Source organism: Solea solea, chromosome 3 (genome assembly GCF_958295425.1).
Source record: "Solea solea chromosome 3, fSolSol10.1, whole genome shotgun sequence".
In the NCBI taxonomy this organism is placed as follows: domain Eukaryota; kingdom Metazoa; phylum Chordata; class Actinopteri; order Pleuronectiformes; family Soleidae; genus Solea; species Solea solea.
The window spans coordinates 30,045,777-30,177,142 of record NC_081136.1 but is presented as its reverse complement, the minus strand read 5'-3'; the positions used below and the strand labels follow the sequence as shown (position 1 = coordinate 30,177,142).

The 131,366-nt window shown below is 41.9% G+C and overlaps 6 protein-coding genes across 20 annotated transcripts; 2 read left to right on the top strand and 4 right to left on the bottom strand.

Moving 5' to 3' along the window:
- Positions 1-22,385: 22,385 nt before the first annotated feature.
- On the bottom strand, positions 22,386-32,135 carry cntn1b (contactin 1b). 2 transcript variants are annotated; one of them, XM_058626178.1, is made up of 25 exons: positions 32,048-32,135; positions 30,471-30,585; positions 30,324-30,399; positions 30,189-30,224; positions 29,706-29,832; positions 29,425-29,606; positions 28,858-28,953; positions 28,554-28,766; positions 28,358-28,457; positions 28,085-28,269; positions 27,603-27,727; positions 27,376-27,493; positions 27,102-27,252; positions 26,839-26,966; positions 26,577-26,749; positions 26,318-26,441; positions 26,002-26,169; positions 25,733-25,882; positions 25,566-25,636; positions 25,229-25,481; positions 24,994-25,115; positions 24,160-24,349; positions 23,923-24,044; positions 23,319-23,475; positions 22,386-23,227 (listed from the first exon to the last, which is right to left on the bottom strand). In XM_058626178.1, the coding sequence occupies exons 3-25, from the start codon at positions 30,376-30,378 to the stop codon at positions 23,145-23,147; spliced, it is 3,129 nt and encodes a 1,042-aa protein (XP_058482161.1). In that variant the 5' UTR covers positions 30,379-30,399; positions 30,471-30,585; positions 32,048-32,135; the 3' UTR covers positions 22,386-23,144. The 2 variants fall into 2 exon arrangements, with proteins under 2 accessions (XP_058482161.1, XP_058482160.1); XM_058626177.1 differs by lacking the exon at positions 30,471-30,585.
- A 7,735-nt stretch (positions 32,136-39,870) lies between these two features.
- Positions 39,871-91,011, bottom strand: nrcama (neuronal cell adhesion molecule a). 12 transcript variants are annotated; one of them, XM_058624357.1, is made up of 33 exons: positions 90,860-91,011; positions 76,313-76,432; positions 69,700-69,754; positions 62,650-62,830; positions 61,890-61,907; positions 61,501-61,606; positions 60,914-61,107; positions 60,695-60,817; positions 60,295-60,465; positions 58,617-58,728; positions 58,187-58,371; positions 57,682-57,813; positions 57,437-57,580; positions 57,215-57,326; positions 56,938-57,104; positions 56,257-56,404; positions 55,200-55,324; positions 54,350-54,379; positions 53,498-53,599; positions 53,110-53,307; positions 52,859-52,929; positions 52,525-52,750; positions 52,176-52,291; positions 49,879-50,086; positions 49,207-49,329; positions 48,923-49,099; positions 48,020-48,052; positions 47,195-47,260; positions 46,092-46,214; positions 45,805-45,960; positions 45,282-45,413; positions 45,108-45,186; positions 39,871-42,987 (listed from the first exon to the last, which is right to left on the bottom strand). In XM_058624357.1, exons 4-33 carry the CDS (start codon positions 62,756-62,758, stop codon positions 42,753-42,755), a joined length of 3,921 nt encoding a protein of 1,306 aa, XP_058480340.1. In that variant the 5' UTR covers positions 62,759-62,830; positions 69,700-69,754; positions 76,313-76,432; positions 90,860-91,011; the 3' UTR covers positions 39,871-42,752. The 12 variants fall into 12 exon arrangements, with proteins under 12 accessions (XP_058480340.1, XP_058480339.1, XP_058480343.1 ...); XM_058624356.1 differs by lacking the exon at positions 76,313-76,432; XM_058624360.1 differs by lacking the exons at positions 48,020-48,052; positions 76,313-76,432.
- A 4,206-nt stretch (positions 91,012-95,217) lies between these two features.
- Positions 95,218-102,978, bottom strand: pnpla8 (patatin-like phospholipase domain containing 8). 2 transcript variants are annotated; one of them, XM_058625388.1, is made up of 11 exons: positions 102,896-102,972; positions 101,474-101,537; positions 100,446-101,374; positions 100,072-100,221; positions 99,776-99,927; positions 99,560-99,654; positions 99,290-99,461; positions 99,104-99,161; positions 98,727-98,921; positions 96,314-96,509; positions 95,218-95,695 (listed from the first exon to the last, which is right to left on the bottom strand). In XM_058625388.1, the coding sequence occupies exons 3-11, from the start codon at positions 101,361-101,363 to the stop codon at positions 95,421-95,423; spliced, it is 2,211 nt and encodes a 736-aa protein (XP_058481371.1). In that variant the 5' UTR covers positions 101,364-101,374; positions 101,474-101,537; positions 102,896-102,972; the 3' UTR covers positions 95,218-95,420. The 2 variants fall into 2 exon arrangements, with proteins under 2 accessions (XP_058481371.1, XP_058481372.1); XM_058625389.1 differs by lacking the exon at positions 101,474-101,537 and having other exon boundaries at positions 102,896-102,978.
- Positions 102,979-104,206: 1,228 nt separating this feature from the next.
- On the top strand, positions 104,207-107,250 carry LOC131456769 (dnaJ homolog subfamily B member 9-like). Of its 2 annotated transcripts, XM_058625390.1 has the most exons (3): positions 104,207-104,365; positions 104,638-104,884; positions 105,737-107,250. In XM_058625390.1, the coding sequence occupies exons 2-3, from the start codon at positions 104,668-104,670 to the stop codon at positions 106,237-106,239; spliced, it is 720 nt and encodes a 239-aa protein (XP_058481373.1). In that variant the 5' UTR covers positions 104,207-104,365; positions 104,638-104,667; the 3' UTR covers positions 106,240-107,250. The 2 variants fall into 2 exon arrangements, with proteins under 2 accessions (XP_058481373.1, XP_058481374.1); XM_058625391.1 differs by lacking the exon at positions 104,207-104,365 and having other exon boundaries at positions 104,620-104,884.
- Positions 107,251-109,087: 1,837 nt separating this feature from the next.
- Positions 109,088-117,798, top strand: LOC131456237 (aldo-keto reductase family 1 member B10-like). Its single transcript, XM_058624350.1, has 10 exons — positions 109,088-109,220; positions 109,710-109,877; positions 110,103-110,219; positions 116,237-116,314; positions 116,389-116,511; positions 116,599-116,705; positions 116,796-116,877; positions 117,251-117,334; positions 117,447-117,529; positions 117,622-117,798. The coding sequence occupies exons 1-10, from the start codon at positions 109,155-109,157 to the stop codon at positions 117,662-117,664; spliced, it is 951 nt and encodes a 316-aa protein (XP_058480333.1). The 5' UTR covers positions 109,088-109,154; the 3' UTR covers positions 117,665-117,798.
- Positions 117,799-118,253: 455 nt separating this feature from the next.
- LOC131456236 (aldo-keto reductase family 1 member B1-like) lies at positions 118,254-123,124 on the bottom strand. Its single transcript, XM_058624349.1, has 10 exons — positions 122,950-123,124; positions 122,048-122,215; positions 121,837-121,953; positions 121,648-121,725; positions 121,222-121,344; positions 119,556-119,662; positions 119,328-119,409; positions 119,105-119,188; positions 118,938-119,020; positions 118,254-118,842 (listed from the first exon to the last, which is right to left on the bottom strand). Exons 1-10 carry the CDS (start codon positions 123,013-123,015, stop codon positions 118,800-118,802), a joined length of 951 nt encoding a protein of 316 aa, XP_058480332.1. The 5' UTR covers positions 123,016-123,124; the 3' UTR covers positions 118,254-118,799.
- Positions 123,125-131,366: the final 8,242 nt, after the last annotated feature.

The following is a 131,366-nucleotide window of genomic DNA, read 5'->3' as shown; positions in this document are numbered from 1 at the left end:
TCAAGTAATATTCTAAAAGATGACTTTAACTTCCACCAAAGTAATTTTCTGGTAAGATACTTGTACTTTTACTCAAGTATCGCTTTCAAGTACTTTATACAAGACTGGACTCAGGTGCGCGACCCAGTCTGGAGTGTCTTTCTGTAGGGAGTTTGCATGTTCTCCCCCAGATTCATCTTTTACCTCCCACAGTCCAGACTTTCTACCCTATGTCAGCTGGGATTCACTCATGTGGAGGATAAAGCTGTAGACAATGAACGCATGAATATTGTGTTTTTTCTTTTTTTAGAAATAAACTAAGAGCTTTCATCTTTGATGATTTATGAATCGACCCGGGCACTGCAGCTGCAGAACGGCGATGCACCGCGAGGTTGCATGTGCAGTAACAGTCTGAGACGAGTTATTAACTTGTAGGTGAGGAGGGCTGAGGCAGGTTCAAACAGCTTACTGATCATTTCATGTTTTGTGGTAAAGTCGGTCAAACGTTAACCAAAAATCGGACGTGGTGCACTTCAAAGGAAGTCCCGAGACCGAGCATTTGCATAATGTCCTGTACGGCTGAGATTGAAAGGAAACGGGCCCTTTCACTTGTTCCTCTCCAAAAACGAGGGGAAACTCTAAAAGCTGAACTTTTGCATTAGAAACTTCTCAAATTAAGAGTTTGTTGCACATATGTCCAAAAAAACAAAATTCTCCTTAACAGGTGAACACGTGTGTGTCGCTTCCAGGAATCAAGCAGAAGAAGAATCATTTTGTGTGCTCTCCGGTCGGAACAAAAGCTCATAACAACATCATTAATATTAGAGGAGGATAAATCTTGCTTTTAAGACAATCTAAGACTGTTTACCACTGTTACTGTTAGTTTTAATGTTCCAAATGACGCTGGATGATGAAAGTTGGAAAGTGGAGTGTTGAAGCACCAAATTAATAGAAAATGATTCTGGTTTTTAAATGATTTAACCTATTTTCACACCACCTGAGCTGATGACTCGTGTTTCACGGCGCGCATAGAGGGATCGATAAATAATAGCATTTGATGGATGAGCCGGGCGTCTAATCTAACTCGACGCCGTGAGAAGATCCTGAGGGCAAGCCACACACACTTCTCAATAGCTATGAGCCATACATTATTGAGCGCTGTGAACTATTCATCGAGGTGAAAACATGATTAGAGTGCTTCTTACGGGCGCGGCGCTAAAGGCCGAGTGGAGGGAAATGATGGGACATGATGGGGATTGAAAAGCCACGTCGTTTTTCTGCTCTTTGCCACAGTAATTATATTGTAACTATTCATTACTCTGCAATTACTTTCTATGAGGCAGCCGCTCAGATCCAATCCTTGTAATGACTCGCTCCTCCGCCTATTTTCTCCTGATCCCGATTGTTCAAACTAAATGACTCTGTAGGAAAAAAAAAAAAAAAGTAAATACATAAATAACCAGGGTGATTCCAGTCATTTAATTATCACATTTTGAGTCATGTTTGGAACAAAAGGAGAAGAAAAAAACAACAACAACAAAACAGCTGAACTGGGATCCATTTAAATCAACACGCTGGGACCTTTTGTTCACAGTGTACAGACTGCCAGTTGGGCAAAAATCATTCATTAGCGTGTTGTTGGAGAAACACTGCGTTTTAATGCCCAATCTTGGTTATGTCCCCTTTGAGCAGCCAGGCAGCGCGAGACTGTTGCATGCACGCAAATTCACACGGCTGACAAAAACGTGCACTAATGAAGCCATTCAGGGCGTCAGGAGAACGGAGCTCGCCCATTAAAACAAGTCAAATCACTGTTGAATCAGTGGCTGACACTTTCCCTTTCCCTTTTTTGGTTTGAAATGCTCCATTTAACGAGGCCATTTAGAAAAGCAAGGGGCAACATTTTCAGGATCCCTTTTTTAAACCACTGTGACCAGATGCCCCAGGGCTAATGTTGCCTTCTCCCTGGTTAAGTTCACCATTCAATATATAGAGCAACTTAACCATCACGGAGCACCATGACCAGAGGGGGAATATGAGACCGTGACGGACTCTTTACTCGATAAGCCCTCAGCCAACCTGGCGTCTGACCAGCTGACCTCACAGCACGACGGCCATTCTGGGGTCAAGTAGCCCATAAGGATGGAGTTGCCCTCAGGCAGTGGGACACAGGTTTACATTTCCATCACCTGCTCCACTATGATTATTGAGCGGCTTGTGGTAATACGCTAGACAAAACATCGGAATCGTAAAATTAGCACCTAAGCCTCAAAATGTCTGTCTGGACTCTTTTTTTGTGTGCTTATTTTAATCCTGAAAAGGGTGTGAAAATGTCCTGTGAGTAAGCGCTTATATCCATTTTTCTAGAATAGCTTTCAATATATGGCAGTTAGTTTGTTTACTGCATGTTAAAATGGATTCACTGCATATTAAAATGGCGTATTAAGAAGTACATGAGATTTTGCATCTTAATTTTGTATTTAAAATAACATTTGTTTGAGTCTTTGTCTCAATGTCCAAAAACAGACCAAAAAATGGAAACTAGTACTGAATGTACAGGCGTTTTTCCAACTCTCTCCTGTCTGATTACAAAGACGCCGATTCGCCAGCTTCCTGCAGAAGCACGCGTGAAATTACCTTAATAATTACATGTTGGCTTTGACGTGCAACTTCCAAACCGTTGGAATTTTTATGCTCGGTATTAAAGGGTTAAAAAAAAATAAAGAAAGTCTAAATAAAGCCGTCCTGGTAGCTTCATTCATATGCCACATTGTGACCTGTCAACTTTGATTTGTATTGAATTGGAATAAAACTAATCATAACCACGAGTGCTTCTGACGTGCGAGGTCTGTTTGGAGATGTGGGCAAGCTGCACGGATTCCAAGATGACCATGGTACAGGGCCACATTTTTTGAAATATCCAATCTAGGACACAATCAGATTTCTGGGTCCATGCAGCCCTGGAAAAAAATAAATTATATTTGAGTCACTTTAAATGGAAAAAGTGACTTCATCACAGATGGTATAAGTCCGGTTGCACATTCATGACCTTGTTAGCAGCTTGGCTCCAAGATGGCAACAAAGACTCCTTTTTTTCCCTCAGTTATACATTCATTCATTCATTCATTCATGCTATTGTTTCCATAATTTCCAACAAAATCAAATCAAGATTTCATCACAAGCTCGTGTGCCACGCAGCTGAGTCTCAGGTTTACCCGCGACCACTGTAACGGACATAAAAGTGACAGAGAGTGAGTGAGACAATACTGTCTGTGCTACAGCCTCAGGGTGTAAACATACACACAAACCCCCGCCCCCCCCAGAGACCACAGCGAGAGCGAGAGAGATAGAGACATTTACATTGGAGTGGGTCTGACCCTGTTGTGTTAACCCAATAGCAAAGCGCCAATAAAACTGATTAGAGAAGTCTTTCCCTGCTGCTCCCATGCCCTGCTGCTGGACTAATGGTACAAGTGGGCCTCTTTAACTTTCCACAACATCTGTGCCAGTATTGAGCCACGAGGACCGATGAAGCACCGGGGCCAAGAGAGCTCGAGCAGGGCGTGAACGATAAGACAGACGGACGAACGGAGGAGCGGATAGACGGACAGGACAAGCGAAGGATGGAATATAGAAAAGACTCTGAATGCACATCACAACAACATCATCATCATCATCTCTTCCTCCACGCCAAGGAGGCCGAGCTCGCTGGTCCCCCATTGTCCAGGTGCTTAACTGGATTGCAGAGGCCTGCTTCACACACACACACACACACACACCTATACAAAGACTTAACCTTAAACCTCCAATGGCAGACGAGGAGCACAAAGACACATCATCATCCCCTGGCTTTACAGATAAGAACTGTAGCCATGCTTGACAAAGTGCTCCAGATGCTCAATTTAAAAAAAGGAAAAACATAGTGTTAAAAAAAAAAAAGAAAGTTACACTGTCCATAAACTTTATATTCATTTAATCATTATCAGGTAGGGATACTGCAACTGCAACTCGTGCATCGCATTAATCAGATGATCAGACATCTACATGTGAAAAAAGCCCAAATGTTCAAATGTGTATTTCTTTTTCTATAACTCTAATACACACTGGCGATGAACAGTGTGATGTGTAATTGTTGCCCGTGGTGTTTATGCATTAACCACTGTCATAGCCTGCGGCTTAAGATTTAGCGCTCCTTTTATTTAATGAATGCACATTTCTCCTCGCTGCGAGAATAATTCCTTACTATAAAAGCAGATGACTTTTATAATGCTAAATCAATTCTTATGACGGAGAAGTATCCGATTTCTTTCGTTGCAAAGTCCTTCTACTTTTTCTGTGTCTCACCATATTTTGATTTCCATCGGCGCACCAGCTGGGTTTAAAAAGGGCTTCCCTATTGTGAATTAATGTGGCCTTAATCTGGCCCCCCCCCGCACATAGAGATAGAGTGGTGTGAGAGCCCGATCGAGTTCGGTCAGAGGATACAAGATTAGTCATCCGCCGCCGTGTCCGCAGTGTCACGTTTCACTTTACTTCCTGCTTCCAGCTGCCGGTGTTGCCGTTTCCCCACCACCGGTTTCCTGTCTCATGCCAACTGCAAGACAAGCAATCGCCTGTCAGGAAGATAAGGAGGTTCCCGTTGTGTCCCTGATCCTCCTTAAGTCTGCACATTATGATGAAACCTTATGTCATTGTGCCAAGCTGAGGTGTGGTCGGAACAATGGAGCCATCTGGAGTCAAAAAAAAAACCAAGGAACAAAATTCTGTCGTCTTTCCATTCACAGACACACTCTGACATCAGTTCCTCTACCTTGCAGTGCTTTGCGAACGCTGTACTGCATCCATAACGTTGTAAACAGGCACCCGGTTATTGATTAGGGCCCCTGTGGCTGACGGTGTAGCGGGCTACAGTCAATATGCTCAATAAAGTGCAGATTGTAGAACACATAACAGTCATTTGGCAAATCCCAAGATCTCCAAATCCATAGTAAGTCAACGGGGGGAATTTCCATTACATAGAAAGACCTTTAACTGATGGTCCTTTACTTACAACTAAATTCATTCATTCATTTCATACATGGTAACCCACGTCATAGGGATCGGAGTTTATCGGAGTTTACATTTTCTGATATCCGATCCAGTGATTTTGACCAGTATCGGAACGATACCGATACTGACCGATACCGATTCCCATCCCTTGTAAATAAAACCAGAAATTTCCCAGAGATAACCTTGGTAAATTAATCATAACTAGACTGTTATGTAGAGTGTTATTTAAAACACACACACACACACACATCCTTTCAATGTAAAATTAGGTGTAATATTCCATGTTCTTTCTACAATGACACATTATGGTTCATGAGGCCTGTTGTCCATGTCCCCTCAGGACTCTGTGTATTTCAGAATAAGACAAACTGGCTCAGGCTGTCGTCGCTGCACCACAGCTACTATAAAAAATAAAAAATAAATCACCAGATAAACAAATAGGCCGACAAAAGTTGCAAAAATGATCTACACGTGAATAAATGTGATTGATCGCGTGATCGAGGGGCCATGCCTTTAGTGCCCTGCTTGTCCCAATCTTTGCCCCCAAAGTGACCAATAAAACCTTTTTTTCTTTTTTTTTTACTGTCCCCTCGATGGCTGTACAGCAATGAAAAAAAAATTTCACAAGGAGAGGACGACCCATCATAGTGAAATGGAATGCTTTCATTTCAGTCTGCGTTGTGTCCGGACGTTTATGCGTGGCTAAGATATTGAGATATTAAAGCTCAAATTCACCATTAGTGAGCCGTGATGTAAAGACAATCTTAAAAAAATAGTCAATAGTCATTATTAGACGCTGATGCGACATGGTTGAAAACATACAAATCTTTGACGCCAGCTCTATGATGACCCCAGAGGTCAAAGGGTGTAAGAATAAGATGGCCTCTGTCTTTTGTTTTGGAGAATGATACCTCGTTGCTAATGAGTGCTGTGGACGATAATAGGAACCAGGTCCAGGGACATGAACAATGAGGACACTCCATTGACTGCATTTGCTTATTGATCCCAGAACCTGTTTGAAAGCGGAAGCTTGAATGATTCAAAACCTGAAACAAAACATAATGACATCACAGAGTGGAATTATTGGGTGAAATAGAGTATCTGCTAACTGAGATTAATATTAGTTAATACTAGTGAAACACTCATTTTCTGGCTGTTAGCGATTAGTAGTGAGCTAATGAGCTAATTTGAAATGGTAAAATACACAAAATTGTCACCAAGCTTTATTGTGTTATTCATCTTCTTCCTCAGACGTGTTATGTCAATGAGAATAGTGTGTTTTTTTAAATTCACTTGGATTAAACCCGGGGTATAGCCACTATTTTGAAAGGAGGATTCCCCAAAATCCTTCAATGATTTGATAAGGTTCGATTAGAGCGAGGGAGGAAGTATTTTAGACGCTACAGTGTGACCTTGTCACCTCACCTCCTCGGTTCGCACAAGGATAAAGCCACGAGAATATCCACACGCTGGATGTTTACAGCTTTCTGTTACCTTGTAAAATCAGTTGTTTTCCTAATCCGGCCGCAGCCTTGTCAGTTGTTTATGATCCAATATCAAACCCCCCCCCCTTTTTTCTTTCTTTTTTTTTTTTTTTTACAGCTGCCCTGTATATGGGGATGAGGCACAGAAGGTCAGAGAGTGGGGTTTTATTTGTACCAGTGGCAAAGTCATAAAGCTGTCACAAACCATTTCACAGCAATTTAACTGCTCGTTAAAGACACATTAGCCTGTCAGATTTGACCGGATTCATTCATTTACGCCGTTCACCTGAACGTACGCGACGGTCGTCATGTTTAAATCGAAAATTGTCTCATTAAAAAAAATAAAAAAAAATAAAAAAATAAGGGATGCCAGGCAGGACCTTTTTTTTTTTCCCCTTTTACCTCTTTTCTCCTGACTTGACTGTGCTGTGGTTGTCATAGAAACCATGCGATATGACAGGGCTGATGACAGAGGAGCACTAAGCGGAGATCTGTCACTGAAATAGCCTCATATGGTGGAGCTATGCTATAATGATATATGTACCATGAGTGTGTCTGTGTGTGTGTGTGTGTGTGTGTGTGTGATTCAACACACAAATGGATGTACTGCTACTTTCTCTTCTGCTGTGTCCACAGAAAAGTCCAAATCATTTTAGACTGATCAGACCCCGAGACAGCGGAGATCTCATCTAACCAGCAAACAAGACAAAGAGCCGACGTCAAGTGCGTTTGGAGTGTGTGTGTCTGTGTGTGTGTGTGTGTGTGTCATGTATTGATGGAGGAACGAGAACAAAGCAAGCATTTTGTTGGTTTGTGCCTGACTGAAAGTCATGGTCGGTGGAAGAAACAGTGTAGGGAGTGAAGGAAAAGAAACCGGAGGAGGAAGAATGAAGAAAAATAATTAAAGAAAAACACACACACACAGACAGGAAAACATCTGGCAAATCTTTCAGTTTTCAGTCTTTTCCTCATGACTAAATTTAACTGCGTCGTGCAAAACTCCTCCAAACAATTCTCACTCCTTCAGAGCCGTCAATCCAGTTTTAAAATTTAATTACGCTACAAACAAATGCAAAACAGTCCGCTTGGTTACTGTTCTTTTTTTTTACACTAAAAACAGAAAATATGTAACAACAAATTCCATCCATTTTGAGCATTGTGCCACATGCGTACATTGATTAATTTGAACAAATTGCAGCCTTCTATACACGCGTGCGTTGCGCTGCACTTCCCACTCTGCTTTGTTTGCTAAACTCACTTCGGTGCCGCGACACAACTGTGCCGCCTCAGCTCCGACGAGACTCAAACTTGTGTTTTTGGACCCGGGACGGGAGGGCTGTGTTGACGCTGATATGCCGTTTGTTGAAATGAGGCCAATTTGTTGCAGCACCCGTTACATATACATTCAGGCAAAAACCCATAGCCTGTCCATACGGCGGCTGATAATTGGCTGCACTTTTCATGCACTGTGGACACACCACCTGCAAAATAATGAGGCATGTGTGCAGAAGCTGCTCTTACAACGTTTTAATCTCTTGCAGCACTAAAGTCAAACTTTTTTTTTGTGTTGTTAATGGTCCACTGTGTACAAATTAGTGACATCTAATGGTCAGACAGCAGATTGCAATGTACAATTTGGTCATTTATGTTAATAGATTCATTTCAACTCTGCACATTTCCCTGTGTTTTTTTTTAACCGTACAGCCTTTTCATTTTAAATTAAGTTATAGTTAATCCTAGAAAATGTCAGGATTACTTATCGCTGCATTTTCAGGGAAACACGGTTTCATTTGCACACCGAAATGATGTAATTCCTCTTTATTTGCATCGTAAACGTCCGTTTCAGAATGTATGCTAACAACACTAACAACGGTTATTTATTTTTGAAGCAGCGCACAATTTGATTAGCTCCGTGTTTCACGCTGGATCTTTAAAATGTTGTCACACCTGATTTGATTAAATCTGACCCTCTCTTTGCCTGTGGAAGGAGAACTTTCTTCTTTGTTGATCTTAAGTGGTCAATTCATCAGAGTGAAGCATAAGGGCACGTTTGCGGTCACCCCGCGTCCCAGCAGGGGGGGGGGGGGGGGGGGTGGTCTCTTCAGTCAAGAAAAGATCAAAAATGGTTAAGAGGCTTAGTCTCATGAGAGGGAAGCGTCTTCGGTGGATCCCGAAGCCACGAGGTCAGAAAGTGTCAGAGTTCAAAAGATGCCATTTGACCTTTCCTTCTTTCGTTTGGCTTCATTTCTTCTTCTTCTTCTTCAGCTGCTTTTTTTTTGGTGAAAAGCAAAAGGTAAAACATTTGAGAGGAAGATTTGTTTATAGTTTAGCCAAGTTTGTCCTCACAGTAATGATTCCTCCTCGGTAGAGCTTTCCAGAAAGGTAAAAATCACTCAATGAATATGTTCACAACATGCCTGTGTGTAAATGAGTATTTTATTTTTTTATACGTAATTGAACAGATAAAGAATTTATATACAGAGCAATGTGATGTAGATGAATTTCAAAGATTAAGATTAAAAAGTTCATGGCGCCGAGATTAAAAATTCAACCAAGTTAGTGTGTTTCCGTGTTATTCGTGTGTTTATTTCACATGAGCGGTCCGTGTTTGGATTTCATGCTAATATCATGTGGGACTACGTAGAATCCATGAGTGTCTTCAAGTGCTGCAGTGGCAACAAGACCACTTGAAGCTTTAAGAGCATGTGGGGGAAAAAAAAACAAATATGGAGAGCTTTATTCAAGGTCCCAGCATCTAATTATGTTACTTTTCTTTGATTAACCTTTTAAGCCATTTTTTTTTAAAGGTACAATTCATTAAAATACGGCTTAATCTCACTACAGCGTGCAGATTTGATTATTTATGACTCCTTCGATTTTTGATTCTCCCCGAAATGTAAATATCAACTTCCATCAAAAGACAGCAGCTGTACCAATGTGAACGCACATTTTCTTCCCCCCCCACTGATTAACTTAAAGTTGCCATCGTCAATGTTTCATAACATTAACACTTTAACGCTCGAATGGATTGAGTGTCATTGTATAAATCAACTCGCAAAATAACCTTCTGCTGCTTCTATAATCTATAAAAAGCAACCGTGCCACCTCCTCTGCAACGCTGCCTGTGCAATTAACACCCAGGGAAACATCGTGTACGAATGATATCCAACTGTTATGGATATCAGTGGAACAGGAAACGGATTGGTCACTCAAAATCTCGATTCATGAAGTCACTTGGCCAACTTTTCACCGATTCACAAAATAAAATGCTACTTTAAATGTGTTGTCTGTATAGAAGCCACTGAAGAACTGTATATGCTTTATATGAACTGTCAGGAATATTCTAAGAAAAAAGGGGGAGCCATTTAGAAAGAAAGATGGACAGAGACCAGCATAATAATGTGAGGGGTGGGGATAAAAAATACATTGATCAAAAGGACAGGGTTGGCTCTCTCCGCTCTGAGTGAGACAAATGGCTGTAGCTCTGTCAGTATCTACTCGGGCATATATATGGTGCGTCTCCCTGTCTATCTGTGCCCGTCATGCTTCCCTGCGTCCAATGCATGACAATTATCCTGCTGCGGACAAGTGTGGCAAATAAAAAACAAGGCCGCACGGAACTCGCTCACTCCCGTTGCCAGTGTTACGCCACACAACTTTTTTTTTTGTGTTTGTAACTTCAAAATGTCTCCTGATCATTTAGTATTTCAGTTATTGTGCGTGTTATCCCTTCATCGCTTGCCGTTACACTGCGGGACTATTGCAGGTTTAAAGCCCCTGGAAATTGGTTTCAAATCTTGAATTAGTTCTCTTTTTCCAAAACGTGGTGATTTCAGGCTGGGAGTGCATGGGTGCCGATAATGCTCACTTAAATGGGGTGCGGAGCTTCCACCGTCATCGCATTTAGAGTCTGCTAAAGCTGCACGCCAACTTCACAAGAAAGACAACGAGGCACGGCAGAAGTCACGGCGAACGCGTGGTGGATTCTCTTTGAATTGAGTGTAGCCAAACTGCACTGTGGCTCTGTTTTTCTGCTTTGCACACATTACAGGGTGGGAAATGCTTCACAGATAAGGTTGTTCTCGCCATCACATATGTTTTTTTGCAGGTTAAAGTGCAGCTAGCATCGCTTAAGCAACATAAACAACTTGCTACATAGTTCCCCATGTCATCTAACATGTTTCGACCCAGCACGAGACGTTGGTTTTATCTTTTTTATAGTTTTAATGTTTGTTCTTAGGTGTATTAGGTCTTGCTTTTTTATATTTTATTTGTTTTATTCATCTCCGACGTACAGCACTTTGTTTCAGCAGTTGTTTTTAAAGGGTTTTATCGATAAAGTTGGACTGTCCATCATCATTAAGCATTAAAGTGATGCATACATGTGAGTGCAGCATTAAATATGTAAGTCTGTCACCAGTTCCGGATGCTGAACCTTATTTTGAAACGACCAAAATTGGTTTGGAAACCAGCCGGAAACCAAAAACAATAAAAATTGGTTCTTCCTTGTGAGCCGTGACATCAACGCACGTGTCATATTCTAGAGCCGGTGTTGCGTTTACTTCCTGAGTAACCTTTAAAATGAGAAATGTGGGACCCCGTTTACTCAAGAGTGTGAAACAGACAAAGAAAATGGGCTTTCAGGCGCTTTAAACTCGGCCAATATTCAATAATAACTAATGGAGTTGGGTCCAATTATCCCGCACACAGTGGCTAATATGGATTTATGTCTCCGGTGAAAAGGCTTTGTATTCTTTCAGAAGCGTCACAGGTCATAAACTGAGAGTCACGAAAGGTCAAACGAACACAGGGGTCACACCCAGAAACACCCGTCGTGGTTTTGCGTTTATCGTATTCACGGCTGTAACCTTGTGTGGGTGACAAATTTATATCAAAGCCCTGAAGAAGTAACGATATTTAAGGTGCGACCCACATTAAAATACTGTAAATATTCTTACAGTCAATGTAAAATGAATTTTACAGTGATTACGTATTTGGCTAGTTATTTGATTTAATACCTTTTTTTTATGAATTTTATGGGCCTTCAAAAAGGCCAGATAGCAGGGGATGAGAAATGCGGTATTGAATTTTCCACCCAATTAAAAGCACCCAAGCATTATAAATGGATTAGTTTCATTATTTAAACATGTTTTGACTCCACTTTATGGGATTTAATGTTTTTGGTACTGCCCATCTATTCCTCTAATTGGACAAATAAAATTTGTTAGAAGGGCGTTTAAGTGGCAAAATGAATTTCAATTACCGATTCCAATTATCGGAAATTAGCCGCACCTCCATCTCACAAACACAAAGACGGAGGGGAAGAAAGCGGACGCATTTAAACCTGCGGAGAAACACCGCAGGCTTTAGATAAACCCTGCAAATTATTGTCATTATTGCAGCTATCAAATAGTATAAAAGTCATTTGAATGCAATTATGAGATACTTACACCAATTAAAAACACTGTGGGGTGCAAAGGCCTGGTTGCAATTATTCATTTTTTGACTCAGACGCAACAGAAATATTCTAAAAGGGAAAGTTTGATTTTTGTAGCTAGAAAATAAAGGAAATTAATACTTTTAATGATAGAGCAAATCCTTGTGTTCAAAGTTTCCATGTCCAAGATTACAAAAAAAAAAAAAAAAAAAAACACACCCCAAAAGTTGAACCAGAAGTAACATTGTCTCCCTGAGCTTCTTGTTTTGTTTCTGGCTCATTTGTGACATCACATTTCACACACGGGTGACACAGGGCAGAACAACCACAACCACAGGAATGGTGCGACTGCTAATTGGCTTTTTTTGTGGGTTCACTTGGGCGTACCTGCCAATTTATACGCACGTTCACAGCCGCAAATTGAAAACAAACAACACGCGGGGGAAGAAAAACAAGTCGGCCTCCTCGTCTATTTTCTTGATTTCTAACCGTCCGAGTGTGAAGTGCTCTACGAAAGCCCACGTTAGGTCGTTCTCTTTGTCTCATTAAGGCCAATTAAACATATGTGATGGCTCTGAAAATTTGCCGTCGCACATCCCTCTCGTGTAAGAATGAGATATTTAAATTATGTAGCATCATTCAGTGGAGGCATGTAAAAAAAATGAGTCATCCAAAACGCTGTTTTTCAACATGAGGCACAAATGTATTCTCTGGAGCTTTTTTATTTGACTGAAATGTGAAGACTTAGCTGCATTTATTAATTTCAGTAATTGCATGAAAATGTATTCCTGGCTTTAACAGCACTTAGTCGCCTCCTTTCTGCGTCATCGTAGGATGCACACACAAAAAAGCACAAAAGGACAGTGAAAAGTGCAAAAGCCTTATTTCACATTTTATATAAAATAAATAAAATAAAATAAAATAAAACATGATTCAGAGCACATTGACAGCACACACTTGTGCATCAGTGCATCGCGAGCAGCTGTGTTGGGAGGCTGCAGGTTTGAAGGTAACCTTGTTGGAGCAGAGGAGGCTGATGGAGATTTGTGTTATTTGCTTCACTGTATCCTTGTAGAGGAGACCTGTTGACCCGTCTGCTCAGCTGCTGATTATCTTTTCTCTGGCAGAGGCAAAAATATGTTTCTCATTATAAGCATTGGAGATTGATTGCAGTCTTCTTGCTTCAGCACAGTGTGTCTGATTGGTGTGGGGGGGGGGGAATAATTGCAAGTCTAGTACTGGTTCTCATGCAGCGGACCTGTCAGTCTGGCCGTGCTCACACCGGAGCCCGGCACTTTCACGTCACAGCTGTGAGTCACACATCTCTCCGATCAAGACTTTTATCGCAATCGTTTCCCCTTTTTGAGCAGCTTCTGTGGCCGATCTCGACACAGACACACTTGGTTTGTTTGCAGCTTAACACAAAACATTAACATGAACTTTTCAACATGACCTCCCTCCCCCCACCATGAAATGCCCCTCTCAACACTGCCATCTGTCCCTCTCATGACCCAGTGAGCGACTGAATATATAGGGAGAGCGTATAGGGATTACAAAGCAGCATCAGGTGTGTCATCCTCACACCTGCACTCACTCATGCAGCCTGAGTGCTGGCCACGCCCCCTTCCACAAGCAGGTTTCAGTTTGGACTCTGAAAAAGGTTCCACCACCAATCATGACATATATACATAGATATATATATATATATACATAGACATAGATATATATGTATATGAATATATATATGAATATATATATACATATATATTTATATATATATATATATATACATATACATATGTATATGTATATATGTATGTATATATATATATATATATATATATATATATATATATAGAGGTCAAAAATCAACTCCCTTTTTAACCTATTACTTAATTATATGAAACAAAAATGTCAACCTCATGTGTTTTGCAGGTCTGTCCACTTCAAAATGGTCGTGCCAACACCGTTCTTGCACTCAAGCAGTTTCTTTTTTGCAAATAAAATGGTCATTTCCATGTGAAACGTAGTGAAAGACAGTGAAATTCAGCATCCGCAGACCTGTTTTTTGCTGGTGGTCTAGCATACACAGCGAGATAACGCGATCCAAAGTGTTGATGACAACTGCTTTCCGTGCCTAAAAACAACTTAACCTTTCAGACCATTCGATGAAAGAGGGATCAATATCTCTCTTTTTCCTCCCAACAACTGCTCAATAATTTCTTTTTCTTTTTTTCCCCCCCTCCTAACAACTGCTAACAGCCATAATAGGCGATTGTTGTTAGTTAAACATCAGTCTCTGCTGTGATTGGAGTCGGTCGAAAGGTCAAATGTTAGTGATGTTTTCTATAATTATAGGTAGAAAAACCTGGTGGAAACATGTTACAGCCGAAGACGAACAGAAAAGTCTGTTGGGACCATGGTCTCGACTCAAGGAAGTCAGCCCTTTTGAATTTGGCATCCTCTTAAGGCCCTGGTATACTTCCAACGTGCACCATCCACCAACTCCGGAAGGGAATATTAGGTTGAGCATCTTGAATTTGTTCTAATTCTAATGAAGAGAGTGAATTCTGAAGATAAAGTTGGGCATTGTTAAAAACAAAATACTGAGCTGCACTGTTGAGCTGCCAGGATCTGCAGAGCTGATGACACAGCAACACATGACATGTAGACCAATTTTATTATTAATAATAATAATAATAATAATAATAATAATAATAATAATAATAATAATAAAAAGAAAACAGCTTGACCAAAGATATAACAAAACTGAAGCTCTTTAAATCCCAATCTCTACAGTGAAGGGAACAAATAAGATCACTGAAACTAAATTAGATCTCTTCCTTGCTAAATTCAGGATTCATAAAGTAAAGATCCCGGGCCACTGTTTGATCACTTCAATCTTTATGCAATATTTAAACCAAACAGAAGAATCCAAAAGTAGAACTTGCTTATCAAAGGCTTATTCTTGCAAACAGATGATATTAATAGGAGACGGCGTTAATTTGTGTAATGTTCAGCAACAATGGTGAGAGGAGCTTCACTGTGACTAATGTGAGCAGAAGCACTTCCACTGGGAATCTGCAAGTCGTGGCACCTTTCGTCCGAGGCGCGTTCTTCACAAGTGCATCGAAGGTAAGGTTTGCAGACCCAACAGTGGATGCAATGACAGCGTGTGTATTGAGAATTTGGATTCTCTCATTTTCCTCAGCTCTACCTCAGTTTTAGTTTGTTTTTTTAATGAGGAAGCTCCGATCCTATAGAACTCCAGTTTGTTTACGCTTCCAAAAAAAAAAAGAACAGCACCAGTGCTGATTCCAAGCCGTTAGACTTCACAGTGCTCTTTTAATCCGTGGAGATTGACATGTGACTGAATATGTCTGACCCTTACAATGCTCCTGGGGGGGGCTTTTCTCTCGTCTTTGAAGACCCAGTAAAACGCTCTCCTGTTTCCTTGTGCCCCGACTGTTTTGGCATCCCAGAGCACGAGAGCTTTCCAACGCTTCCCCTGTTTAAAAACTCAGGGGGTTGAAAAGTCGACTTGCCTTACAGATTTTTACTTCCTGCCAAGGTGTCGTTGTTGTGACTCTGACTGATGCATGCGTGACGTTTGGCAAACGGAGCACCGCGCTGGCCGAGCGCCCGGCAAAATGACTGCATTAGCAACTAGCCGCTGCTAAAACAGTCAAGCGTTTAGGGAGCTTTTTAAAAGTCGAGGAAATAACACACCGCGTCCTGCTGGGCATCCCTTCTGTAGCACTTGATTTGTCTCGGCTTAAGCGGCTCGTGCATCACAGAGACAACCCCTGAACGGCGCACAGATGTTTCCTCCTGCCATTTTTGCACGGGTGCCATTAAATAAGTGACATTAGTACATGACAGGAGCACAACAAGCATCTCCATGCGTAATGAGACTGGAAGCCTTCTTATGTTGAACTTAAATCCCAACTCAAGCATCTGCTGCGCTGCTCATTTTAGCACCCAATTGCAGCTCAGTCTGCAGCTCACTGGAACTCCCCCAAGGCATCTACCACTCACAGGAAATCAGTCTCTGTGTGTGTGTGTGTGTGTATGAATATATACCTGCCTGTGACTGTCTGCACATTCCTCAGCATCGCGACGTACACGTGCACTCGTGCTTGTTGCTCTGCATCAGTATGTGTACCTGGCGCGGGTTGCGGTCGTCCCGGCGACACTGAAATGTCTCCACTTTGATATGTTCCAGATCCTCTCCAGGAGTCACAACACAGTTGAAATACCACCTCAGGAGTGCAGCTGGCGCTGGAGCTTGGAGATAAACACTGCTCGACTGCAGGGGGGGGGAGGGAAAACAGATGTTTTGTTTGGTGATTGTGAATATTATTACGGATCACCGAGCGACAGTCTGTATTTACGCAACGCTTTTATGACGAGAACAAGCCGAAAACGAAACGCACACAAGCAGATTTATCTGCAATGTGATTACAACCATTTAGACATTCAAAATAATTGGATTTCTTTTTTTTTTTTAAATGCACATGACCTCTTTCAGGTTAATGTGATGGGAGAGGACATTACGAAAACTGCAAAGTTTGTCTTTTAGCAGCACCAAGGGGCATAGCAGTGCCATTAGCATTTTTCACTTGCTGAGCATAATTTGATGCCTCTCTTGCTTTGAGCAAGGACCACTCATTAAAAATGCATTTGTCTCAATTAAGGTGATAACGCGTTAACTCTTTACGGCCCATACATGGAGGGTATTAAACATTACAGTATGTACTAACTATGATGTCAATTATGATGCAAGTGTTACAAAAACGGAAATCAAGTCACTGGAATGTTTTTAGGAAACCCTAATTGGGGGGATTGCTAATCTGCTGTACTTCATAGTAAGTGCTACACTGTAAAATATTTGACATTCAGAGTAAATTATTGGCTATTAGTTGCAAATGGCTGTGATTTGGCAGTATTTTGTCTGTATAAATACTATATTTTACTGTAACTTAACAGATGTAATGTTATGTAGTAACGGTAAAACACAATATGACACTGTTGTATGAAGCACTATACTAGAAGTACTATAAAAACCATTATATTATAAATTAAAACCTGTGGAATGATAACAATGGTGAAATTTACAGTTAAAAACCTGTGAAATGACCTGGAATGAGTTGACGTAAAATGCTAAAACACTGACCTAAACTGGTGAAAGTGGTAAAGATTACGTGACGTGTTCCTTTCTGTTTGGCTGATACACACAGAGAAATCATCATTTACAGGGAATGACATTTACTGCTGTGTTGTGTCTTTTTTTTACCCTGTGTGAATGACATTTTATGAGCGACAAAGGGAGAAATCTCTTGTTAAGACCGACAATGGGCATGTGGTGTCGCAATGGTCGCAACACCGGGGGGGAAACAGAATTCGACTGTATTTGTCGAGGTGACTCGAGATCCATGACTCTTTATGTAAATGCTGTGGTGACAAGAGAGCTCAGCCACCGCCTGTTCGTGCCTGACGCAATCTGCCTGCCGTGCACTTACCAAGCGCAAGATGATACCAAAACAACAAAAAAAAAAACAGGCCAATTCCCCAAAAGTATTGTCTTTTAAAACGGAGACAAATGAATATGCATGACACACACACACACAAGCAAATAAACTGAATATGCAGGGATACAGTACGCAGAGAGCACATCTTGCTCTGCATCTGCTCCCACTTGAGATTTGTGTTTCACTGAGAAGAAGAAGAAGAAGAAGAAAGTGTGTAAAATGACATTTTCATTATGGCTCCCAGGGATTATGAGCGCCATATTTGGGAATATTTTCCCAGACAGCGTTGCTTCTAAACCCTTTTAAAGTTGCACATTCTACTTTCATGTGGGAATGTGTGATGAATACCGCTATTATTCTGTCAGTGGAAGGAGGGATTGGAGGTGATGATTTCGCCTCACGGGCACCGAGTGATGCCGCGTTATTTTGTGGAGCCCGTCTTATTTCCCCCTCTCTCTCTCTCTCTCTCTCTCTCTCTCTCCCTTCCTCCGCCTTGTTGCCTGCCTTTCTCTGCTTCCATCCCTGCTGCAGCTGTTCCAACACAGGTATCAGATTCCTCTTTTAGCCTGACATGCATCCTTCATGACTCGGCCTCCTGCGTGACAGATGAGAGTGTGCAAAGGTAATGGTAGAAGAAGCCTTTCTTTCCCTGGTGGTGCAAGGGAAGAATTGAGCCGATGTGTCTTTCCTCCAAAATAGATAAAATAATAATTGTCCTAATCTGTATTATTTTCCAGTTCCTTACATGGATGCATATGTTCCTTTTCAGCTGCCATAAATTACATAAAATGACTAATACTTTGACAAATGTCTTGTGACAGCTGTTTCTGTTTTTTAGTTGTTAATAAAGTGTAATAATGGCAGTGCGCAAGAGAAGAGAGATAATTAGCGAGAGCAAAGTGGTCAAATGATTCATCAACCTGACTGACTAGATAATTATGCTGAAGAAGATTCCTCATTATAAGAAACAGAGAAAAACATGTTTAACGTTTAAACCTGAGAAAGCACAGACTAGACGATCCAGCACTTGGCATTTAATCAAGGGAGGAGATTCCAGGGATTTGGGATTGCAAATGAAGTCATGGCTAAGAAGAATCAACTTGGATTATACAAGTTAGGGTTCTAAAGCAAAGTATATGCAACATCCGTTTCCTGGTCAACTCCTCGTCATTTGTTATTATGGGGTTCTGCTTGCACCCCAATCCCTGTTCAGTCATCTTCTACCATTTTATCGTCCACAAGGGGGTTTCACGGAACCCAAAACTGGAGAACCCGGTGAAAACCCACGCACCCACGGGGGAGAACATGCAAACTCCATGTAGAAAGGCCCTTGTTCCGAACCCGGGTGCTGACCACCGCACCTTGTAAATATCGGACACATATAAAACTTACGATATGAAATCATGAAGACTTATCCAATAATTGTGTTAAGCCTTCAAACTACAGGATAAATTAGCCAGAAATTAGAAGTCGATTGTCATGGGTGCCGGATCGGGAGCAAAATCTGGCCAATTATCCTCTAGTGTGGGGCAGGCATGAGGCAAGCAGCTAGCAGAATGCATGAAACCCCATACAACTCCAAACCCCAGCAAGACACTGAAAAACATTTTTAGTTTTTGAGCCTGTCAAACTCTCCAACTTGTTGTGAGAGTGGCTGTAGCCGTCATAGCCGTTGCCTATAGTGGCCTGCCTGTGAAATGTTTTGGCTCTCCAATCCAACAAGTTGGAGGATTATCATTTTAATTACATCCAACATCCTTTGAGCACTTTGAGTGAATGGTCTTTCAATAGCAGTGGAACAATTTCAGTCTGGCTCAAAGTTGCGGCCTGGCTGGCCAATCAAAAGAAAAGCCAGTTGTCCTTGTTTACCTTCAGTGACGTATTTGTCTCCGTCCTTTCTGTTTACAGCTGCCGCTACCGATGACAAACAGTGACACTGTTAACGGCGTTTCGTGTGAACTGTCCAATTTCAGCAGTCGCTCTGGATAAACATGTCTCGAACAAAAAGGCTGAAAAAGGTGCGGTAGGAAGGGTTCCTGGCTCTGTGTACGTGATTCTGTTAATCTTTAATTGGACTCCAAAAGGACTGGAAACCGCGTTTGCTGGCATCGGCATCAGTGGGGATCCAGTCTGCCAGCGCGAGACGGCGAGGGAGAGCGGGGGATTTGGGGTGATTGCCAAAGCATACTGGGAGGTCCTGGTGCAGAGTGAGCACAAACCTGGCAGGAGGCTACACAACAACACAAAAGCTAAATCACACAGCCGCACAACCTGTCTGTTGTTATATCTGAGTTTGGACAGCACTGTCAGTTACTGGGTAACTGGGGAATATTTTCACAGTGGTTTTCCAATTTAGCAAAATGGAGAGGGAAAGGGCCTCTCTGCGAGAGTATACAATGAACAGCGAGCAATCAATTCCCCCTCAACGCCACACAATACAGCTGAAATTGTGTCCTTCAGCCTCAAGGTGCACATTCCCTTTTGTTCACTAATAGTAAGGAGCACCTGCATTAACCATCACTCCACTAAAGTGCCCCCACCAGAAAGCAGAATATCTGAAGAAGCTATTCTTCTCTGGGTAAACAGGGTCATAAACTATCCATAGACGAGCCAATTACTTGCTGGAGTGACACGGGAGCCCATTTCAGCCAATCGAACAGCAGGAGGAGCCTCCAGTCGTGGTCTTACAGGCTGCTAACCAGGTTAGCCGCGCTGCTAACGCAGGCCGGCTCTGCCAAGCCAAATTGGTCAGAGAGATTTAGTGGGGCTCTTTCCAAACCCCGGGAGCCATCTGATGTTGCTCGGTGGGCTCTTCGGCTCCGTAGGACCAGCTCGAGTGGCTTTTCTAACTCGCTCACGAGCCAGGGAGCCCTGGCACGTCTTTGTGATTTATGGACCGGTGTGACGGTTAATGCAGGCTGCTTTGCATGCTTTGGACTTCTTTTTAAAGATTTTTTATTCAGACTTTTTGAAATCTACACAATACAACAATAGCTCGCTGGATAAAAAGAAGGGAAACAAAATGCCACAGGAAACAAAATGGGCACACAACCAGGTTTTTACAAAATAATATTCCAGTGCAACACTGCAGGGCATTTCCAGTACAAATGATGAAAATGAAATCATCCATCTCCTCTGATATCTCACTGTACCTTGCAAAACATACTGAAAATCACAAATGAATAGTTTGAAATGTATTTCTATATAGACTTCATTTTGAATTGTTCCATACACTGTTGTGTAAAAGGAAAAACGCAGGCACTGGTATATGGATAAGGACAGAGATATTTCAGGGGAAGTGAAGTGGGGCCATGAGGGTCAAGAGGATTTGATATAAATGCAAAGAGAGCATGTGCGAGGCAAAAAATCACGCAACAGGGTCCATCCAGCAGCTCACTTATCACATCTTTTGACAATGCGCGCGTGTTCCCACCACCACAGGTCTAACCTGACAGCCACAGAGCCTCTTCTGGTTAAATGGAAATCAGCAAAGCAAATACCTAATGTGTAATTAATCAGCTGGGCGCTCATATCTGCTTTTGTGCGACACCTGCGACGAGCATATCTACTGCCTGATACAAACAATGAGCTAATAAGCTCATAATAATGAGGGAAATAGAGCTTGTCTGAAGTGAGTGTCATATATGTATTATTAGAACAAGATATTCAAACAAATAGCTGATCAGGCGTCAGCAGCTCAGTGGATTAAGCCGTGTAGACATGGTCAAGACCTGCTGAAGTACAAAGTGAAAACCAGAACGGAGAAGAACGCTTGTTTAAGTGACTTTGAACATGGCACGGTTGGTTATGTTCAAAGTCAGACGGGCTGGTCCGAGTATTTTTCAGAAACTGCTGCTGCTCTACTGGGATGTTCACACACAACTGCCTCTGGGGTTTACATGGAATAGTATGCTGGGAAATTCTCCAGCAATCCTCTGGGAGAAGAAAATGTCCTGTTGATGACGGAGGACGGAGGATGGAGGATGGAGGACAACGGGGGGAACCACTGATTACAACCAGGGTATGAAGAAGACATCTTGTGGAAACCTTGAAGCAGCAGCAGCAGCAGTGGCAGACCAGATACTGCAAACTGATTTAGCAGTATATGCACACCATTGTTTTCTCACATCCTCCACCTGAGACAGCCACAGTTATCCCGCGGTTCATGCCTTCCACGGTGGCATCATTTGACGTTTTTGGTCAACTCTGTGGCTTCTTTGATTTGATCACTGATTTCTAAATAAATCTGTATGGTCTAATGAGTCCAAGGCTCCACAAAAGACTATAGGCCCATACAGAAGAGCCACACTGAGCTGATGTAAATAAAAGCAGGAGGAGCTTTCAGTTTCACAACAACAGGTCCTTCAATATCCTTCTCTGGAGGTAGACTCATTGCTCTGCCAATGAAGAACACTTGCTGTGGCCGCGTGTAAGTGTTTGGCAGCATTGATTTCAGCTTCACATAGACTTTCCTCTGTCTCCGTCCATGTAATTTGTTTGAAGGGAAGGAGGTAAAATGGGGGAAAATGGTGGTAATGGAGGTAGAAACAGGGGAGATAAAGGCCACACACACAATGCTATTCACAAGGGCTTCTTTAAAGCAAAAATGAATACAATAAACAAGACATTCATGCATTGTACTTGAAATGTAGAATATGTTAACAGCATTCAGTGCAACAAATACTTTTACTTTTTCAGAACTGAGCTTTTATTGGCAGGAAAATAAAGACCATGCGAAGGCATGTGTTACAGTTCAGATTTGATATCAAAACATTATATTGTGTTATTTGGAGTGATGGTTAACTGGGATGGGGGTGCGTATAGCATGAGGATGTACTGCCATCTGCTGTTCAAGTTCACACTACATTACATACAGGTTTCAAGCTCAAAGGAAAGCAAGAAAAGTCAAGACGACACAGATGTGTGTCCTCTGTTTAATGTTCTGCAGCTCGGCAAAAAGACAAAAAATAACATCGTGATGTTGCATGGTATGTACAGATGTCGTGTTAAAACATTGGCGACACAAAACTTTCCAAAGTGATGCGTTTTCTTTCCACCGCAAGAATAAAAACATTTTCTACACACATTATTCTAGTGATTGTACTCTTTACCTGTAAGCTAACACCATTGAAAATGTGAGAATGAATAAAAAAAACAACAACTTTAAAATAAACAAACAGGGAGAGAAAAAATTGTACACACACACACAACAAAATTACAAGCTCTTATTCCTCAAACCAAATGCAGCGATTACAATACTGATCTTTTTATACTGTTAGCTGTTGACAGATTAATAGTGCTTGCTAAAAATAAAAAATAAAAAGTTCTTCTGCTTTAATATTGTCTGTCCAGCTCATTTAAACTGCAAACAGCAAGGAAGCATAAGAATTTATTTAAAAAAAAATACACTTGACAACTTAAAAATTACATTTGCAGATGTATTTTTATTCCTATACTAAAGTAGATAGAATAAGCCACGTTATACCACCAGTTCTAATACAGGAAAAAGGTTATAAAAACTGTAATTAATGTCATATCTGTGGCATGACAGATGCTTATAATGAAGGCTTTTAAACATGTGAAGAGAGTGCGGAGGTGAAGACTGGCTCGCTTATGATGTGCTACCCAGAGTCTTTTATATACACGTCACTTATGGCAGACAGCTCAACCTTGCAATCCCACAATGCACAGCGCCAGCAGCACCAAAGACACCAGGCTCAGATTTGGCGTGATCATGGACGCCTTACCTGAGGGAGCAGAAATATCACGAGATAAATGGACCAAGAAGATGATAAAAACAAAATCTCCCATTAGTCATTTTAATTATTTTAGTGTTACCCTTAATGCTAATCTTCCTGATTGGTCCGTCTCCTCCTTCATAACGGCCGCGCACCATCAGCTCATAGTCGGCAACCTGAGGCATGGGGAAATCCATGAAGTGCCAGCCAGTGATGTAGACTTTGCCATAGATGTAGCCCGTCTTTCTGAACATGACCTAGGAAAGGAAAAACATAGGGTTTAAGCACTTCTATTAAGGTCATTTAGATGTGTCTCAAACTCATTTTCAAATGTCTACATAGTCTAGCACCCAGTGACTTTCCAGGTTCATCCAAAGACATGATGGTAACAGAGTATGGTGAATAATGCTAACTGAAAAATATTAAATATAATAATTAATATTTTATTATATAATATAATAAAAATGTATTTCATGGTACCATGTATTGTAGTTTTGATACGCTGATTATTTTATTACACTGATCATGTTGTGCGTTAAGAGTTAAGAGTCAAAATTTAGAAAACGATATAAACTCTCCGTAAAGCACATCAGTTGCATTCTTTGTATTGGAACAGTGTTAAACATGATCGTTCCCTATTCAAATAAAATTCTATTGTATTGTATGAAAAATGTGTAGTATTAAGCTACAGATTCCACACGCACCTTGTAGTAGAGCGGGAAGGAAATATTGCCAAACCAGTCGTACTGGATGTGGTCCCACCACACATACAGCCATTTTCCCGTCCAGGAGATATAGCGCCACATTCTGGGAGGGTCTGGAGGCGCTGTAAACACAACTGCTTGTCAACACACATGTTTGTATATTGTCAAAAAAGGATAACACATTATAATAATTAGAATAGGTGGCTATTAGTTATAGGTCGAGGTTATCAGTTTTACGTGGTCTCTTCGTGAACATCTCGCAGTGTTCGCCCGGTGGTCCAAGGCCGGCGCCGTTGAATCCACGGACCTCGATGAGGTAGTGCGAGTCAGGCAGCATGTTTTCCAGCCTGGTCTGATTGGCGGTGGCTGGAACAAATATGCGATGGGCTCCCGGCTCTGGGTCGTCGTACTTTCTCCAGTATTTGACCTGGTTAAAAATGTACAATTTCAATGTGTAACATTTATGATAGGTCATTTCTGAAATCATGCTAGCCACCCACTTGAGTTTAACCAATCCAACATTATTCTCTTCTGTTGTGTACTATTTATTATGATTGCAGTTAATTATCTTGTAGTGTATGTTGTGTCCTATGTAGGACACACACAAGGATTTCTTGTGTGCATGTTTCCTGGCTATATAAATTACTGGGTTGCATTCCTTACAGTGCCCTAAAGTTGACATTTTCTTTGCTGATAACTTAGAATATAAGTTGTGTGGACTTACACAGAGCTCCTTTTTCTCAGTAAATTTGGTAGCTGGCTAGTCTGTGGGTTTACTTTTGTGAATTTAGTGTCAAACTTTTAACTTGATTTTCTAATATGGCATCACAAGATTAAAGACGTGTGGTCCCAGGTGTTTCATTAGCCTTTATTGGTATCTCAAGTCAAGAAGACCCTGTTTCTCTTAGCCCTCAAAAATCCCACTACAACTTTTCAAGGGTTTTGAGTGACCACATGTACCAGTTCCGAATTATGGATCAATGAGTTGGCTATATGGTTAAAAAGTAAGTTTTTGAGGTTAGTGAGATTTTCTTCAGTTGGTTAAAAAGGACTTTGTAAAGCTTTGTATACCTGGTATCCCTCAATGTACTGCTGCAGGCCTGTTCCAGTGTCAACCACAGGCAACCACCACACCAGAGCCTCAGTGGAGGACACTGGCCTTGCATATACATCTGTTGGAGGCTCTATAGGCACTGGAGAAATGAGACAAAGATAAGAAAACAGTTGGTCATCTTCCCAGGTTCACACCCTCTCATTTTCCGAGGTAACTTGATGACCCAAGAGCCAAAACCAAAACAAAAATTACCATCTCGTGGATAGTAGATGACCTGGGTAAGGCTGTATGGTCCGTCTCCTTTCACATTAAAAGACTTGATTTTCACCTGGAACTCTCGCACCTGGAAGTCTTCCTCAGTCGGAATGAAATAGCTGTCTCTGTGAACATAACGCCTCGTCTCAGGGTCGGAGATGGTCTTGTACAACCACTCGTACGCATCATGGGGCTTGAACGCGACAATGTAACCAAACTTCTTGCCGGAGAAATACCATGGCTGCACAGGCTAGAAAAGGCAAAAAATATTTTAAGATGTACTCAAGTTCTTTCATAACATCATAAGTGTCACATGAACTGAAAGATTACGCACTGTCCATGTGATGACAATCTCCCCATTTCTACCTCCGTATCCAGCTACATCAGTGGGTGACACCACTGGAGCTGAGAAGAAAAATGCAACAAATGAGTTATCAGAGTTATTTCCTCCACAACTCTCATGCTGAAAAGATACACTGAGTGTTAGTGGGCTCTCCTTACGAGCATCCCAGGTCTTGATCTTGAGGGAGGGGATGCTGGCCTCTCCGGAACCATACTCGTTGGTGGCAATGATCCTGAATTGATACTCCATCCAGGGATACAGGTCTGTCACTTCTACTCTCTCCAAACTGCCGTCAACAACAGCTGGAGCTGAGAGACACATGAAGGACACCCAATTCAAGTTGATCAGTTCTTATTTGGAAGTGATAGCCCAGCCTGTCACAACCATGGAGCAAGCTGGCCCTCTACTGGTGAAGAGCAGTACTCACAGGTGCTGGCATCCCTCCAGTCATCCTCATACAGAGCCCAGTAATGCCTGGTCTGAACGGTGTAGTGGAGAATGGGACTATTGTGATCCGCTCCTTTACTCCACAAGAGCTTCACCCATGTGTCCCCGATCTCCTCCACCCGGATCACACCAGGAGGCCCAGGAACACCTGGATTGGAGAGGAATATTCATGGGAAGAAGGTTGTCAAAAGGATATATGTTACAATGAGTAATCATGATTGTGATTTCCCTATTCTTATTTCCTCTGGATAAAAACACAAAAAAGAAAATACACTTCTTACGATGCTGATACTAACCTACAACCTTGAGGTCAGCGTATGCTGAATCATTGTCCACCACAGTCTGAGCTGTGCAGGTGTACCGACCCTCGTGCCAAATCTGGACATTCTTTATTCTAAGGTCACCTCTGCCATCTTCACTCTGGGGACCAGACCAGAGGAGGGAAAGCGTTAGGGGTTACAAAGTGGGTCATTGCTTGATGCTAATGAAAGGTTAAATGACCAACTGGACCATCTGTGAAACTAAAAATGAGGCTTAGATGAATCATCGCCGTACCATGACACGCTCGTAGTGTTGCCACTCAGAGTCAAAGTCAATGACTCTGAAGTCGATGGCCCAGATGAAGGTGATGTCCAGCATGGGGTCAAATGAAGCAGCGCACATCAGGGTGACCTCATCCCCAACCTTAGCCTCAGTGTCCTCAGGAGGCACAGTGAGGCTGGTCGGATCTAGGTCATAGAATACAACAAATTAATGTAAATGGTAAAGTTTCTGCGTGTTTAAGTCTGTAAATGAGTACATAAATGCCATTATCAACCTGTAATGGTGAGATAACCCGAGCTTTGGGCCTTCCCTCTGTCATTCTCAGCAGAGCAGGTGTAGATGCCCTCATCATTGCTGGTGGCATTAAGGATCTCCAGAGTCCCATCATACATGATCGAAATGCTAAAAAGGAATGGAATTAATGAAGGTAAGCTACTTGATTAATGCAGATCAAAGAAGCCCTGTAATGGTTGGAATACTGTTTATTGCTGTTTATTGTCTTTCCTTTCCATTCCGTCTTCTTCTTCTCGTACTGACCGTGAATTGTTGAAGAGTAGCTCCTTGTCCTTAGTCCAGGTGAACCGGGGTCTCGGAGCGGCTCGGGGTTTGCACTCGATCACCACACGTCCGTCTCTTGCTCCAAGCAGCTGCTTCTTTACAGGGTTCAACTCAAATGTAGGAGCACAGGCTGGGGGGGAGATAACAGAGCGTTCCAGTACGCAATTTTAATGCCACGGGTGAACGGTCGTACTCCGCTCTTGTGACCGGACATATGTTTATATCGTAAGTGTAGTTGTTTGCCACGACTCACCGATGACACGCAGCTCGGCGTTGGCATATTTGATGCCCCAGAAATTCTCAGCAATACACTGGTACATCCCAGAGTCGTCAAAGGTCAGACTGGAGAACTTCAGCTCACCTTTGCCATACTGGAGAAACACACATACACAAAACCCAAATTCATAATTGAACACACTTTAGAAAGGGAAACTAAACACACACTGAAACGACAAGTCTTGTGAAAGCGCTCAGTTTCACCATATATCCATCTTTGTACCAGCGGATGAAAGGAAAGGGCTTCCCCGATGCCACGCAGCGCATGGTATGTTCGGAGCCAATGTCGATCTGAGTGTTGTTGATGGTTTCGGCCCACTCTGGGGCAGCTGATAAACACAAAACCGGCATTGACTGATTAAAGATGGGCCACAGAAAGCACTGAATTTGTGTTCTCTTGTAAACACACACTTCACATCACATCACAGACATTTGATTTCATTGTACTGCTTTGGAATAATATCCCTGGTTTCATTGCCCTGTGTTTTGAGAGTACACTACAATCGACTGCTGGTAGAGGACACTCCAATGCTGATGGGACTCAGATCTGGATTGTTTTTTCAGGGCTGATCGTCAATTGTGTTGTTGTGGTTGATGCATGCAAATAGGCATTTTAGAGGGCAGCTGTGTTCAAATGCAAGGCAATACTTCAGATTCCGAGTCCGATTCAAACAAACTAGACTTACACTCCACATAGAGCCAGGCCTTGTGCCAGTCCTTCCCTTTGGTGTTGATGGCCTCACACTCATACCCCCCAACGTCTTCGTACTGTACATTGTACAAATGAAGCACAGCTCCTGACTCGCTGATCTCGTGATTTGGCGGGAGATCTGTGGCGTCGACCTTCCTCCAAACAATGTGAGGGATGGGACTGGAGGACGTACAGATATATGAAATAAGCAAAGCATCACACAATACATTATTTGTGCACCTTACTGTGTTCAACCTTGAACACTTACTTTCCCAGCGCAAAGCACTCTAATGTAATATTAGAGGCCAGCATGGCAGTAGTTTCTGGGAATCTGACCCTGATGTCCGCTGCGTACTTCCTTTCCTCACCTGAAGCAAAAAGTGATTTATTTTTTTTACATTGGAGGAGAAAAAGGCTTCCTCTTGTTCAATTTTCTTCTTAAAATGTAACACAGATGGACTAACCCTCTTCAGTGGGTAAAGGGATGAGTGGGATGAACTTGGAGAAGACACTTTTGCCAGTGATGGGACTGGAAACATAGCAGGAGTAGTTTCCTGCGTCCTGAGCTTCCACCTTGGAAATGTAGAGGTTTCCCGTTCTCTGGGAGACGAAGCGGCGGCGATCTGTGTTCAGGAACACTGGGAACTCATTGAAGATCCAACGGTAAGTCACCGCCTCTGCAGGAGAATGAGGAAGATAATTGATACTGAAGTGACAATCCGCCAATGTGCAGTGCAAAGATGGAACTGCTTATAAAGTCTTACATACCCGGCCAAGCTTTTGGAGGGGCACACAACAAAACCGCTCCCTGTCCTTGTTTGACAAACACCGACTCTCTCTCCTCATCAGAAAACTCCTCCACAACTACAACCACAACGGATATAATGTTAAATATGAATAATAATTCTAAGGCTATGGCAACCACACACCATTCTAAATGTTGCATCTTGGGACCTTTAATTCTGTTTTGATTGATGAAATGTTTCATCCCTGTTAGCTCAGCTGGTAAGGAGTTGCACTTAAAAACCACAATCCCTGCTTTGCGACCCACCTGTGACTGAAAGATTGTATTATGTTTTGACTCCAGATGTGAGGGAGTCCCGCATGGCCTAGATTTGGTTACATTGCCATTTATAAAATGTGACAATGAAAATAAGATTATAAGACTTTTACTGTTGGAAAAAAGGGACCAGTGGCCAAGTATCAAATCTGGCCCTGGCTAAAAAATGTTTGGACACCCCTTATCTGCGCCCGGGGAGCAAAGGGGGATTGATTACGAGCCCAATTCCTTCCCTCTTCCCCAATTAGCTTTCAAATCTGTGTTTATGCGCTCACATCCAAACTTGACCCTGGCCTCCTTGCTGATGACAGTGCCGTAGATGTTCCTGGCCACGCACACATATGTGCCAGCGTGTTTCTTCTGTCTGGGGTTGGTGATAACCAGGTTACCCCCCACCAGGCTGTAGTGCTCATCCGGCTGCTCCATCAGCTTGATCTCCCAGTTGTCTCGACGCCACCTTGCCGTCATAATAAAAAACAAACATTGATATGATATGACACCATACATATGTATGTTTGCAGTACATGTGACATAGCACATGATCTAAGCGTGTAACCTGTATGAAGCTGGAGGGTTCGCCCGTGCCCTGCAGTTCATGGAGATTCTCTTGTCGGGTGAGTCCTCGTTGTAAACCACATCCACAGGCTCCTCCTCAAAGATGGGGCCATAACCGGTGGCATCATCTGACAAAACGTATCATAATGATCAGGAAAGGATCTGTATTGTCATGATACGACCAAAATCATGACAAACTCCACACAGAAAGGTGCCAGACTGGGATTTGAACCCAGCACCTTCTTGTGGTGAGGCAACAGTGCTGACCACTAATCCACCATGTCACCTCATGAAGCAAATATTCAAAATGTTGAGCACCATTATTGACAACGTTAAAACACAGTCGAGTAAATGTCATTTGTTTAACTTTCCATGCAGTCCGGTACCATCAGAGGAAACTCCTGTACTACCGGTGGTACCACGTACCCCAGTTTGAGAACCGTGTGTTCAGTGTGCCCTGCTAATTCTGAGGAGTTGAACTCACCTCCATAAATTCTTGGCTCACCAAACAGAACAGCCACTGCAAAGCAAAACAAGATTACAACGTTTACAACATACATCTTTTCAATCATATTATTCTGTGGTGTGTTTTTTTTAAGGCATTTAATGTGTTTCTGACCTGTGAAGGAGATGCAGGAGAACAGGGCCAGGAATAGTAAAACAGTGGAGGCCATGTTGTTTATCAGGACATAAAACTAAAGAGAGAAAATGTAAGATTTCAGAATAACAATATACTGTACATATAATATGTGGAATGTGGCCCAACCTTGGCACTGAATGAATGGATTCTCCACACTAGAAAAGCATCAGGCACCCTTAAATAATGCAGGACGTGAGTGACTCAGCAGAACACCGAGCACCGAGTGTGTCTGCACTTGCACCTGCAGAGACACACACAGAGCACTGCTCTGCATGTGCAAACAACTTGGACTGGCAAAATTGTGAGGTAGCTTCGCAGCGGGGACATTCTGAGAGAAAATAGACTCCCCATTCATCTATTGTGATACCAACACATTTGCCAACGTGTACCCGAACCAGGTCAATCTTTGGTTTCACATGCATGGTATCATTTCTGTTCATAAAACAAATAACATACTGCATAGATTTGGGATGTTGGTTATAGGTTGACTGACTTTTTTGAACTCATCGTACAACACTCAATGAAACCTGTCCACCAAACTTCTTCTTTTGCTGCTGATACAACAACAACAAATGAAATGAACAAATATAGTCTCCGGAGTATTTTCTTATTCTGTTCATTTCATTGACGACAACACAGAAGCTTTTCATCTTCTAAATTTGATCATTTCACAAAATACAATGAAAAACTTCGGCAAAAACAACTTTTGTGAACATAAAAGCTTCTTCAGCCAACTGTGCAACCAAGGTTTATTTATTCTGCACAATCTGCACGAGCCAGTCTTTTCCCTGAAACATTGTGGATGAAAGATGGTAGAAGACAAAATACGTGAGGTAGAGCACAGGAATAAAGATACATCTCCAGCAGGGGCCTACACCCAGAACAGCACACTGACATTCAGAGACTGCAGCAGTGGCACTGACTCTTCATGTGACTCAACACAAATATCAGACTGCATGCACTAGCACTAGCACTAGCAGACAACTACATCTTATCCATCCGTGGCCCTGTTTTCATCATAACAACAACAGAGTGAGTTTTATCTGCCCCTGCATGATCCTCTGCACTGACAGCACCACAACCTCAAATCACACAGTAATCCCATCCCAGATCCTCTTTAGACCAGAGATGATTTAGGTCAGCACATGTATTAAGCCTTGCATCTGGGGTGGGTGACTGCAGACTGCAGACTGACTGAATAATAAACAGTGTTTTTTTATGCTTTGTGGTTTATTATTTCACTGATTGTGCTGTTTGTTAATGACATTAACTCAACCTGGATTGTATTTATGACTCTACAGCCAACGCCATTCCATGAAGGACTTTTACCAAACAGGATATGGTGCATCCTGCAGCTCCAGCTGCGCACTTTGCGCACACACACTCGGGACACTGTCACCTTGCGTCTCCTTCCACTGTCCATGTTAAACTATAAGCTCAACTAGTTTTTTGTTTTTTTTAAGAAATCACACAGAGCTGACTTCATGACATTCTCTCTATAAGTACCTACGCAGCTCCTTACATCACTCCGCTCCAATGACGACTGAGCGGCACCGGCAGCTCTGCAATGCGGTACTCTGGCTGGGCCGGTCCATTTTCTGCACCGCACAGCGCCAACACTCTCGCGCTTGATTCCCACATCGGGGTCCGGACATCAGAGTCACTCAGGTCGCATGCTCAACTGATGATGTTCGCGCTCTTACCTTTGAGGCAGAGAGGGGGGGAATCTCAGCACATTGTCCGCATGGCACACCTGGACCCGAACCTTATCGTCCCGCAGCCCACCACCACCACCACCACCCACAAGAGCGTCCCGTTCAGCTGAACTTTTCTATTGGATGGCGGAGGATGAGAGGCGCCTCTGGTAGGCAGCAAGGATGCTGCTGCGATTGGTCCATGAGAGACAGAGGATGGACGAGAGAGGGAAGGAGGGAAGGAGGGAGGGAGGAGAGCATCATGATGCTGCTGCCGCTGCTGCATCCTCCAGTCAGAGACAAAAAGCAGCAGGAATTGTCCGTTTGTTCTCTTTAAATGTAAGAAAATCCCATAGAAATACACAATGATTGTGATTTGCTGTGGTTTTGTCAGTGGAGGTGCAAATGTAACAGTTACTGCAGCACATTTGTAACACACTGCAGTTAATTACACACCTACTATTCCTTTAATTGTTCCTTTTCATGTTATAATTTTACACAAAATGCATGTAAAGTTTTTATACATTTATATTTTACCCATCTGGTATTTAAAGGTGGTTTCTGGTGATGAGTGCTTGTGTTATTTCCGTATTGTTTAGCATTGTCGTTATGCACAATTTGACACTGTACATACAGTATGTTTATTTGATAGAGGCCACAATTTCCTGTGTTCCAAATGCCGATGGGAGTTTCTTTTATTCGCCTCGTGTCAGAAACAAACGGAGGCTGGCTCCAAAAGATATTCCAAAAGATAATTGAAAATGAAGACACATAACCAAGTTGTATTTATGTATGTTGTCTTTATTTTGGACCTATAGGGATCAATCTACAGACTCATACTGAACAAAGCGTGTGCCTTCCTTTTATTAGTAAAAAGGGAGAGAAGACACAAGTAGTAGAAGTGGCAGGTATAAAGAAAGCTATGTTGTTCAAGGACAGGTAGTTGACTCATACTTCCCCTCAATTTATGCCAGATAGCATTAAATAAAGGCAAAGTTGTAAAGTACAGCATATAACCTTTCTACTACAGTTCAGATCTCAGCATTCTCATATTGGCCCTGCCACTCCTTGGCTCAGATCACCGACCTACATCTCCTCGAACTCTTCCCCTGAGGGCAGACCATCATTGTTGCGCCACATCTTTCCGTGCAGTTATTGTCCTCCGTGCCTTCAAAAATGTGAAGCTCCTCGCGGAGCTTGTTGTTCTCGTCGTTAATGGTCTTTTTAGTCAAGAGGAGCTTGCCGCAGTCGCTAAACACAGCCTTGTCGTGCGTGACCTTATCCCGAAGCTTCCGGTTAACCTGCATGAGGATGTCGTTCTCCTTCTTCGTGGCGTCGATCTCGGCTTTCATCTTGTGACACTTGCTGAGCCACGGTCTGGCGTTTTGGTGTTTTTCTTTCAAGTCTTTGAGCCTGCAGTGGAGGACGTTATTCAAGCTCATCTTGGCCTGTCGCTCGGCTTTCAATGCCGCGTACAGGGCCGTTGAATTCGTGTCGCTTTGGAGTTCTTTGGTCAAATCCTCAAGTTGTTTGTGCAGCACGAGGTTGCACAGGTTTAAAACGTTGTGCTCCTGCTGAATCTTTTGCATTTTGTCTCGGAGGCGGTTTTGCATGGAGAGTTTCTGGTTGAGGTCCTGAAGCTGACGCTGCAGCGCGCCATTTTCCTGGCTCAGAGTTTTGATGCCCGTCTTGAAATTCTTGTATTCGCTCTCCAGAGCTTTCAGATCGCACAGTTTCTTTGCTATCCCAGCAATCTCTTGTTGGAGATTATGTTTGTTTTGGACGAGGGTCTGTGCTTTTTCTTCTGCCACTCTCTTTTTCTCCTCCAAGGTCCTTTGAGCCTGGAGTTCTTTGCGCAGCCTGTTCCTCTCCTTCTCGATGTGTTTGTTTGTCCCTTTGGCCTCCTTTTCGGCCGCGTTGAGCTTTTCACATTCACGTTGCAAGTCCTGGTTATTTGCAATCTTACCGACACACTGATGTCCTTCAAAGTCATTCTGCAGAGTGGGAGCGTCGTCACCCTGAACCTCCGCGGGAATTACCTGTTTACGCGTAAACATTGTGCTGATCTCCTGCATACCACTGTATATGCATGTGACCGTCGTGTTGCATTATTGCCTTGTTTTCCCATTGCTTCCTCTTCTGCAGCTCTCTGGAAGGATAGTTTGAGATTGGGGTTGTTGGTGACGGTGTCTCACACCAGTGAATGTATCATTAAAATATGACGTCATTTTTGTCCAGCCTTTGAAGTGTGGTGATGATCATTTAATTCCAATCGAAGAATTTCTCTTCTCTCAAGCTTAATTTATGGGAAGGTTCATGTCCACACAAACCCCCCCTGCTGGTCAAAGACTGTAAAATGTGTTTGCAGTCATTTAAACTGTCCGTCTTGCCACAGTTAGGGCACGGGAATTAAAATGACTGCCAGGAAGAAGAAATAAATTCATTTTCGTTTAACTACGCATTTTTCTTTTGTGAGCGCAAGATAACGTTCAAACCCTGTGTTTTCTTGGCTGATACATTCTAAATCGATGTAATCAATTTGGCAGTGTTAACAAGGAAGAGGTATAACAGTATTTGTTCAACAGTGTTGGGATTTGAGCGGTTGCTCTTTTTGGAAACGACTTATCCGGCTTTGTGAAAAACCTGTTCATAGGGTACAGCGTGTTGGTACAGGTTTCTAAACACCAACTGAATGGCTACACGCAGCAAAGCTTCTTCAAAATGTCCTTGATGACGCCACTCACTGTAAACAAACGCTGTAATCTTTTTAATACCCTGAGGGAAAATTCTTTCTCTGCATTTGACCCATCCTAGAATTAGGAGCAGTGGGCTTCCACACTGAGTGGGGCCCAGGGAGCAATGGGGGTTTGGTACCCTGCTCAGGTATACCCCAGTGAGGAGTTGAACCGGCAACCTTCCGGTTACAAGCCAAGTTCCCTTTCCACTTGCCCGTATACTGTATGTCCCATCACGAGAAAAGTCAACATCTTCAGTTAACGACCAATTTTGCCGATTCAGCTCATCTATGTCATCTTTTGTGTGTGTATATTAGATAGCTTTTTGAAGAACATGAGCTTTTTCTGCCATTTTCCAATCAAAGATAAATGGGCACTCTCAGCTTTGATCCGTCTGTGTGCTGCTGTGGCAACAGAGTTAGGAAATGAATTTGCCTTTGATGGGTGCAAAGCAGATTGTAATCAGATCAAAGGCAACAATATGAGTCCTCTGCCAGAAATGCACATTTTATTTTTACTTCTGGTGTTCAAATTCCCTCTCGTAGACTTGACAAACATTCACATCGTGATCGCCATGTTGTGTTCACTTTGACATTACTCTAGATCGTGTTTCAAAATCTATTCTACAAAGTTTGCAATCTGCAATGCAGTGTAGGGCCCCAACACTAGGCCTGGCTCTAGAGTGGGACCCCGGAGGAGACCTCTGGCCACCCTTGAGTGGTGTAACACTACTTCTATTTTCTCTTACCATTGACTGCCAAGTTAAAGTCAGCTCTTATTGTTGTAAATGCTGTCTTTTTTTCCACAGAAATATATTGAGCAAAGACTCTCGGTGCTTACAGCTTTGTATGATTTATCGTTTTTGTCAAAAAAGGATTTTTCAATTAGTACTTTTTAATGATTTTGACCCAATCACAGGACAAAGACAAAAAGACAACACACAAAGACAAGTCTTAACACATGGTCATCCTTATTGCCACGGTTTATCCAAGCCACATATTTGATTTTGGCAAGGGTTTAACGGCGGATTCCCTTCCTGACGCAACCTACACCAAGAAGTAGACGTGTTTGGTATGTCGGTTTATGGTTTATGGACTCTGCCCAATCAGGCCATCTATCTCCTGCCTCCGTTTCCCCACACTCATGAACAAAACCTCAAGAGCTCTTCCACTTGGGCCAGCAACACCCTTTTTTTCTTGCCGATCATAGCCTCAGATTTAGAAATGCTGGTGCTCATCTCAGCCAATTCATGCTTGACTGCAAACCATCCCAGTGCAAGCTGTAGGTCACTGTCCAACGTCTCCACAAGGACCACCATCGTCTGCAAAGACACAGAGACGGAATCATAACACCAAACTGCCACTTGCTGTGCCAAGAAATTCTGTCCATAAACAGAACGTATGACTAAAGGAAGCCCTTGCCAAGTTCAAGCCCAATTAGGAATGGGTATGACTTACTTGAGAGCAATGCCAACCAAACTCCGTCTCGGACAATACAGTCTCCCATGCAATCTCATTCTTGTTACGGAATAGACCTGGTGCTGCAGGGCAAAAACCTCAATGTTCCAACTGAATTTGAGGTTTAACCAACAGAGAGCTCCTCTTCCTCAGAACTTGGGTGTAGGTTTTTGTCCACTGGAGGCTGAGGAGTGTGATTTCCCTCTAGTTGGACCACATCTTCTCCCACTTCTTGAAGAGAGGAACCAACAGTGCTCGTCTCAGGGCAAATGCTTTCCAGGGTGTCACATGTTTCGTCTGAGGCCAGTTCTCCGTTCACATCCCGTGTCATGACCTCGTCTTCGTCGACATCCAATGTCATGACTTCATCTTCTTCGTCGACATCCCATGTCATGACTTCATCTTCTTCGTCGGCATACCACGTCATGACTTCTTAGTCTTCGCCGACATCCCGCGTCATGACGTCTTCGCCAACATCCAGCGTCATGACTTCTTCGCCGACTTCCCGCGCCATAACTTCGTCTTCGTCGACATCCTGCGTCATGACTTCTTCGTCGATATCCCGCGTCATTACTTCTTCGTCTTCGTCGATATCACGCGTCATGACTTCTTCGTCTTCGTCGATATCCCGCGTCATGACTTCTTCGTCGATATCCCGCGTCATGACTTCTTCGTCTTCGTCGACATCCCGCGTCATGACTTCTTCGTCTTCGTCGATATCCCGCGTCATGACGTCTTCTGTGACATCCCGCGTCATGACTTCGTCTTCGTCGACATCCCGCGTCATGACTTCGTCTTCGTCGACATCCCGCGTCATGACTTCGTCTTCGTCGATATCCTGCGTCATGACGTCTTCGGCGACATCCCGTGTCATGACTTCGTCTTCTACGACATCCCGCGTCATGACTTCTTCGTCAATATCCCGCGTCATGACTTCGTCTTCGTCGACATCCTGCGTCATGACTTCTTCGTCTTTGTCGACATCCCGCGTCATGACTTTGTCTTCGTAGACATCCCGCGTCATGACTTCTTCGTCTTCATCGACATCCCGCGTCATGACTTCGTCTTCGCGGGCATCCCGCGCCATGACTTCGTCTTCGCCGTCATCCCGCGTCATGACTTCGTCTTCGCCGACATCCCGCGTCATGACTTCTTCGTCTTCATCGACATCCCGCGTCATGACTTCGTCTTCGCGGGCATCCCGCGCCATGACTTCGTCTTCGCCGTCATCCCGCGTCATGACTTCGTCTTCGCCGACATCCCGCGTCATGACTTCTTCGTCTTCATCGACATCCCGCGTCATGACTTCTTCGTCTTCATCGACATCCCGCGTCATGACTTCTTCGTCTTCATCGACATCCCGCGTCATGACTTCTTCGTCTTCATCGACATCCCGCGTCATGACTTCTTCGTCTTCATCGACATCCTGCGTCATGACTTTGTCTTCATTGACATCCCGCGTCATGACTTCTTCGTCTTCAACGTCATCCCGCGTCATGACTTCTTCGTCTTCATCGACATCCCGCGTCATGACTTCTTCGTCTTCGACATCCCACGTCATGACTTCTTCATCTTCATCGACATCCCGCGTCATGACTTCTTCGTCTTCATCGACATCCCGCGTCATGACTTCTTCGTCTTCAACGTCATCCCGCGTCATGACTTCGTCTTCGTCGACATCCCGCGCCATGACTTCTTCGTCGGCATACCGTGTTATGACTTCATCTTCTTCGTTGACATCCCATGTCATGACTTCTTCGTCAACATCCCATGTCATGACTTCATCTTCTTCGTCAGCATACCACGTCATGACTTCGTCTTCGTTAACATCCCACGGCATGACTTCTTCGTCTTCATCGACATCCCACGGCATGACTTCTTCGTCTTCATCGACATCCCGCGGCATACCTTCTCCGTCTTCATCGTCATCCTGCGTCATGACCTCATCTTCCTCGTCGACATCCCGTGGCACGACTTCGTCTTCATCGTCATCCTGCGTCATGACCTCATCTTCCTCGTCGACATCCCGCGGCATACCTTCTTCGTCTTCATCGTCATCCTGCGTCATGACCTCATCTTCCTCGTCGACAACCAGCGGCACCACTTCGTCGTCGCTGTGTAGTGTCACGACTTCATCGTCGTCGACATCCCGCGTCACAACTTCGTCTTCGTCGACATCCCATGTCACAACTTCTTCTTCGTCGGCAGCCCGTGTCATGACTTCGTCAACAATCCGTGAGACGGCATCGTCTTCATCGACATCCTGTGCAACGGCTACATCTTTGTCGACATTCTGTGCGACGGCTACATCTTTGTCCTCCACAACCTCAAAACTTTGAAGTTCTTTGTGGAAGTCCCTTATTTTGTGTGTGAGTGTAATATTTTCCTGGTTGGCACTCTTTTTATCCAAAAGCAGTTTTTCACAGTCAAGAGCTCGAGCCTTGTCATGTTTTAACCTTTCAAGAAGCTTTTCGTAAACTGATTTGATTGTGTCATTCTCTTTCTGAATATCATCGATCTCAGCTTTCAGTTGATGATATTTTTGGACCCGAGATTCCATCACTTTACTGTCAACTTTCAGATCTTTGAGTTTGCACTTGAGGTTATAATTCAGCACAAACCTGGCCTGTTTCTCATCTTTTGCTGATGTATAAAGGACATCCAATTTTCTGCCCTCTTTCACTTTTGTGGAAAGGTCCTGAACCTGTTGATGGAGAGAAATGTTGTGCAGCGCTAATTCTTGGATGTCCCTCCGTTTCTTTTCTATTTTATGTGCCAGACGACCCTGCATAAAGAGTTCATCATTGAGGTCTTGAATCGTCTTCCGCAGTATATTGTTCTCCTGGCTCAACACTTTAACCTCTGTCTTTAAAATGTTATATTCAACCCCAAAATCTTTAAAAGGTTTAAGTTTATTATCCATTTGTACAATTTCTGTCTGGATATTATAGTTGCTTTGGATAAGGGTTTCTTTTTTTACTTCTGCCAACCTCTTTTTTTCCTCCAAGTCTACTTGAGCCTGTAGTTGTTGGTGCAGTTTGCTCTTTTCAGTTCCAAAGTATTTGTTGAAACCCTTAGTAATCTTATGGACTATGAGCCCTTTAAAATCACGACGTAAATCAGAGAAACTGCTATTTGGTTTTGTGGCGTCTGATTCACTATACGCTGGCCAAAGAGCGCAGAGGTGGCTTGCTTGTCCTTCATCGTCTCTCTGCAGGAGGGGGGTATCTTCCTCCTCAAACTCTTCACAAATTCCCTGTTTATGTGTGAACATTATGCATCCCCTTTATATCACTGTATGGTCTTCTCTGCCTTTGCTTTGAGTGTTTCTCTTCAGTTGACATCCGTAATGTTGCATTACTGCCTCCTTTATTTGACCTTTTTCCATCAACTGCGTACCTTCTGAGTGCCTCTCTCTACCTAAGAGAAGTGGAGGACAGAAAATGTGACATCATTTGTGACATCGTGTTCTGCCTTTGAAGAGTTCTTATTTTAAAATAAGAACACAAACCCCATCCACAACATGAAGGATCGGACAAAAGACGGACGTAGAACAACTGTCCAAAAAGAAGATTTAGAACCACAAAGGAACCATGAAGAAAACTTCAGCAAAGGGGAAAAAAGAGAACCCGATTTGAAATCCTGAAACCAACATTTATTTCATCTTTTTTTTTTAAACGTCATTTAAAATACAAAATATTTTTGCAACATTATACTAAAGAGTAAACCACTTTGACAGCCTTCCATGCTTCTCGTGTAGCTTCAACATTAACCAGAATGTCATATCCCACTGCATGTTTAACCACGATTCACACTCAAGTGTGCCCATACATTATCTGTCCATGCCGGCTCAATATGCTCCAAATTACATTTGTCGTGTTTATTTTTAAGTGCACACATTCAGGAACAAAGGAAAAAAAAAAAGGATGAGTCAGTTTCAGGAGTTGTCTAGTTTAGAACGACAGTTTTCCAACATGCTGCCTTCAAATACCCAATATTGTTCTGAATTAAAAGCAGAATTTATTGATTTTTTGGGGGGGGAAATGACAAATCCTACTTAATTGTGTGCCTTGTTATTAAAAACAATACAGGGGAAAAGAAAGGTGCATGAATCATCAGAGACGGAAACAATACAGTGTCACACAAGCTCAGTCACAAGTTAAATAGTCTCTTGATACCTGATGGGCTAAAACATTTCGAGCAAATTCACCTGACAAGATGAAAAAAAGGGAAAGAAATTGAATGAACATTTCACTGCAAATTAAAAACAAAACAAAAAAACTTGAAATGATCTCATTGCACACAAAGCCATTTTGCGCTCAAGCTCTCACCTCGGCACGGCGACGCTTCAACTCAAGCCGTTATTTACAAAAGAAACAGAAAGTATCTACTACATGTGTAAAGCCGACACGATGCAAAACCGAAAAAACTTGATGCAAGTTATGATAAATTCAGGATATGGAAATGTTCTCCTGGAAAAGAAAAGTATTGATTCTCCTGCTGAGTGTAGGTGCAGACTGCTTGACACACATCAGAAACATAGACACATTCATGGAACTCGAAAGCAAAAAAAAAAAAGTACACATCACGCACGCTTTCACATAGTAGCATGCATGCGCTTCACATGACACACGCACGCACACACACACACTTCTTTCATTTACAGCAATATAAAACTCACTGAGTGCCGCACTTGGATCGTGACAATATACACAGATATAAGGTTAAATGCATAAACCCAAGTCACCAGTGTGTTTATCATTTGGAGTGTAACAAGCAATAGTTTTCCATTCACATAAAACAGGTTACACTTGTTTTTCACATTCAGTATCATTACACAGATTTTTCTGACCCCCTTCCTTTTTCCCCCCCCCCCAAGTGCACAGAGTAACAGTTAAAGATCCGTCCCCTACCGGAGTCTGTCCGTGACAAAGTTGAGTCTGGTTCCCATTGGCAGTTACCTGGCAAGTACGCTGGCAGTAAGTTCGGAGCTGCTGAGCAACACTGATCCTCCGCGGGATGAGAAGGGAGAATGTTTTGAAATGAACTCCTGGGACTTTTCCCATCGGGTGTTGATCGGCTGTGACTTAAGGCTTCCCCACATTGTTTGCTTTAACCCTGAAAAATGGAATCGCGTGACGATGACATGATTGTCAACAAGGCCCTTAAAACAATCTGTAGTTGAGGCTAATTTTAGAAGTCTATTGTCAGGCTATTTTCAGACATAACCCAAACAGGCTATGTAGATGTTTCACTACTGAGCGTTCATATAGAGTTGCCCAGATTTTAATTAGCAAACTATTAAACGTCACCAAAATCCCATGGAGCTAATTCTCAATGAAGGTCCGCTCGCACGGCCTCTCCCTCTACCCGAGTGGCATTTCATGTGTGCTCTATGGGCATGAAGAGGGATGTTACTATGGATCTACGGCACTCGAAACCACGCTAAAGGGGTTCTGGGTCAACATTCAGAACCTACTTTTTGTACTCTCAGTATAAGCTACATGCAACAGCATTCATCTCCCTTCTGCCAGGAGCTGATAAAAAGGAATAGAAATTCCATTGGAAACTATTCTGGGGGGGGGGTAGCAGTTTGTTCTGACAATGCTAGGGGGCGGTAGTAGCTTGCGAAATAAAAAAAGGGTCCCACAGTGGATTTGATTCAAAGTGGAAGCACAGTGACGCAGATGGGGACACTGGATCGACCAAATCAGTGTGAAACTTCTCTTTTTTTCCCCCCCCTAATAAAACAGGTTGGAGCAAATATGAACGGGCCCTGACCTTAAAAACAGAACTTGTTATTCTACATACCACATACCAACTTCTACTACGAGTCAGTGTCCGAGTGGACACCGCTGCCAGTGAACCTCCATGTGTTAGATGCCATTTTAACACTGACAAAAAAAAAAAGAACCCCAAAAAAAACAATAGCAGTGCACCATGTACAGTCCCAACACACTGCTCAGACAGGATGGTGGTGAAATGCTTCAGTCAATGCAGATGTTTATGAATGTGATCGAAATGCATATTTAGTTACCTGTGGGTACTTTGATAAAATATAGATTTGGACACGTGGGAAAGAGGACGACACTCCTGCTCAGTCTAAGTGATAATACTCTATTGTACATTCCGTCTGCTTTTCTGTATTGCTCCCTCTCGCTCTCTCCTCACATTCCTCTTTTCACACCTTCAGTCAGTGGTCGTGGGGGGGTGGCAGGGTGGCGGTGTCAGTCTTTACCATGTCGAGTGTGTGTTACAGGATTCAGAGGGGGTCACAGTGTGACAGGGGGGGTTAGCGAGGGAGGGTGAAGATGACGGCGTGTCAGCAGTCTCGGTGACCGGTAGCCATGACTGCTCAAGCAACAGCAAACAGCTACCGCGGTTAGGGAGGAGGAGGCGGCGCCCACGAGGTCCGTCACCTTGGCAACTGTCACCACTGTCAGATGGTCACATTTGCGAAGGTGACAAGAGGAGTGGCCACAGCGCGATCACTGCAACAAGGCGGCGGCGGCTGCTGGCCTTTTAGACGAACGAGTTCATGGCGTTGACGGGCGAGGGCGCCTCCGAGCTCTCGTTGCCTTCGTGCGTGTCCTTCTCCTTCTTGCCGCTGTACTGGCCAATGAAGGAGCCGTCCTCGTTGAACTGTCCGTCCCCGCCCTCCCCGTAGTCCACCAGGCTGTCGTCGCTCTCGTCCCGGCGCACCGTCCCATTGGACGGCGTCCGGCTTCCTTTCAGCGGCTTGTGGTCTTCTGTGTCACTATAAATAGATTTGAAAGTGGGGGGGGGGGGGAGTTAGGAAATAATTCATACAATTTGTTCTGCAGTGGTCATAAACCTGAGTGTACACGGGGGGGAGGAGGGGGGACAGGCTTCTACTCAAGCATATGCATGTTATCAATAAGCTATCTGGCTTTCCTACTGCAAAACTTTACCCGTGCTTAGGGCTGAGCGATATGGCTTAAAGAAGAATATTTTTAGACGATGTGCCAATATGAGATGTATCGAGATTTAAAACTTGACTCCACCCCCAAAAAAATACAGTAATTTCTGTATTATTGACGTTACTATATATGGTGTAATTCTTGTACATTTACATGTGTTTTAAACAATGGAATAATATAGTAAAATTAAACTGCAACGGCCTTTAACACTGGAAAAAAAAAAAACAGACCAAAATATCTTGTCATGATATATGTCATGTGTTGACATATTGCCCAGCCCTAACCTTGACACACATCGTCTCCAGGGTATAAAAGCACAGCAGTCCGTCTTGACCACCGAGTGCAAAAATACACACGGAGGCTATTTGATTGCACTGCAGCAGCTCAACTGCACGACCTATACAGTACAGTATACATCCACAGTGTTAGTGCTGCTGTGACTGAAGCGTGGGGTGCTGAAACTTTGTGATTCAGGGTTAGTGACCACTGCTTAGGGAATCTTTCTGCAAACGTGTGCCGTTCAGTCCTTTGCAATGTAATAATAATAATAATAATAATAATAAAAAAAGCATTAGAATCCAAAACAATGTCAGTCAATATGCTTCTGCTTCACATGCGGTAATCAAAAATGCAACTAAGATTAACTGTTCCGTTTCTATTCTTTTTATGCTCCATTTATAGGAAACAATTCATACCGCTGGATGCAAGCTCTACAGTCATTCACTCTCTTGGCATTAGTGTATTTTAATGAAACTGAAACTAGGATTTAAATGAGGGAAGCCATAGAAGTAGAAAGATTTTAGTTCTATGTTTAGACCATGGTTACGGTGCTCACTATGTCAAAGCAGTGAGTTTGATGACCGTAAACTTTCTTCCTTGCGTTAAGATTTACCTAAAGCTTAAAAAGACATTTTTATAGGTTGCGTGGATTGCATGCTGGGATTGACGTGTCTCGTCTTACCTCTCCATAGACCTAAACCCCACCCCCCCCAAAACAAACAAAAGATAAAAATGGAAGGACACATGAAAAGCAATTCATGAGCTATATTATGAGTGTTTTTTTTTTTTTTTTAAATATGCTTTTCATAGACACAGACAAATGAGTTCACAACTCTAGAAAGGGCAACATTTAAAACGCTCAATGGCATCCAAATAAATTTCAAAAAAGTAACACAAAAAGTACCCAAATTATTCATTAATGACAACAGAAATGTGACAAGACAACTAAAAACTGGTGGGGGTAGCATATGGGATTGTTAATGGATATAACAGCCTGTCCGTTAGCCTCTCTCTCCTTTCCGTGACACACTTGAGGGATGAGTTCTGTTACAATCTGCTGTCTCACCATACGGTGTCACTAAATCTTACACACTGAACCTTAAATTAAAGGAGTGGGGAGCAGTGGCGCTTCCTCTAAGATGTTGTATTTACATTTCAATACTAAACGTGAGCTAGACCGCGTCACGGGTTCGTTCAGACTCAGCCGTTTATCACAGATGACTGATCATCTTAGGCGATTTTCCTATTCCCGTAGGAGCCTCCGCAATATAACCACTTGAAGCTCAGCTTCAACTGTTCTCTATAGGACAGTGTGGCAACAAAAACCCCAAAAAACGTTACTTCCAGGGAAGCTCAGCTTCTCTTTGGGTCAATGGAGCAGTGGGTGGGCGGCACGGACACTTGGTTTCTGCATGATGATTGGAGGAAGATTTGTATAGATAACTGGGCCTGAAATGAGCTTCCCCCGTTTCAAAGACCAGCAACCGCCACTGGTGGGGGACAGTTGTGTGGATATGGCTTTGTCTCTGTGGAGTGTTGGGTAATGGAGTCTGTGGAGTCTCTGCCCCCATGGTAAAATGTTCTACATACAATCAAGTGAGAGGAAAAAAAAAACCAAAATACTGATGAGTGAAGAATGTAGTTTTTCCTTTCTCACCTGTATTCTCCAAATGTCCCATCATCCTCCTTCATGGGCTGGATCTCAGGGTCTTGGTGAGCCTCTTCTTTCTCTTTAACTGTTGTTTTAACAGTGTATTTTTCTTTATATGTAAACGTTTCCACACAGCCATGTAAAGTGCTTGTAATTGCGATATACAGTTATGTGTATTACCTGGATATTTTCCACCTTTGTTCCTCTTGATGAAGCACACTATGAGGAGGACCAAAATGAGAAGCGCGATGGCACACATCAGTCCAATAAACCAGCCCTGGGTGGCAATGTCTACCTGCCGACTGGGTACAGCTAAACAGAGAGAAAAGGTGGAAATGATGATAAGCATAACTGCCTGTTTCACCTTGAATCCAAACTTTTAAAAAAATGGTGGGGTCTGTTTTCTTCATGCACAGATTAACAGAGGCTGTAAACACTGAAATGGAATATTAAAATGGGTTAAAATGCGATGTTTGTTCAGGTATGGATGGGGGGGGAGGAAAAAAAAAGAAGGGAAAACTAAAAGTTGCCATTGTAAAATGATGGATTTCTTAGTCGTGATTTGGCAACATGCTTGTACGCCATCTAGGGAAATGATTCTACGCTACATTCACGACTGTACATCTGACACAAAAAAAACAAGGTAGACAAAAGGTTAAGGACAAAAAGAACCAAACATTCATCCTGAGGCATGCCGCCTCACCTGGCACTGTAACCAACACTTCGTCTGTGCTGTGGATTGTCGCATCAGTCGGGTCTCTAGCTACCACACGCACCCTATAGGACGTCCCCGGCTTTAAACCTTTTATCATATGCGAGTGTGAACCGTTTACCAACTCCTTTTTCCAGTCCTCTTTACCTAGAATTGGAGTTGCAAATGGTAAAAGTGAAATTCATTTTAGGGGGTTAAGTATTATAGTTGACAGCTGGTTTTAGGTAAATTGCTGTAACTGGGCATATGTATGGTGGACATACAAAGTGCAGTCTTACTGTTTTCTACAATATATTCCACATAGATATTCTTATGGTGTCCGGAGTATTCCCAACTGATCGCGGCACCTTCTTCGGATACAGACGTGTTAACTGTGCCAAACACGGGGCCTACGGGAGGTGCTGAGAGGAAAAGGGTATTTATTCAAAAATGTATGACTTGAAGTCACTAGAAGTCTCAACTTTAACTTAATATACGACTGAAGGAAGCCAAAATGTTTTCAGTGTCAAACTGAAACCAGTTTTTTGGTTTGACAAGGGACACAAGTAAATTTAAGTCAATTTAAGATTTACAACAGAACCTCATGAGTAGGAATAGAAAATCCAATTTCAGTTTTTTTAGCATTTTCTGCCATCTTATACTAACCAAAACCAGTTATACAGTATTAAATGTATTAAAGCAGAGGTCTCAAACTCACGGCCCGGGGGCCACATGCGGCCCCCCCACTTGATGTTATTTGGCCCTCCCCTTAATATCAAGTTATAATGAGAAGTGGCCCACGACCTCCTACACCTGTAGCTCGATTATAGACAGAATATAATACCAATTATGATTGTTAGCTAGTGAGAGATCAATATCTTTATAACAGTAACACCTAAGATTGAGTGGTTTTCATAACAATTGTTATTTAATTTGTGGGGTTTTTTTTTTATTGTGAACTGGCCTCTACTCTTCCTTCCTTTCCCCCACCTCTCCTCTAATGCCATTAGAGTGCCATTTTTCCTTTCACCCTAACCTGTCTAGGCAGATGGCAGCACATGTTTGAGTCTGTCTTCCTGAGATTGTCTTCCTGTTAAAAAGGGAGTTTTTTGTATCATTCCATTTTTCAACACTTTTACTTTGCAATTCTGTGAAATAGCATCATGAATACAGCAATTACGCTATCGTGGCGGGATATTGCAATGTGATTTCAAGCTAATTTCCCACATAGTTGGACTTTTGTCACATGACCGGCCCCCTCATGACCCCTCATTGGCCCCCAGGGTAGTGTGAGTTTGGGACCCTTTTTCTGAAACATTCGCTCAAGTGGATTATTTTTGCAGTTTATTGACTAGAAATCTAAACGTGGCACAGTAGTAGTTGACACAGGTCGTGCTTGTACCCTTGTGTAACGGGGAATGTGGAGACTGAGTGATGGGGGAAGTTGTGTGAGGGGGCTCTGTGGGGCCTGGAAGAAACATGGAAAAAGAGTGAGAATACACACCATAATAGTAAAACAAGAGAGAAATCTGCCATCAACAAAAAAAAAAGGTCATCTGGTTCAAGCGTTGGGCCTGCCTGTCATGCATATTATTTGGTTTATAGTTTAAACTACTCAATTTATACTGTCCAGCTTAGCATCAGCAGCTAACTGTGTTAGTGCTACAAGGGGAACAATTCACAAGCATCATGCGAGAGCCATAGATTTCATAAAAATGGACGTAGTCTTCCTGTTGTAGAACAAACTCGCCCTTTGTAGCCTCCAGATTTGCAATTTCACCTTCGAGACCATTACTTTCAAGTCAGACAAGCAACTTGATAAATAGGCACATTTTCCCATTCAAATTAAGGTATTTTGGCAACCAGCAGTCACCCCATCTTACTTCCTAGGCTTCGACTTTCAAACTGGAATGCTACGTCCAATTATTTAACCGTACAGCGTATGGTGAGAGTTAAAGAAACAAACAGTGTCTAACTCCTATAATGATAGAAGTACTGTGCTACAGCAGAATACAGCCTATAGATTCTATCCAAATAGGACACAAGCTCAGTTTGCAGATGCCAGGAAAGTTTGCCACACTTAAAATCCCATCTTATCACACTGTAAGTCTGCAAACATGCTAACTTAGTCACATGCAGGGGGAAGTAAAGAAAGCAATGCCAAGTAAATATATCTGGGAGAATTAAAATTAGCATGCAGGGACTTCTCGTGGCAAACTTGGTTTACCTTTGCCCGGCTCTACTGTGGGCTGAGTATGAGCTTCAGAGAGAAAAGAAAGAGATAGGGGGAGTGTAAGTTTGAGTGGGGTTTGTGTCATGATTGTCTCCACGTGTATCCCTCATACTGAAAACTGTACTCCTTAATGTGGTTGCCGATGGAAGGCCCAATGCCATTTCTCTTCATTTTGACCCCATCACCTACGCTTTGCCCTTTGGAAGTGAATTATAAGAGGTCGTGGTTAAAACCTAGCCGTACGCAATGGAGCACCCCTTCAGAATTGTGACATGTTATCAGACATAATGTGTTTTGCCAAAGATTCAACATGCCAACATACAAAAAAAAAAAAACAATCCGATAGTCGCGATCACGGACAATAGGCATTATTATGCACTCATCTCCTACCCTACATACCTTCATGCCTCTTTGGCATGTAGGATTTTTGGATGTTACCCAATACTAGCGGGCAATGCAGAGTGCCAAGTTGCAGGTATCAACAAACATGGCGACCCACTGAAGGAGGTTATTTTATTGTGCTCAATCTGACATAGAAACACAAGTGGATTTCGCAGCGGAGGAACATAAGATCACTGAATGCGAGTTTCATTATCATGTAGATGGATGTAATTTCGCACCATCTCGCAGATGCCATTTGAAAACTTTCCACCATTTTTAAATGCCTGTATAGAGTCTTCTTGTCGTTTTCCTGACTAGACTATTGACTGACTCTGAAATCTCCACGATTTCTGCTGGTATTGCTCCATTTCAGCCATCATCGTAAGCTCTCCTGTGACAAGCTCATTGACGGACGAAATTAATGCAAACTATTGATAGACTCCGCTCCGACTCCATAGTATTAATGTGCCCTAATGCTTTAACCACTGTACTTGGGTTCATATACACAGGACTCACCTGTGTCCATGACTGTGAAACCTTCCTCAGTGATGATGTGCCCAGAGCCCTTGATTGTCTTTGCACTTAAGTAAAACTTGTAGAGCATGCTGGCATTCAGATTTCCCAGAGTGATTCTGGTCTCGTTGGCAAGGAAATTCATGTATTTGGCTGGACCCACTTCATTGGTGTTGTTGACTGTGGTGAGAGAGTTAGAGACGTAAAACATTATTTTAACCGATATTCAAATGCACCATAAAATATAATGTTGGAATATATATGTGTCAGGCAGCTGGTAAGATTACCTGCTTGATATTTTAATGTATATCCAGCAAGGCGTCCATTGCTGTTTTTTGGTGGACCCCATTCCAGAGTTATTGAGTCCAAACTGGAGCTGACGATGTTCAGAAAAGATGGAGACCCTGGGACTAGAAACACAATCAGAACTAGGTCAGGTTCTGACTTTCAAACAGAACCAATCATTGTTCTCTGTGGATGCTGTGGGTAATTGATAGAGTAGCTCAGGTGGTTGCTATGGTGATTCTGATTGGAGTTATTGGAACGAGAACTTGTCAGATGTTCTCAGAGCAGTGCTAATAATATTACTAGCCAGCCAATGGCAATTTTAGATATACATGGAGCAGAAAGGTGATTAAAAGTGATGGACAGGTCTGAGTATTTCAGAAACTGCTGAAATATTGGGATTTTCAAGCACAACCATCTCTAAAGGATAACGGACAGGCTTGAAGCAGATGAGGTAGTGAGCAAAAGACCACACTGGGTCCCACTCTTCCAAAATTATTAGGTGTCATGTGTTCCCAATAAAGTTGCTTGTAAGTGTATACCATGTATACTAAATGCTAAGCTAGGGCAATAACCATGAGGTAAATGAATTTAGGAAGCAAAATGAGCATGTGGCACCATGGTGGAGTTTCCTCTACCAACCAACCATATAAGTCAAATGTAAGCAAACACACCTCCCTCAGGTGTCTCAAATGTCTTGTTGGGGCTCGGAGGCCCATCTCCTTTGCTGTTAAAGACCTTGATGAAGAGTTTGTAGAGGCTGTAAGGCTGGAGGCCTGGTAGACGCCCCTCGCTACGGTTCCCACTGAACATCAAAACCTGCTCCTTATGATCCTTCTCCTCCTCAGTCTCATGCAAGCCGCGTTCACGCCAGTAGAATACCTGGACGAGACACAGAAGTACATGGGTTTTTTGTTGAGATTTTAAAGCACTTAACTTTCTGCAGACCTAAGATGGGGCAAGACCATTCAAGGCTTTATAAGTAAAAAGCAGAATTTTAAAACCGTCAGTGCAACGCTGCCAACACAGGAGTGATGTGCTCTCGCTTGCGAGTTCCAGTCAGCAGACGTGCAGCCTGGCTAACACCAACATAGAGTGCATTACAATAATACAGTCTAGTAGAAATCAAAGCATGAAAGAAAGGCTTGACCTTTGCTAAAAGTCACAATTGGAAAAAAAAAAGAAGCTGGATTTGACCACTGAATTTATCCTTAGATCCATTTTAAAATCTTATTCAATTTTAGTTCGTTAGTTAGTCACAGTAGGTTTTTTAGTCTGAGCAACAGTATCCAGAGCCATTGGGACATTGGGGACACCACTTAGTCAAAACAAGATGACCTCAGTCTTGTCCTCATTAAAGCTAAGAAAGTTCCAGGCCATCCAGGCTTTAATGTCTGCTAAGCAGTCAAACAAGTGCTGTACTTCAATGGCATGTAGATTTGGTGTAAAAATTTAAAAGAGATGCCATGCTTTTTGATAACAGCACCCAGGGGGAGCACATATAACGAAAATAAAATGGGCCCCAGAATGGAGCTTTGGGGGACTCCATGTGGGAGAGGAGCACATGACCAAAAATCACCAAGACTGACAGAAAAACATCTTTCAGACAGATAAGACCAGAACAATTCTACAGCAGTTCCCCCAATGCTCAAATAGAAGTATGCAGGTTAGGTTTTTTTTTAGTAGGGGCTGGACCACAGCCTGTTTAAAATACAATAGTACAACACCAGTGGCAAGGCTGCTGTTAACTATGGCCACGATGCAGGTGGCTCAGCAGCAGGTTGTATAGGGGTGATACCTTTAGGACTAAATCAAGACTGAATTTATTTTTATGACTTAAAATAGAATTGTGAACAAGACAAGATCATTTTACATTTGAGATTGGTTTCTTATAATCCAACTATGTGGGTCATGCTTAAGGTTTCTTTCCCCAAAAATGTTCCCTTAATATTTTTTTTCATTATTTTGTCATAACAGCCTGGAGTGCATCACATGATGGACTGAATGTAACTGCAAACAGTTATCATGTACTACTTCGCTGGAGGTTTGAAAACTCACTCTCAGACTAAAGGTCTTGAAAGGGATCAAGTTTATATGGAGGGATTCAGTTTCTATTGAAAACTTGGGTGAGTTTTCATTCATGTCACAGCCAACTAAACATGAAACAAAACTCCTGAGGTCATACCCCAAACACTTGTTTTGTCATTAAGCTTTGTTTGCCCATCCCTACATACAAGTACCAACACATGAACAAAAAAAAACATTCCCCTCATTCAACACATGCACACAAATACATTTCCCCTCATTCAACACACACACACACACATCCCCCAGCACCCATTTCCCTCTGGGAAATGGCGCCTCTACCCATATATATACACACCTGAAAAGGCTGACTCGTTTAAATGATCCAATAAGGTGCAGACACACATGTGGGCGTAAAACAGGGAGGAGCCAAGAATGGCATTGTGAAGCACAGCATGTGTTGTGCATTCCCTTTGATTGAACCATGTGTTGGCTCAGCTAAATTCTGTCTTTTCTTCTGTTGTTTTTTTACATTTCATATAGTTTATTGCCAAATGTTTGAGCTTTTATTTTGATATTCTTAAGGCTGGCCTATATACATATATTGGCACATATAGAAGCAGGACATGAATGTCCGGTAAAAACATAGCAGTGAAAGACAGAACCACATTAGAGGTCTCATTTAAAGGATATTTATTTCCTGTGACATTTCAAGCACACTGGCAGTTTTAAGAGCCTTTAAACTGAAGGCCATGTGCTGAAATTAGGAGCCTGGAGAAAAAGGGGAAAATGCTTTTTTTGTGGCTGGGTTATTGTTCTCATTAAAAGTCAATTAGACAGAATGCTTTCATGTGCATTTAATGCACATCACTCGTGCACAAATGTGACAAACGAAGCAGCAACGACCAGCATGTGCTTTCTAAACCAGAACTCAGTCAAACAATACCTTGTATCCCTGCAGGTTCCCCCTCACTGAATTGGGAGACACAGGTTCCCAGTGTACTTCTGCTAGTGTACCGTTATTGACCATGACCTGTATGCTCTCAGGTGCAGACAGTGGCACTGAAAAACATGAAATGGAAACAGGAATCAACAACGATTAAACGATTAAAAATAATCAGATTCAAACTTTGGTTCAAAAAGGAAAATATATCACAACCACCTATGAAACTAAAAGGCAACACACAATGTCTAAACCCTCGTACTATTCTGTCAATGCACAGTATTACTTTGTAACTGGCCTGTGATCAGTTTTGACCAATAATAGCTAAAATTGCAGTATTCATTTGACTTACAGTCTTCTCCAGAGTACCCAACCACTAATTCAGGCTCAGGTCCGCTGCCATAATCATTTATAGCTTGGACTTTAATTTCAAACGGCACAAAGGTTGGAGTTCCAGTCATGATGAACTTGGAGTCGTTGGCCACATTTTGCGATGACCAGTCTGTGTCCGTGTCCTTCTGTCGCCACTGCACTTTGTACTCCAAACCCGGTCCATTGGACTGGAGTCCTGTCAGTTGCTGTACAGAAGGAGCAATTGATTAAGTCTGCTGCGGAAAAACAACACTGACAGAATTATAATTATAGGCCCACAGCGATGACATGTCAAACCAATAAAAACTGCTTACTGTCCAGGAAATGACAAGGCTGCCAGGTTCTGTTCCTACTACCTGGACATCAGATGGGTTTTCATCAGGAGCTGTGAACACCAAAGAATCAAGACTCAATCTGTGACTGTTTTAGATTTCAAACCCCTCCAAAAATGTCTATTATTCTTTGTTAGATAGGGGTGAGAATGGAGAGCTGTTTGTTTCTATGTGGCCCTGCGATGGATTGGCAACCGCATGATTGGATGGATGGATGGAATAATATTCAGTACCTGCAGGGTTGGTCCTGTATTGGCGCGAGGGCTGGCTGGGGTCACTGTAGCCCACATGATTTAGAGCCAGTACTCGGAAAGAGTAGTAGACGAACGGAGAGAGGTTTAATTGTGCTGTGGTGCTCGTGCCTGCAACATCAGTCAGGTTGTTCCAGGTTCCTGGCTGGTGCAGTAGATCCTCATATTGGATCAAGAACTCTGGGGAACATTAAGAAATATTCACATTTTAAGAACGTGTTGATGATTATTAACAGATTTTTCCTGTGGTTGACGTCAGTGATTTCTCATTGTGCCCAACTACCACTGAAATTCATTGATTTGCTTTTGTTTTCACTTGCTATCATTCATAGTTTGGGGTTTGGCAGTGGACGGGACACATTTTGCTTACTCTGAGTGGGACTGTTGTGGTCGTCACCAGGGATCCAGGTGAGCTGAACACTCCTGTCTGTTTGGTCCGTCAATTCTAGGTCAGTTGGAGGGTCAGGTTTCTCTGCAGGCACAGTAAGAATCTTAGGACCGACTGAAAACACTTAGAATGAGTGCGTTACAACTAAAGATTGTTCAATCTGTTTTTGATAAAAAAACAAATGAGGTGTAGATTAATGTTTTTTTCTCCTTTTAATTAATATGTGCATAAATCAAATGCAAAGTAGTGAATGGCAGATATATGTTAGCAAAAAAAAGAGCAGATAGTAAGGGTGTGCTTCCTTGAAAGAAAAGCTGGTTTTTTTATTAGTTTTGTTTTTTAAAAACCTTTACGCTTTAATGACACAAGACAAATGTTGGAAGGGCTTTGTAACCTATGAAAAAATAATGCATTTTATGTACATTTATTTAAAAAAAGAAATACATCTGAGGGAGTTTGGAAAGTTTGTCAGAAGGTTCAGGTGTTGTCACTTGTGGCTGATTAAGCTGCAACTCAGGTCTAATCAGGCAGCTGAGTGAAAACAGCTGAGTGGGAGCGCCACAGTGCTGCAGAGCATTTTCCAAACATTAATCTTAATATGGTTCAACATAAACTGGATGACATTTATATCATATGATGTAATATGCTCATACAAAGATGAGTGACAGAAACAGACAGAAAAAAAGCAGCTACAAACAAACACAACTTATGATGCTGAAACAAAAATAACTTGTTACTGGAGATGATTAAACAAAAATAACTTGTGACTGGAGATGATGAAACAAAAATAACTTATGACTGGAGATGATAAAAACTACTACACTGTTTGTTTACCGTAGACAATAGCCGGAGTAGGAGTTGCCTCTGTGACCACAAGAAGCAAGAGTAAAGTGCAAGAAGAGGGACAGAAGTTAGTGGCAGATATTGTAAGAACAGTGGAAAAGCAGGAGAATTCCTATGGTTATGATTCTCAGAAGATAACAGAAGGTAAGGTTAGGAAAATAGTGAAAACAGGACACAAGGAAAAGGCTACCTAGCTTACCTAGCTTGTTTACCTAGCTTAATTCTTGTGTTAAAAGAAGAAAAGTCAACAGTCAACAGGCATTTACCATATTTCACTCAAGAAAAAAATGGTCTCATTCTTTTGCATGTGTTTATGGATTGTTGAATACATTTAAATTAATCAATGACTTGTCTCTATGGGGATAAAACTTCATGGGGAAGTGTTTAATCATCTGATTGGAATCACCTGTGTGTGCTGCACTCTTCATAAACAAAAGTCCACTAAACCCCTGGAACAATGGGCCTTTTATACTAAAACTAAACCTAATAATTGAAATTATTTCTTTCTTTCACATTCAGCACCAGGAGGCTTTGCTGATTACAAATATGTACGATGTGTGTGGATCGAGTGAAAAATGACTGAGCTGTGGCAAATTTGTTTGTGCGCCATAGGTTAATAACATTCAACTGTACAGTAATACGGTTTCGGACACATGTGGAGTGAAAGATCTGGGGGCTGCAAGAGAAGTAGGACAATTTACTTTTAAAGCACAAAAGCTGAACGACTTGGAGTGGGTGACATCACACACTCTCGAGGACGTTATACACACACGTTAGAGAAGCTAGGATTTGAGATATATTGAGCGTGTGTGTGTGTGTGTGTGTGTGTGTGAGTACATACCAACAACGGTCAGCATGGCACTGGCTGAGTCTCGGTCCAGAGTTGTGTTGACGATGCAGGTATAGGTACCCTCGTCTTCACTGGTCACATCTTTGATGTTCAGACGGTCTGTGTCCACCGCAAACCTAAATTAGCCCAAGCGAGAAAACATTTAAATCAGTTCCCTGCGACACCGCTGGATAGATGATGTTGTGATTTAAAACGATGGGCTCTATTTTTATTGATCAAAGCAAATGATCTTCATCTCGTGGATGCTTCTAGGGCATGTTCACTTTTGCCAATAAGGGCTCGAGCACTCATTCCTCCGAAAGGATCACATTTTTTAAGCACTATACGTTGGTGAAAACGGACGACAGATGCTACGCAAATCAGAACTGGCAAAGTTGTGTCCCCAAAAGTGAAACCGGGTGGGACAAAGCCAAAAACTAAGTTGCACAGAATTTCACAAAACTTGGTGGAAACAGCCAAAGATGAACAAAAAAGTCTATGGAGACCATGGCCTCAACTCAACAGGAAGTCGGCCATTTTGAATTTGGTGTCCATCTTGGCATGTTTGGTAAAAGGACCAAGTCGTCTGAGCATGTTAATCGTACCAACAAAAAGAAAAGAGTTATCAAGATGAATGGCAACAGTCAGTATTTATGTAACACTTTTCTAGTCTTGATGACCAATTCACCCATTCATGCATCTAAACACTCATATTTCATACTCATTCCGCATGGGGTTAAGTGTCTCACCAAAGGACACATCAGCTTGTAGACTAGCGGAGCCGGGAATCAAACCCACAACCTTCGAGTTGAAAGAACACACGCTCTACCGCTGAGCTACTGCCCCCGCCTTGAGACAATGAGGTCTCACAGATTTGAAAGGGCGTGGCCACGGCAACCATACATTGACAGATCAGCTCAAAAGTCAATAGCATAGCGCCACCCGCTGGCAGCACGGTGGCTGCGACCGACCGCATAATGCTGCTTGCAGCTTTAATCATTCAGACTTGGCGCAGCTTCGTGCTTGATATAAGACGTGATTCTCACTGTAACGCCAAAGTGTTTCGTACCTTCCATCGTCCGGCAGTTCTGCATTGTCTTTCAGCCACGTCATGGTGGGAACGAGGGAGTGGTCGTGTTTGACTTTACACTCGAACACAGCGCTCATTCCTCTCTGCACCACCTTGTACTCTGGCTGCCTCAGGATGCGTGTGGGCTCTGTGGGAAGATAGAAAGAAAATTGCCTTGATCTTTGCTATCCACCATATTATTACTATCCTCCAATGTTACATTTCCTCTGATGCCTTTGTGTTTCGCTTCCGCCCTGAGCATCGTACCATGAGTTTGTTGTTCTTCTAATGGAAAGCAGATTCATACAGCAGCTATATTACATTCCTGACACCTGTATAAAATGTCATCACCAGTAGGGGTCTCTGTTTCACTGTGTGTGGAAATGTCCCCAGGTACTTTGCTTTTAGACAAAAGGTTCTGGATCTTGTCGGCTAAATCAGTAATGAGGAGGTTCCTCTCGATTCTGGGTTTGCTGCTCATGGAAGAGACTTGACGATGGTGGAATTTAGCAGTGATTAAAACGTACTTAGATCTTAACAAAACAGAAAACAATAAACCAATCTTTCCTTATCTTCTCTTTGATATAATCCATATCAACTGAGAGCAGATGTGTGAGTATAAATCAAGCTCAACACTGAAACCAACAGTATCATTGTGTGTAGCTATGGACCCCAGCTCACCTTTAACTTCCAGGAAAACATGGTTCTCCTTGATCCCCAGGTTGTTGGTGGCAATGCAGGTGTATTTTCCACTGTTTAGTGGCTGGGCCACGTGGATCTCCAGCGTACCATTTTCATGAATCACATACTGGTCTCCATCCTTAACGCTGGTCTGACTGTCTTTGAACCTGCACACAAATGACAGAGATCATTATTGTAAATAATGATAATAATAATGATAGACAGTACTTTTTTGGGAAAATCATTAAATACGTAAGTGTGTACATCTAAATCATACCATGTGATGGTCGGTAATGGTGAGCCAAAGGAGGAGCAGTGAAGGAGCGCCGGGTTGTTGGTGATGACCTGGTACACTTGGTTGGGTGGAGTGAGCACTCTCGGTGGTTCAGCTGTGGGAAGACAACCAAATGTCTCAGCAACTACTTCTTGAAAGTGGACTGTACATGAGAGATTCTACCACAGTGTTTGAATATGTTTCCAGCTACAGAGACAAACTCACCAAGAACACTGACAAAAGCGTTGGCCATCAGGTAGCCAAACTCATTGGATGCATTACACTGGTAGACAGCGCTGGATCCTGACTGCACAGTGCTGAGGATCACAGTGTCGTCCTCCACTTTGCGACTCTTGTCCTCAGGAGTATCTAGCACCAGACCAAACGTCATGTTTCAATCAAGTTCTTACACAAATACCGATACCAAAGCCTTTTGTAGAACAACATAAGCATGGTGTCGTTTTACTCACTTGCTATGGGGACTCCGTTGACAAACCAGCTAATCTGTGGCTTGGGTTCTCCATTGACTCGACAAGTCACAATGCCAGTCTCATTTGGGGCGAGGATCAGGTTCCTGGGGGCACTGATCCAGAAAGGAGCCGCTGTGGATGAACAAGAATAAAGAGGAGTGAGAATTGAACAAAATAAAGTTGTTTGATCTCATAGGGCATAGGGCAATAGGGAGGGTACAATCTGAACTGTTCGCCAGTCCAACGCAGGGCCACACAGGAAGCAACCACATGGGGAGAATAAGGAAACTCCATGCAGAAAGGCCGTTGTTCCAACCAGGGCTCGAACCCGGGGCTTCTTGGTGCAAAGGCAAGAGCACTAACCACTACACCAACCTACCACCAACAGCTTTTTAATGTCTCATCGTACTTTGCATCTTTACTTTTCAGTTGGCTCAAATATTTATCAACTGAGAATTAAATAATACACACTTGAATTGAAATTGACAAGAGTCGGTGTGCATACCTTTAACAGTGACCTTGATGACATGGTGCGCAGTTCCCAGTTTGTTTGTGGCCGTGCAGCGGTAATCTCCAGCATCAGCCTCGTTCACATCAGAAATCTTCAGCATTTTTTTGAAGTTGTGCAAGGAAATCCTGCTGCTCATCAGTTCGCCTCCATCCTTCTGCCATGAGATCTCTGGAGTGGGCCTATCACGGAAGACAAAACACAGCGTTGGTAAGCTGAGCTACCGTCGCCCTGACAGTTGTTGCTCCCAATAAAACCCTGAAACGTCCCCAGGTCATTTTAAAAAAAAAAAGTTTTGCGAGGAGAAACAAATGCTGTCCTGACATATTTTGTTGTCATTATTATTATTTTTGTCAAAATTGCATCACCCAGTACATATATATATATATATATATATATATATATATCGCAACCGATTCACACTTACAAGCCCTCAGCGATGCACTCCAGTACCAGAGTCTCTCCTCTCAGAACCATCTGGGTGCTAGCGGGGCCCAGAGGCAACATGAAACCCGGGCGATGCTCCCCCTCCGGTCTGTCTGAACACATGAGGAAATGAAACCACATCAGAACCAAGGCCACAACATCAATGTTTGAGTTACCCACACAAAGGACAGGACAGAAGGAGAGTCCAATATACACCGGTGATAAACTGGTTGGTCAACATGAACAGGTGGGATAGATCACATTAAAAACAGTATGAGCACTGACAATAAGGGAAAAAAGAGGAATCGCCCTGCAGGGAGGTAGTTTGTTGCTATGGTAACATGGCCGATCTTGGTAGAAAGCAACCCTGAAGTCACATAGATGAAGATTGTGCATGTTGTCCTTATCAGTACTTTAAAAGTAACGAAAAATAATCATGAGCGCACCAACTTCCAATTCAGAGCGTGGCGACAGATGAAGATGCAGATGTTAAAATGAACATACAGCTGTCTTTGCTCATCACTGAAGTCAGCTTGATGCTGCTGGTGGTTGAGTTTGCTGATAATTAATGTCACGCCAGCATCAAATGTACACATTTACTTTTATCCACAGCGACTTACAAGGGAGTTGAGTATTGAACTGGGAGCTTGCATTGCTAACTTTGTACAACCTGCCAGGGGTGGAGTTGAACTTGTAACTATGATGTCTCTGCACACATAAAAATAAAATAAAATAAAATAAAATAAAATAAAATAAAATAAAATAAAATAAAATAAAATAAAATAAAATAAAATAAAATATAATAAAATTAAATGTAGTTCAGAGCTTGGTAGATAAATGTTACATAAAAGTGATGTACACATTATAAATAGAAAATATTTGACACTCTCTTTAATTTGCATCAGAATGAACTTTCACATAAAATTGACCAGATAAAAAAAAAAGTATTTTTGATATTTAATTGTAGAGGAGGGGATTGAGGTCAAGTTAAACGTTGGGTATGGTTATGCCAGGGAGTAAAAGCAGGGCTGGGTTTACACTGAGAGGAGGCTGAATGAATCAACAACACTCACCGCTACCGAACTCAGTGATATTGTGTAAAGCAGCCACAGTCTCATTCATTCTTTCCACTGTAATATAACAGAAATTCATGAGCATGCACATCGAGGACATACAGAGGCGGTTTCCTGCATTTAATTTACTAATATTACTGCTAAAATATGGTCCCAGTATAGGTGTAACATAAAAAGCTGTTTAGACAGAGCTCGTACACCTCTTCCAAGGTTAAATTCAGGCCATTTTCAAGCTATTTCAAAAACTTACAGCTGTGTTAACTCACATAATTTAAGTAAGAATACTTAAAGTACAAACACAAAATTATTATTTCACTTTTTTAAATCAAATAAAAAGAGATTGTGTTATGCTATGAGCAACCAAAATTTGATTTTGCAAAACATGAAACACGGAAGTTGTATATTTCAAAATATGCAGAGCAGTTTTCATTTTACAACTTGTTTTAATTTCTCCTATCCTATAAGCAAAAGCATTTTTCAGGCACCTGTATAAAGCAGAATACAGGATGACGAGCCATTGAAAAAGCCTCCAAGTAAACTAGTGACTGCAGAAACTAAAACTCCTAAAGAGTTTATTTCAGCTCATGCCAAACTGCTTTGACTTACTGTCGAGCACAGTGACTGAAATGGGCTGTTTCTGCTGGATGGTCCGTGTGTGAGGGAAGCGGGCGTAGCAGATGTAGTCGCTCCTGGTGTCTTCTGGGAGAACGTTGGCAAAGTACAGGTCTCCGTTCAGGGCCTGGGACACGCGCTGATCCAGCGGGAGCTTCTGAAGGTCTACAGATAGTGGGATTGTTAATCACTGGTTGTATTTACCAACATTTGAACCACATTTGATTCACATATCAGGATGTTTACTTAGTTTTAAGGAACTGGACACACACACTGAATGATTTAATATTTATCTGTGTGCATTTGACAAATAAAAGTCCTTGAATCTATGCACAAATACCTCACTGTGGGTAATATGACAGTGGCATGTTGGATAAATATGCAAATGACTTACTGTTATCCATCCAGAGTATAAGAGGAGGCGGCAGCCCAGCAGGGGGCCGGCACTGCAGCACCAGGGAAACCCCTCTCTGCACAGTGATGGCGTCATTTCTTTCCTTTGACCACAGGGGGGACCCTGCGAGTCACATCACACACAAGTGTTGAGGGCTTTTGTTCACAATCACTCTAGCAAGTATTAATAAAAGTATTAATAAATAAAAAGAATTCGTACTGGACTGCCTGATGACAAAGTTGTTGGATACAGCCGTGCCGTGGTCATTATGGGCTGTACACTGGTACGTCCCTTCGTAAGCCTCCGCTTTCTCCCCACTGATGTCAATGACCAGAGTTCCTGAACCGGGCTTCATCAGGACCTTGGAGTCTTTCTCAACATCAAAGTGGGTCCCATTTCTCGTCCAGGAGAAGCTAAGATAACAATAAAGATGAATAAATACAATATCTCTATATATTGTTGCAAACGGACTTCAATCACTGATCTCATAGCAGGGACTTGGATTATAGCTGAATATAATCTGAGAGACTGGCGGCAAATCGACACCGTGGCAAACTCCCTCTGCCAGGTATCTCTTAAGCTATTGCTCTCCGTAACAACAGTTGCTATGGTGATCCATATTTCCACACTGCTTCGGGTTACGTTACCCTCAGCAACACATCAGTAATTTCAGACAGGAAATCTCTACAGTCTCAGCTCTTCTCCTGCTATTGTGCTGTCGAGCGGTAAAGAAAACAGTGGATTATGCAAACAATGTGAACTTTCTCTGTTTCATATGCTGGGATAAGTCAAAGTGATCGTCTCACAAGGGATGCGGCTTCCCCTTGGCCTCACAGTGGATGACGATGTTCTCCCGCGGATCGAAGATGTAATCTTTTGGGGACTGCAGCGTTATAGTCGGGGGCTGAGGCACTGGAGGAACACAAACGGAAGTGTTCAGGGTCAGACGCACAAAAAGGCATGCACGGACACAGCACACTGGAACTTGCATAGGTCAAGCAGAGGACAGGGCAAGCGACATGCAACATGCAGCCACACCTGAAACACGCCCAAATCATTTGAGCACCACTCCAAAACAAGCAACGAATGAAAGAAGCGCAGGCGCCTTTAAATATTCCGCATGCCTCGACACACGGTGACAAATGAATTCAGTTCAGAAGAGCAAAAACTCCACACTCCGAGTCAGCCAACTTACATCCTTCCAGTACTTTAGCTTTTAGTCCATCATGAAACGCCATTTCATAGTAGGTAGAATGTCGAGGAAAAGTGTGTTAGTTTTTGCAGTGATTGGAAAGAACAGCAGAATCAGATTAAAATAAATAACATAAATCTTCCGGGTACTTTTAAGCATCTGATCGAGCCTGCCTGAAATTGAACGGCCATGCGCGGCATAGGTTTTTTTTCAAGCAGGAACAATAAATGCAAGAAAAGTAGATGGAATATTAAAGGTCCAGTGTGTAACATCTTTGACAGGGTTTTGTGGCCCAAATTTAATATACATTTAATGTACATTTAGGAAATGTTTATAACCACTATAGAATAAAAAGCTGTAGCCTTACAATAAGCCTTTTACATGTACTTTAGGAATCTAGGCAACACCATCTTGTGCCGTTTCAAAAGACCAAAAGGGAAAAATTAGGGAAAAATTAGACAAAGCAGGTGTTTTAAAGAAGACACTTACTCCAAAAAAAACTATGCTAAGCCCATAATAGGCGAATAGAGTGAAATCTCACCATTAGATGTCATTAATTCTTGCACACTGGACCTTTAAGGGAAACGGTTTCTCAAAATGTTTCTTAACAAGAAACAACCACATGCTAAAACATGCAAAAAGTCTTTTCTCGTGGTTCTCACAGAAAGAACAAGTGGTTAAAAATAGCACAAATTTAAAGGTCATGAAGTTGTAAGATATGCATCCTGAGAGTAAATGTGATCTCGGTGGCGGTGATACTTACGATCAAGGGGCACTTCTAGCGCTGAAGTCATGTGACTCAAGAATATCAATAGTGCAGCTCCGGAGCCTGACACCCACACCATATTCCCGTCAGCGGTCGAGTGTGCCATGGTAAAAGCCTTTTTTTCCCCCCAAATTCAACAGCAGTTGGGGTCGTGGACAAGGTGAAGTCTGGATCCACACTACAGAGAGGAACAGTGTGCGGGTTAATGTGATGTTTTTATTCAATTACGTACATTGACTCTGACTGCATTATCAGAAAAAGAGCTGTCAATAAATGTCACATCCATCAAGTGAAACGTAAACCTGCCGTCGACGACACAGAATAACAAAAACTATGTGTGTGTAGAAGTGAATTATGGACACAGACATAAACATTTAGTCTGAACTTTTGTTACATTTAACTGTGAACTTAGGAGAGCCTATCATTCTGCCAGTGTAAAGACTTCAGCAGCAGAAGACAAAACAAACCCGATTTCAGCCATTTTAACTGACGCTCTAATGCTGGAGAACCCACGAGGAGTGCACTTGAGTCTATAATTCTTTAGTAAGTGTAACAGCTGCCAACATCTTGGTGCATTCTGGTGCTTAAAGTGTTCACGTTTGCATTCTTCTCTACAGCAGTGGTTTCCCAATCCCTGGGCCCGGGACCAGTAATAAGCCACCACAGGGCCACATCGAGACAAACACTCCACTCCACACCTACAGTCAGTATCCAGGTTTGCCTAATCCCTAATCATGTTTTTGGACTGCGGGAGGAAATCCAGAGTACACAGTTTATCACCAGCACGTCCTGTTGTATATTACTGTCTACTGTACTTAATCGAGAGGGTAAGACCAAAGAGAGTGGAAGAGAAGGAGGGAAAACAACACGACTGAATGAATTCAATGCATGCTAAATCTTCCAATCTAATTATGGAAAGGGCAATAATGATATCATGCAAATGTAGTGGCCCGTCTTCAGATTAATTACAACAGTCGTCCATGCGGCTGCAGGAGAAATTGCCTCCCCAGCCGCGGCGACTGTGGCCACATTCACGTGGTTAACTTTGTTTTTTAAAACATGCCTTTTGTATAAAAGGGACATCTATCTATCTATCTATCTATCTATCTATCTATCTATCTATCTATCTATCTATCTATCTATCAATCTGATGATTCTTTTTGTACAAAAACAAAATGTTTCCCCAGCCTTTTGAAAATGACTAATTGCTTAGTCCTCTTTGACATGTTCAACAATAGGCCTACCAGTTTCTTGCCGAGTGTTAGATGAGATGCTTGATGAAGAGCAACTGCAAACAGCTTGCCTACTCTTCAATTATCGGGGGCCACTTAAATCAACATTGGCAAAGAAAGACGCGGAGGTACAGCAAGTGACGCAACCCTCGCAAATCGTCCTGCCTCTAAAGCGGGATCGGTCACTCCACAGCCTTGAATCACACCGGGTTAGGAGATGGTGAAGGACGACAGCCCGATGATGTGGGACGAGGCAGGAGGAGAATTCAGGGGAGGAATGAAAACACAGTCACTTCAGATCACAGTGACATATCTGGGACAACAGACCGAGCTGGGCTGCTTCCATATAGACAGGAGTAGATTGTAAGCTTTCTCTTTGTCCTCCTTGTCAGGCCCATATTCCTCTCACCGCGAGCAACATGTCTTATGACACACTGATCTGCAGTCGCGTACGTTCTTAAAACGAACCAGGTCACTAGAATAGGAGCTCTGAGTTCCCTCAAGCACATGGAAGGCGAACTGCAGCCTAGACGTGAAGCCACGTAACGACTTTGAGAAAGCACACTTGTTTTTCTCGACTCTTTCTTCAACTTTTCAACAAGGGGAATGTGCGTCCGATCAGGTCTGAAAATGGTCCAAAAACAGACATAAAATTAAAATAAACAGCCAAACTCCCTGGACAGGTAGTTAAACACAGAGGTGGCGACCACACAGGCATGACCGCTGCTCATATGACGCCCAACAAACACCTTTTTGTCTCGCTGTAACGCGAGCCACTTAAATCGCCTTTCAGGCTTTTGACTGGCTTCACGCAGGAGACTGCAGTGACAATGAAGCCTGATCATTTCAGAGCAACCGAGTGTAAACAACGAAGTGCACTCGTGCTTTAGGGAGGCAAAAAAGACCACAAGTGCAAAGACTAAAAGGACTATGTCCTTGTAACAAATGATGGCCGTTCTTGACGACGTCTAGGTGGTGTTTAATTGTTATTTTATGGTACAAGTTGCTTTTAATCTGACAGCAGCTTCATCGGTGAATCAAAACGGGGGATTTGCACCCAAAAACCCAGCATCATTGAAGCTCGGTGGAGTTAAAATAAACTATTAGTGACCCCATTCTTATACAAGTGGTCATGTGACCCATTGTTAACGTCTACATTTGAACTAATGCCGCTTTTAAGCAGTGCATAACCTCAGCATTTATTGCGGCACAGGTCAAACAAAAGGGCTGGTAGCTGAACAGGCAGGTGTTATTGGTCACCATGAGAGGCAGACATAGACAGACAGGCCAGAAAACTCCAACCTCTACTCTTGAATTTGTCATTTTGGTACATTTATTGGCCATCTGCTCTGTCTCTTCCTCCCCTTATCTCTCGCTCCTCCCAGTCTGCTTGTAATGTGAGAAAAATGGCCCTACATTTTTGAGGCAAAACCCAGACTGGACTGAACAAGAGGTATTATTTGCCTACATAAATGTGCAGTACTCTGACGAGGTATTCACGGAAAGTCGCGTATCTTTTTACAGAGTTAAGTATTATTTACTTAAGCACAGTTATGGCGCAGACAATGGACGGATAGTGTTGCACTTTTCATTGCAACTCCAAAAAGGAAAGGAGACACATTACAGAAAGGAGTGGGGAATAAAGTGCGCACGCATTGCTTGGACAAATACTTGGACACAAATGCAGATGTAAGGTGTATGAAGGGGTAAACGGTATTCTTTGTGTTATCTCCGGGGGAAAATATCACCACATTCCAGGAAACAGGTTCACTTTTGGGTTTCAGGCAAGAGGAGCTTCCTCTGCACTAACGCCACTTCTTTGCAATGAAAATACAAAAAACAGGGCAGCCTCTTTGTCTCCAGTGGCTCCCAGACCGGATCACACACAGCCAACTAATCAAAACAAACTCTCTAAGCCTCTTTTTTTTTTGCATGTACACAAAAACACACACACACACACACACACACCGGGGCCTTCCCTTTTGGGAGTCAGTTATTCTAGCACCATCAACAGAATCCCCCAGCGCCTGCTTTTCTCTGAGGCTTTTGTGAATTGCTGATGGTCAGCATGTGCCAGGCCATCCGCACCCTCTACAACCACACCGCGGGGGCTATTGTCCGTCATGTTGACCGCTGGAATAACGCTGAGACAGCGGGGGGGCAATTTTTAGGGCACGGAGTGACACGTCTGTTAATGTGACAACAGCTCAAATACGGCTACATCCGTAATACTAAAGGTTTTCTTTTAAGTCTATTGACCACATTACCCCTCAAAACAGAGAAGTTGCACTGCTGGCTGTGTTTTAGTTTGAAAAGGGTATGCGATCATTTCCTGTAAGGATGCATGATATTGTACTTTTTTGCAAATATCCACACTTAGGCTGATAACCAATACCGCATATATACCGGTATTTTTCCCTGCGCCCCAACTGCAGATGTCATTTAGTCTCTTCTGTAGTTGAAATTAACATATTTTGCCAAAATGATGTCGATATCAATTTTTTTAATTGTGCAATGTAGTTAAAGACAAAAATTACAGTTGGTAAGGGCACTGGCATTGACGTCAAGGAGGCAGCAGCCTATTCAGCCTACTAGTTTTAGTCATTAGTCATGTCAGTCAGGATCTTGGCATGTCCATCGATATCCAATCGTACATTTTGAAGCCAACGTTGTACCGTTATTATTTCTTGTCCTTACTTGTCGCCATTGTTTGTAATTCACGTGCCTGCTCAACGTACCTGTACGCAAATCATGGGAAATGTTACTCTTACTTTGAGCAACATTCAAACCCACCGCAGCACATTCCCAGGCATCTCCTCGGTTCCTCGTATGAATAGCGTGACCTTCACGAACAGAGTATCTCAATGTCATTTCCTGTTCTCCTTTTTCCTTTTATTCCTATTCAGGGAACGTGAGCATCCCCGCCTCTCTATGAAGTGAATCTCAACAGCTGTGCTCCAGGCGCAATCACAGCGTGATCCTGTGTCTGGAGGTGAGAAAACTGGAAAGGTCGGTACCTCCTCTGTCACCTGCTGCATCTTAAAACAAAGTTCTGTTTGTCTTTAGGGGAGGAAAAAAAATCTGATTATATCCTTACAACTGGTTCTTAAACTCTTATGTCTAAGGTTACTGAGTCTATACTAACTTGCAAATGTTTCTTTTTCTGTGAACTTGTCTTTTGCGACGTTGGGGACTGCGTGTTCATAGCCTGATTAATTAAAGGATAAATAATACCAATCTGACACAATAGGCGCAGTGTGCTATTTTTAATTCATAGGCAGAGAACATTCAATATGATTAACCCACTCAAACTGTACAGAGTGCTCCGTGGTAAAGCCCTTTCAAGTGTGCACCATTTCAAACCAAGCACTTTCAAAACAAAGCACTGGATCCGTCCATGTGTAACTCGTTAAGCGCCATCACTGATAGCTGCCATTAAAATGCACTCTGTCTTCCGTCCAATTATACTGCTGTGATATGTGGACGATTGCGCACATTTTTCCACCCATATGGACCGGTTCGCTGGCTGCTGGGGGGGGCTTGACTGGCTACTGGGTGCGTGCCAATCTGCACGAGCACGTGCACGAGAGTGCGCGCATGTCTCGCCTGTCTAAGGTCATCTCGTCAAAAGCTGTGGGCTCAGCAAGGGAGGAGGCAAGTGCGTGTCTCTCTGCGTGCGATATAAAAGTGAAATGGTGGAGTGGCGGTCCACCGTGTAACATTTAGGTGGGTTTATTGGTAGTAAGTGAAGAGGCTATACCCATTAGCATGTCCCATAAATGTGATAAAGAACTTTGAACTGTAATTAAGACCTTAGAACTGTGAAGAGCAGCATTGCACCTCTTAGTGTACAGCCTGTCGGAAATTATAATTAGCAGAAGTGTATAATCGCTTTAAAATAAAATAAAAAATAGCTCACTATGCAAGTGTGAGTGGAATAACTCAGTTTTCTTAATGTCATGTAAACACGTTAGAACTAAAATCGAGCTAGCCTTAGTCTGACTAACATACATGGACATTCATAGTCCGATTACTCCAGCATGTACAACCACAGCACGATATCCACGTCGGGGTTCCCTGTTTGTTTTTCTGTGACGCAAAGGTCAACAGGAAACTGATTCATTACGCACTCACTTATGGAGCGATATGGTGCCGCCTATGGAGGCGGGGTCACACATACACGGCCAATCGATTTTTTTCCTCTCCATGCATACTCCCACACGGCAAGTTGTCCCCTCGTGCTTGGTTAAGGAAAAGATGAGAGTGGAGTCTGCGGTCATCGCTTAAAAACACAGTGTTGAGATGTTCTCCTCATACTATGCTTCCAAACTCTTCATCCAACAACTCTATTTCTTTTCTCTACGCACAAGTCATGACAAAAGGACCTTGCATCAGTGGTTAATGTCATTCTAATACAGTGGGACAATGTGACAGTGGCCACATGCGATAAATCCAGCCAGGCTTGTCACAGAGCCAAGCTCCATTAGTATTCCTCTGTGCTGTTGCTAAGTAATAAAAAAAAAAAGGTATTGATGAGCAGACAAACGCACGAGGCCTTGGTACGTGACTCTGGGCTTTGCCATGACATGAGTTACCGTGCGTCTCTGACAATTGGCCCCTTTGCATGTCCTTCAGGGCAAGTCTGACGCCGTTTTATGGCTGTGGCTCCTACATACGTCTTCTATTTTATTAGGGCTGATCCTGATCCGAAGACCTTGTTGTAATAGGTATAAATGAACCCTTCAAAGATATCGAGCAGGATGATCTTTCTTCGAATCAGAAGTGGTGGTGTTATGTTGTTCGGGGAACATGCTCTGTATAAATGATGTCAGTCGGCCCAGCAGTCGCTGGCACCGATGAATCATAAGACAGACGGATGGTCAGATCGGCCAATAGACTGACTGACAAAGCCAAATATCAGGATGTGATGATACACGAAAGAGTGAGTGATGGGACGAAAGACTGAAATGATGACAGGAGAAAAAGGGGCATGATGGGAAAGGGGTGGTAGGTGAGAGCGGGCGGGGGGGGGGAGGGGGGCGGTGTTATAGCAGCACAACAAGCTGGCATGTTCCCTTTTTTTTCCTCCTTCACCCATCTGCTCATCAGGATTAATCATGGAGAGGAGAACAGAGGGGAGAAAAGATCCATTATCACAATCTATAATAACTGAATCTTTTTTTTTAATGGCACCTTTAAACTAAAATAGACTGTCGGGATAACGACTCACTTAATATTACGGCTCGGTGCATGTGAAGTGCTCTCATGGCGTTTTTTCAGGATGGTATGATAGTAAGCGGAGGTGCAGAGATTGTAGTGGCGTTATGTAATATGTTGCTGCAGCACGTGTTCACTCGCTCCCTACTGGCAAATATGTTTTATGGATTTGCCAGAAATCAAATGCAGCACGCTGGGTACTACTGTCCTATTTCCTATGCACATAAATGCAAGCTTTTATTAGTTAGAGCTTGGTATTCAAATGGAAAGTGTGCAGTGTAGTCTGTAAGTAAAGCAAAAGCCCCGCTGTCAGTGTAATCGCTTTATCTCTTTATGTTTCTGTAACCGTTTCCTCTGCTTTTTTCCATTGCTATGTTCAAACATACGGTATATATAGAGGGGATAAGAATCTGCAATATAGATAGTGTCTTATATCCTTTTTTTTTCAGCACATCCTAGGCAAAAAAAATCATTTCCACCAACTATATAAACACACCTGAGCAAAAAGTACTCAAAATGTTTGTAATCAGATTGAATTTGTGAAAGTAAAAGTAAAAAAAAGTGGATTCACTGAAATTCAAATCAATCATTCACTGACCTGTGAGGAATCAACTCCAAGCGCCACAGTTTGTCTTCAGATGGTTGTTCAAAACCTGCGTCAATGAGAGAGAATATTAGCCATTAATGCGTCATGCTACTATGAAGGTGTTGAACAGACTGAATAATCTAAGACAGGGGTGTCAAACTCAGTAAAATAATAGTATAATAATAACCTATAAACGACAAGGACTCCAACATTTTCCCCTTTGTTTTACATTTAATGAGGTATTTTTTTTTTACAAAACATATGAGGAACAACCTAAAATTTCTTTACAATATTCAATGATATTATGGCTAAGTTTTATTATAACTTACAGATCACAGTGGATCTACAAAGGCTCAAAACATTCTCACACAACAGGTCTCTGGAACTGAAAAATATAGTATTTTACATTATGATTAGATTCTGATCATAATGTGAAATTTCCTGGTGGGCCGGTTCTGGCCCGGGGGCCGTACATTTGACACCCCTGATCTGATATGTTTTACTATTTACATGATATGCAAAAGCGAAATAATCATTTCTGTCTTTTGTCATAAAAGCAGCTACATGCATTAAAAAAAACCCAAAAAACCTTTAATTGACAAAAGGGAATAAAAAATAAAATCTGTCCCCAGAGTCATCAATTCATTCGTCATATTAACCCAGTGTCACACACACTGCAACACCAACACATGGGCACGGGTTAGTAACTCTCCAGGGAATACATAATAAATGAACGTGCCTTCCCGAACGCGAGGTCTTCAATCAATAACCAAAATGTCTCCAGTCACTTTTATTACTTCTACCTCCATCAGGACACACACACACACAAATAAAAGGTTACCCACGTGTCCGTGAATGCATTAACATAATCTCCGGAGAGGCGCTCTATTCATCTTGCATTAGCACAAACAAATGTGACTGACAAAGAACGCCATGCCCATTTAGACGTGAGGCCATTAAAAGTGTAGTCAGCTCACAGAGACGTGGGAGGAGCATTGATAGGCTGAGGTCAAACAGTTTGAACTGGATACAGTGACGGATGGGAGGGGGAGTCTTTCCATTGAACACGAGCGGTTGATGTTGGAGAGAGCGAAATTTAAATAGGGAACCCAACCAGCCCAATGTCCAAACTGTGGCCTGTTCCCATGGAAACGGAACGATGTGCAGTCGACGGAGAATAGTCAAGTTTACAACTGAAATTAAGAGGCTGTAACATCATTGTCAGTATAGCCGGCATTTCAACAGAACATGTTTCCTTAATCTCTGATGAGACATTGATGATGATGATGACATAAATTGATGAATTAAACTTATGGTTGACATATGTGGGTTTTTCTAAGGCTAATACAGATGGGGGCCGGGATATGACATGATATGACATAATATGATATGATATTGGCTTTTCTTTTTCAGCTTCTTCCTGTTGGGGTCACCCCACCGTTTCATCTGCCACCATCCTGCCCTCTACCTTGTGTCCTCTTCTGTTACACCAATTGTCCTTCTCTGTGGTCTTCCTCTTTTCCTTCTGCCCAGCAGCTCCATCTACAACATCCTTTGTCCAACATAATCACTATCCCTCCCTCCCTCCCTCCCTCCCTTCCTCCCTCCCTCCCAACACATGAACAAACCATCTCAACCTTGCCTCTCTTACTTCCGTGACCATCCTGGTCACTCCCAGTGAAAACCTTCAGCTCCACCTCCTGTCTTTCAGACAGCGCCACATCCTCCAGTGCACTCCTCCACCTCTCCAGGCTCTCTTCCACCTCTGCCCTATACTCTCACTACAAATTACAATATCATAGTCCATGGAGACTCCTGCCTGACCTCATTTGTCAACCTGTCCTTCACAATTGCAAACATTCTTCTTCTAATTGTTTTTGTTTTTTTTTGCTAATGATTGAGGATGTGAGAAGATATGTAGAAATTAGGCCTGGAGAAGCAGAGCAAGAATGATGGATGAAAAATCTGTGTGCATGTGTGTGTGTGTGTGTGAGAGAGCGAAGGCACGAGAAAAGAAGCCCCGGCCTCTGGGAAGAGAATCATGCATTATTAAGAGGCAAATCTAAATGTGCTTCATCATCACAGCATCGGGGGGGAAGGAGAGGAAGAGAGATGAGAGCTGGAGGTGGCAGAGGAGAAATGCTAACAGGCCTGACCCCCAAACTCCACTGCGTTACCATGGAGACGGAATCAGAAAGACCTGGATACCATACAACAAAAAGAATGCAGTTTCCTCTCTTTAAACTGAGTATGTACACATTTTTTTAGGCATGTCATTATTTGCTTTCTTGCTCAGTGATGAGATCAACGATGTGAGCCAGGAGACGGTTGGCATAGCAAAGAAGTTATTTTATAGTTATAAATGTTTGAAAACTATTTTTCACGGACATATGGTTAAATATCCCCATTTGCTTAAAAAGACGCCTGAACAAGTCCATTATTGCCAAAATGGGAGAAGTGCAAGTCAAAAACAACGGCATTAAAAATAAATCTACCTGGCCAAGTTCACTGCTGGGCCTGTTCATCAATTCTGATGCATTACAACACGAACCCTGCATGAAACGACGACTCCGGCCCACTGGCTCCGTTAAAGCTGCAACTTACTACAAATCCTTAAGCTCACAAAGTACTGTGTGATCAATGTGTCTGGCGATATGTCCCAAAGTCAGATGCCACCTCCTTGTAATTGACGGCCTATCTCCTCTTTCAATTAGCTGTCTGAGCTTATGGATCCACTGGGAAGCAGTGCACTGTGTGTGTCTGAATGTTTCAGTGTGTGTGTGGGGGGCGGGTGCACAGATGAAGATAGAATAACTGACCCCAGGCATGAATAAAAAATGTGTGTGTGTGTGTGTGTTTGTGTGTAAAATCCCTCGAGGATAAGGGCCTCGGCAATCAGCGAAAGAGGCAGCTGCATGAAAAACACACTTAACACATGGCCTGGCCTCTTCGACCACTGCTGTTCTCGCCTGATTCCTAATACAAAATATCACCACACATACACAGATACTGGTAAATTACAACAACCCCTGTGTCAGCTCTGCATTAGCGGGTTCATGCACACACTCACACATTCCAGCGATCAGGCATCTCGTTGCATTTTGCGTAGAAGGGCCATCGTCGCATATTTGAATCAACGATATTAATAGTAAACAAAGTATATGATGGCATCAATTGTGATTTTTTTTTTTTTACGCTCAATAGCTGAAATATAATATACATAAGTATTGAAGCACCGTGTTTTCCAGCTGGAACAATTCTGCACCATCATTAGTAGGTGTAAGCTCTCGTCTAATTGGCTCTGGACTCATTTCTCTCCTGCTCATAGCAGAGGAATGAGTCCCGAATGACCCTAAAACGTCGGACTCCCAGCAGACACCAGTTGCCCCGGAGCAGGACATGCAAAAATACTCGTCTTAAACATTCTCTAAATCCACTTTCACACTCAGTATATGAGCTTAAAGGGTTTGACGGAGCAGAAACACATCAATGCGGCGCTGTACTGCCGAGACGTGTCTCCACAGCGACTGCAGTAACACCTGAACACTAACAACAGTCTGCAGCAGGAGCCTGAAGGTTGTTTGTTCATGGGCTGGTAACAGACATAGCATCTGTGTGTCAAAAGAGATTTTTCTGCAGGCCTTAGGGTTATTTATTATCACCGTGTGTGTGTGTGTGTGTGTGTGTGTGTGTTTTCTTTGTCTATGCTCATTTGGCTACATGTTCCTGATCACAGAAAATGACAAATGACCTCATTAAGACGGCCACCCCCCACGTTGGCTTTATTGCACAAAATGCCCCACTGTCATTATAAAATGCCTCAATATGTAAAAAATTACACAAATGGGCTTTGCATTTTCCCAACAGACAAATGGATTCTGGCTTTTTTTTTTCAAACAAATTAACTTCCATTTCATTTGTAAAACTAAACGGAGGCAGATTATCACCACACCAGACTTTTAACGACCAGTGCCACACGACGCAAGAAAGAGACCTTAAAGGAATACTTCACCGATTAGCATTTAGCTTTGTATTACTAGAATAGGTGTAGTATTTTTGAAAAATTGCGCTACCCAACCTCAGTTTCAGATATTAATATCTTTAAAGGTTGTCACAAATAAAACAGCTTTAACTGCAACGCTAATTCCACTCGTAGGGGGACGGGACCCTCATTCCCAGGATGTAAACAGTGTCCGCCATCTTTGCTAACAGTTACGCTAACAGGACAGGAAGTGTCGCTGGTGGGCACATAACAAAGAAAGGAATGAAGATATTTCTGAGGTTTTCAAAAACACTACCCCTATTCTAGCGATACAAAGCTAAATGCAAACCGCTGCAGTATTCCTTTAACTAGTTTCTAAGTTCTAACTAGTTTCAGTCAATGTCAGTTGGAGGTCCTTGATTTCATGGAGTCCTTGGCTATGTCAAAACATTCCAAGGTTCCTGGAAATGTAAAGAGGCTATCTCACTATCCTTGAACTGCTCTTCTGCACTGGCACACTCTAGATTTCACACTTTGTCCAAACTGTAAAAACTTGTTTTTTCAAGACAAGAAAAATGTCACATGCTATTCTATAGCTTCCACTGAGCAGTTTAAACCCTTTTCATTGTGTGTGTGTGTGTGAGAGAGAGAGAAATGGTTGGTTACCATGACTATTTGAAGTGTTTTTTTTAACCGCACTCATCCTTCAGATGACAGACAGCACACACAGTCAGACATAGTCACACAGCACAGACCTGGGTTTAATCAGAGAGATTTACTGCCTCCTGAAAGTTCGGGTTTTTTTCCTCTACCCCTTTCCAGAGAGAGGTTAAAGAGACAATTCCCCCTCTAACCCTGCTGTTCCCACTCTGCGCGACACACAGTGCACACAATGGAGTCATCGAGAGCATCACTCGTGCACACAGAGACGGAGAGAGCAAAAAAATATATATATAAATCAAGATTAACAAGCAGCTGGAAGTAGCATTCTTTAGCCGCTCCACTTTCTACAACTGGAGTAGAAGGTATTATTAAAGTGTCCAGGTATGAGCCCTCTCTGGGGACCAGATCCAATCATGAGACTCATTTTACAGCCTTAACCGAGGGAGCGTATGAAAGAGGAAACACGATAACGACAGCACCCTGCAGAAGAGGAAGAGCGGGAGGTCCGGACGAAGAGACGGGAAACAGACGCGGACGATTTGGAATGTGACCGTGAGAGTGAGCGCCGGTGCAGATGAAATTCTCCTCCATGCGACGCTCGCGTCCATTAAATCAATCACAGTGAGAGAGGGGACTGCCTGAGAGTTTGATTTGTATGTTAATGCTGAATGTGGAGGGGAGATGATGCCCCCGGGCTATTCGCTGGGGGGACATGAAAAACCTCATGAAAACACAAAGCGTGCTCTCCCCACACAACAAAGCCCTATCCAGTCCATAGTATGGTTTTGACTTCCAGCCACGCGCACCTACTGGACTGTGCTTGGCACCAACGGCGGCACTTAGTTCATGAACAAATGCAGCGCTGAAAAAAGACTGTGGACACATACGGGGGAACACATAAAGGGCAATGAAGCTATATGTGTAATAATGAAACTCATATAATAAGCAAGTGACCTCCGGGGCATTAAAGAGGCAGTCAACAATCATGCATCAGTTGAGGAGAGAAACACAGAGGCAAGCCTTCACACACACACAAACACACATGCACCAACCTCTCATTTAAAGCTGCAGTACGTAACTTTTGCTGTTATTTTTCTGCCTCTGTTTGGTCTTTGAGAACAGAAACCGAGTGAAATAAGGGCTCGTCTTTGTGGTTTTTTAGTCTGTTTTGCAGCCAAGTGATGCAATGTTGCTGTTGCCTTGCCCTGTACCGACAGAAAACCAATCACTTCCTGTGTGCAGTCCTAGGGAGCGTTGCCAGGCAACATGAAATGTAAACATCTGACAAAAACAGACAGAGAGAGTGAGAGACGTGGAGCTGTTTCATCAGCATCGTGTGGACTAATTTGACAGTGGTTCGAACGTAAGGAGCATTTGTTGATTTTTAAACGTTACACACCACAGCTTTAACGGAAAAAAAAGTCAAGATGTATGATATCACATATTTAGATATGTGTTGGAATACTTCTTTCAATATCCTTGTTACCATCCGATACAGAACAACCTGAGGATCCACCAAGACCTGAGAGGATGTAACCACATGGAGCAAAAAATGTCTTTATGAAGGCTGCGTCACTCTGGAGACCATTTTATCTAAAGGCACAAAACCATTGGGAAAACAAGGGAAAGACAAAGATGGAGACAAATGTGGTCAGAGCGCAATAAGGGGAGGGCAATAACGGACGGACAAGTGGAAATAAGAGTGTGAGGAACAAAAGGTGCAAGGGAGGGCAAACAGTAGAGGCTATCGACCTGTGGGACGCCTGGGAGACGTCTAATATTGACTGCATATCTTGGGGGGGGGGGCAGCGAACTGAGGCCTCCTCATACAAGTAACAGCACATCTCCATATGATCTCATTCATTTAGGACCTTGTTCTCAGGCTTAAAACGGTGGCGAGAAAGCGACAAGACATAAAAGCTGCTCAGAACAAAAACCTGCGACTATGAAAGTGACGTTGACATTCGACAGTGCACTAACCGCGTTCTCTTTGGCGGCCAAACCAATGGGATTACTGTAAATCACTGGCATATCGCTGTTTTCCAAGTTGTTTCGACAAAGCGCCAGCAGGAACATGGACGTGACCTTCTGGTTTGGTAACTGAAAAATGCAAGAAGGATGCAAATAGTCGTTAGCCACCGGGGGGGCGACTCCACTGGTTGCAAAAAGACCTCTGTCATTGCTGCAGAAACACATGCTTATCATCTCAAAATGGACTGGAGGATGTGATAGAGTGCATCTAACGGAAAGTGACTAATTACACTCCACTCAAGAATCGCCATTAAATCAAAAGTGAACGCTCTAAAACGTGTACATCACGAGACTGAACTGGTGTTAAGTCCACTTCTGTATGAACTTGAGGTGATGACAAGACAAAAGGGAGCGCTGCATATAAACAATAGGATTTTGCACTTATGTTGGCTGAAAGAGTGTCTCTATGTGCTGTTGAATTTATTCAAGTGCTGTATTGTTTGTTTATGGCCCTTGGGATAAAAGAATTACCCAATAGCCCATCGCGTGGCTCAACCTGCGATCCACGACCTCACCTGAAGAGGAAGCCACATGGTGGAACTCATTTGGATGCTGTCACAGCTCGGTAGTGCAGAGATGTCGCTGCAGAGTGCAGGGTCACCGTAGCGCGACGTGAACATGCCAGAATCAATATACTGCAGTTGATGCACAGACCCACAAACGCGCTTAATTTGCCTCCCACCTTTGCCCTGATTTTCATTAAACAAATCCACAATGAAACAACCCTGACCTGCAGTCAAATATGGCACAGACATAACAAACCTCAGAATCCGAAGCTCAGAGGTCACAGGTTGCTAAAATTACATGTCCACCTTTTTGCTACCATTTGGACACAAATATATTGTGCTATTTTTGTGCTTTTTTACACTATAGACGATGGTAAATTGAGAAAAACTGTGTGTGTGTGTGTGTGTGTGTCCCAATAACCTTATATTTTGACACCAATCTTGGAAGTGAGGACAGACTAATGTAGTTCCAAATTTAATATATCAACATGGTTTTTGGAGGAGAAAAGAATCAATATCTCTTACAAACCTGTCAATCTCTGACCGTAACTCATGCATTACTCAATCACTACTTGTACTTCATGTGGAAACCCCTTCATTACTTAATGTCTGGTGAGCAGACGTGGAAAAACATCTCAATCTTACACAATCCGCCTGCACTGAACACTGCGCAAACAAACTCCATGCATTAGAGTGCTGTTTTAAGTAATGTGTAATGTGAAAGGGGTCATTAGTAAGAGAACTAATGCAGTTTCCTAGCAACTCTATGGAACCTTTTAGCAACTATCAGCTGAATGTTTCCTTTGTTTTTTCATTACTTCGGGTCCAAGGGCCGATATCTTAGCAACTAACTGATGCACACCTGAGTATTTAGCAGTGAAACAGTCATGTACAGTATTTCTTACAGGCGTTTAAAAAGATGATATTAGTCAACTGTACTTAAACATTCACTATAACGTTGTTATTCTATGTTGTCTTTGTTGTTTTGCCGAATTAAATGACTTGAGCAGCTCTAGTCTTAACAGTTTAGAAACAGACCCAAAACTCAAGAGAAAAACATCCGATTTACATGGCGCTAAGTAGCACATGCTCATAGTCCCTCATTCCACACACACACACACACACACACACACACACACACATACAGATAAATGCCCATGGATTTCTTCTGCCTTGTTGGTCAGTGATGCTGAGCTTGTGGCAAACAGCACAGAGCCAGCTGTAAAAGAGAGAGGCCAGATTTATCTCTATACAAAGGCCCCAGTCAGCACTTTGGTTTTCTAAAAGCAGATGCTGTCGGAGCGAACGTGTGCAACTCCGGGCAAAAACAGCACACAGGGGTTTTTTTTTTTTTTTGGAAAAGTCTACAACTCCATCTGTGCAAATGTGCCATTATACATGCGGCCCACCACGTAGCACTATTATTGTTCTATTTTATTGTATTATTGTACTGTTCATTTGACTGAATACTTTATACACAGTCTATGCATAAAAGGACATGGAAACAGTCGGTGCACTGTGCGTCAGAGGGCACAGACGCAAAAAAGGCACATCCTTTATGTCTTGATTATGTCGTGCTTCGGTCTCTTCTGTCTTCCGTCGCGCACAATCGTGCCGCCGCGACGTATCGTCTCAAAGCGACATGTGCCTTCCCTGTGTCATCACTATCAACTTCTGGTGCTTGCTTTATCAAATCTGACTTTGGCACATTTCTTTCAAAGTGCCTTGAGTTTTTTCCGCCTGTAAACAACGCTTTCATGGTCTGATTGTTTTTATGCTCCACTGGCAAAGCATAGCCGTCTCCTCGGCAGAGAATCGTTCACTCATGTATTCGCCATTTAAATAGCCTGGCACAGTCGCACCGGACTTTTATAGGGAATGACAAGCAAAAATTCTGATTGGCTTAATCGATGTTATGCCCAAATTCACCTATGAACAATTCATCCTGGCGCCTCACATTTTGCCAAGTTTGCTCGCTGTGTAACAAGCGAAATTGCGCTATAGATCATATAAATAGGGCCCTAAAGTGAGTTAACCCACTCCTACCAGCTTTGTGAGGGACCACACAGCTAATTGACACAGGGGACTCTGATTTCAGCAAAACCCTCAGCAAGGCCCCCAGCCCTAATCCTAGAATCAATAATCTCTGTGTCAATACAAGCATTCCCACTGACACTTATAGATTTATGATACCTGATACACACTGTCAATCAGTGTATCAGTGTGAATGATCACAACCCGAGTGAATTTGGCATCAAAAATGTACGAAAAGACATACAAAACTGTCTTGAAAGCGCAACGGAATACAAAACCTTGATTCCGAGCCTGCATCTAGGCAAGAACAAGAATAGTACCTCCCTTGTCATTCCAAATTCAGCCCCGTAACATGGACAGTTGTGAGTCTAAGTGACAAGAGGGGCAAAAAGCTCAATAATTCATCACTCAGTGAAGCCCTGTAAGGCCTGGCATTGACACACCAAAGGAAGAAAAGGAACATATTTTTGTGTATGCGAAAAAAAGAGATATCCATAATTCAAACATGAATCATCTTCCATGGCAGATGAGACACACACACTACACTTGCTCCATAGCTTGCAGTGCAGCTGCTGGTGCAGACTAATAAGATACATTATCTTAACCTTGATCCCGCAACATCAAGGACCTTGAGCTAACGATGGGGCAGAATCACTCTGGAGCCGAAGAAGAATGCAGGTATTTAACACATTTTTGTGTTGTTTGTTTGCATTTTTTAACATTATTTAGCAATGCACGGTTGCTTGTGTGTTTTTTTTACCAGTACAAACATTTCTTTATATTTAGACTCAACAGGCACAAAAAAAATTCCTGTATTGTACTTTTTAAAGATGTTGATTCTAATACAGAGCAAACATGTACATCAGTCATCAGCCTCTGAGGACAGGCTGACAGAAAGAGGTAATAGACAAACAGAGGCGTGCAGTAACAACTAAGCCAGATCCTCAGGTAGATACTGATGTGTGTGTGTGTGTGTGTATAAAAGGATACAGCATACATTTAAAGGGCGGGACAACATTAGAGATCGTGGTGGTATTAACTGCTTGATTACTAACCAAACAAGAACTTTATGTGATCCAACAATATATGGGACACTCCCTTGTGTTGACACCCGACACTCACATAACCAGGTAACACAAGCTACCTGATTATATGAGTGTGTGCAGAAGAAACCACCGTGGGAAAACTAATGTGATACCCACTTTACAAAATTTAACGTTCACGGATCTCTAGGTACATATCTGGCGCGTGATATATATATAGCCTACAGCTGTCGTGGATAACACAATCTAAAAAAAAGCAGAGGTTTTAACTGGCGTCAATACCATCCATTCCAACATTTTCTACCGCTTTATCCTCCACATGAGGGTCGGGGTCCATTATAGGACCACACATGCAAATGACCATACATGCAAACAACCAACCACTCTCATACTCACACCTACAGTCAATTTAGAGTGTCCAATTTACCTAATCCCCATATTGCATGTTCATGCAAACTCCATGCAGAAAGGCCCTTGTTCCGACCGGGTCACGAACAAGGGTATTCAGATATCTGTTTGAAAATTGGGAGGGAAAGCAACCTTAAAAACCAGTTTGAGTGCTAAATATACAGCCTAGAGGTGCATCAGACTGTCTGAGGTAATTACCGAGTAATCCAGCAGAGACTACTGTGAACACAGACATTAGGTCCCCCTTTGAGTGCCTTATTGGTAAGATATAAGTGACACAAGCAAGCAACACCAAAACATCTGGAAAACCATGTATGGAAGTAGTTTTGGGGTCTACACCGTTGATGACAAACCAACGAACATATACGCAGCCTCACCTGCTAGTTTAGCTGTTAGCTCTACACAACTAGGGTAGCAAGTGGAGGAGGCATCATGGGAAACGCAACAGGAGTGCACCCTTGAATAAATAATGGCCCCTTTTATACTCAATTTATACTAAAGACGGAGACGGAAGGCATTGAGCTTACGATGACGGACAAAATGGAGCCATACCACCGGAACCCGTGGGGGCAGTATAGAGTCTATAGTCGCAATCAGTCAGGAAAATGACGAAGAAACAACCTACAGTTGCAGTGAAGCATCTTTAAAACGTGCTGCCAGATCTCTCTGTGGTTTTATTCGAGGAGCTATCCGGCGTTGTCAAAAGTAGTAATATTGAACATGCCGCTCGTCATCGATCTCTCTCATTGGCAACACTGACGAATATTCCCCCTAAATGGGATGATTCACATTTAGTGGTCTTACATTCCACCGCCCCGAAATCCGCTTGCGTTTCAGTCCATTTCGGATCGAGCACAATAAAAATAACCCCTTTTAATGGTTGCTTTGTTTGTTGATGCCTGCCACTTGGTACTCGGCACTGCCCTCAAGAGGAAGTATTGTGTAAAAGTCCATACCAATGCAAAAGACGCATGGAGGTATGTAGGGTAGTGACGGAGAGAGACATTAAACGGGCGATAATGGAGTATAAATGGGCCTTAACAGTAGGAGTAATAGATAACAATGTTGTCATGTTTGGTGCCACGCAGCAGAGTAGTGGCTAGCACTGTTGCTAGCCAAAAAAAAAGAGCAGAAACAACACAATCGTTGGCTCTTGTGGCAAGAGGGAAGTAATCGAGTGCTGGCTTGGCTTTAGCGGGGTAAAGGTGAAATGGGATTTATGACTCATGGATCACAGAGTGAAGTGGAAGGATGGAGTGGGTTGTGGGTCAATACCAACAGCGTGCATATGTGGGAAAATCTGGAAGGACACAAATCTCGGCAGACAGGCTTAATGCAGAGAGCTGTGCGTACGGCCAATGAAGTGATTACATTTTAATAACGTGGATGTGTAATTTATTATTATTGTCTTTCTTTCATAATGCCATTTTTTCATGGTGCAAAAAGCTTGTGTCTGTGACAGTCAGAGAAAACACACACAGTCCACGACCATGTGGCCACGGCTATGGCTACTGGCTCCCTGCCAAGTCATTAAAACAGTTAATTATCTGTGAGCCTGTGGAAGAAGCTGTGAGCAATCACTTCTATTATTTAGAAAAAGGTGAAGACGAATATCTTTTTAACAAGTTCATTTTGCCACTAAATGCAAATGGAGATCTGGACATGCTTTTAAAGCTCCTGCATTCTGGGTGATAGTTGTTCCTCAAGGAAAAAAGGTAGCTGCTATTTACAATAATGTACACAATATTGTATATTATTATTTTACAAATATGTATGTATGTATGTTGTACGTCAAAATCAATGACAGCAGTGATTTTTAAAGCCTTTTAAGAGCTGATTGATTATCTTCTAAAGGATAAGCGCTGCAGTGGTTAGGGCAAGGCAATAATTCAGTACCAGTTTATGCAAAAACATCTTCTTCAATAGCAATATGACAAAAGTTAACAATATAATGTTGACAATAAACACTGTCAACACTGTTGACAATAAATCAACTATTGTCCTTTTTTTAAGCATTTATCTCAAGCGAGTTGTATATCTATGCAATCTGAGAAACAACATCAGAGTGAAATCCTCATCACGCCACAGAGAATGACTGAAGAACCATCAACACAAAACAATAACCTACACAAGCTTCACTTTCCCTGAGTGACCACTGTCTCCTCCTGAAGTGTGTTCATCTGTACGTCACCTCCAACTGCAATAATCCTAAGTGCTTTGCAGGCAAGGTAAGCTGACAGTGCACAAATCAGTCTCCTTGTTAGTCTCCCTAAAAAAAAGTAGTACCAGCCTTAATTTTGTCACGTTATAGTTGCATCGTCTTATTTTTCTGTGTAATGATCTACTTTATTATTTCTGGGTATTAACCCAGAGATGGGAACTGTGGTGCGTGCACGGACTTTGGTACCCCGGAAGGTTTCTAAAGCAGCGGTTCTACAGTTCGCATTCGCAAGGGCGTGGCGCTTTTCTGTCGCCCAATAAGCTGACTATCGTGGGTCTAGCTCCACCCTAACACCATGTCCTTTTTCAGTGTTCCCACACCTGGTGCACATCAAATTCAAGGACTTTCCAGAACCAGTTCGCTCAAGTTCAAGGACCGAATGTGCTGACACAACTGAACGAGAGGGCAACTTGTAAGAGCCGCTTCACCCATGGTGTCTATATTTTTATTGATCTGCAGCACGCTCCACATCCGGCCAAGTGTTTGCCCTTGGGATCTTGGGCAAGTCAGTCTTTGTCATTTTCTCTGGTGAGACAGAGATCCTGCAGAGAATTTGCATTTCACAGGCATCACCAATAATTCACTCACTCTGACTTAACTTTACTCGCTCATTGTTCCGCCAACGGGGAAAGAGACAGTGTACAGTACACCGCTACTAATTACAACTCAACGGTAGTCTGCGTAGTCGATGTACATGCAAGCAATGCAAGGGGAGCATGAAACAGGGAGATATTTACCTAAATATCAACTGAACTTCTTTCTTGCATAAAATTCAAGCACTTTCAATCACCCATGTCTATTTAGGGCAGTTTTCAAAAACTTTTCATGACCCTGTTTTATGGGACGACATCCAGGAAACATAATAGCAAATGACTCATTCTTACAATAAGTCATCAGATTTGTTGACATGGACCATGTGCTGAAACAGCATTTAATCTGCAAATGTATCAATTACATATCATAGTATTGGATTTGTCAGTTATTGTATCTATCAAGTTTTGTGTAATTGGCTAGAGAAAAAAAAGTATAAAATGTGAACTGCTACTGGGGGTTGTTCCTTCAGGGGATGTTTCCATTCACCCCGCTGCACACGGCGGGGACATGAGAGCATGTGGATCAGTTCAAATATAATTAAAAGCTGGAATAAACATGTAACATATTACAACATGATTAACAAGGCAGATGTTGTGTTTCCCACTCCCTCTTCAAGGCCCATAAAGCTCTGTCCTGCCTTTAATTGGTTTATCAGCTCACAGACACATCTAAAGCTGATTGATGACTTTTCCACACTGAGAACGGCTTCTGTTCTCTATCCTCCCTTAATCTACTTGCAGCGTGGTTTATTTTTATCTATAAAAAAAAAAAAAAGGCAGTTGTTCAGTTCAAGCAGGAGATTCTGACTGAAGGCATTGTGGGACGGAAGACACAAGCAGGCTCAGAGCGGCTTTTCCCACATCATCGAAGACAAGCAGATGTTTAATGGAAATGTCCCCTAAATAACTGTTAAGTGTTTTGAAAACAAAGAAATTGAACTGCACGATATTGCGATTACTTTTTGACAGATATTGTGACTGTACTGAATAAGATTTGTACGCACATACAGCTCGTCATTTTCATGAACAAAAGTATCAGAATCAAAAGATTTTAAGTATTTTGGTTTTGTCAACAAGATTTTTAGGCCATAGGATTTCTTTATAACACCGTTTTCAAGCATACTACGGAGTATTAGGACCGATCTTCAATAATAAAGTCGTAATTATTACTCACATGATCACATGCGACCTGCTTCAAGATGAGGAACACGGAGCATTTCGTGGATTGGGGCTTCACAAATAAAGAAACACTTCCTCTTGCCTTTCTTAACTTAATTTGCCTTTATCAAATAATTACAGTGTCTTACAAGGTGGACATTTCCCATAGTCGCACAACATTGAACAATATCGGCAAAACAGCCATATTGGCACAGATGCTGCATGAAGGCCCTCAGACCCATTTCCCATCAAACTAATCTCTCCTTTAAGAGAAAATGAGCTTATATAAAACAACCACAGCAGCATATGAAGGAAAATCAAGTCAACCTCATCTGACAGATTAAATTATATTAAAAAAAAACATCTTCAAGGCTCCATTTTAACACTCATCATGTGACGCTGGTGCCTTGGATCAATTGGATGCTCAGTGCGATGAGGGAAGCTTTTAATGGCTTCTATGACCTAAATCCTCACTAATCATTTTAGAGCTGTGTCAAAGATTCTTACTATTACTTCTAAGTCTTACTGTACAAGGAATTAAGCTCCCACCACTGGGATTTGAGAAGTTCCTCCTTTGTTAAGTATAAAACCATATACAGTACATAAACCCTTAGGATTTCTGTCAATAAACAAACCTCATGCACATATGGCTCAGAAAAATCAGCTGTTCCCGTGACGGCGATATGTGTTTTTTTAACACTCGGTACGAGGCAGCAACACAACTTAGTCTGGCAACTTCTGAGGTCTCACCCACTCTCCCTTCTGTCGCCCACCATGGTCTCATGTGCAGCCGAGAAATCCACTCAAATTTCCAAAAATGTTTACTGTGAAAAGAAGAAGAAGCTTGATAGGAGAAATGAGTACTGTATTTCCCATTTTATTAACCCTCAGCTCTAGTTGTCTGAAAAATAATGTCTGAAAAGAAATACAAGGCTACATCCAGACCTATAACTTACATTTGTATGAAGCTAAGACAATAAAATACCCTAAAAACAATGCAAGTTAACAGTGCTGTGTGTGGATGCTGGAGCTGTTAATTTCCCCGAGGGAACCTCCTAAAGGGATTAATAAAGTCGTCTGTCTGTCTGTCTGTCAAGTCTCTACCTGTCTGTAGTGACACATTCAAACTGACACATTTTGCCTTAACAACAAAATCCAAATATCAAACTGCTCACATTTATTTAGAAAGAAAATGGTAATAAAAGCTGGGCAATAACTCAATAACAATGCACAACTCAATATCATTTTCTCCAATATAATAAAACAAAAGGATTAGTAAATCAATAAATTGTGAAAACACACAATGAAGGTTTTTAGTGCATGAAGAAGCAAAAAAAAAAAAAACCACAACAACAGTTAACTTAAGAATTAAATCAATCTTTAATTCTCTGACTTAAAAGTCTCTTATCCCGTTCTATCTGTGCTCCTGAAAGACATCTCCTCAATCTTCCGGTAATAAGATCGTCTTCATACAGCAGCAGGAAAAAAACCAAAACAAAAAGCCATCTGTCTCCACTGGAAGTCAAGGAGAACAACAGCATCTGCTTCCAAAGAAGTCACCCACCACCGGCTTTGGCTTTAACTCGACCACACTTTCTTATTCATCACTCTCAGGGCAGTCGTGCTAATTCAGTGTGTTCCCATACCTTCATTCAACAGCCAAACAAACAAACATGTCCTGCTGTGAACCAACTTTGTGTGTGTGTGTCTGTGTGTGTGAGAGAGAGAGTCAGCCTGTTTGTGACATATTTAAGACTATTTCCTGCCATACATCCGAAACTTGTCAGGACCAGTAGTCCTCATAACCTGGTCCTAATGAGGCAGAACCTCATTTCTTAACTCCTGCACCTGTACTCGTCACTATAAGTTGTTTATCTAGTTCTGGGAGGGATGAGTCTAAATAAAGAAGTATTGTTTCCTCAGCACCTGAAGCACTGCACGGATACACACACAGTTTAAAAAAAACAACAACTCTCTCCATAGAAATCCATTTGTATGAAATGTGAGCCTGGTTGTCACTAGGTTTACAGTCAGTGTGTTTATATGCATGTAAGACAATAATTTGGTTTTCTTAATGTCATGTAAACACAATAGTACAGCGCAATCTAATTTGTGTCACGAATAACATGTACAACAGGTACGAAACATACAGAACTACAGCACGAGCCATCTCACGTGTATACTCAGACTCGGCGAGTTGTCCAATTGCCTGTCTTAGTCAGACTAAGGCCTTAGCTTGATTAAACTATGCATGTAAACGTACTGACTGTTAAAAAAAACAAAAAAACAACAAACATCTAAGAGGCAAACATCAGCACTGAAAGAATAAATACCAATCAATTTTGTAAGCTGATATTGATATTTTTTTGAGTTATTCTCAGGCAACATCCACACTACTGAGTATTCATTTGAAACTGGAAGCTGCAGGTGTAATGAGAAACAACATTGGTGAAAAGTGAGAGGAAGACCGGAACTGTGGTGAAACTAAAACTAAAAGTTTTCACAGCTGAATGGGGTAATGTGGACGGCAGGTGTGTTTGGTCAGACCTTAGAAACTCTTGAAGAATGAAAAAGAAAAGAGATGGTACAGGGAAAGTTCTGTTTCCATGTGGATAAGGCCTCAGACTCTCCATCACAAACTGCTCCAGTCGAAATAAAAGTTATACAAGCGATAGCACGAACAAGTCCTGGTTTTATTTGAACCTCAGAGAAAAGAAAGGGAGCTGACCTCAACTGCCTGAAACCAACACGGAGCATTTTTCTTGTCTTACAATAGTGTCTTCACTTAAGGCCACGGTGGGCAGAGGGAGAATGTAACTAAACAGACCATAAACTCCATCACCTGACTCGCCTCTAATGGTCCGTGGACAAGCCGCAGCTGCTGTGAGTAATGGCTCTGTGGCGGCTCTCGGCTGGCTCTGTGGAGTCGTCACAGGGGACACAAGTCTCTCCGTCTCATGATGTCTCAGGGGGACAAGTTTGCAACAGTGGACGTGGTGCCGACACACAGCACGCGCCCCGCGATGACATGCCACAGTGGCGGATGATAAATGTTATCTTTTCAAAACAAAAATGTGGCATTTGAGGAAATGACTCCTTATCCTACAGAATGATGAATAGTCCGGACAAATAACAGATGATCAGTATAACAAACCAAATAATCTGTATTTTAAATACACATTTTTTTAGCATGATAAAATATGGAATGGGCTTCTTTTACAGCAGATTTCTTTGACTTGTCATAGCGGGATCAGCACTTTTTTTTTTTCTACAACTCTATTAAATCTTGAATGAAATCTCACTTAAATGTGTGTGTGCTTAGCTCGAGTGATGTAGAAAAGGTGCTGAATCAATTAAATGTAAACGCACGAAAATTGATTTAGCAAATCAAGGACGTCACTCCAGCATCAGTGTTTTACAGCTCTGGAAAAATGCTTAGAGGACTATTTCACCGATTTGTATTTAGCGTTGTATTACTAGAATAGGGTTAGTATTTTTGAAAGTGTGTGCTTCCCAACCTCAGTTTCCCCAGAGTCGAGAAATATCTTCATTCTTGTTCCGAGGCTTGAGACTGCAACCCTAATTCCGCACTCGTAGGGCGACGGGACCTCATTCCCAGAATGTAAACAGTGTCCGCCATCTTTGCTAACAGTTATGCTAACAGGAAGTGTCACTGGTGGGCACGTAACAAAGAAAAGAATGAAGATATTTCTCAACTCGGGGGAAACTAAGGTTGGGAAGCACAATTTTTTCAAAAACACTACCCCTAATTCTAGTTTTCCATCGCACATTTTGACACTTACAGCTCATTTCATTAAGCTAATTTCCGGCAGTGGATGGAAACACATGCAATTAGCATTCCCTTGTGTAAATTGTTGTGTAAAATTTGTAATAACTTTGAATGAAAAATCAGCTAACGGCGTTTACGTCTGATATTAAGCTTGAAAAAATTGATTTTGCTGCCTCACGTCATTTTTTTTTCTACGTGGGCCGTGATTTGCAGACTGAACAAAACTGCAGACAGCTACATTTAGGGACTGAAATATTTTTAAAAGGCAGAAGAAAAATGAGAGGAGGCTGGTGAGACATGTCTGCTTGTCTTGTCTCAGCTCTCGCTGGGCTGCTGAACACTATAGAGCCGCGAACAAAAAGCTGACTGGGGTTTTGGAAATGTAGGTTAACGTGCACAGGTATTAGCGATTAGCGGCACAAAACAGTGAGCTTCGACAAACTACGACAATTCTCTTATGAAGAGGGAAAACAGTGCAGTGCAGTCATGATTAATAACTGTATGGATTAAGGGTCAAATTAAAATGTCATGTCAGTGTATCATGTTGTGTTACAACAACAACAACAACAGAAGATGCTGACTGTAAATATTGACTCCCACATTTACACAGTGCCTTTGTTTTAATATTCATGATTCCTCCGCCTCAGTGTCCTCATATTTGGTTTGATACCTGCAGTGCACCGCAGACAACATCACGACACGTGTGGCTCTAATGGCAATTCAACTGCGACATATTGATTCAACAACATAAACGGCTGCGTTTCATTTAAAACAATAGTTGTCGTCACTTCCTGTACTTCTTCACACACACACACACACCATATACATCTCCTCTATAACATTCATTTTAGTGTGAACACAGCTTCGTGACAACATTTCCTCAATTTAATTTTCACACTCATCATTTAGAGTGAAAATAAACGCAGGGACTTCTCACATGTTAGAGGCAAGAACTAGTTTGGCAAGTGTTTAATCAGTTATCAGATCTGTTGTTGGTTTGACAAATAAATCCATCACATAGTTATTTATGAGGTGTACAATTCTTTGGCAAATAGGAGTGAAATTACTATTATTGTTCTTTTTCATCATTAAAGGTGAAGTGAGTGCATTTCAGATATGTCTATTATGGATGTAAACAATGCAAACCTCACTCAATCTTCAAATAGTCCAATCCTCTCTTGTTATTCTTTATAACTGCTGGTGTAACAATAATTTGTTTAGTGCAGTCAGCAGCATTTATCGAGTGACTAAGAATTTAAGGTCCGATGTTGATATTTTGGAGTATTTATTAGTAAAATAAGATCATTTGTTACCTATTAATATGATTGTACCAGTGTAATCACTTTAAAATTCAATTTTTTGTTTGCTTTTTGATGTTGCACTTGCGATGCATCTCCATGCACTTTCAGTCAGCCTTTTGAAAGTCTTTGTCCCGCTATTTTTTCACAACAGTGCATTTATAGCGAGAAACAAGAGTTTCATTAATTTCCATCGCCCTTTATTAAACTAAATTATCACGCGTAAACTGGAAAGTTACAAATGCACTGTAAAGACGTGACATCTTGAATCGCAATTCACATATTTAAGACCAAATGTAAACCGAATCGTGCTTTTTTACGTGCAATAATGTGTTTCACAGCTCAGCATCATTACCCGCACCCGTGAGACATTAGCCTCCAGTCGTCAGTGATAAAGTGCGCGGTTATATTGACGTACGATACGGTGGCAACAGATGTCCAAGCATCACATGTCATTTGAGGCCGTGGTTTTGTTGCTGCTTGTTGCTTTGTTTGTCGCGGTCGCTGTGTCAGTGAAAAAGCGCCACTGTATCTCACTCAATTTGGACATTAGTGAATCGATTCAGAATCGCGATGCCATCTAAGAATCGGTGTTTTCCCGCCCACCCCTAGTTTCTATGGCAGCCTGAATGGACAAACCGTGTTTACGGTGGAAGCTTACAATGCAAATAAAGAAGAACAAGGCCACCGTAGTTCCCCGACATGCTTGGGAAAGGGAGGGAGTCCCAATCGCTCGATCTTACACCATGGACCTTTAACCAAACCAGAATAAGGTCACACTCATAATAAGCACTCAGTTTAATAAGAGTCACCAACGATTATCCATCATAATAGAGAATAGGCCTTCCTTCAATGCAACATCTGAAAAACAGGGCCCAGCTCTCTGCCTTGAAGGCAGCAGCACAGTAGAGAGGAGACAGACAGATGATCAAAGCTGCAGCAGCAGCAGCAGCAGCATCCGACAATACTCTCATGCAGCAGCAGCAGAGCTGATGGGCCTGCACCGGCAACCGGCACCAGCAACAATAAACCTGCTGCTGCTGCTGCTGCAACCACCGCCGAATACATTCATCCAACACAACACCACCAGTCCTCTAGTCCCCTCTCGCTTGCTCTCACGTTTGTAGCCTGCAATGATTTGCATTTTGACGCTCACCCGAATGAAGATCAATTGAATATTAGATTAAAAAAAAAGGTTGAATACATATCATAATAATAATAAAAAATAAATAAGAAAAACAGGGCGATCGGCGTCTAGGCGCCTCCATATTGTGCTGTTTTATTTGCACCTGCTCAGCCAGCATTGATGGGACGCCGTGGTGGATAAAGAAAAAAGAAAAGAAAAATAATAAATAACCCACAACCGATGCACTGCACCATTATTCGGATGATTATTAAACATTTCAATCTTCAGTTAAATAGACAAAGAGCTTGTTTAAACTCACCGTCTGTGGACCGGCTCCTGTATCCTCACACCTCAGCTACGAGGGCGCGCGCGCGTGTGTGTGTGTGTGACTTGATGCTGGTGAAATGATGAGGTGTGTGTGTGTTTTTGGGGCTATAGCCGGACTGTGTGTGTGTGTGTGTGTGTGTGTAAGTGTGTGTCCGTCCCTCTCAGCCGCTGCAGCAGCAAGCTGTGATCCACACGGATCCTCCTCTCTCCTCCTCAGCAGCAGATCCCCCCGCCCCCCCCCCCTTCTGCTGTCAAAACCAGCATCGTACAAAGGTCGTCTATGCTGGAAGACCGCACGCTCGCACGCCAAAAATGTGTACATATATTTTTTTTCACAACAAAAATAGGTTCATCGTCTGAATGATCAATCATCAAATGAGTACATTTGTAATCAGATCTTATTGTGTCGTAATTGGACTGCAGTCAAAGATATTAACAGAATATAGTCTCATTCCGATACAGTTTTATTTGTATAGCGCCAAATCACAACATACATTATCGCAAGGCTCTGTACATAGACAATATTATAGAGAGACAGAATCCGACTCAAAGATCTGCCTAGACCGGTTGGGGTGAAAGGAAAAAATAGGGGTACAGAGGAGAGGTGGGGGGGGAGAGAGATAGCAGAGAGAGACCAGGAGCAGATATACAACAATCGTATCAAGTTATACGTTTAGTACAAGCAACTCATGTTGTGTCCTATTCAGAATAAGGTCCCGTTCCACGTTAACAACTTTTAAATAAGACAAAGAACGCAGCAATGCCCCCACATTTGAGAACCTGCAGCATGTGTTTTATTGGTTTAAACAAATCCAAAAATAAAAAACAAAAAAAAGATGTACTAAAACCTAATGTTCCAGTTCTGTGGTGTTTTGTTCCATGTATACTCACTCGCAGGGTAACTATCAGAGTGAGACCTCTCTCTTTCCATCGACTATCTTGCCGTGCTTCCAATCCGGTGCGGGAAGAAAACAGGGAGAGAGAAAAAAATCGCAGCTGCAGCGACCCCCTCTTTAATGAGCTGCAACTGATCAGCCTCGCACACAGAGAAATCAACAATGCCCTGCAGGAAACTGGAGGAGCACAGGCTGAATGTTTATTTATGCATTTAAAATTAAAGTCACATACAATTGTTTCCAGGAACTCACTAGGCAGTTACTGGTTGTTTTGCTACTGTGTGAGACAGGTGTTTGTCAAGTCGTCCTCACAGGACAGGTGGCTGCTGTGGACACACACACACACACACACCTGACTGCACATCACATTATTACTGGCCCACTAACCTACATCACATTTTAAACGACAGATTCTTCTCTTCACGTGGCAGCTGTGAGTGAACACCCCCCCCCCCCCACCTGGTTCATGTCTCCCATCCGCCATCGACACCAGTCACGTCTGCACTGTTTCTGTTTCAGTCCGGCTCTCACGCTCACACATAATAATTAACACAAGCTTTAAAACAAGTGTGTCTCTGAAACAAACTGGTGGCACACAAACCGTTTTTAGTGGGCGGCGATATATTATGTGCAGAAATGACATGTTTATGTGGCATATTAATTCTTTAGACACAGCTGTCTGTTCCAACTAGGGATGGGAACCGGCATCGGTTGGTATCGGTGCAAAAGCAGTTTAGCTGAGTCATGTTGGGGCTGTTTATTTCTTCTTTTTGTGGAGAACACATTATGTCCCTGAAATGACTCAGCACAAATGTGTTGTTAACAGCTCCATAGTTCATAAATGGTCAAACGACTATATCAGAATAATATCGGCATCAGTAGAGTTTTGGATATCGGTATTGGACACAAAGAAGTGACACCCTTCTATTTTATTTTATTAACCTGATTAAAGCAACAATCTGCAGCAGAGACTGCTATGGGAACACCATTACCTGATTGAATAGCAGTATGTTTGTTGGTGTATAAAAGACTTTCTTTGCCTTAAAATAAGCCTTTTCTTGGTTTACAGAAGCCACCATCATGTGACACCGTGTTTCTACGGCAGCCTGAATGGACAAACGAGCCAGCGCGTGCGTGAAGTGAGACGACAACATCCTCTGTGGTATGTGAAGCACACATTTCACCATGAGATGTCACTAATTCTGGACCTTTTTATCAGAATACAGTCATAATTGGAGCATCTTAGTTACACCTTAATCAGATCATAAGACAGGAATATTATAACCTGAATCATCCATTATCAGTGCTACACTAGTAGCGTCCATGTAAACAGTGACTGACTGAAACGCCGGCGATTAGAAACCACAGATACCGATGCTGACTTGTGGACACAGACATCCACACAAGGCTGTCGCACAAATAGGATGTGTGTGTGTTTCTGCATAGGTGTGTCTCCCCCCCACGCCTAACTGACTGGCAGAGATCTGTGGAGAGCCACACCACTGTGTAAACTCTCCTGCCATGTCTTTTCAATGAAACACGACGACGGACGGACAGACGCGTCTTTGGCACCGTGACATTACAGACGTGCAGCTGTGGGGTGCGAAGTAACAGTTTCAACAGTGCATCTATTGTCTATTGTCATTACTGTTTCCCCAAACAGTAATGGTTGATCATTTTAGGATCCGTCCCAAGACTCCAGGGCACTGTGTGCTTTAAAACCAGTTCATACAGCCGATAAAACAATTTAATATGACAATGTCACTTTGACCGCACCCAGATTGTGTTTTTGTTTACACAGCGATCTGCCTTAGAACTGACAGGGATCTTCTTCATCTCTCACTCAGCCTCTCCAGAGATAAACCGGGCAAGAAGTGGGATCAGTACAGTTGAATGCTTCTCAGGCCCTCTGCCTGATTTTTGTCCTGCCATGACAAGACAGAATGTGTGAATCAGTGCCTTCTTTCCCATTTCTATTCCTGCGTGAGCCATAGATTGGGATGACATGTTTGAGGGCCCTTGTTATGGAACTGGTTTTTTTTTAGATATATTTGCAGCTACAATACCGGCGAGCTGGTGCAGATGCTACATGAATAAAGCAGAGCCACATGTCAAGATGGAGCTTGAAAAGACGACAGGAACTTACACGAATGTGATCACTGTTTCCCTTTGGCCTTAACAAACACAAAGCGAAGAGATTAAGATGTGACACACGTGCCAGATTTATGCAAATGCAGACACATACACGCACTGTATATTGAGAAGATTGGAAAGAAGAGGGAACATTTGACAGTTGCTAAGAAACACAACACCATACATTCTTATTATCATGTATTAATAATTCCTTTTCTAATTATACAGTGTTTTTGAAAGGAATTTTTCCAGTATTTCTTAATGAAAGAATAAACATAATGAGCACACATCTCAGCCATCACTAAAATGTGATACTACTGAAAATAATGAACATTTTGAAAGTTACACACGACAGCGTTAAATCAGGAAACTGACATTGAGGTGGAGTTAAACATGGTGAAACTTAAGAAAACATAATTAATTTAGAAAAATGGCCTGACAGGAGTGAGGAATCAGTCAAGTGAAATACTTGACATTATCATTATTCATTTCTGGCTGCTGGGGAGGTTTGTGCGCATGAATCCTTCTGGCATATGGTTCATGTGGACTGCGAGGAACGACACGATGGAAATTTTAGTTCATCCTCAGTAGGATCAAAACAAAAAAGCAGAAAAGGCAAAGCGTATAACTTTGAGGGGGGGGTGAAAGCAATTCATCATTGGAAGATGTGTGGCGTTCCTTTGTGGTACTTCAGTTGTGGAGCCGTTTGTGACGCGTGTGTGTCAACTCTGACGCAGCAGAACGTAAGATCAAATAAATGACATATGTTCCTGTGGGTTATGCATTATAAATGAGCAATTTAAAACAAAAAAAACATGTTTTAAGGTTTTAGAAACAAAGTTTTATTATTTCATGACACTTTTTTTTAGGTTTTGCATTCCACACAAATGGGGGAGGAGTGACGTGTTCAAATGTGTGTTAAATTTAAAAAGCCTCGCTGAGTCTTAGGTGGACATTAACTAACGGGTTTAGTCACAATGACAATATAACTCATCTTCTTTTTCTTTTTAAATCATGTTTGTAATCAGCAACAACACTAAAAGATTAAAGGATTCAACTATGTCATTAAATATTATTTACATTATCAAGGTTAAGAGTTACATTTCACAAAGTGCACAAGGCCTTTCCTCAGTACAGTGTTAGAAACATCATGTATTAGTAACAATTGAATGTCATTATTTTACAGAAAATGCAAAAGACCCTCAGTCCCATGCCTTTACAAAAATGTCAAGTACAAGTACTTTACAAGTACTTTCATGCACCAGCATCACAGCAGGTTAATTACATTTTATTTGTAATTTAACTAAAACAAAAAAATGTGTAGAACTGACTGGTTATGAATCCTCTCTTCGAGTTTGCTGGATCGTGATCAAAGCATGTAAACGTTTGGTATTTCATGACGGAATTCCTCCCTAGATGCTTTAAAAAAAAACGTAAATGATCCCTTTTCAACATTGGGAGCTGTCACACCCGTGGTCTGCTTACCTTTTTAAAACTCTTTTGAGGTCAGTCCGTTGCCAACAGCTACAGCTTAGAGCCAAAGGGGAGACCCTCGTACATGTCGGATTTGAGCTGGGCCCACTCGGCCAGTCTCTGAATGGTGCTCTTCTCCTGGCTCAGCACGCTCGCTGCTTTTCTCAGCTTGGCCTCGTTGCGCTGCAGGTAGCGCTTGCCCTCGTCCTTGAGGAAGTTCAGCTTGTCGAGGCGACTCTCGTTCAGCGGGATGTCCTCGCTCATGTAGGGGTTGAAGCGGAAGTAGGAGTCGGGGGGCAGGAGGGCGTCGAGCATGGTGTGCACCTCTGAAACACCAGGGGAAGGATGGAGTCACTTTAGCTGTCCACCTGACATTAACTGCAACAACACTATCTACGATAGCATTATTTATTATTTATTTATTCTAGTGTTGTGGAGAATGTTTCCTCTCAGTTAAGAACTCATTCATGCATTCATTTCCTTTAAAGCTCTAGAAGAGTCTTACATCCCAGCCACATCACATGCTCTCTTGCTATTTCGAAATCTCAATCTCACGTTTAATCCTGATGCCGTCATTTTGAATTTGCTGCTGTTGGTTATGATAAAAATTCCAATGGTTACTGAGAGCTGAGAAGTCGCCCGTCAAAGCCAGCGCGTGGTTATTATGGTCATTTCACTCTCGCTGTAGCAGGAAGCTGGCGAATCGGCGTCTTTGTCACCAGAGTGAATTTGACACGCAACATCTGGTGTTTCTGGTGTCCAACTGCAGTGTTTTTGTTTGGTTTTCCTTCATTTTAAATTGTTAATATGTCATTTTAACATACAATTGTAAATAACTGAAAGTTATTCTGGAAAAAAGGGGCAAAAGCACTTACTCACAGCATCATTTTCTGGCCCTTTTATGGTTAAAATAAGCAAAAAAAAAAGAAGGTGTTTGGTCTTACCCTCAGTATCGGTGGCACTGCTGATGACATTGGTGAGCTTGTCCTTCAGGCTCGTGTAGGTGGTGCTGTTCTTGCCCGCCGCCTCGTACCGTCCGGTGCCCAGAGACACCACACACTGCAGAGGGGTGTTTGGCCACAGACACTTGCACTCGTGTATGGCCAACGCTGTGGGGTTGTTAATCAGAAGTCCTCCGTCCTGAAGATGATGACAAAACATCTTCAGCAATTCTTAAGTCACATAATCGGCGCAAAAAGGCAAACATGTGTTGTGGCAGCCTGTAGGGGACAAATGAGGTGAAGGGAACAGAGGACAGTGGAAAAGACGCTCCGGTGCCAGAGATGTGCTGCGTTGGAAAACAGCAGTGTTTATTCACAAGTAAACAAGTTGAAACAATGTCTATCAGCAGCTAAATAAATAACTTTCTGGGTAAATTGGCCAAACGTTTGACCTAAATAAAGAAGAGAAAAGCTACTGAATTAAGTGATGCAGTGTACTGCATTTCAGGATTCTAATCCTGACTTAGGAGCTCATTGTTAATTATTTACTTGCTTTTTCACTTGGCATGTGACGCCGCTTTCACTAAATAGTGTGCTACCAGATTCACGATCAGTCGCGAAACCTAACTGATGTTGACAAAGAGAGAGAAAGAGGGACAATCGGGGCTGAACGCAGCAGATGCCAGCACTGATTTGAGCGCTAAACACTCCACGTCTTCTCCCTCTACTTCAGTGCTGGAACTTATCCAGCCACTGATGTGCTTCTTGGATTAATGGAGATGGAGACTGTGGGACAGAAATAAACACTGCCAAGCTCAGTGAGGGTAGTGGTTTCCTCTTTTTCATTGAGAGTGAGCTTTAGAAATGTCTTTAAAAAAAAAACCCTCCTCAGTTTCTTCAGCTGAAATAACCCCAATAAATATGGGAAAGGAGTTTTTTTATGTATTGGCTGCTGTTCTCCATCAGTCCCCTGCATTATTATCTAACAACAGCTCTAGAAAAGCATCACTCTCAGTCTGATTATGACGCTGTTTACCCTCAGGTGTGAGAAGGTTTCCACTCCTGAGACAGCAGGTTAATTGCACAGCTGCTACTCTGCCCTGACCTTCAAACTCTCCTCTGCACCCTGGTCTCATCCAACTGAATGAGACCAGAAAATGATAGGAAAATGACAGCATGTATGGTTTACTAGCAAGTGATTGGTATGAAGAAAAGTCTTTAGGATGGTTGCGTCTCCATTCTGTGCTCGCATGTATGTAGAAAGGTATTTTTTGCTGCCAAAATTCTCCTGGGAAATACCGCTGCTCGTTCCGAAAACTAGAGTAAAAGTGAGACCAGTGGGAGGCAACGGCAGCTCAAACTCTTGGTTAAGAGAAAAAACAAAAAAAAAAAAAACTCATCTCCAAGAGGAATGTGGAGCGCAACACCCACAGATATACACAAACTCATTCACACTTCATATTTCCATCTCTGCTGTCAACCCCCCAAATACACAGGAAACAACTCATCACAGTAACAGACAAAAAAAAAGAACAAGCCATTTGTTTTAATGTTAAGTAAGTGGGAGAATCAACGCTTGGGTCACGAACTTTGCAAAGTGTGACTGGATTCTTTGAGTAGGATATGGCGAGGAAGAGTCATACTAGTCCGAAGCCGTGATGAGGATAATCTGTGAGAAAGTAGGTTATTGGAATGGAGCCTGAAGCATAATTACTGCAAATTAGGACCATCTAAAGATATCTGGCCTCATAATCAAACGTCATGAAGTAACACATTTTAAACCCAAGAGGTATGAACGTTACGGTAAAGTGCATTAATGCTTCTTACACTCTTGTCTTTTATGACACATATCATTCCAAGATCATAATTCATTGATCTCCTACTTAAGACCCATCTACTATGAGATCTTATCTCTGTGTGATTCAGTGGAAGTAGTAACATAACACTATATACATCATCAATCTGTGTGAGGACCCAAAGAAATGACATGGAGCTCATTATATTGCTAAAAGTCAAATATTAAAACGTCAAAAGCAGGCTGACTAATGCCAACACTGGCCGAGACTGTGGTTGTGATAAGAGAGCCCGGGTTGAATATTCTATTTCATGTGAAATCCAAAACCTTAGGAACCTCCAGCTCTGTCTGTAGCCTTCATCTCATTCTTTATCTGTGTCCTTGAAATGACTGACACCCACAAGACCCTGTCATACCAATATAGTGACGCTTCTCCTCGGATCACCATGGCAATTTCAGACCTTATTGTTGCTGCTCTGCCTTTTTAATCTTTATTCCGCAATCTATATCATCACATACTTAATTCTTTGGATATTCAAATGCAAGTAACTTAACTAAAGCGGACTCCTCTGGACTCAGCCAAGACATCTCCCAGACAGTGCTCTGCGCTGCACAGCATACCTGATGAAGGTCTTTTCCCATGACGAATTCCTGGAAGTAGCCTGGAGCGGCGGACGAGGCTCTGATGGCCTGCCACATTTTGTGTTTGCAGTCTCCAAGGTAGTGGGATCTCACTCCAGGCATGAGTCTGTAGTTCCTGAACACATAGGCCTTCAGCGGGAGACCCCTGTTTACAATCGTGCTCACTGCTGACACCTGGTGGACAAAAAGAGGGTGTGCATTTTTATTTTTACACACCTTGCTGAAGTAAAACTACAAATGTTAACACCTGTGTATGTCCAATGTGGTTGAAAAATAACAGTCAACAATTACTCCATGCACAAAGCTGGTATATATATGTGAAAACAGTGTAAAGGCATATTAAGGTTGTGACTAACTTTTGGGCAGTGCGGGTCCCTGGAACTCTCAATCATACATCCTTCACCCATTCGTTCCCTGGAGAGAAACACACACTGAATAAGTCTAAGAAAAGGACAAATTACTGTTCATTCTCCCGTCTCTTTGAATTGTGGTGAGCATGAGGGAGGAGACATAATTAAATATATTAAAAAAAAAAAACTAACTTGAGGATGTTTTCCCATATTTCACTGTCATAGAAAGCATGGCTCCAGCCCATCTTCACGGTTCCAACGATCACATTCTGCTTGAACACATCCGAGCCCAACTTCCTGTACATCTCCTCGCACTCATTGAGGGGAATTTGATAAATCCCCAACATGAAGGCCAAGATGGCCCCTGAAGCGCAAGAGCACGAGACAAGACGTGTGTTCAAAGGACAGTTTGTATTAAACCACACTTGAGTTCGACACATGAATGATGAGGTGACATCGAACCTGTGCTGACTCCACAGATGTAGTCAAACAGCTGGTGGATTCGTTTTCCGGTCAGTTCCTGCAATTTTTGTAGAGTTTGCAGGGCCAACAGTCCCCTATAGGAAAAATAATAAACACAAAGATTGTCCAACCACAATAGTTAATAGTCAAACAGTATTTGGATTAGACGGCATTGATTTTTTTATTTTTATTTGGGAAAGGTCACACAATCTGTACCTTGTTCCTCCACCATCTATGGCCAGGACGCGAATTCCTCTGCCTTTGACTGGTTCGCTGTAGCCGACCAGGGCCAATGACTCTCTCACCGCAGCCTGGAGAGGAACGTCGCTGACCTGGCGTAAACGCAGCAGGCACGGCAACACACTCTCCTACAGTATGACACAAATAATGTGAACATGTGAACAAGTTATTTTGCCAAAAAAAAAACATGCAAGCGGAGTGTGAAATGAATCAGGCATTGATAAATGGAACTTTGGGGTATGTTTAAGAGAAAAGAAATCAATCAAACTCACCTTAATAGCTACACCTCGGGTCTCTGGGAACTCGAGGAGATGATAGCTGAGCTCCTCCACTCGCGTAGTGAGGAGTTTGACATCCGTGACCCTGTGCAACCTTTTCACCAGAGCTCTGGTCTTGTTGTCTACACTCACCCTGACGATTATCTGCATTACAAAATATACAAAATGAACAAAAACTTTGAGACATCTCAACAATATACCATCTTGAACACACTGTGCTTAGAAAATTCTACTTCCACTTCTTTTTTTTTTTTTTTAAATGGTCCGGTGTGTAACATTCAGGAGAGTAACTTTATGATAAAAATAGTTTATTATAAATCCCACACACATGAGCTTTTTAATAAATCTTAAAATGTCAAATATTTTACCTTCTGCCTTTGAGTCAACAGCTGTTGCTTCGCTTCATCCGTTTTCTCCTCTTCAGGGGCCGTCTTCTTCTCTCCAACTTTGTCACCAGTGGGCTGTTCCACACCGACTGATGAAGCCTTGTCTTTCTCAGCTGCAGTGCTTTTAGAGTCACTTCTAAACTTGGGGACCAGTGGTGTAATGTAGCTGCCAACAAAAGCCTGAACACTGGGTCGAGGGTAGGACAGATAGTGGGTAAAGCCTTTTTTAGTGGAGGTAGTAGGCACAGGGTTCGCCTGAGGTGCATTTTCTGTTGCGGGGGTGTCAGAGGAGGGTGTCCCACCTGAACTGTGTGTTTCTGATGGGGAGGGAGGGACAGTAGAGGTAGTTGGCGCTTCACTACGCTTAGCCTCTGCCACTGGAGATAAAATAAGCATGTGCTCCCCTGTTCTCGGAGTGGCACGGTGAGAAACAGGCGCGTCTTCGCCATGCGTGTTTGTGCCAAAGTAGTCGTTGATGTGCTGAGCCAGAGATGTGTAGGTCTCATCCATGTTGGTCGAAAGAGCTGTCGGGTGGAAAAGCTGCTTGGTTTGCTTTGCCACAGAGGACGATGAGCCCAAGGCAGAGACATTTGCAGCTGAAGCTAAACTGGGCGTGGACTTCTTGGTGACAACAAAAGGTATTTCTCCCACTTGGTTGCCTTGCTTCTCTGACTCTTTCTCTGCTGTGCCCTTCTCACCTTCCTCCTCTTCTTTCATGGCTGCTTCAGGTGATGAGGGAGTAGCTGCGATGTCGGAGGTCTCTGATTTCACCAGAACTTTTTCTGCATGGGTACTGCCAACAGCGGTACCACCAGGTTTGAGGCGGGAGAACTTGGCGATAAGGTCTGTGCTGCCGACTGCCTTGGTGACACTGTCGAGCGTGGTCCTGATCCGAGACATGCGCCTGTTCACTGGTAAAAGAAGCAAGGAAATTAACCAGGCAACTGGTTAAATATGTAAAATGATGTAACTGTCTGGCAGGTTCCCTGGCAGTTTTTGAGTGTCATTACCTTCGCCAATGTTAAAGTGTTTTTGGATGAGCTTGTCTGTCTGTTTGTGAGCAACACACTGTAACTGACAAAGTAAATGAAAGATTTAGACATTTAGATCCATTTTCCTGAGAAGTAAACCATCACAACAAAGGGTGCACAAAAAATGCAACACCCTGGGTACTTTAGTGGTGGACATTACATAAAGTGAAACATTTACATCATATTTAAGGTTCACAGATCTGTCGGATTTTCTTCTTTTTTTATTAACAATAGCAGATCCAGTGAATCAGATCGAGATCAGCATTGTCTATTAGGTATAATGCAAGTAAAAAGGGGGCCAACAGAGGGCTCCACTCAAATGCTACGTTGACCATAGTTACCATAGAAACGATGACAACAAAAATAGATGGTAACAACCGCTACCGCAAAAACAGATTAGGAATAACTTGCAATGACACATTATGGAAAAGGACGGAGCTATGTTGACTGTGAGCTATACAGCAGAGTCCGATCACCTGGTAAAGACTCTGCTAGAGAGACACCGCCACACTTTCAACAAGGAGCAGGAGGAGAATATTAACCATCCTGACAAAAGCAAGAGTGGTGTGAACTGGGTTTCGATCAAAGACTTCACGGTTGAAGTTGGAAAACAGCAGATTGTGGAGTACATCCAAACATGGGAGCTGCAGCCCTGCTGGCTCTACAGTCTGGACTTTCTCCATACAACAGAGGAGGAGTATCACACCTTCCACCACTACCGAGCTCGCTTCAGCACCCCGACCCCACAGAGGCCCATTCAGGGAACGGCCAGTGTGTACTTTGTTGTGTACATGTCTACGGTGAAACTCCCAAGTCTGCCCGTGCAGGTACACTTCGTGGTGGAGTCAAACAGGCTCGTACACACGCCCAGGACGACCGTGTTCAGAGAGAAGTGGTTGGTGGACGTAATTGAGAGCAAGACTTTGCTCCATCATGCGGTGCAGCCTTTAACAAACTGACACTAGACAACGACGAAGACGCTTCTGTATATGTCTTAACTACGAACTTTAATCGTGACATTTTATCCCATGCGGCGGCTTATAAAGGAATTTCGAAATCCAGTGGCTGACCAAGAAAATGGCGTAGCAACTGTGATGGACTTGTGGGTGTTCCCCTTCGTTGGGACCTTACAAATAACTCTACCATTACATTTTACTCGTTTCATCAACTGAATCACACGTGTTCAGGAGTATGTCCACTTTGTGTTGATAATATGCGTATCTGAATGAACTTTGAGCATAATGTTGGACAGCTAGCTTGCTTAACGTACAGCTAATCATTTACGTGCCACAAACTAACCGTTTCTAGTCCCGTTAATGAATGAATGAATGAATGAATGAATGAACAGCGTGTTCCTATTTCTTTACACGATCACACATTAACAGTGTCTTCTCCTCCTACCTTTCACAACAGAGACCGTTGCCGAAATATTTCATCCTACGTGGTGCGGGTCGGAAAAAAGATAAACAGGAAAAGGACCGGAAGTGACGTAGATGGTCGGTCACAACAAACGTAGCCCTGTGGCACCACAATCTTTTTTTTTTACACATTTATTCTTCTATTTTACAAACTCGTTCTGACAAATCATATATTGCATAATACTCAAAATGTTCATATACATGAATATAGGGTGACAAAGGTTTCTCCTAAACTCACTGCCTTTCCACACGAGTTTGAAGATTAAATTAAAACCCTTTAATTACATTATATTAAACATTATTTTATTTACGTACACTTTTTATATATACATTTCCAGTCATCCATTACTGCAGTACATATCTGCTGTTCTGTATACTGTTATCAATAAAGTGTGTAAAAAGTTTGACTAGGTGTTGACAACACATCTTTATAATGGAGAGAACAAATATTATTGTGTAAAAAATAATGCACTAATGAGGCCAGTTTCAGTGTCTGTTATTTTCCTGAAAAGGACTTCAAATGTTAATAAATACAGAAAGCAAGGACCAAAAAATACCCACATGAAATTCACTTGCAAAACAGACCAGGTGCTGATTTGAAATAATGCGATAAAAAGTTTATTTGGGGACAACATGTAAAATAATAACCAGATACAGCACGTGTTGACTTTGAAGAACCACAGTCACAGTGGAGTCAGAGAGCTTCTCAGAAGAGCCTTTTTGAGATATCTACAACTTCAATGTGAATATCTTAATTTAATTCAAGATATCCAAAAAGGACATTGTAAATATCTTCAATTGAGGATATCTTGAATTTGAATTGTTCATTTTGACTAGTTAATATATATATATAACTGTTTGACTAGTAAGAATGACGTTGTTAAAACCGTGGGTAGCACGGTAAAAACTGTTTTGACAACAAAACTGCCTGAAAACTATCGCTTCCGGTTTGCCGCTCAAGTAAAGGAAATGACGTTTGTCTTCGTAAAAGTTCAACGAGATGTCTTCTTCAATTAAAAAAACTAACAAAAAAAACAGAAAAACTTTCGTCTTTATTGGTAGAAATTGTCATACTAATGTGTGCACTAAACAATCAAAGTGAGCCATTAAATCATGGATGCATAATACATCCATGCATTAAATGTAATAACGCCTTAATAAAGAACGGACTCTGTGGACACACCCCATTAGATAAGCGAAGGCGGAAATACAGTAAGTGCACCATTTTGCTTATTCTGTTCGGACCGTGCCCATTTCCCACGTGCGCACTGTTTCCACCAATCACTGCACTCCGGGTCACCGCGTCAGAAAAACGAACCAGTAACGTTGCGAGTCGTGGTGTTACAGCTCAAGAATGCAGCTCGTCAACAACTGTTAGCTTCGGTTTTACATCAGCTGGAGCTGTTGGCAGCTGACAAGGCTGTTCTCGGGCTGTGTGTCATCTCGTCCTCTGGTAAGATACCTTTCTAGGCTACATTCATATTGCTGTTATCGTTGGTTAATTAAAAAGAACGCTGTTATGGTTTACGTTTCTCTCTTTCTTCACCTAAACAATAAGTTGTCAATTTCTCTGGATAGCGTCGTTGCTAACCGAGTACGGTTAGTTCATAACGCTGGTATATGGCTGTTTGTAGACCCTGTACGCGATTTATGAATCTCATTACTGTTTTGAAATCGTTGTGTGAGACCTCGTTGACAGAGCTGTCAAAAAACTGTTCTTCACAGGCTCAAACGGTGTCCAAAACCCACAGCAGTATGGCCACAGCGCAGTCTGCACTGCTGTTAGCAGTCCATGTCCTGCTCATCTCAGAGTTCATCCTGGCCAAGAGAGACTACTACGACATACTGGGGGTCCCTAAAGATGCCACCGAGCGCCAGATCAAGAAGGCCTTCCACAAGCTCGCCCTGAAATACCACCCAGACAGAAACAAGGGGCCAGACGCCGAGTCCAAGTTCAGAGAAATAGCAGAGGGTGAGTCAATCACTATGTCCATCTCAACTGTTGGACAAATGGACAACACTGTGTATATATATATATATATATATATATATATATATATATATATATATATATATATATATATATATTACTGTATCATAACATAATGGTTATATGGCAATAGTAAAAAGGTAGCAATGTTTTATTTCTCAAGTTATGACCAATTAATAGCTTGGTGTGTGGATCATAAAGAAGGATGTGAACGTATTCTGTAGTATCCTCATTTTTAAACCTATATCTGGATATTACAATGGTACTAACTTGGTTTTGCTGTAAAGTATTGACTCAATACCACATTGTGTTTACCAAACTGGAAATGTGTGCGTCTCTCCTCTTTAGGATTTGAAATTATGTAACAGGAAAATACCTCTGTGTTTGTGCAACACTTTGTTACAGTGCGTCAAAGACAAATTCCTTTTAGTTCTTTTGTTGACGACGTACGACCTAAAAAGGAATAATGTCTTTCATTTTTCCTATGTAAAAGCATTTCTTTTCAAGCCCTAATAGTTAAAAAGTCAATAGATATTATAGTTTACTAACAGTTGTGCTTTTATATGTTTTAACTTTTATGCTCTTTTCTTAGTCACCTGTGTAAACACTTACCTGTGCTGGTCTTAAAGAGAAACACCATTTCTCTGAAAGACATTCCTCAGAATAATTCATGTTAGAACTCGTCGTCAAGTGACATGCGTCATGAAGATTAAGATTCTATTTATAGAATTAGTGTTAGTATGAGAAAGAAATGCACTAGGAATTTCAAGTGTAGAAAATGTTAACACAAATTTAAACTTCCATAAAGACAAAGTCTGTGTTTATCTCTTTCAGCGTATGAGACGTTATCTGATGATAAGAGGCGACGAGAGTACAACCAGTTTGGCCATGATTCATCATCTGGGGATGGCCATGCAGGAGGAGCAGGAGGAGGAGGAGGAGGCGGCAACTACAACTACCACCAGCACTTTCAGTCCTTCAACTTCAATTTTGATGACATTTTCAAAGACAGTGACCCATTTGGTCAACAACAACAACACCACCAACACCACTTTCACTCCCACTCCTCGCAGAATCAAGCCCATCAAAAGAGACAGTTTGACAGTCACTTCCAGGCCCACAGGGAGGCGATGAACAGGCACAAAAGACAGTTTCAACAAGGCGCCTTTGGTGGAGGAGTCTTTGACAACATGTTTGAAGATCTGGAGAAGATGTTCTCCTTTAACACACACAGTTCCAGGAGTGACAGTACATTCCAGAGCTCGGGAAAGCAGCACTGCAGGACAGTGACTCAGCGCAAGGGGAACATGGTGACCACCTTCACTGACTGCTCCTGAGACCGGCAGCAAAACAGTGCTCCACAGAGCGCAGCCATTTCGAACACTGCTGGGCTTTACTTGTGGTTTTGGAATTCACTGCTAATTTATCACTTGGTGAAACAGAGGATGTTTTTGTGTGGCTTTTTTTTTTGTTGTAAATTTCTGTATGTAATTTCCTCCAGGAACAAATATCCAAGCTGACTCCATGAATGGCTGCTTCCAAGCAATAACCCACAGCACAGCGACAAGTAGCAGTCTCACTCACATACAGTACCTCTCCATTATTAAGCTTTCCAGGTTCTTCATGTTTACTTTTGTTCATTTATATGATGGCACAATCTAGAGTATCTATCCGACTCAGGTGTGGCCTAAATTTAACAAAATAATTTAAACAAAAAGGTGGGGGTTTTTTTTGGAAGCTGTGAGGCAATAAGATTGATCAAATTGTGAAGCATTTATTCTACAGCTAATTAGGCCATACGGTTATATACTTAAAAGTGTTGCCGGTGTTAGCATTGTGCACTGCTAGACATGTACTTTTCACCCATGGGTTTTACTAATTAGCCTAACTATTCATTTGTGCAAAATTTGGATTTAAAATTGAAAGCACTTGCTTCAAACGGAATCATTGAAGTGCAAATTCACATTCTGGGATGTGTGTGTAAGTGAGCCATTATCAACTGTTACCTCGTTTTCGTTTTTCCTTCAGAGCTGAATTGACCTTCCTTCAATCGGGGCAGGAAAATAACATGAGTCTCATGACAAATACTGGTAGCTAGTTTGTGTGCCCTTTCTCAGCTGCATAACCGCCTGTAATGATGGTTACACAATCCTGTGGGACCAGTGAAGCTGAACGGTCTGAAAAGTTGTTTCCCAAACTGATCATAATGTGCAATATTAAGTACCTTTGCTCTTCATGTTGCCTATCCTTCATAGACAGTGCTATGTTGATGTCATTGTCTGATGTCTGCACTTTGTGTGTGTGTGAGTGTGTGTGTGTGTGAACATCTGAATGTTGCAATATATTTGAATAATTGAAAAGAGCCAATGCGTTTGTTCTTTTTAAAGGCCACATAGACCGGAAGCTCCAATTAACGCTGCGTTTGTGTGTGTGTATCTGCGTCATTACCTCGTTTATGAAACCCTAAAGTTTCAGAACAAACAGTTCAGCCACTACTGAGAAAAGAGTGTTGTATTGTTTTCCTGGGCTCTGCGAAGCGGATCGGCACTTCCGTAGTTTGATGTCGTCATCAGAAATCCTCACCACTCCTCTCACCACCGTAGCGCCTCCCGGTGCGGGCACTAGTCCAGGGAACATCCGGTTGCGTACATTCAACCGCAGAAGAAAAACTACTCTCGTTGTAGCTGCTGAGATGCAGAGCATCCACCGTGCCAGAGGGGGAGCTGTGTATCTGAGAGCTGGCCTATCTATTACGTCACTTCCAGGTACCTGGCCAATCACAGGACAGTAGGAAAGCTCTCGTTGGCTGGCCAATCACAACACAGTCCACGTTCTGGGGGTGTGGTTTTGGTCTGAAACTGCGCGTCTGACAAGAGCGTCAGTGAGGAGATATTTTGATCGGCTCGTTTGCAGCGATTAGGAGGTTTTTAATCATGAAAACAAGTTAATATATGCAAGTAGACCTCCATAACTAACATATATGTGCGATACAAGCATTCAATGTCGCCTTTAATGTGGTGATTAATCATAAACAAATAATGTTTGTTTTTAGGTGACATTAATATTGTGTTTACATATTTAAACAATTGTATTTAGATTTATTTCTTGTTTTTTAGTACACTTCTACTGGGGGTTTCAAGCTTCCCAGTCTACTGGTAATCAATTTGATGTGCATAAAACCTATTTTTTACAGAACCGAATAAAGTGCTTCTTGTTCAACCCAGCAGAGTACAGAGTACATTCATAATAAAGGGAGGACGAATCAAATCAGTATGTGAAACACAATTACTGTGTGAAAGGGAATGCACATGATTACAATTGTAATTCGTAACATTGTAATTCGTAACATCATGTGGGAGCATACAGAGAATACATAGAAACATATAAACCCTGGTTTTGTTTTGTGACAATAAACGTGATCCGATTACACAGATGACATCGGAGTGGAAGTGGGAAATCTGAGTGATTTGTAACATGGCAACACAAGTAGTCATGTTCATTTTTATTAAGTAGTTAATGAAGTAACGGATGTGTTGAAGGACAATATGGCCAGCAGGAGTGCAGTTATCCTCACATGTTTACACGCTTCTGAGTGAACAAGAACACAGCCTGAAGCATGTGTTTTCCTTGAATCTCTTCAGCCAAATGTGCCGAGTTATTATCCCCTCTTCTCTTCTACCTGATGTTCAGCATCTGTACACATCTGTATGCCAGGTGATCTTGATTTAGTACCATGGCAACCCCAGTGTGGAGACACCACCCTTGTCAACACAATTTGAAAATAATTAGTAAATTACGCCGCATGAGCTGCAGTAGTACTTGTCATCAATTATAACAAATTTCCCTAATTCCCATCAGGAGTTAACTCTGCACAACTGTCAAGAATTAGTCTAAAGAGGAATATAAACGGCCTCATTGATCCCTATTTTGGTTTTTGCTCTTTCAACCAACTGTTTCCAACTGTTCCGCAGGCTGTATATACAGAACAAGTCGTTCTGCAATTTCACAGAAAACTTTATAGATTTGCACCCGTTGTGTGGACATACTTATCTTCCCTTAAACTTAAAGTCTCGATGGTTGGATTTCAAGACGTGACTAATTAAACCCATAGGTTTCCTTCCTGCCCATTAACCCCTCCCCTCTCTCTCTCTCTCCGTGCCGTTTAATAAAGAGGCCGCCCCTCCTCCTCAGTGTAGTGCAGCGAGAGTCTGTTTGCACAAGCGGCTGAAGAGAGAAGCACAACACTTCAAATATGATGCCTGCAGTTAATCTCAGTAATGGGGCAAAGATGCCCATTGTTGGTCTGGGAACATGGAGGGTAAGTGCATTTGTTTCCTTTTATGACTATTTTTTCCACTTGTGTCTCTGCTGTCACCTTTAATATTAAAAAAAAAATGTGAATTGTGTTCTGTTATTAAAAAAAAACATGCAATACTGTACATTATTGTATAATAATGACATTGTTTCTCTTCCAGCAGGTTAAATATTATCTTGTTTCTTCAGTCTGTCAAAACACTAGTAGTAGTTACCAGTCACAGCTGATGACGACACTACTTTTGTTATCTGCTTTCTAACACTTTGCACTAGGTCTCACGTTGCAATGACTTTTTTTTTAAAAATTATATTCCCCAACTCTTTAACTATTCTTTAACCAAATTCCGAGTATTGTGTAAACTTTACCCGGCAATAAACCTGATTCTGACTGTGGTGTAATGCCGGGGGGGAAACTAGACATGACATCACTGTGATACATAATGTTCCGCTCCATCTGCTCTTTCCTTTGTGTGTCCATCTCTTACTTTTGCAGGCAGACCAAGGAAAGGCCGGCGAGGCAGTCAAAGTGGCTATAAGTGCTGGTTACAGGCACATCGACTGCGCTCTCGTGTACCAGAATGAAGAAGAACTCGGGGCTGGGATCCATGCAATGATCGATCAAGGAGTCGTAAAGAGGGAAGACCTCTTCATTGTCAGTAAGGTACAGTGCAGCTCGGTCTTCTAGTAATCAGTATATGGTTTCCTGCTACATGCTACAGGCCAGGGAATTATATGACTGCACTTACAACATGACGCCCTCCTTGTGCACATTCATGCAGACGCCTATGCTTTTAGTTAAGGTTGTCAGCCAATGGTTGTTTCAGAACAATGCCACTAATGTCTCCATTCATCAATCATCTGTTGTTGTTTTGTTTTTTTTAACCAGCTGTGGTGCACCTTCCACCTTCCATCTCTGGTGAGGAAAGCATGTGAGAAGACCCTCAGGGACCTGAGACTCGACTACCTGGACCTCTACCTCATGCACTTCCCTATGGGAGTCAAGGTTTGGACCTGTCCTATAATGTCCTGTCCCGATCATAGCAAAAAGAACACAGCAGATATGTTATGATATCTTTCACCGTTGTGAATGATTTATCGGAACACAACGTAATGTTAAACTGTGTTTGCTTCATTTCTTGTGAAGATTCTCGGTAAAAAACAGTAAAAGTTACATACGAATGTATTAAAATAATAACGATCATTTTTAAATGGCAATGTCACCAAATCGAAGCCAAGCAGGAGGGAATAAATGAAAGTATTCTGTATCACAGTCCATCAGAAAGCCTTCTTGAAGATGGCGGCGTGAGGGAAGGTCGCGTTCGAGAGAGCTGTTGCGCTTATTAGCTGATTTATTCACTTAATCCTACAAAAATTACATTTCAAACTCCCAATGGTTTATTAGCCTAACATGAACATTGACAGCTACTTTCTGAGACAATCCGACAGCATGCCACGTAAGAAAAATCAAGCTCCCGATGACGTTGAGCACAACCAACGGGCGAGCGAAGCCCAAGCAGGAGCTAGCATCATAGCCGACACCACAGCTGAAACTAGTTTAAGGGCACTTCGGGAAGCGGTGGGCGAAATTACAGCTAACATATCTAAAGTTATTGACGACAAACTAGGCCCACTGTCAGAGCTCTTGAAAATACACAGAGAAGAACTTGACAGTCACGGGAAGCGAATAACGGAGGCCGAACAGAGGATCTCAGCGCTGGAGGATGCCGCAGACCCGGTCGACAGAAAGTTGGAGGCGCTGGAAAAGATGGTGTGTGAATTACGTGAGCGGTCCGACGACCTGGAAAACAGAGGACGACGTAAAAATATCCGTATCGTCGGACTCCCAGAGAAGGCTGAAGGAGACGACCCGACTCAGTTCTTTGAGGCTTGGCTCCCTAAAATTCTTCGCATCGCAACGAAGTCTGGTCGCATAAAGTTGGAGAGAGCGCACCGCTTACTGGCCGCAATGCCCCCCTCCACCCAGAGACCGCGCTCGGTGCTGGTCAGGTTCCACAATTATCAAGATAAACAACGTGTGATGAATGCGGCGTGGGAAATGGGAAGGAAAAATGAAGCGTTGAAATACGTGGACGCGACGGTGATGATATTTCAGGACTTTTCAGCATCCGTTCTCCGCAGGAGAAGGGGTTATGACGGAGTGAAGAAACAGCTGAGAGCGCTCGGGGCCGACTACAGGCAAGTCTACCCCGCATCACTGAGAGTCACCTGTCGCGGATCCACCAAGATGTTCCACGACCCAGCCACGGTTGAGAAATACGTCCAGTCACTGAAGGATGCCCCTCGTGATGATAATGATGATGTGTGAGCATTAATCTGTAAGTCTGTCGGACTTTTAGTAGACTCTTAGTAGGTTTTGCTGTCATATAATGTATAAGCATTAAGCATTACACTTGATTTCTGTCTGTTACCTTTGTAGGATCATTATAAGCAATGCCTCCGGATTTCTCGGATAGATATCTTTCTTTTGTTGCTGGAGAAACCTTTCACTCGAGCTCCTCCAAGTTTAGGAGAAGGACAGTGTATATTTTATGCCAGTGTTTGGCAGAGGGTGCGTTAGACGCACTGTTTTTTGTTATGACCTTCATAATGTTCTGTTTCTGTTTTGTTTTATTTGGCTCACTTTGTTAGGGATTTCATTACAGGCAATGTGTTCAGGTAATATTTTAGTTCAGAACCCATGATCATGTCAGCCTTGAAGCTATGCACCTGGAACGTAAATGGTGTTCATACGCCTGTCAAACGGAAAAAGATTTTAACTTATCTTAAAAAGGAATGCGTTGACATAGCACTATTGCAAGAGACACATCTAAACGACAGTGAACATTTGAAATTACAACAAGGAGGTTTTGGACAGGTTTATTTTTCATCTTTTACTTCAAGGAGTAGAGGTGTGGCCATTCTAATTAAGAGAAATGTACCATTCAAACTTCTAGACTGTACAAAAGACAGAGCAGGTTGTTATGTGATTGTGAGAGGCATACTTTATGGGGAAGAAATTGCTATAATGAATATTTACAACCCACCTGGATACCCAAGCGACCTCCTCACTACTTCTTTCTCTAAGGTGATAGGTCTTAATGTCAGAAACACTTTTATTGGAGGAGACTTTAACTGCCATTTAAATCCTATTGTAGACAAATCTCCACCTGGTAAATTATCACTTTCACCCCAAGCTAAAAGGGTCACAGCACTCTGTGAAGACCTAGACTATACAGATGTGTGGAGAGCCCAACATGTAGCTGAGAGAGAATATACCTTTTTCTCAAATGTTTACAAATCCTATACCAGGATTGATTATTTCTTTCTCCCGAGAACCCTACTGTCGTCAGTTATATCCAGTGCTATAGGAAATATAATTATTTCTGATCATGCTGCTGTGTTCATACAATATGATTTAGGGAACCCAGTCAACCAAACCAAACACTGGAAATTCAACCCTTCTATCCTAACTGACAACAATTTTTTATCTTACTTTAGAGAAGAATTTCACTCGTTTTTATCTGTTAATTCAGCCTCCACCAGTGATTCTTCATTATTATGGGAAACGTCTAAAGCCTTCTCCAGAGGTATTATTATATCTTATATGTCCACTAAGAGGCGAAGACAGGATGGACAAAGGAAAATTTTAGAATCTAAACTGAAGTATGCAGAGAAAGAATATGTAAAAAACTCGTCTGTACAGAAACTTAAAGAGATCTCTGCAATTAGGTGCGCTTTAAATCTGTTATGGACTAAGGATGCGGAAGGTAAAATCAGACTTGCCAAACAAAAAATGTACGAACATGGAGATAAAGCTGGGAGATATCTATCATATTTGACGAAGAAAAAGGCTGATTCACGAATTATCTCTTCAGTCATAGACAGTCAGGGTAAACAGACTTTTAATACTGTGGCCATTAATAAGGCTTTTAAAACCTACTATGAAAACTTGTATAAATCTGAACTATATAATGATACAACTGACAAAATGAACAATTTTTTCTCCTCTCTTAACCTTCCTAGCTTATCTGATGCCCAGAAAGCATGTCTTGAAGCTCCCATATCTAAGACAGAGTTGCTCAATGCTATTAAAGGGTTACAATCTGGTAAAGCGCCAGGTCCAGATGGATTCAGTAGCGAATTCTACAAAGAGTTCTGTGATTTACTGGCCGACCCACTTCTAGACATGTTTAATGACTCTTTTAAGAAAGGTGTTTTACCACAGTCTTTGAGAGAAGCGCACATCTCTCTCATTTTAAAAAAAGGGAAAATCCCTGAAGATTGTGCATCATACAGGCCTATTTCCTTATTGAATGCTGATCTAAAACTTCTCTCCAAAATATTAGCAACAAGACTGGAAGGCGTACTCCCTGTTCTTATAAATGCCGACCAAACTGGATTCATTAAGGGTCGTAATTCATACAATAATATGCGCAGATTACTGAACACAATTCAGGTTTTTCAACAGCAGTCTTTGAATGGTCTGGTGCTTTCTCTGGATGCCGAGAAGGCGTTTGACCGTGTAGAGATGCCATACCTGTTTTTTACACTTTACAAATTTGGCCTAAGTGAAAATTTTGTAACCTGGATTAAACTACTTTATACAAATCCCCTGTCAGCAGTGCTTACAAATGGGTTGCAATCTTCTAACTTTGAAATTTTTAGAGGTACAAGGCAAGGGTGTCCTCTATCGCCCCTGCTCTTCGCCTTGGCAATTGAGCCACTTGCTGAAGCTATTAGGACTAATGAAAACATACATGGTCTCACTATGGCCACTAGACAACACAAGATTACTCTTTATGCTGACGATGTCTTGATTGTTGTGACTGAACCTGAGGTATCTATCCCAGCCCTTATTGAGACCATTAATGAGTTCAGTATTTTCTCTGGTTACAGAATAAATTATGGTAAATCGGAAGTGATGCCATTAGGTTGCCTGAAACAGATACCTAAAACCCCATCCCCCTTCCCGTTTAAATGGTCCCCAGAAGGCTTTGTCTATTTGGGAATACGTGTAACACCCTCGTTTGATCAGCTTTACAAAGCAAATTTCCCACCCATATTTGAGCGTATAAGACTAGACCTAGAGAGATGGAATACTCTTCCAATTTCCTGGTTAGGTCGTGTCGCACTCCTAAAAATGAACATTCTCCCTAGGCTACTTTACCCCATACAAATGATCCCAGTCGTGTTCCTCCATAAGACTATTAAACAGTTAAATAGTTGGTTTAGCTCCTTTATATGGTCTAAGAGGAGACCACGCCTGAAAATAGCTACGCTATGTCTTCCATCCTCAGAGGGGGGTCTCGACCTCCCGGACATTAGAAAATTTCAGCTCAGTGTTCATTTGCGTACCATAGCTGACTGGGTGCATAATAAATCCACGTCTCTCTGGATGGATGTAGAAAGTTCAATGTCTAAATATCCTTTGGATAATCTTCTGTTTATTAGAAAAAATACATCTTTGAAATCTGCTTGTACTAACCCTATTACGATCTCCACAGTTAAGGCATGGCATGCCATCAGAAAATTAGAGGGCAGATCTCGATTCACGTCTGTATTCACTCCGATATGCGACAATCCTGACTTCCTCCCTGGGCTAATGGACAATAACTTCCAGATTTGGGTAAACAAAGGAATATCTACTTTACGCAACCTACTGGAAGGCCCCACCATGATGTCTTTTAGTCAGCTGAAGGGGAAATATGATATCCAACAACAAGACTTCTTTCGGTATTTGCAAGTGAGAAATTTTATCACTAGGGATACCTCAATCCTTCAGTGTCAGGATGTCTCACACCTAGAGAGGCAGCTCTTTTGGCTAAAGTCTGGCGGTTCTATTAGCCTGTTTTATAATATTCTTAAAGAGTATAACATCGCAAACACCTCCTCTCTGAAGGGCTTATGGGAAAGAGAGCTTAATGTTAAGATAACAGATGATGACTGGAATGACGCTTGGAAAAATGCAAAAACACTGAATGTCTGTAACCGAGTGAGAGCTATGCAGCTAAAGCTCCTACACAGGGTTCATATATCTCCCTCTCAGCGCCACAAATACAGCCCTAATACATCTCCACTGTGCCCCAAGTGTAAGACAGAAACTGGTAGTCTGACACATTGTTTATGGTATTGTAGAGAGATACAGACGTTTTGGCAGATTATAGGGCAGGAAATTAATAAGATTCTGTCTATTAATAGTAATAATAACCCTTTATACCTGCTACTCGGTATATCTGACATGTCCATCACTGACAAATTTAGAAGAAAACTTTTTCAGACACTTGCTTTCTGTGCTAGAAAGAGCATTCTTTTGAATTGGATCACAGATAAAGTTCCGTCTAAGACTCAGTGGCAAAGGGTTGTATTTGAATATGTTGTGTTGGACTTTTTGACATGTAAACTTCACAGTAATGATGATGCTTTTCGTAAAACATGGGAACCCTTTTTGTCGCATTTTGGTTTGAATATTTCCACTATTCTCACAAGAGGGTTTGTATCGTAGCTCTGAATGCTCTACCTCAAAAGGGACACTTTTATTTCTGTATTCCTTTTATTTTACTTATTTGTTTTGAATGTTTTCTCCTTTGTATAAGATGTGACCCCTGAATCTTCTGCCTGTATGAATTTGAATTTGAACTTGGATTTGAATATGTAAGTGAGCCAAATGTTTGTTTGTTTGACTGTTTTGTTTAGTGTTCTTGTCTTACCTGTTGAAAAACTAATAAACATATATTAAAAAAAAAAAAAAAAAGAAAGCCTTCTTAATGGTCCAGAATTAGTCACATGACCGTAACAAGTGAAGGACTTCTCTGCACCATGTCACGTGAAGCTTCACACACCAGAAAGACTGCCCTTCTTCTTTGTTAGCTTGCACTTTATACTGTGTAATGCCCACATTAACTGGGCAAATTGCTTTACAACGTTGGTTTCTTTGGATTTGGTTATTCTACGAAAGCAAATGATACTTCGATCCAAATTCATGCTCTAAACTGAACCCCCTTTTGTTTTCTGAACTCACAGCCGGGCGATGACCTTTTTCCGTTAGACGAGCACGGCCAGGTCATTGCGGACGACAGCGACTTCTTGGACACTTGGGAGGTAATTTTTCAAATCCAGAGACGCAATACTGAATCTCAGTCTGAAACTCACTTAACGCCAATGTGTCCAAAAAGGCTATGGAGGACCTGGTGGATGCCGGGCTGGTCAAGGCCATTGGCGTCTCCAACTTCAACAAAGACCAGATCGAAGCCATACTCAACAAACCAGGCCTCAAGTACAAGCCCGTCAACAACCAGGTAAAATGTACACCACATGTTGTCATGCAGAATAGAGCTAGACGAAAATACAAGCCAAAGCCTATCATCTCCCCCCGCCCCCCACAGATTGAATGTCATCCATACCTGACCCAGGAGAAGTTGATCAACTACTGCCACTCAAAGGGCATCACAGTGACCGCCTACAGTCCACTGGGTTCCCCTCACAGACCCTGGTGAGAGGAGAAAAGTCACACATCATACACAGACAGCTTTACATGCCCATAATATTAACTCTTTTTTTTTGCTTGAAAAAAAAAAAACAGGGCTTCATCTGACGACCCCCATCTTCTAGAAGACTCTAAAATCAAGGCAATTGCTGAAAAATACAAGAAGACTCCAGCACAGGTTGGAATAGAAAATGCTTTTATAAGCTGGTTATCTGTACAGTCGTTATATATGTACATGGCATTAATGAATGAACAAAATAGATGTTGTGTAATTGTTCCACAAGGAAACAGCCAATTTAGGTGCATTTTGTAATGCTTTGCTTCAAACGTTCAACAGCACATCCACAATGAGAGTCAGTCAGTCCAGTCACATGGTGGATACAAGCGTTACAAAACTCTCCACTGAGAGAATGTTAAAATACAGTGCAGCATTGTGCTTGTATTTTGGAATCCAACTAAAAAGGGGTTAATGCAAAAATGTGAAGAGAAAACCACAAAACATAATGCAGAAACTGGAAATCTGCACTCCAATAAGCAATTTTCCCTTTCAGGTCCTCATCAGATTCCACATCGAGAGGAAGGTGATTGTCATTACAAAGTCAGCGACGCCCCATCGAATCAAGGAAAACCTACAGGTGTTTTATTCATCTTATCCTTCTCAAATTCTGAGACGAGTTGTTCTTCCATATTAGCTCCGATTGAAACTTCAATTTTAAGACTTTCCTGCCCCCCCCCCCCCCTTTTCAGTTGTTTGACTTTGAGCTGAGCGACGAAGATATGAAGACCATGCTGAGCATGGACAAGAATTTGAGAGGATTCCCGATGCCATGGTGAGGAGATGCGAGGAGGAGATTTAGAGGGATTAAGCCGTCATTATATTATCAGATAAGCCATATTAACCCATTTTTTGTCCTTCCCACAGGGCCACCAAACACAAAGACTTCCCTCTGAACTCGGAATACTAACTCATCGGACAAACCGCTGTATCGGACACGCATCCACCCTCCCACTTATGTGGAACACTCTTTATATAATGCACACGAGTCAGAAAAAGAAGGGCACTCTGAAACCACATACCTCCTCCAAGACTAATATCTCAACTCACCATGCTGAAGAAAGTGGAATTAATTGTTTATATGATGAATGTTTATTCATCATTTTGACTTCTGTGTGTCAAAAAAATATGCCTCTGTGTATGGATTCTGCATGATTATAATTTGCAATATAATAAATACACCTTGCCTTAAACAAAGACAATAGTGACTCTTTTTTTAAGTGAAACCCTCCACACCTCAGAAAGGCGACTAAAAGGAAACGGACCATTGCCTTGAAAAGAAAACGCCACGGATTTAAATAGTGTTGGAAACATATTTTAAAATAACCTCACAGATATACATGAAACAGTGCTTATACTTTGAAATGAGTGAGTGCATACACACATGCAGATGACATGAATGAAAGCTCCAGCCGCTCCCTCATTCCAGGCTCACAGCAGAAGCAGAACAACCGAGTGCAATCTGAAAGAAATAAAAAAACAAACTTCCACCAACTCCGTTTTATTTTTGCCCCACAGGATTTGTTTTTATTGAAGTACTCAGCTGACACAGAGAGAGAGAGTAATAATTTCATACCACGGGCAACACTAATGAGGGAAAACTCCTTTGTCACTAAGCAGTGTTTGCAGTTATGCATAACGAAGGCACCGACACCACAGCCCATGTGATTCAACATTTCAAATTAAGAATAAAAACAAGTTTAAATGAAGGAGGATGATGTTTTTTTTTACTAAAAACAAAAAAAAAAAAAAAAACTTTTTGGGCAAGTTTGTGTAATTCAAATGCAGTTTCACTGAAATATCTGACACTTGCACTGCATGACGTAGAACTGACAACGAGGAACTACGTTCTTATTTTCCATAGCATAACGACAAAAGCCAATGTAAGCAAAAACTATAAATTTATACCACACTAGTGCAAAACTCAGACGCACAATGAATAAATGGAGCGGAGTGTGTAAATCTGTACTGACACAAGGCCTCATTAAGTGCATCTTAAGCTCAATCTACAAACGTTGAGCTGTCACTGCAAACCCCATGGATGCTCAGTATTCAGCATTGAATGGAAAGTCCTTGTGATTTGTGCCCCTATAAAGATAGAGAGAATAAAACAAAAAAACATGTCTTAACCTTACACACAACATCTTCTGACAAGTCTTATATACAAGAATGCACAGTCTCACCACTGCATGGGACAGGCTCGCCAGTTCCGGTTGAATCCTTGTATGGTTTTCATTTCCTCCTCGGACAACTCAAAGTCAAAGACCTGCAATGATTTTAAATGAGGTTTTTTTAAGCAGGGCTGAGGAATAATCTCAGAAAACATCTCAACAATATGCTGGCTCATTACTTTGAAATTCTCCTGAATGCGCTGAGGCGTGACGGACTTAGGGATCGCAATCACATTCCTCTGGACCTGGAAGCGGATCAGGACCTGACAGGTAGAAAGAGACTGAGTGTAAAGGCCTTTAACAACAGTATGGAGGACCATTGAGTTTCATTTTTTGTGGGGGTTTTACACATCAACTCTTGAGTTTTCTTCAGGTCAGTTCCCGTTTTCAGTTTCCAGTTACCTGAGCCGTCGTCTTCTTGTGCTTCTCCGCGATGGCCTTAATGATGGGACTCTCCAGGAGTTGTGGGTCGTCAGCCGAAGCCCTGCAATTTAAATGCATCTCTAACCTTTTACACAGCCCACACACCCACGCTGTTTTCTGTGTCACGTCTGTATTTAAATGTTTTTATTGTCGATTAACCATCAATTGTTTATTAACCTTTTACTAAAAGGAAAAATTCTTACTGACCAGGGTCTGTCAGGGGAGCCCAGGGGGCTGTACGCCGTCACAGTGATGCCCTGAGATTGGCAGTAGTTGATCAGCTTTTCCTGCGTCAAGTATGGGTGGCACTCCACCTAGTGGGTCAAACACAGAACAGAAGTGAAGGCAAAACATTACTCAGATCATGAAGAGACTATTTTTCTTTTCTTTCAATTAACAAGAACTTCTCATGATGTTCAACATATTGATAGACACCGGCTATACACATTTTTCTTTCTTTCTTGTTCAAGGACAAATCTGCCATCTGTCCCTCCACCTTGTCACATCCTTTGACTTCTGCCATTTTAGAGTTAGGAGGTTTGCCGACGCCAGGAGAGCCAAATCAAATAGATACCCGAGGTCATTTGTCCCATTTGTTGTGGGTTTTCTTCACAAGCCGTTGTTTCCAATGGGTCACGTGGCTCACTATCCATTCATCATGAAGAAATCCATTATAAATCATCTTTAGTATTTGTGCAATTTAAGTAGTGTGTGTCTTCTAGTGTAAACAAACCCTTTTAGTGCAATAAAGATTTTCCAATCGGATCCTCTGTCGGTCAGTCCATCGACTTAGCGCGTTACTTTTGCAATATGGATTACACTCGGATAGGGACATGGTTTTTATGCACATGACTTGAAGAATGGCGACGTTCAATTGATTCATTACACACGCAAAACACATTATGGTTCACATAAATTAACAGAGACATTGTTTAAACAGACACACTGTAACACCACCTTGTAACCTAAACATTTTTTTCACCTTTTCACTTGAAATCACTTGATTTCAATCATGAGGCTATTTATTTTGGCATATATTTGGCAGATTATACCTCGCCTATTCCTTTTTATTTGTTTGAATAAAAACAAAAATGCTCATTTGCACTTGTCATACAGTGATTGCAGCTCCTACCTTGTGCTGTAAAGTTTTTATTTTGCCTCACAAATGACTTGATCTCAGAATATTGATCAAGCTTTGACTTGCTGGTTATTCTAAGTGTATGCTTGTTAACTAGATCTCGTGTGTGAGCTTACTGTGTGTCGGGCCGTGCTACATGAGTCATCTCGTCCATGTTGTTCATAACTCAAGTGACTCAAACCATGTAATCGTATACAGTGCTTAACAAATGTATTAGAACGCCACCCACTGAATCAACCATTGGTAATTATCACAATCATGTCTTTATGTTTCAGTCATGGTTAATACATAATGTGGAAGCTCTTTAAATGAAATAAAAATTTTAATGCAAAAAAAATAATTATTCATGCAGTATAATGGTTGAATGTTATACTCGTGTTGTGTTAATTAATATTTATGACGAGTGAAAGAATAGATTTGTTAAGCACTATACAGTATGTATTAAATGCTAAAACACAGGCTACTGTAAGGTCAACTTGGCTAATTGTTTGAGCCTGAGGGGAAACTGCTGTGGCCTTTTTAGAATTAACTTGGCATTTGTTCCTGAGACTAGACATCATGGGACAGATAATGCGATTATGGCTTCTTGCCTTTTAGGAGCAGTGATTTTGACATGGATCTGTTTCCTTGCGACTCAGTAGTCTCAACTTGAACATGTTTTATTTATTGTGAAATATCTGTATATTAAAATCATACTAACGAGCAGTAATATCAGTACAAGAGTGTTTAATGTACCTGGTTGGTGGCAGGCCTGTATTTAAGGCCTGGCTTATTGAGAATGGCTTCAATCTGATCCTTGTTGAAGTTGGAGATACCGATAGCTTTGACCAAACCAGCGTCAACCAGTTCTTCCATGGCCTGAGAAAATGAACCATTAAAAGAATAACATTTAGCCACTACGACCATTATGTATATTATTCAAACATAAATGGTAATAGCTACAAATTCACTTCAACACTGTTGCTGTTCTGAATATCTTGACTAGACCAGTTTGAAGATACCTGGTTATAATTCGATCTCTTTTATTCAATCATTGAAATACATAGTTACACTTTGTAGAGTTGTGGGGCCTTTTCCTGGTTATGGCTAGTTATAAGTCCACGGCATTAAAAAAACCCAAACAGTTTTACCCTTTTATTTTGCTTTCATTTTAACACTCACCTCCCAAGTCTCCAAGAAGTAAGTGTCATCACTGATAAGCTTTCCCTCGCTGTCAACGGGAAGGTCGTCACTGCCAGGCTTAACATCAGGAGAACCACAATACAGGATGAATAAAAGCTTATTCTTCAATTAGCCAAACACCTGCGTGTGTGCTCAAGAACATGCCTACAGAGGGTATAATAGAACTACCTTAAAACCCAATGGCCAGTGCACCAAATAGAGGTCTACATATTCCAGTTTCAGATCACTGAGGGTCTTCTCACAGGCTGGCCTCACCATTGACTTCTTATGGAAAGTGCACCACAGCTATGCAACACAAGGACATAGTAGGTTGAGACAGATTACCAAAGTGTACAAAAGGGTAAGCATGTGCCTTTGACAATTTATTCCAACAACTCACCTTGCTGACAATGAAAAGATCCTCTCTCTTTACCACACCTTCCTTGATCATGGCATGAACACCTTCTCCCACCTCAGCCTCGTTGTGGTAGACGTATGCGCCGTCAATGTGCCTGTAACCTGCAGCGATGGCCGCTTTGACTGCTTCTGTCACTTTACCAGCAGGAGACTAACACAAAATGACTAGTTAGTTGTAAACACTTCTTAGTCTTGCGTCAAATAAACTCAACATATTGTGTCAAATGACCTCGATCCATTTTACGCATTCGAGAGCAAATTATAGTTGTGCAACTTGGCAATAATAATCATAATACATACAATGTGCAGTAATTTCTAGCTTTTTGTTGTATGAGAATCTACCTTTTCTTCTTAATATCACACTAAATGCACATATGATATACAACTGGATGCATTTTTGGCTCAGAGCTATCCAAGGACTGAACATAGTGACCAAAACAAATAGTGTAATAGTAACATTGTATTAGCTCTGAGCAAAAAGCTGGCACATAGGGTCAAATATGAAAACATTTATGTTTTTACAGTGCACTGTCCCTTTAAGTTTAAAAACAGATGGAGGAAGTGAAATCAGTGCTTTATTAGTACAGCTCGTCTCTTAATTTAAAGTAACTTAACCCCAAACAAGTCAACAAAGTAACCCTTATGTATGAATGTAGCTCAACTAAGCGACAAAAAAAATGTATAGCCATAACTAATAAGTCACTTTAATGGTCTAATACGAGGAGCTGTGACAAATTATCAACAGATATTTCATAGGGAAGCTACTTTCAAAGAATCACTCGTGACGTATCCAGTCACTGCACCTCCGGGCTAACTTAGCTCCCCGGCTAACAAGTTAATTATCAACTAGTGGAAGGCGGGTAGCAGAGTAAAAACAAAACGCACCTTCCATGTCCCAAGCCCGACCAAGGGCATTAAAGCACCGGTGTTCAGCTTCACCGTCGTTGCCATTTCTCCAGTGGACGAGCAGAAAACTGGGTGCAGCTGGGCAGAGAGGGAATGGTGGCCAGAGCGCAATTCAAGCAGAGCGCAGACGTCGGCGATCGATTAATTATGTCTTACCACAGGGACGACCGATATGTGGTTTTCTATGGCCGATACCAATGTCAAAATCCTAACAAATTATACATTAAGTTGCTTAGCTTCAATAACACTTTTCAAACAACTCTTATGGTCTGACTCTAAATGCTAAATGCATTGTCAAATAACTTATTTATCATTTTTGCACCAGCATTTATTAAGGCTTAATAATAACTGGCCAATGCCAATAACATCACACATTCAATCTCAAAGAAACACGTGACAGCATTGACTCAAATACTACTAATAACCGTGACCAAAGTTTCTGCACCATATTTCAAAATATCTGGTAAATAGAAAACAGATAGTACTAGTAAATATTTAATAGATAGAAAACATTTTTAAAGGCCTTTCCACAAAAGAGTGCACAATAGCATATTCTCAACTGGAACACGAGGGTCACTCTGAGTTGGAATGGAACACAGCATTACAGGTTTTGCAACACTGACTGGTTACACCAGCAAATATATTGGCTTAAACAGATTATCACAAATGTTTTTATTTTTCATTTTAATTACCCTTAAGCATGAAACTTAACTGCATGGGTAAAATATGCTTATTTGCTTTTGACTTGTTGTAAGGAGTTTAATTATGATTGATTTATTGACAACATTTACCCAAACATTACATTAGGGCATGAGTACATTGGGTTGACTGAAAACCTACCATGGTTTTGTATGTCTCTTTTTTGTCCAATGTTATTTTATTAAAAAAAAAAAAAAAAAAAAAAAATACAATTGGTTCCACCAGTGTACCACAAGAGGGCGCCATTACCACACCTACCAGACATGAGAGACTCCTCAAATCACAGAAGCAACATAATGACGTGATTACATGCTTCACCGATGTTACCATTACCAATGATTACAGTGCTCAGAATGTGCATATTTACTTCCGACTGCTGGTCATGATAGTCAAAAAACATGTAGAATGCTGCTTTAGACATTTTTTTAGACCGTGACAAAGAAATGTAAATTATTTTCATTTGGCAGAAATTGAAGATAAAATAAATATACTAATTTTTGAATGTGTAATCACCTTATTGTTACACACTTGGAAGAGAAGGGCTATTAGCTGCAACATGCAACTTCACCGATTAATGTTGCGAGATTTTAAACGCTTTTATTGTACTATTTTTATTATATTAAAAATAAAAAAAATACAACTATTATCAACATTACTCAAGCCAAAAAAACAAGTGTGTTCCACTAAATGACCTAAATGAACAGAAATGTACATGGGTTTGTGAAGCTTTAAGTTTTTGTTGGTACCACAGAAGTACCACAAGAGGACGCCATTACCACACCTACCAGGCTTAAATCACAGAGGTGAACCAACATAATTACATGCATTGCCTGATTTGACCAACACTTACAAGGACTTACATTTGAGTTTACATTCATTTGAATTAGCCCTTATTGCATTAAGCGTAGTTTCCCCATATGGCATATAATGCTTGTACTGTGAAGAAGATGTGCACACAGGTCAGCCTTAAAACCCCAAGAAAAAGCTGAAACAGGGAACAAACATAAGGTGCCTTTTTTTGTAGTAAAAATCAGATAAAACCACACAGACCTTTAAGTGAGCCATTCAACACCGAGCAGAAGATAAGAGAGGGAGAAGAAAAGAAAAATACTGAAAGGGAAAAGTTATGGAAGCCAGCAGCCACTGTGTACCGTGATGGATTTTTGCTAAACTTTGTGTGTCTTCTGATCTTCTCCCTGCTGGACGCCTGCTTTTCAGGCCCTGTCTCTTCTGATCTAACTTCAGACACTGGAGATCCTTTTTAGCCAGCCTGTAAGCTGTCAAAGTATCCCAGGAATCAAATACTGTCGCACGCCGTCCTGATCAAAGACCCACAGGTAAACCAGACACAAGACACAGCCACATACAATTGCCAATCTTTAAAAAAAAGGGAGGGGAGCCACTCCAGATGCTCTTATATTGTGACTGCAGGTGGATACCATTTCACTGTACTGTGTGCGCGCATTAGAATGAAGGCGAAGCCAGACAATCTAGGTATTTGAAGACACAAGAGAGGCACGGAGAAAAACTAAGAGCCTCTTGGAGAAAAAGTGTGGAGTGTGACAGATAAATATATAGATCACAATGGGATACTATCTCCTTTTCTATTATAATGAATGCTCAGGGCAGCTGTTGGGGTCCAATCTATCATAGGCTGCACATCAGACTAGACACTCGACTGGTAAGACCTGACCTGTCCTGGGGAGATCAAACACCTCATTTCATTTCATGGCCTTTGCTCTGTTCTCCCTTTCTCTCTCCCCCCCCCCCCCCCCATCTCCTCTTGTCTCTCCCATTTGCAATCTTTAGGGCCCAGGCACTCACACACAGTTTTGAGGTTCTAAACGTGAGTGAAAATGGACAAAAATTGTCACGCAGATCGAAACTGCCGGGAAATGTTTTATCAAATAATGGGAAAGGTGGTGCAAAACGGCTCAGTAGCAAAAAACCCGGTAGGACAAAGCAGAAATTGAGTTACACCAAATTTCACGAGTGGGAACCTGTCACAGCCCAAGACGAACACAAAAGTCTACTAGGACCATAGCCTCAACGCAACAGGAAGTCAGCACTTTTTGAATTTGGCGTCCATCTTAGTCATTTGCATGTTTACATAAACGAACAAACTCGTTATAATCTTATCTCTAATTTACTGTGAAACAAAAAGGGCAAAAGTTCAAGTTTCTACACGTGGCAGTTCTCTTGGAATCCTATATTGGGCTTGCGAGGTTGCGCCGATTTTCCGAGTTGGAAATTCAACTTAAAAGGGGCGTTCCTGATGAAAGAATGCCCCCTCACCTTCGAAACTACAACTGGAACGCACCAGTAATCTCCACCCTTGAATCTAATATCAAAGCGTTTGCTCCGACTGAGTTCACTCGCACGTTAGCATTCCGCACATTCCGTCTCCTGAAAAATAACAAGCTCACAGAGAGAGAAATCCCTACATCATAACAGAAGCATGGCTGTTTTGTCGAGTGCATCGCATGCTCGTGTGCAAACCAGAGAGAGAGAGAGATCTTTCCGGAAAACCTCATTAATATCTGGAGTAGGTATAGAGAGTCTAAATGAATTTACTGTTCTAGTCTATTATTGCATGAGCAGATAGACAACAGTCATCTGCAACAACAATAGTTTACATTGTGATGCAAATAGAGCAAACATGACTGCATTTGGCCTCTAAATTGCAATCATTTCTCTAATCGTCTGTATCGTCTAAGATCACAGTTTGTCTTTTAATTATAAAACACACCAAATGACTACCTCTGTGTTACTATTTTGCCTTCCTTTATAAAGTACCTAAAAGAGATACTTGAGTAAAAAGTACAAGTATCTTACCAGGAGTATATGACATTTACTTTACATTTACATTTGTATATTTATTTCAGTATCAAAAGTAACTTTCTGATATAAAATGTACTTTAAAAAAAAGGGAGGAGCTAGGATTGAGTCCTGGTAGCTCTGTGGTAGGGCAAGTTGTCTATCAACTGGAAGGCTGTGAGTTCAATTGCTGGCTCTGCTCGTCTATATGTGTCCTTGAGCAAGACATTTAACCCCACGTTGGGGTTAAAGCGTGTGAATGGATGAAAACTGTAGTGTAAAGCAGCTCAGACTAGAAAAGCGCTTTATGTAAATACAGACCATTACCAACTTCTGATATTGTGTGGTAGTAACAAAGATAGTTAGGGGAAATGTGGCGTAAAAGTCGCTCGAAATATAAATAACAAAGTAAAATACGTTGCATGACAACAACAGTTTATCACTGTATTGAGGACAAAAATAAAGGTTCACTGCGGTTTGAAATTCATTGTAAAAATGACAACACAACATATCTTAACAGGAAGGAAGACTCCAGCACGCTCTGTAATGTCATGCCATTTAAATGCTGCACAAATGTTTATGGAACTAAATGGGGTTAAAGCACTTCTTGATCATTTAACTCGTCTCTGGAAGATCTATTCATTCATTCATTCATGCACGGTATGGGGGGGGGGGGGGGGGGGGGGGGGGAGAAATGCAGGCATGCACAACACCAGCACACTTATGGAAAGCCAATGTAAGTTTAGACAACAGAACACTTGAGTTGCACTGGTGTTGGTCTGTGAATGGTGGCACAGTGTTAAGAATTGGGTTAGACGCTTGACGTGAGTGAGAGAAGCCCGAGAGAAGCTGCTGTCTTGACCAGAATAGTTCAGCCATTTCATTAAGTTAGTGTTGTGGAATGTGATGCAGTGTGAATGTGCCTCTATACGACCTTTACCCTTAAGCATGTCTGGAGTTTTATGCTTTCCTCTGCTGACAGACAGATATCAGACATGAACCACTGTATAAAATATTAGCACATAATATAAAATATTCAAATAGAGTGTCAAAATTTAACGATGTACCAAACACCGTTCAATATTACAATTTTCTTTTCCATTCAGGTTTTTTAAGCGCAAATCAAAAATGCAGGCTGATGGGGGAACGCAGTGAGCGATAGCGATTACTTCATGAAATGTAACTTTAAGTTGTGAGGGGCTTCCTGAACAGGCACACAGAAAAACACCACGCACACAGTCTTGGTCTTGTCTGTGTGCAGTGGTTCCTCATCTGGCGCCTCAGACATGGTTTGGTTTCTTTCTTCTTTTTTTGTGTCTTGATTAACCACTTAGTTCAGTCTCTCAGACACAAGATTGCAGGGAAAAAGCAAGTAATGAAGTGCTTTTGAATTTGCATTCCTGAGAGCTTTCGCAGACGCCTTGATTTCAGTTTGCCTCCGTTGTTTGTCCTTCGTGGAGAGATGTCTGCTATTGTAACGGTAACATGTCGCAAGTGTCCATCCAGCCTCCTCCATATTGCTCCCTCATCAGCCTAACTGCGGTGAATAAACACAATCAACATACATCTGAAGTAGGAATTTGGAGGCTTTTTCTCTCAAATTGTCACTGATGGGTTGTTCATCACGGTCATTATGCAGATTACAGTGTGACCGCGAATGCAATATCGAAGCCCTTTTCCCTCTAGAGCGATAGGCCACCATTTCGTGAAAAAAAAAAAAGGCACTTGTGTGTCATGTTCTTCTACAAGTTGGACAAATGGACAAACTGCCTCAAGAATATGAAATTAACAGCACCGAAGTCAAGTTCTTTTTTTTTTTTAGCATCAACCTTGACGACATGTTATCAAAGTGTGACTGCTGCAAAGTCACAGTAGACATCAGGAAGAATTATTTATAGAGACAAGTATTTTATAACTTCTGAAACAATTCATCGATTATTAATCGATTACCAAATGAATCGAGCACTGTTTTGATAATCGATTCATCGGTTTGAAGCTTTTTCCATGATTAAAACAAGATTTCCGACTGTCTAAGCTTCTTAAATGTGAATATTTTCATCATTTTCATAACAAAGAAATCATTAAAAGTGAAAAAAAACAGGACATTTGAGAACATCATCATTTCCAGGTCTGACGAACACCGATCGACATTTTTGAAGGTTTTCTAATATTTTATGGACCAAACGATGAATCGAGAAAACAATCAACAGATGAATCGTTTATGAAAATAATCGTTAGTTGCAGCTCTACGTCTTTGTGACCCTTTTTTAAAATGTTGTTTGCTTTGCAGACAACCACGGTTATGTAACACAATGACTTGCAAGAATCTGTGATTGTTTCTGCTTTGGATATGGGGCAGTTGACATGGAAGCTTCCCTTTGCACCCCGCTCCTGTGTGGCAAGAAAAAGAGGAAACACAACATGCTTTAAAATGTGGGGCCCTTTCACTACTCCATGCATCCAGGACTGATTAAACATCAGGAGGAGGGAGATCAACAAGCAAGTTCATTTCATTTTGCACAGACAACAACAGTCTTCAGTCGCCTCAAAAACTGCAGGTAATTTGAATTTTCTTGGAAGCTATTATGGGACTTTGTAAAAGCTTTTTTTTTTTTTTTTTTTTTTTTTTTTTAAATAGTGCACATTAGTATTTCAAAAATATTACGGGTTAATACAACATAACACTATTGTGTATATACTCTTTTTCAATAATGGCACAGTATAGTGTTTTTCTGTGACATCCAGCAACATAGGAATTGATAAAAACATGAAAAATATCAATAATAAAAACATTTAAAAAAATTAACATATCAATACAATTCTCAAGATGAGAGTCAGGGTAATCTATATTATCCAGAAATGTTTGCCAATTACAGCTATGTCTACATAGAAAAACTAATTTTGTGTGTAGACTCAGATATAAATAAATGTTTGATATTTTTCCACGAGATGATGGAGCTTTAGACTCCCGCAACCTCTTGCTGCCGAAAAACCAAAGGCTTGCATATCTAATAGGCCCGTTAAATAGATTGTTGCACTTATTGAGAATGCAGATGCTTCTCTCCAGGTTTTATTTTTTAAACGCACTGAAATCCAAACATGGTCAATGCATTTCTGCTCTGCTCTAACCTCTAACGCGATAGAACATTATGCTGCAGCCGGTTGTCGCCACACGCCACACACATCATGACCTAGTTTCTTTGAGCACATGGCAGAATGACACAGCAGGAAAATCTTTAAAGTTCCTTAAGTGGCACTTCCTCGTTTTGAGTCACCTGACATTATTTATATAAGTTAAAAAAAGAAAAGCCTGGAGAACTTCTCCAAACTTGCATCACGGGAATATTGTTTTGAGAGCGTGTGCACGTTCAGGGGTGAGGGACGTGTGGACAGGATGAGACGCCAGGACAGAAAGAGTGGGCGTGTATAAAGTCCTCATGGGACAATGAGTCACAAACCAAGATGACTAAGTAGTATTTCTTTGGGGGATGTTTGGGTGCAAACTCGGTGTAGCGTGCAGCATGATGGTGGTGTGCAGCAGGTTTGTGTACGGGGAACTCCACGAGTTGTGCAATTAATGTTTATCTTGTGTGTCATCGGCTCATGAGACACACACACACACACACAGTCTCGTACAGCACTCTTAATGAGGACATTCATAGACATAATGTATTCCCTGACCCCTTACCTTAACCTTAGTCATCACGACTACATTTTCAAACCAAGAAATTTGACTGGGCCAGACATTTCCTGCAGCCAGTATAAGCAACAGGTGAGGACACATTTAAGAGGTACATCAAAAAGTGCAATAAAAACATAATAAAGTATCTAACAATGACATTATTTTGGTCATACCTGGCCTTCGTACACCTCAAAGTACGTTAAAAAAAAAAGTGCACAGTATTAGCTGTAACTATTTGAATTAAAAAAGGTGCACGATATTAGCATTTGTTTTTCTTTGAAATGAGCTGAAATAAGTTTGAAACAGAAATTGTCCCCACACACACTCATTTCTTACTGTGAGGCTTCAAATTGCAGTTTAAAGAGAATATTAATATTGGGAATTACTTTTTTTTTCAAGACATTGAATAAGTGCACCACAGCACCATCTTGTGGCTGATCTGGAAATGACAACTAGGATTTAATTTACAGTTCTTAAAGAAGTGCATGTCCATAAGTATTTTACTCTCCAATTGTAAAATGATTGATAGCAATACTAGTAATGTATCAGTATAATAAAAATGTAAATTGAGCCTTTACACAGTCTAAGAGAGAGAGAAATGTGCAGTGAGAGGCTTAAGGGCAGGAGGGCATGTGCTGGAAGAATGTAAACATTGTCTGCTCTGAGGAGTGACTTCAAAGTTAGACGGTGGTAACCTCGTCTCAGTGGTGGTGCACAATCTTTGACCAGGAGAGAGTCAAAGTGAATGTTCACCCACGGTCGACGGCCTCTTCCTGAAGGTGCTCTTTGAAGTCACAGAATGGATCTGATTGACTCGTGAAGTAAAGACATGTAACGATTCTGAAATATCTGGCTAAATTAAAATGCAATATGTTTAGATGTTAAAAAGCCGATATCTGGTGGTGAACTAACATGACATGTGAACATCTACATTAGAGATCAACGACGAAAATAATATCAGCTGATATATTACATATATGTATATATATACATATATATATCATTACAGGGGAGTATAGGGCCAAACTTAGAAGTTACAATATCATGAGAATCAAGTCGTAATCTTTGAGAATAAAGCCGTAATATTATGAGAATAAAGTCGCAATCTTTTGAGAATAAAGTCGTAATATAATGAGAATAAAGTCGTAATCTTTCGAGAATAAAGTTGTGATATACTGAGAATAAAGTCGTAATTTTC

Excerpts from the sequence above, each read along its gene's own strand:
- cntn1b (XM_058626178.1), bottom strand. The coding sequence starts at position 30,378 with ATGGCCTCCACTGTTTTACTATTCCTGGCCCTGTTCTCCTGCATCTCC. Across the intron at positions 25,116-25,228 it reads CATCTACTATCCACGAGATG|TGCCTATAGAGCCTCCAACA; the intron begins GTAATTTTTGTT and ends TCATTTCTCCAG. Across the intron at positions 23,228-23,318 it reads CAGGAAGATTAGCATTAAGG|GTAAGGCGTCCATGATCACG; the intron begins GTAACACTAAAA and ends CTGCTCCCTCAG.
- nrcama (XM_058624357.1), bottom strand. The coding sequence starts at position 62,758 with ATGGCACACTCGACCGCTGACGGGAATATGGTGTGGGTGTCAGGCTCC. Across the intron at positions 57,581-57,681 it reads CAACGGAGTCCCCATAGCAA|ATACTCCTGAGGACAAGAGT; the intron begins GTGAGTAAAACG and ends GTCTGGTGCTAG. Across the intron at positions 52,292-52,524 it reads TGGGTACTCTGGAGAAGACT|TGCCACTGTCTGCACCTGAG; the intron begins GTAAGTCAAATG and ends CATGTTTTTCAG.
- pnpla8 (XM_058625389.1), bottom strand. The coding sequence starts at position 101,363 with ATGTCTCGGATCAGGACCACGCTCGACAGTGTCACCAAGGCAGTCGGC. Across the intron at positions 100,222-100,445 it reads TGTTGACTCAAAGGCAGAAG|ATAATCGTCAGGGTGAGTGT; the intron begins GTAAAATATTTG and ends TTTGTAATGCAG. Across the intron at positions 99,655-99,775 it reads ATAGATGGTGGAGGAACAAG|GGGACTGTTGGCCCTGCAAA; the intron begins GTACAGATTGTG and ends TTTTTCCTATAG.
- LOC131456769 (XM_058625390.1), top strand. The coding sequence starts at position 104,668 with ATGGCCACAGCGCAGTCTGCACTGCTGTTAGCAGTCCATGTCCTGCTC. Across the intron at positions 104,885-105,736 it reads GTTCAGAGAAATAGCAGAGG|CGTATGAGACGTTATCTGAT; the intron begins GTGAGTCAATCA and ends TATCTCTTTCAG.
- LOC131456237 (XM_058624350.1), top strand. The coding sequence starts at position 109,155 with ATGATGCCTGCAGTTAATCTCAGTAATGGGGCAAAGATGCCCATTGTT. Across the intron at positions 109,878-110,102 it reads ACCTCTTCATTGTCAGTAAG|CTGTGGTGCACCTTCCACCT; the intron begins GTACAGTGCAGC and ends TTTTTTAACCAG. Across the intron at positions 116,315-116,388 it reads ACTTCTTGGACACTTGGGAG|GCTATGGAGGACCTGGTGGA; the intron begins GTAATTTTTCAA and ends GTGTCCAAAAAG.
- LOC131456236 (XM_058624349.1), bottom strand. The coding sequence starts at position 123,015 with ATGGCAACGACGGTGAAGCTGAACACCGGTGCTTTAATGCCCTTGGTC. Across the intron at positions 121,345-121,647 it reads ACTTCTTGGAGACTTGGGAG|GCCATGGAAGAACTGGTTGA; the intron begins GTGAGTGTTAAA and ends TCATTTTCTCAG. Across the intron at positions 119,189-119,327 it reads ACAAGAAGACGACGGCTCAG|GTCCTGATCCGCTTCCAGGT; the intron begins GTAACTGGAAAC and ends TCTACCTGTCAG.